The sequence below is a fragment of the Castor canadensis genome, chromosome 5 (genome assembly GCF_047511655.1).
Source record: "Castor canadensis chromosome 5, mCasCan1.hap1v2, whole genome shotgun sequence".
Classification (NCBI taxonomy): domain Eukaryota; kingdom Metazoa; phylum Chordata; class Mammalia; order Rodentia; family Castoridae; genus Castor; species Castor canadensis.
The window spans coordinates 175,050,474-175,194,652 of record NC_133390.1 but is presented as its reverse complement, the minus strand read 5'-3'; the positions used below and the strand labels follow the sequence as shown (position 1 = coordinate 175,194,652).

Below are 144,179 nucleotides of genomic sequence, written 5' to 3'. Positions count from 1 at the left end.
TTCTTAACACAATGTATCAGTCATGCCTTCTCTCTGCATGACTTATCACTGTTGTTGTTAACCTTGACTACCTGGTTGAGGCAGTGTTTGTCAGATTTCTCCACTGTAAAGCCACTCTTTTCCTTCTTTTTCACAATGTATTCTTGGAAGTCCGTAACTCTGTAAAGCCCACCCTTCAGGTATGGAGAGTTAAGATTTTTGGACTTCTTCAGCACAGAAGCTTTGCCTATTTCCCCCTTTGTATTCATTTTTAAATAATTTATCTCTACCAGTATATATCATAAATATGAATTTCATACTTTAGGTTATGAAACAATATGACTTTATTGGTTTCATTGCTTAATTTTTCCAGCTTTGGCCAAGGGGAGCTCTTGTGTTCCTCTGACTTATTCTGTCTGTGTGCAGTTTGTTTATTAATTTGAGTACTTCCTTACTCTCCAGTGCTATATTTTGTATATTTCCTGCTTTATTCCTACAATCAACCACCTTAGCAAGAGGCCCTGGATCTTTTTATTAGAGAATAGAATTAGAATCCAAGATCTGAGTGCAAGATATGATATATGGGCTTTGTTGATTCTAGGCCCTTTCAATAGATATAGCAAGAGAATGGATGTGAATATACTTACCTGTGCATATATGAATTTCTATAGTTATTTTTATGCATATTTTTTGCATTTATATTAAGCTAAAAAGAGTTCATCCTAATGATTCTAACTTCAACCCATGGATCTCTCTAGTCTCCTGCCTTGCTTGTCTTTAATTCCCCCACCAACAAGGAGAAACCCATTTGTTTCATCTGCCACTCATTCATTTAATTGTTCAATTACAGATATGTATAGTGGTTTCAGAATTCTTAACTCCTGTCCCTGTGGGAACAAGTGTATCAGGTACACTGATTATGTACAATTCCTTTTGCCTTTAGTCTTACAGACTCCACTCATTTCCAAAGTCACTTAGATCAGCACTTTTTTACTCCCAACCCCTCCAGCATGTTTGTTTCATATATTTTTAATACAGTTAGATTCTTTCATTACAGTTAGTATTCCTTCCCAGGATCCCTTGAGCTTCTAAATGCTTTATGTTCAATTTTCATAGTTTAAAGTTTATTCTTTATGCTGTAAGCTTCTATGGGCTTTTTGATAAACATGTAGTGTCATGTATCCAACCATTATAGCATCATACAGAATAATTTTACCTCCAGAAAATGTTCAATGGTGTTTTACTTCTTTTATCCTGTTCCCTCCAATGAAAATCAGGAAACCACTAATCTGGTTATACAAGCTTCTCTTTTCCAGAATATCATATGAATAGAATCATACAGTAAGTTGTTTTTTTCAGGCTGCTTGACTTGTGAAAGTGAAAAAAAGGAAATGGAACAAATAGATCAAAGTACTGCTTAAAATATACACTTTAAAAAGTTTGTAATAGTGGAAATACTCTATGGAACTCAGGGAAAGAGGGAAAGGAAAAGCGATGCTAAAGCATCAGTAATATTGTAAAACATAACACCTGTGAAGGTAGAGGATATAAAGAAGTGTATTGAAAACTGTTGAAAAATGAGGAGTGGGAGGTAAAGGGATAAGGGAAAGTAATGGAAAAGGTTGAACAGACCAAAGTAAAATATACCCATGGTGGGGATACATTGAGAAACCCCTTTGTATATCAACTAAAATATTAATAAGGAGAGACAGGACTGTAAAATAGGTAAAGTGTGTGTGGAGAGGTACTAATGGGAGGTGGGAGGGTGAATGAGGGAGATTAAGGTGAGGAATATAATTGATTAACTTCATGTAACTATACAGACTAGAACAAAGAAACCTCCTGCAATTGCTTTAAGTGGGTCAGGGAGGGGGTTGAGAGGGAGAAATGATGGGGGCAATGTAATTAATGTACAACGTAAGTCTAATTGGAATTTTCACTATGAATCCCCCCTGTATCATGAATATATCCTAATAAAAAATCTATAAATAAATAAATATATATATAGTTAAAATGAAAGAAATGCAGTATTAAGGAAAAATGATATTTGACTTCATAATGAAGTATGATACATATGCAGAAAAGTACCACATAATTAAGGTACAGTGTACAGTAGGAAAAAGGACAGACAGAAAAATCAATAGAAAGGATTAGAAAGTCCAGAAATAAAGCCACACATTATTCAAAGGGTGTAAAAGCAAGTAAGAGAAGGCAAGATAGTCTTTTTAACAAATTTTCTATAATATGCAACACTAGTTGAGCATTCATTTATATCTTGTACCCTATAAAACAATTAAAATAGATTATAGACTTGATTATTGAACCCCAAACCAAAACACTCCTAAAATAAAGAAAACAAAAAACACAGGAGAAAATATCTGTGACCTTGATATAAACATAAATTTGTTGGAAGTGACTCAACTGCATGGTCCATAAAATAATGTTAAAAATGGATTGAGGAGTCCATCAAATAAGTTTCCCTGTTCAATAGAGAATGAAAAAGTAAGGCATATATTAGAAGAAAATATCTGTGAAACTCATACAAGGTCAGGACTTTTATGCAGAAAGTATAAAGAACTCTCAAAATTCAACAATAAGAAAGCAAATAATACAATGGGCAAAGTACTTGAACAGACATTTTATCAAAGAAGATATAAAGATTTCTAATAAACACACTACAAACTCCTCAGCATAGTGATAAAAGAAATGCAAATTAAATCCATAAGATATCATGCCACACCTAATATAATGGAAAAAAGAGAGAAAAACAAACAAAAAACAGCAGAACAAAAACCCAGCATGAGACTTCTGAGATGCGGAACAATTGGAACACTCACTCTTTGCTGGTGGGAATATCAAATGCTACATCTACTTTCACCTTGGCAAATATTTTGGAGGTTTCTTGCAATTTGAATGTATACTTGCCTTTTGACCAAGTAGTTCTTATTCTAGGTATTTATCAAAATGAAATGAAAATCTAAGTTCACACAAACCTATACAGAAATGTTTATGACTCCAGTAATTTTATTTATAAACTTTAAAAGCTGTAACTATGTTTCCATTGAAGAAATATAGTTGGTGGAAAACTGCAGTACTGCACAGTAACACACTACTGACACATCCAGCAACATGGATTAAAATCAGATGAACTGTTTGCTAGGAGAAGCCAGGATCAAAGGCTGCCTCTGTGTGATTTCATTTATGTGTGATTCTTACATATGAAGACAACTACAGGATGGAAAAGAGATTAGAAATTGCCAAAGATTGATGATGGAATCAGTACTGACCACAAAAGAGAAACATGAGAACATGAGAGAATTTTTCAGGTGATGAAAATTTTCTGTAATAAAACCATGGTGGGGGATATGTCCTTCTATTCATTGGTCAAAATATATAGGACTGAGTTTCACAAAAACTGAATCTATGTACAGTTTAAAAACTCAACCAACAATAAAAGGTGTTATTGAAGCTAAATAGCAAGTTATAAGGATGACACATGGCTGTAGTCACTGTCCCTCAGTTCTAAGAACTTCGTTAAATAGCTTTCAAGTCCAACCAGTTGTTCCAGTAGGATATAAGGTAAGTCTGTGGGAGTAGAGCCAGTAACTAGGTTTGGGGTCCTAAAAGGGTCCTACTCCAATTATTTTGCAAGTGAGCAAACTCAACTCTGAATTCTTTTTTAACTATTTTCCATAGATCAGAAATCTTCATTTGTTGCCTCTCATATTTGCAATAATTTCCTATCTTTATCCTTCAAGTCAACACCTGTCCCTAGAGGGTCCTGCCAATAGCTGAGTATCAAATGGTGACTCATAAAGTATTTAAGGAAATCACACTTTCCCCCCATCTTTTGGCTTGTCATTGGGACACTGGTGGAATTTCATTAAGGAAGTTCATATCAAAATCTGAACTTCTAAAATCATAGATGGTGGATAAGAGAGGGAAACAGAATTCCTAAGCTCCATGATTTCAGAAACCACTTAGAGTCATGGTAGCTACATTTGGGTAATTCTGATTCTCTTTCACCAAGTAAATAACTGCCAAAACAGTTATTCAAGGACAGACCAAACAGATTTTAATTGCACCTAATTTCTGGGGAAATCCCTGTGAAGCACAGTCACTGTGGCATGTCTGCCCTGGGAAAAACCTCTGGCTGTTTCATCCTTTCTAATTTTTTCTTTTTCTTTATTTTTTTCCTATGCAAAAAGCAGAAGACAGAGGATAAAATAAAATTGAACTCTGTGACATACTGGACCCCTAAACTGTGGAAAGCCTACACACACCTTGCCAGCCTGAACCCACTCCCAGTGAAGCTGAAGAGAAGCATGGGGAGAAGAAGAAGGGAAGGGAATTCCCTTCTTCTTTTGAGACCAACAATTCAATAGAGGATTTAGCGGGAAATGAAGAAAATGAATACCCAGTTCCTGACTCCAACTGAACAATGATAAATATAAACAATGAGTTCAAGGACATCCATAAAGAATTTCTCAAAAGGGAAATCATGAACCAGCTCACTGAGATACTCAAGGAGAAGCTACAAGAGATGGTTAAACAGAACATACCAAATGAACTCAAAGAATATCAAGACATCACAAATAGAAAATTTGAGAAGACACAGAAACAACTAAATGAACTCAGAAAGCACTTCAATGAACTTCAAAGTGAAACAAAGTAGACTATAAAAAAGAGATATACAAAATAAAGAAGACAGCACAAAATATGAAAGAGAAGTTTAATAAAGGTATGGAAAAATCTCACAAAAAGAGAATCAAACAGAAATCCTGGAAATGAAAATTTCCTTAAATCAAATAAACAATACAGTGGAAAGCCACTTCAGCTGACTAGAACAAGTGGAAGACAGAATCTCAGGGCTTGATGATGAAATAGATATTAAAGAAAAACAGAATTCTTTGACAAAAGATGAAAGGAATACACAAGAACTCACTGACTCCATCAAAAGACCAAACCTGGCAAATTGTGGGCATCAAAGAAGGAGAAGAAGTGCAAGCCAGAGGGATATGTAATATTTTCAACAAATCAATAGCAGAAAATTTCCAAAATCTTGAGAAAGAGTTGCCCATTCAGGTACAGGAAGCCTCCAGAACACCAAACAGACATGACCAAAATAGAACCTTTCCATGGCATATTATCATTAAAACAACTAGCACAGAGAACAAAGGAAGAATATTGAAGGCTGTAAAAAAGAGAGAAAAAATAACATATAAAGGTAAACCCATCAAAATGATAGCAGATGTCTCAACAGAAATTATAAAACCAAGAAGTGCTTGGAGTGAGATATTTTGAGGACTGAAAGAAGACAATTTCAATGCTAGGATACTCTACCCAGCGAAGCTATCATTGAAACTTGGATAAGGATTAAAAGTCTTCTATGATAAACAGAAACTAAAACAATGTATGACCACCAAGTCACCACTACAGAAGATTCTGAAAGGAATCCTACATAGAGAAGACGAGAACAAACATAGCCATGAAAAGACAGGAAGTATTAAACCACATCAGAAGAACAGACAAGCACTCAGAGAGTAGCATTGATTCGGCTGCACAATCAAATCCTAAATCCACAAAAAGAACTTAATTGCAGGAATCACCACAAACCTCTCAATATTAACACTGAATGTTAATGGATTGACCTCCCCCATCAAAGGACACTGTTTGGCAAACTAGATTAAAAAGGAAGACCCGACAATCTGCTGTTTACAAGAGACCCATCTTATTGGTAGAAATAAACACTGGCTTAAGGTGAAAGGGTGGAAAATGATTTACCAAGCTAATGGCCCTAGAAAATAGGTAGGAGTAACAATAATACTTGTATCAGATAAAGTGGACTACAAATCTACATTAATCAGAAGAAATAAAGAAGTTCACTTCAAGAGGAAGAGCAATCCATCAAGAGGAAATAACAACTGCCAACTTATGTGCACCCAATGGCAGTGCCTCCATCTTCATTAAACATACACTAAAGAACTTAAAATCACATATGGATGCCAACACAGTGGTAGTGGGAAATTTTAATACCACTCTATCAACAATAGATAGGTCATCCAGAAAATAAACAAACGAAGAAATCCGAGAACTAAATGACACCATAGATATAATATAACTGACAGATGTCTACAGAGTATTCCATCCTGCAACAGCACAATATACATTCGTCTCAGCAGCCCATGGAACTTTCTCCAAAATAGATCATATCTTGGGGCACAAAGCAAGTCTCAACAAATATAAGAAAACTAAAATAACCCCCTGTATTCTAGCTTATCACAATGCAATAAAACTAGAACTCAACAACAAAAGCAGCAGCAGAAAATATACAAATAATTGGAGGTTGAATAACACATTGCTCAATGATCAGTGAGTCATAGAAGAAATAAGGGAGGAAATCAAAAAGTTCCTGGAATTTAATGAAAATGAAAAAACAACCGTTCAGAACTTATGGGACACAACAAGGCAGTTCTGCAAGGAAAGTTTGTAGCCAAGAATGCATAAATTAAGTACACATAAAGATATCAAATAAATTACCTAATACTGCATCTCAAACTTCTAGAAAAGAAACAACAAGCTAAACCCAAAACAAGCAGAGGGAAAAAATAAAAATAAGGGCTGAAATCAATGAAATAGAGACCAAAAATATCATACAAAGAATCAACAAAAAGCTGGTTGTTTGAAAAAAAAAAACAAGATTGACAAACCCCTGGCAAATCTAACATGAGGAGCGAAAAGACCCAAATTAATAAAATCAGAACAAAAAAAAGGAGATAACAACAAACACCAAGGAAATCCAGGGGACTATCAGGGACTACTTTAAAACAAATTGGAAAATCTAGAAGAAATGGACAAATTTCTAGATACATATGACCATCTAAAACTGAACCAAGAGGATATTCATCATCTAATCAGATCTATAACACACAATGAAATTGAAGCAGCAATAGTCTTCCAAAAAACATAAGTCCAGGACCTGATGGATTCTCTGCTGAATTCTACCAGACATTTAAAGAAGAACTAATACCAACACTCCTTATACTTTTCCATGAAATAGAAAGGGAAGAAACACTTTTATGAAACCAATACTATACTCATCCAAAACCAGACAAGGGCACATCCAAAAGCCAATCTCCTTAATGAACATAGATGCAAAAATCTTCAATAAAATAATGGCAAACTGAATCCAACAACATATTGGAAAGATCATACACTATGACCAAGTTGGCTTCACCCCTGGGATACAGGGATGGTGCAACATAACACAAATCATTAAATGTAATACAGAATATTAACAGAATCAAAGACGGAAACCACTTGATCACCTCAATATTTGCAGAAAAAGCCATTGAGAAAATTCAACACCATGTCATGATAAAAGCTCGATGAAACTAAGAATACAAGGAATGTTCCTCAGCATAATAAAGGTGATATGACAATCCTATAGCCAACATCAGACTTTATGGAGAAAAACCAAAGCCATTTCCCCTAAAGTCAGGAAAAAGACAAGGGTGTACACTCTCTCCACTCCTATTCAACATAGTCTTGGAATTCCTAGCCAGAGCAATAAAGCAGGAAAAAGAAATAAAAGGAATACAATTAAGTAAAGAAGAAGCCAAACTGTCCAGATGCACCGATGACATGACCTTTACCTAAAAGACCAGAAAAGTAACACCAAAAGACTTTCTAGACACTATAAACAGCTTCAGCAAAATAACAGGACACAAAAATCAACTTTAAAAATTCAGTAGACTTTCTACACACTAACAATGAGCAAATTGAGAAAAAATACAAGAAAACAATTCCATTTACAATAACTTCAAAAAGAATCAAATATCTAGGAATAAACTTAACACAGAACGTGAATGACCTCTACAAGGAAAACTTCAAACCATTGAAGATAGAAATCGAAGAAAATTACAGAAAGTGGAGAAATCTCCCATGCTCATGGATTGGCAGAATCAACATAGTAAACATAGTTATACTACCAAAAACAATCTACATGTTTAAGGCAATTCCCATCAAAATCCCAATGACATTCATCACAGAGATTGAAAAATCTACCCTAAAGTTCATTTGGAATCACAAAAGACCATGAATAGCCAAGGCAATACAAAAGAGACAATCTGGAGGTATCACAATACCTGGCTTTAAGCTATACAACAGAGCCATAGTAATAAAAACAACATAGTTCTGACACAAAAACAGATGTGAAGACCACTGGAACAGAATAGATGACCTGAATATAAATCCACGTAGTTATACCCACCTAATTTTTGACAAAGGCACCAAAAACACATGATGGAGAAAAAACTGCCTCTTCAACAAATTTTGCTGGGAGAAGTGGTTATCTGCCTGCATAAAACTGAAACTAGATCCATGTTTATCACCCTGTAGAAGTATCAACTCAAAATGGATTAAAGACCTTAATATTAGACCTGAAATCTTGAAGTCAGTACAGGAAAGAGCAGGCAATACACTGGAAAGGTAAGGACTTCCTAGATAGAACTCAAGCTGCCCAGCAACTAAGAGAAAGGATCAACAAATGGTACTACATGAAATTAAAAAGCTTCTTCGCAACAAAAGAAATGGTCTTTAAATTGCAGAGACTATCCACTCAGTGTGAGAAAATCTTTGCCAGCTATACATCTGACAAGGGGTTGATAACCAGAATATACAGGGAGCTCAAAAGACTAAACTATCCCAAAATCAATCACCCAATGAAGAAATGGGCAAATGAATTGAACAGAACCTTTTCAAAGGAAGAAGTGCAAATGGCTAAAAAACACATGATAAAATGTTGACCAACCCTAGCCATAAAGGAAATGCAAATCAAAACCACTTTAAGATTCCACCTCACTCCTGTTAAGAACGGCTACTATCAAGAGCACAATAGACCTGCCATATGATCCAGCAATACCACTCCTAGGGACATACCTGAAGGAATGTGAGTCAGCTTACAACAAAGGCACCTGCACACTCATGTTTATTGCAGCATTATTCACGAGAGCTATGCTATGGAACAGCCAAGATGCCCCACTACTGAAAAATGGATTAAGAAAATGTATTTATACACAATGGAATTTTACTCAGCTGCAAATAAGGATGAAATTTTGTCATTCACAGGTAAATGGATGGAACTGGAGAACATCATCTTAAGTGAAGTTAGCCAGGCTCAGAAGAACAAAAGCACATGTTCTCTCTTATCTGTGGAAAATAGACCTAACACAAATGTAGCAAATATTATGAAATACTGATCATACTAAGGGGAGGTCACAAATGAAGGGATGGGGAAACTAAGAACTTGAATAAGGTTGATATACTCACTGTAAAAGTGAATATAGAAATCTTAAACAGACTGAAACTACCATAAGAAAGGGACTAAGGTAGAATGAAGAAAATTAGAGGAGATAAACCAATTGGAGTTATAATACATACACACATGGAAATATCACAAGGAAACTCCCTGTGTAAATACCTTTATTTCAAACAAGCTAAAATGTCATGTTTTTCATTTTACTTTTTCTCTTTTTTTTCCTACAAAATCAGAAAACAGGAGGGCAGAACAAGTCCTATCCAGGGGGCGGGTCTGGCACCAGGAGGAGCAAGTAGGTGTTGGGGAAACAGGGTAGGAGGGTGAATATCATGCAAGAAATATGTATACATATAAGTAAATGTAAAAATGATACCTGTTGAAACTACTTCAGTAACTGGGGGAGGGGGATGAAGCAGAATGGTTGGAATATGATATATTTGATACCATTATAAGAACCTCTGTAAATGCCACAGTGTACCCCCACCCATCACAACAATAAGGGGAAAAAATCCTAACTTCCTTAGACTGGGTACATCTGGAATAAAATTCAGGAAGGCCAGTGTTAGTTTAGCTCTCTAGTCAGACACCATTTTTGCATCACTAGACAGGTGAGGGGATGGTCACTGTAAGAGTCAGCACACACTGAAGTCTATACCTTCCTTCTATACACCTAGGAATTATAAGCCCTGGAAATTCTAGTAAAGACTTAGGGAAGAAAGGAGATTTCTCTCTACCCACCAAAGAACTGCCTAAGTAGGTGTTATGAAAGATTTTTCTTACAATTTGTGCTCTACACACAAATCCAAATCAACTATAAGAAATAATTTAAAACTTGTCTCTAGCTTCATTCCTCAATTTTCAGGAATCCTAAAACAACTTCTAAGGTCCTTTTATCTCATGTCAACACAAATCAGCATGGCTTGTTTCCCCATTCTTGGAAGAAAAAGCCCTGGGTTCCCATATCTTAAGTCAGGTCAATATGTCAAAAACACTGTCTACATTTACAATAGAAAACTGTGTTCAGGTTTTGCTATGGCTGTGAACTACAGGGGTAGAATGAAAGCCAGGATAGAGACAAAGAAAAATTATCCTTTTAAGTGAGTGCAGAAGTGCCCAGGAACACAGAGAAGTATCCAGCATCTCCTAATTGTGTCCAGTCTGCAGGAACGAAGCCACATCCCACGGTTCACCCAGCTGAGACCAGCTCTGAGTGAACAATGAGGACTTTTACTATATATATTTCTTCTCCCATCAATATTTCAGGTTCACTTCAATGAAAGCATGGCAGGTGATATTGTCCAAAAGGCGATTTGACAGTGATACACAGACTTTCTCTGTAGCTTGTTATCCACTGAAATGATTTAGAGGAAAAAGGAAAAACAAGGTGATTTGTAGTTGAGAGAAACCAAGTAATAAATTAGTATCTTTTCCAGAGGAATAGAGTAGGAAAACTCCTGGAAAAGACTGAAAAACGTGGCCTCTAGTCTTGCCTATGTTACATACTGGCCCCATGAACTTGTATAGGCTCTAGGAACTTCATTACCACAGTATTGTCTGTCTTGCCTTATTGAGAAGTTATTTGGAAAGGATCTAAGGTAAGCACAAAGTAAACATTTGTTTTCAGACGGTCAGTCATAGATTTCCCTTTCTAGTACCAATTTGAGTGGGAACATGCCTATCTTTTACTGAAGAATGGGCTGGTACATGCAGGTGGTTGACTTACTCCCAGGACAGCCAAAGTGAGTTCTAGAAGGTCCTTGAACTCCATCCCTCTTCTTTCTTTGCTGTTAAGGCCAAGATGGGCATGTAATGGTAACTATACCGATTAGATACTCCTCCCTGGAAAGATAATGACCAGAAAATTTGAAAATGGTCTTTCCAGATGTGATAGTTCTTCCAGTCTGAAGTCCAATGAGAACATTACTGTGCTCTACCTTTCTGATTGTCGTAGACCACTTCCTTGATTAGTCACGAAAAATTCTCTTTAGCTCCAATTAGTAAGTTTCTGCAACTTGTTACCACACAATTGTTATTGATAGAGAAATTATTCACCACACTCCTTCAAAATATGAGAGAAGTCCTGCTAATGTTGTTTTAAAAACATTATTCTTTATGTGTTTCCATATACAATCCTAGAACACATATTTTACTGAAAGTATTAGGTCCATTTAAATTCACACTACTGTGTCTGAATGACAAAGAAATTTAGTTATATCTGTGCCATCAGTCTATCATATCTACCTATCAAGTTCTCTCTCTTCCTCTCTGGTCTCTCTCTCTCTCTCTCCTTCCTTTCCCTTCTCTCCCTCTCCTATCATAGCTATGGATCAAGTTCTTCTTTGTACTAAAAAAGGCTGGATAGATTTTCCTCAGAAGAGTCCTAGATGAAATATGGTCACTAGAACATGTATATAAGTCACTGGATATAGGCATATGGAGTTGGGGACACCATAAAAGAGTCACTTTCCATGGCAGTTATAACTGAAGCATAGGATAACTGAAAATTGAGAGATAGGGGCCACAGAAGGTGACAGACACTGGTTTTCAATTGACCTGCAAACACAAAGCTGAATTCAAAACCCAGTCTCACTTTAAATCAATTGAACTGCTCCTCAAATGAGCCAGAATATATGATGTATTTATTTAGTTATTCATTCCACCAGTTATGTTTGGGAACTATATCACAATTATACAGCTGCTAATTAAGCAGCATCTAATCATTTAAGGGTCAAGGACAAGGACTTTGTTAAATATATTTTATGCATTATTTTGTTTAAGTCCTAAAACAAATTTATTTAAAGTCACTGTACACAGTTGAGAAAATGGAGTGGTAAGAGGTGTAAAGAGTGATGTCCATTGTGACTGCAGTAAGACTTGATAGATTCTGGGTCCAGACATGGATTTGTTTGATGCTAAACCTCAACTTCTCAACTACTTACTAAACTGCCCTAAATGTTACCATCATTTAAATTATATTTGTCTCATTCCAATTCTTATTTTCTCCCAGCAATTGCTATCAATTTCCTTTAGTGTGCATGATATTTTCCCCCAGAATACATTAAAGGGACTTTTTCTTTTTTTCTTTCTTGTTCCTAGAACTATCACATTGTATTACACAACAGCTTTCATCCCTGAATTATAAAAGAGTTTGCACTTTAAAGCAACTGAGGCCAATAGGAGAAGAGGACCAGGAACTAGAGAAAAGGTTAGTTCAAGAAGAATTAAATTAGAAGTTAACACACATGCACAGGAAATCAATGTGAGTCAACTCCCTGTATAGCTATCCTTATCTCAACTAGCAAAAACCCTTGGTCCTTCCTATTATTGCTTATAGTCTCTCTTCAGCAAAATTAGAGATAAGTGCAAAACAGTTTCTGCCAGATAGTGAGGGGGTGGGGGGGAGTGGGAGGGGGTGGGGGGTAAGGGAGGGTAGGGGAAGGGGGGGAGAAATGACCCAAACATTGTATGCACATATGAATAAAATAAAAATTAAAAAAATAGAAATAAAATAAATAAAAAATAAAAGCGTTTGCAGCTGGGAACCACTAATGCCCAAGGTATCACCAAGGGATAGCAATGAAATAAAGAGTTTACTCAATCTGATTATTGATATTTATCAAATGCCTACTTTTTGCCCTTTTTTTGTACAGTACTACACTAGTACTGTACCATTTCATTTCATTTTGATCATGAATCTATGCTAAATCTTATTGCCCTCATTTTATAGGCAAGGAAGTTGGAACTCACAGATATTAAATAACTAGTTTACATAATACATCTGTCTCCACTGACATCTTAGGACAGAGAAAATGTTATTACATATCTTCCCCTAACCACAGAATTCTTCACAAGTAACATTACCTCCCTTATTTCACTAAATGCTGTCGTCTTTGGCTTTCTCATGTTATCACACAGATTTCATAATAATTTAGAATGTAGGATCCTTGATTCAGCCTTAGCACAGCCATGGGGCCACATATGACCTGCATGACCTTGGGCAATTTGTTAAACTTCTTTTGAGTTTCTCTCTCTCCAAAATGGCATAAAAATAAAACCTACTTTAAAATTTTGTTGTGAGGATGAAATGAGACAGTGTGCCTATTATATATCTGTTCCAAAACCTCAGTTAAATTAGGTGATGATATCATCATAACAACGACATTTGAAAAAAAAAACTAACATTGAGCATGTGGTCATGCATTCACTGACTTCTATATGCAACATAAAATTTGATTTGATTGTTGGCAAAAATGGTAATATGCTACTTTGCTTATCTCCTTTCAAAATGTTGTTAGTTATGACTCAGATTTAGGACCTAGACCGGTGGGTATTTAATTAAATTTGAAACATAGCAATAGTTTCTTCTTTAAAATATAATGCAAAAATAGAAAAAGGAAATTACAGCAAATACTTATACATTAATTATTATTTATTGGATAACTAACTTTTATAAAATATTTTCCAAAAATCTGTAAAGCAGAGAGAAAATGACTATAGTAGAGAAAAATTATTAAGGAGGTGAAGTATTTAGATAACATCTATGGAGCATCTATTTATGTCTTCCTTCCTTCCTTCCTTCCTTCCTTCCTTCCTTCCTTCCTTCCTTCCTTCCTTCTCTCCTTCCTTCCTTCCTTCTCTCCTTCCTTCCTTCCTTCTCTCCTTCCTTCCTTTCTTTCTTCTTTCCTTCCTTTTCAACAAATCCATTGAAGGAAAATCACTCTCTCACACATCATAGCACTGCCTTGTTGATATAGGGTTAGGACTTGGGACCTCAGCAGATTATGCAAAATTTAAAAGATTAAGGTTTGGGAAATTAAGAGTTACAGAGTTACAGCAATGTCATGAATCAGTGCCCAACAGCTCACATGACTCATTTACTCTGTAGGGAATATTCATTACTTTTGGTTATAATTTTCACTTTATTCCCATCTATGAAGCCCAATATAATGGGTCCTTGCCCCCATCTCTAACCTTATCTTCTATTATTAATCATTCCCTCCTTTGGACAGGATAAGCTAGGTTGCATTGCCTAAATGAACAACTCTACCATTTCAGTGATTTAACCCAGGAAAGGTTTATTTCTTATTCATATAGTTTCATCCTGGGATGGGAACTCCCAGACATCTGTTTTCCATTTGATGAATGAGCCATTTCAAAACAAGATCTTTCACATTCACTCCTATAAGGAAAGGGAGACACTGGAGACTCATGAATGGCTTTTTCACTGCCCTTTTAGAGAGCACACACATTATTGTCACTTGCATCTCATTGGTCAGAAAAGTCAGGCATCTCTATCTTACTCAGTGTGCTGGAAAGAAATGGAGACTTGGATACTGGTGAGAACTACACCTATTCTCTCTGTTCCAGTCACGTTGGTCTGCTTGCTATTCTTGGAACACTCCAAGATTATTTCTGTCCTGGGATCTTTGTGCTAGCTCCTCTGTAGTGCAAATAATTTAGAGCATCCCATGAGCAGAGAACAACCACAGCAAGTGCTCCAATCTAGGAAGAGTGCTCTTACCTGTGTTTCTCACAAAAGTGGCTTCTGCTTGTCACTCTTGGTAAATGTCACTCACTCAGAGAGGTCCCAGTTACAATCTGTCACTTATTCTTTAATTTGAAGTATTTCAAATTTAAGTATTTACAATGTTTTCTTGCTTTTTAAAGTTTACTTTCTGTCCTGTCATTAGTTACCACCTTGAATAAAAACTATGAAACCAAAGATTTATCTTTATCAGTAAGAATTCTAGCACCAAGCACAGTCCTAGTATGTAATGGCCAGTCAGTAAATATTTGTTGTGATAAATGAATAAACCAGAAGACTATGCAAATAAATGCCATTTCACACATAATGATCAAGATTTTCATGGCAAAACAATGAAATGCAATCTCCAATTCAACACTGGAATCTCCTGTACACATTTTAGGTGAGAGAACATTTATATCCCACCTGAACGCCCCTTTAAGGTGGGGAGTTCATTACCTCACAACAAGGGCAGTGTAAGTGTATTTATTGAGTATTCACTGTCCTATGAACATCCCATTATCCTTTTGTCATCATATACTCTATGAGTGATGTTATCATCACTTGGAACATAAAGAACTAATGACTCACAGAAGATTAGTAATTTGCCCAGAGTCACACAGTTAGTGATTCCAATTGCAATTTTAAGCTTTTGACTAAAATGATATCATATTTTTCAAACAGTAACTTTTCAGATTTGGGGTATCTCTAGTTGTCTGGAGTTTACTTTTTCCTTTATTTTAAGTCAAACAATACCTCCCAGTAAATTTCCACCAATAATATTTTTTTCCTGTGGTTAGAACCACTCTTCTATCAGGCTATCTGGAAGCAGCTAGAATATTTGAAGAAAAACCTTCACTAATATGATATTAAGTCCCAACTATTCTCTGTTACAGCTTCCAAAACAGAGAAAAAACTTGACTCTTAGGAAAGGCTCAATATCATACTATGAATACCAACCACCATTTGCCAAAACAAATTCCATTGATTAAATGAAAAGAAAGATATCTATGCACTTGGAGTTACATCTTCATGGCTATGAAGATGGAGTTTGTCAAGAGAGATCCAGAATTGCTTTTAGAAATGATGATATAGACCTTCATTTCTAAGTATGAATACTTGATTAAAAGACAAAAAAATTTTCCACAAAAGAAAGATTTCATCCAAAACGACATCTTTAAAAAGTTAAATATTATTCTTAATGACATCAAGAAGATGCTGTGTCATTAAAATAATTCAGGATTCTCAGAAACAAAAAGGACTAAGAATAGGGTATTTGGGAAGTAAAAAATGTTAGTTTTTGAATTAAAACATCAGTAGAGGCAATGAGTCACATTCTTGCATATTTTATAGCCAAAAGAAAAACGTGATCATAGTTTACTTGTCCCAGATAGAAAGATATGATATGAAGAGATAAGGGAAAGATTTCCAAGAAGTAGAAAGCAAGTATCTCAGCTACTCAAGCTTGACCTTGTAGCATGAAAGTAGCCAAAGGGAATGATTGTGGACTATGCTCCAATAAACCTTTTTTACAAAGTCAGGTGCAGTTTGCTGACTACGAACTATGGGATAGAGGAAATATTAATCAAAGGAAACTTAGCATTGTTCTTAAACTAGGTTAGAATTCAAGCAGAACTCAATTTACATTCCAATTCTACCTTTTACTTGGTGTCTGATCTTTTTGAACAGGTTCATCTTCTAAGTTGAAGTCTCATTTATTGTCAAATGAATATACATATTTTCATGGAATATAATTAAAAGTAAATACAAGCAGAGTTTGCTATTAGGGTAGGTAAATGAAATGGTATATGAAAGGCTAATCAGTGTGCTGAGATCAATAAACCATAGTGCTTACAATTTTATCATAATAGAGAAACACATTTAATAGATACAGCATCATTAAAAATCAATGAGAAAATGACACACATAAGAATATTTTAAAGAGATTAGGATCAACTCACATACACACAAGTACATATATATGTATGTCTAATAGTAATAGGGTAAAGAGATTCAAACTAGGAATTATATATATATATATATAGATAGATGGTGTTTCTGACTTAATAAGATAAATAAACATTAAAAATTTTTTGCCAGGCATGGTGGCTCATGTCTGTAATCTTAGCTACTAGGGAGGCAGAGATCAGGAAGACTGCAGTTCGAGGCCAGGTCAGGAAAAAGTTCAAGAGACCCCCCCATCTCAACCAATAAGAAAAAGTGAGCATGGTGGCATGTACCTGTTATTCCTGCTATGCAGGAAGTATAAATAGTAGGACTGTGGCCCACACCAGGCAGGGCATAAAAATGAGACCCTGTTAAAAAAAATACCTAAAGCAAAAAGGGTTTATAGGGAAGCGGATAGATCAAGTGGTAGAGTGCCTGCCTGGTAAGTAAAAAGGTGTTGAGTTCAAATCCCAGTACTGCCAAAATCAAAACAAACAGAAACAAAAAATCCTTCCCCACCTATTAGCTGGTATTGGTGAATGTATAATCCATTTGCCAGTCTCCTTCCAGTGATAGTCAAAACTGGTATAGTCCTAGCTATGGGCAAATTGCTACTTTCCTTTCAAAGGCCACAAAACACATATTCCCTTTGAGCCTGCAATTCCACTTCCAGAAATAGATCCTAACGAAATAACAGTAGAGAGTGAAGAATTCTTTTTAAACATATACTTTTATAATTTTGTTGGTATGTATATCAACGATGATAAACAATTTAAATACACAGTAACAATTTGTCTCAACAAGAACACCATGTCATAGAGTACTCACCAAAATCATAAAATGATATCCTATGTTTTATTTTTTCTCTTTTCCTTTTTGTATTTTCTAAATTTCCTATAATACCCTTACATAATGAGACAATTTTAAGTAAATATGATTAGGTATATATTAGAATTTTTGTTAAATGATGAAGATCCAATATATTTGTTACTCCAAAAAAGATATTTAATATTTTACCTTATTAAGATATGTAGAGGTAGATTTAATATCTTATCTTACTAAATGTCTTACTAAGAAATAGAGACATGGCTGGACTCAGGATTTAAAGCAACTATTTCTGAACCACCTTCTCTCTTGCTCCTCAGCCATATTTTCTTCTGTGTTGGAATTCCTTTACTGAAAAACATGAAGTCTAACTGAACAGAGAATTCCCAGATAACCACAGGGTGGGCTCATTCAAAACCCCTGCCTCCCAAGCTCTTCCCTGCAATTTCCTCCTTGGTGCTTACCCTTAGTATTCTAAATTCTCCAAGTGAGCTGTAGTTCTCCTTCCACTAGATCATGCTCCTTCCTGATAGTACTGATTTTTTGTTTCCTTTTTTCACCACAGAATCTCCAACACTCAAAACTATGCATTGCATGCAGTAAATGTTCCAAAAAGACTTGTAGAATACAGTAATTAATAAATAAATAATGATCTAAACCAAGCAAGTGAGAACACTGGGGGACTTTGCTCAGAGGGCTCCCTAGAAGAAACATGTCCATCTCAGTGATGGCTTGCTCAGACGCTACAAACAATGATTATTAGTAGTGATCAGGTAAATGGAGGTCATAGAGAGAGGAGAAAAAGTTGTATTTCTGCTTCAGAACCCCAGGGGATTCTGATAAAAATTAAAATACCTGAAGTCTATCCAACTATGGAATTTAAATCTGGGACGGGGTTAGGGACTTGCATTTGGATCCCCAGTGACTCCAGGATATTGTGCTGTGTGACTCACTCACTACAGGGTTTCAGTCTCTATAGGCTGTCCCCCAGAATATGGACAACTTGAAAATGGCTTATGTTCTCATCTTTGGCCTCAGCAGAAAAGAAAGATGCATAATCTCCTCAGAATTTTGCAGGTTTTGCAAAAGAAACCCTTCATTTGGCTTCCTTAAAACCTTTCATTACTCTTCCAAGTGTTGGAAAGGGCAATGTTAGTATTAGTCAAGATGGCAAAAGTGGGAAGACTGAATAAGTTTATGGAAATTCAAATCAGTTTGTAGTTGCTCATGAGTGCTACATACTTTAATCAAAGTGCTTACCTTGACAATGGAAGATTAAGTGAAACACTAATTAAGGAATTTTCCAATTATTCTTCCTTGTTGTGGAGGAAAACAGCAGATGGGTTTTTAGCCCTGACAAGATCAATTGTGTTCCAAACAAAGCTCAGTGGTTGATTACTTGAGGGAATCTATCATGGCTTTTCATTCTGCATCTGAAAGTATTCCTGACTTTCTACCAGTGTTTTTATGGTTCTTTTTCTTCCTTCCTTTTTAGTATATAATTACCAGTCTTGTAGAAAATAAACCATTCTCCTCATTAGAATAGCTCAAGACAGTATCTAATTGACTAGGTGTATCAAGGTAAGGAATGGACTCTTAGTAAAGTCCCCTTATTTGCAAGTGCTGAGCTTGTTTTAAAGGAAGAGAACTTTAGAGTTGCCTGTTTTATGGGGGAAGATTTGGGACATTTTTCTTTATGCCTGAATTTTGGCACAGCACTTAGAGATAAAATGAGCTCAGAAGAATGGGAAAAACGCCTGTGTCACCACTATTCCAATGTGTGTGTTCATAGTCTATATATGTCACAAGGTACCATATACACATTTACTTCAACGCAATTCATCTATATGTGCTTCACAGCTACTTTAAAAATAACACTCACAGCGAGATAAAAGACTAATGGAAGCAGCACTGACTCTCTTGTCCCTTATAATCGTGAGGTGAGCAGGAGATGGAAAGCGTGCTTCTTTTCCCTAATCAGGTCTCAATCTTGTATCTTTCTCATGTTGTGAATATGTTTCTAATGTTTTGTCATTTAAAGGTAAGTTCGTTCTAACATTTAGGAATAAGCTGTTTATTTTTGTCCTTCAATACAATTTGCTTACTTCATGTGGTTTTCAACCAAAGAAATAAGAAATTGTTCCAGCACCAAAGAAAAGACTGATTGTACTGGGAATCCTAAGATTAATTTTCACAGGTAATTTTGACTGTATAAGATGTTTCCTTGTCTGCTGAATAGAATTAGCCATCTTCCCAGTGTCTATGTCTCTGTCTCTCTCTCACACACACATATACACCCCACACCTACAAGACTTAACATTAACTGTGCCTTTTAGTAGTAATTTTCTTTTTTTCTTTTATTGTTTTTGTATTTACTTACATGTTTATACATTATTTGGCCACCTCCCCTCCCCCACCAAGTAATTTTCAAGGTAAAGCCATTTTTACTACAACAATATGCGCAAGGAATATTGCTCATTTGTAAGCACAACTGAGGAGCTAAGGACTGAAGCTCAATCTTCAGACACTATAAATCTATAGAGAAGAGTTGTTATCTGATAGAAAAAATAGGAAGATAAGACTAATGAAGAGGCATTTGTTATCATTACAACTTTTCCCATCCCCAAGTCTGGTCATTTATCAAATTCAACAACGTGAATGTGTCGACAAAACCTAGTTTTACTTCCAAAACTGAAGGTGTGCTGGGGCCTGGGAACCATATATTCAGTTTTCTTAAGGCTAGGAAGCCAACTGAATCCCCAGTTGCTGAGAGAGGGGCGTTTCAAGATGCCTCGCCAATGGATGGTTAAGGGGCAGCCAGGCACTGTTTTCTGATTTCTTAGTGATTAGTATTCAGAGGAACACTCTTGCTTAGCATCAGAGCAGAACCACTCACTGTTTTCATTGTAATAAGTAATAGAAAGTGAATCTTGGGCACATGTTGACCTTCCTTGCAATGAAAAGAAACTTCTGGCAAACATTCAAGGATATAGGACTCTGATACAATCCAAGAAAGAAAAATATTTTTTCATAATTGTACTTAATTTGCTAAGAGAAAATAAGAGACTCATAAACATTATTTTAGATTCTACCAATTTGTCAATTGAATGCACTAGTAAATAGAGAAGCAATTCTCTTGAAAGACCCTTGCTGTTTAAACCCAATCTGAGTCCATCCTGCCTCCCAGCTGTTGCGAACACAACCAATGGGTAGCTGGGGATCTGCTGGGAAGTGCAGGTGGCCAACATTCTTTGCCTGTCCAGCAGCTGCCTGATTCACAGCTGGAGTCTTTGAAAAATCTCAAACCAACCTCAAAACCTTGATTCCTGTGGTTCAAGGAAGTCAGTCTGCCATCTTTCTGGATTGTAATTCAGAATGATCTCTATTTCTTTCTCAGTAATTACTGAATGTTTTCTGACTGTTTTCTCCATGCTGGCATTATGCATTCTTATAAATTAACCTCTCAAAAAAGGCCCCCAAATATTCCATTTGGCTTGGAATTGGTGTCCAACTTCATCCCATGTGTAGGACATTTTACCACTGTTAACACTGGTGCATTGAAAGAGTTCTTAGTAAAAAATATAGCTTCAAGTCAGCCGTGCCTGTAAACTAAAGAAGGAAGATACTTCATCTCACTGGGGAATTTTCTTGATTTCTTTAGTCAAGAGCTGACCTTCACAGGGAAAATGTATTATAAAATAGAGTAAAATTCCTTCATATAAAGTGCTTGTAATATTTTGAAATGAGGAAAGAAGGTGCATCTCTTAAAGGGTGATTCATAAAATAAACAGTTATTTCTGTTTTTAAGGACCAAAATCTACATTAACTTAATTTTGGGAGAAAATATAGAATAGCTCATGGATTCTAAAAGAAGTTTTCAAAAACCAGTTCTCGGTCAAGCAAGGAGATCAGTCAGTCTTCTCATTACAGAGTAGCTATAGAGAGAACAAATAAACAAACAACTGTTTAAGTGCTCTGGAAACTGACCAGCACCATATAACTACTTGATGAAGGCTTATTCTTGAAAACCTGACAAACTCTAGCTAAGAAGACTTTGAACCTGTGGCATGCTGGAGTGGTCTTGTTTCCATCTTAGCATAAGCTGGGTGGCCATAGAGATTTTACTAGGAAGGGACAGGCTATGGGAACTGGAGATTTCTCTGCCTTTGTTGAATGAGCTCACTTGACTGAAGCAGTGGAGAAAGGGTGGCTGCTCCTAGCAGCTTCATTGGTAAAGTGACAATCTAGGAGTTAGTGAAGCAGGGAGGGCAGATGGATATACTAGCTGAGTCTTCGTGAATAGAGCAGTGTATTGCAGGCTGAGGCTGCGTATAATGGAGAATCCAGAAAGGGCCCAAGCCAGCCACACACTCCCATTTGACCCTGAAGGTATGATGTGCATGCATGCAATAGAAAGATAAATCTAGGTAGAATTGAAAACATGAGTATTGGCTGTGTATCCTTTCTACAACTTGCACTGGAGAAAAGGGAATCCTTAGTGAGCAGCTCAAGGTGGTAAAGCACAAACCTCTGAGTAGTTACTGGTAGAAAGTGATCTGTGCAGATAAAAGTTGAACATGAAGAACTTCAGAAATGAGCAAAGAAAACAACAACCACACATCAAAGAGATAGATTTCAGATAATGTATGGGGGGGAAGAGAGAGAGAAGACAGAGGGGGCTGGAGAGAGAGAGAGAGAGAGAGAGAGAGAGAGAGAGAGAGAGAGAGAGAAACTTGTTCCTAGTTCCAGACCAATAGAACTGTCAGCAAGTTTACTAATACAGTGCAAAATAATGGGTCTGAGGGAAACTGACCCAATAAAATAATGTAAGCCTCTTCCCCAGTGGAGTGCCAAAGCCAGTATTCAGAGCAGAATTCCTTTGACTGAAGGAGAGCACAAGTGCCTGGAAGGAACTCACCACACCACATGATAGTGACTGCTCAAGCCATCATAGGGCTCCTATGGCCAGTTACTTGGACACATACATGAGGGGCGTATCTAATTTTTTAAGGGCTGTTGGAATTGTCTCAGCTGAAATGGTTTGCCTTTTCTGAGGTCATTTCCCATTCTGGAAGCAGCCCACATGCAGTGACTGGTAGACTGAGGAGTATAAAAACCCAGCCACCTCACTTCCATTCAGGACCCCTCTCACTGGCTGTGTCAGTGTCAAAGATCCCCATGGGTTGGCTGGGACATTCCTGGTGTCTGCATCATGGCCGATTGCATCCCTGTGCCCAGTGCAGCTTTCCTTCTCTTGTTCTTCAAGAATAAACTGCAATACATTTTCGTGCATGCTAATCTCCAGCACAGAATCTGCCTGGGAACTCAAACTGAGATAATATACTCAGAAATGCTTTGTAAACTGCAGTGCACTATATACTTGTAAATTATTACATTTCTGAGCTGAGTTGTTTTCTTAGCCACCTATTAAACAAAAATCTATCATAAACATGAAAACAGCTGTTAGGAAGTCTTTAGGATTCTACTACTTAAGAAATCCTTCTTAGGGTAAATAGAACAGTGGCACAGACTATCTTTTAAAATCCAGAAAAGAAAGAATAGTCATCAATTGTGTATTCTCATTAACATTTTATGTGAAATATTAATGCTCAAATATCCCCCAGTCTTTATTGCCTCTATAAAAAAAGTCCATGTAGACCCCCAAATGGTTTTCCTTGGTGATTAACTGCGTATTTGCATCCTGCTAATCATTCATGCTTGCATGTTATGATACCTAAGGCCTTTTTTCTTTTACAGTTTTAGTAAAAATAGCAATATAAAAAATAAATGAAATAAGCTAGGATGTCATTTACTTTTTCATGTTAAATGAGCCAGTGATTAGAAAAAATAAAACTGTTTAATATTCTGCTCCTCCAAGATTTAGAGTGTGTGAACATTTATGAAAATATGTCTGTGAAAAGTATGAGGTTGTAACTAAGGCCTTCTGAAAGCCCAGAATTCTTTAGTGGGTCACAAAAGGGAAGGTTTTGATGCTCCCTTCTACTGAGACATTGCCTGGATTCTATATTTGTGAATAAAAATGACAACATTTCTTATACTGGAGATATAAGGAAATAAATAATTGCTGACATCATATTGTCCATAAAAAGTCTCAAAATAAATGTTTATTATCCTTGGAAAAATTATTTGCCTGGTTGTGAACTTGGGACAGTTAGTGTCCCTAAATAATGTGTGTATGTGAACTCACATAAAGATGAAGTGTGTCTTCCTTTTGGTGTCTACTAAGTAACAAATTCAAATGGCCACAGGTCTTGGCAGGTATAAGGAATATACAAACGACAAATATGAGCATGAGACTGGTTATAAGCACTAGGGGATGTGGGACTTATGGCTAATCGTGGTTAACATTTGTTTCTTAAGCATTAGAGTTTGATATTCACACAAAATCACACACCTGAACAAAACACACTGATGGCCAAAAGATTGGGCAACAATTTTTTCCTTCTAGCTATTGCAGCCTAATCTTTGACTTTAGGGAAAATTACAGGTTCTCAGAGAAGAGACTTGTGAGTTGCTCATGGGTCTTTCAAATTGTGATAAACTATCTTCGGTCAACTTTGCTATCCGTAGAACCTATCTTTGCAATGTATGGAGGAGTCAACATTTTTATATTCTAGAACTGACTTTGGTTCTGAGGTTAATGGCTAACTTTCCATTTTATCTATTTTTCAAAGTTGGACATTTTACTTAACTCCTTTGTACCACATGTCTCTTTTGTCTCTTAGCCCAGATCATACAGGATAACACCGATTTTAAGAAGATGATTCCAGTAGTGGGAGAAATCCTGAGTGACATGGATAGCTCAGGCTACCTGTAATTCAAACATGGCTCATTTCACTCTGCATTGAACTATGTTGTCCCCTCCATTTCCTCTAAAACTTCCGCTACAACTCTCACAATATCCAGTGTGAGTTTCATTGGTGGAAACAGAGGAACAGGGGGAGAAAGTAAGATGAGAATAGGGACACAGCATTCACAAGGAACACTAGGGAGGATGGTCTTGAAGTACGTACTCATGTGCATTACACAGTGAGGCGGCTCTCATCAGGACCTCATTTTGCATATGAACAACCTAGGAACAAAAAAAGTTAAGCAAATTGTCCATGTCATAGGTCTAGTAAAAAATGAAGCTGGCTTCAAACTCATAGTCTAACTCCATGGCTGGTATACTTGACGAGTACACACTGCACAGACTTTGGCTGCTTCACCTAAGAGTCAATGAGTTTCCAGAGTTTGTTAGGAGGGACACAAACATTATCCCTCAGAAAGTCAGAGGATTTGAGGACAACCAGGTACCATCTTTCTGTATACATCCTAAATATCTATGTGAAGCTACCGCAGCAAGCATCCTGACCTAAAACCTCTTCAGTTCTATATCTTGACTGTCCATTATCATTGACAATCCCTTTAATTCAACAGTAATAGTGACTTTTATCACAGCCACCTTATTATTAAACATTTACTTTCAGACATGGCTCTAAAACCTTTTCTCCACAGTTACAGATTTAACTCTGTATTTGTGCCTCTATCTTCGTGCTCCTTCCCTTCCTATGTGTGAGGAAGTCTCTAAGTTTTGATTCCTGCTGGTCATTCAAGGATTCTCCTCTTTTTGAAAGAAAGCTACTTTCTGACATCACTTTCATTCTTGGGCTCCACCTCCACATTGGAGAACATCTCCTTCCCAGGGTCATCTTAATGTCATACTAACAGATACTATGTTTGTTTTGTCAAAACTGACCTTTATTTTTACCCCTAACTCACGTTCACTCTATTGACTTCCAAATGACCACAGAGAGACCTTTCATCCTTCCCACATGCTGTCTGGATTAACTTTTACACATTCCTCAAGTCACATCTCCCTGTAACTGGCTTTCAAGTCCCCCAGGGCCATGACTGTCAACCACATTCTTTATTATCACCTCCTCCTCATTCCACCTGCTACTATCCTAGCTCAGACAAGTACAATTCCACAAAAGGGTCTCCTTTTGACCTTCATCATCAAATCAATATTGCTCAGCTTCATCTTATAGGTATATAACATCAGTGACAATTTTAGCCATAGTAAAATACAATTATAAGCTCAACACCAATTGTAAAATAGCTACCAAATTTCTGCCTACCAAAACATTTGAATTCAACTCACCCTGGCCTATATTCATTCTTCTTGCTATTGTTTCTCATCATATATTCTACATGCTAGTAAAAATAACTGCTTCCTGAATAATCCATGCCATTTCTTTATGATGTTCCCTTTTTTGGTGGTATTTCTTTCCTTGGATCACTGCAATACAAACTGTGTGGAGAAAGGTGGGAAGAGGAGCTAGAAGCCCAAAATTCAGGGTTATGGAAAAATCAGTAAGACCAAGCATTTACTGAAGTGTGGAGGAGTTCTTCACATGGAAAATACAACTTGATGATGTTTTCAGGCTATTTTAAATATTTTTAAAGTTGTCAGGTCCAGCTAATCTCCTTTACTAAGTATATTTTGCAGTCTGCTGAATGCAATGATAAAGGGATAGAATGGTTCTTTACTTCCAAATGTGTAATGTCATGATCTTTCCTGAGAATGAAATGGCTTTTCAATATTGAAATGATGTTGACATGGAAATTGCATTCCCCAAGCTTTATTGAGGAATAGTTAATAATTAAAAATTATATTATTATTGGAATTAGTGTGAGAGTCCCTCAAAAATTAAAAATAGAATTATTATCTGATCTCTGAATCTTACTGCTGAATATATATCCAAATGAAATAAAATCAGTGTCTCAAAGACTTATTTTTTCTCTCATTTCATCTGTATTATTAATAATAGATGAGATTGTTTTAAACTTTTGATTTAAAGGCCAATGAGGAGGATCCAAAATGGTGACTAGGACACAGACACAGACAGCATAAACTCTGTGAATCAGGAACCTTGATGAGATGCTGGAGACATGCTTGGCTGAGGCAAAGTACCAGAGAGAACTGAAACTTTGGCACCCTGAACCCCACCAAGCCACCACCCCACAGGCCCACAGGGTCACTGCCTGCCAACCAGCCTGCTGGCGCACCAGCCACTGCCCACCCACCTGCTAGCCCACCAGCCACCAGCTCCAAACATGCTTGGTAGAACTTCAGCAGACCAAACAGAATACTTTCCTGCTGGAGCCACACTTGGCAAAAAAAAAAAAACCAAAAAGAAGAAACAAAACTCTGAAACCCTGAACCCCCAGCCCATGAAAAGTTTCTCCACACCATGTTACACTGAGAAAACAGAAGGGCACCAGCACCACCAGTTGCCAGCTCCAAACCTGCATAGGAGACACAAGCAAACAAGACTGGATGCTAGAGGAGTAACACCAGAATGACTAAGTCTAAAATTCTACTGTGCCTGAACTGGGAATTTTTTATTCTTTTTTCTTTTCTTTAAGTGGTTGTTTGTCTTACTCACTATTTGATTGTCCACCATCTCTCCCTGTTGATTTCTTTGATTCTCCTTTTTTTTCTTTTTTCTCTTTCTTGGTTTTGTTAGTTTTACTATTGTAAGCTAGCTAATACTAAATTACACATAGACCAGGGACAGAAATAGAACCAAGTGGAATGATGAGAAGACAAAAAAGGGAAGGAAACCATTCTCTCCCCCAAAATAAATTAGTACAGGATGCAGAGGGAAAAGAAGAAAATGTATAACAAGATCCAGACTCCACAAAACAAAGATAAACTACACCAGGGAACCCAAGGAAGCCCACAAGAACAATCTGAAAGAAGAAATCCTGCAAGTAATCAATAGATTTAGCTGATGTCTATAGAATATTTCATCCAACTTCTGCATAATACACATTCGCTTCAGCAGGTCACAGAACCTTCTCCAAAATTGATGGGCACAAAGCAAGCCTCAGCAAATTTAAGTAATGGAAATAATCCCATGCATTCTATCTGATCACAATGCATTAAAACTAGAAATCAACAACAAAAACAACAGTAAAAACCATGCAAACAATTGGAAGCTGAACAACACATTGCTCAATGATCAATGGGTCATAGATGAAATAAAAGAAGAAATTAAAGGTTCCTGGAAGTTAATGGAAATGAAAACACAACCTATCAGAACCTATGGGACACAGTAAAGGCAGTCCTAAGAGGAAAGTTTATAGCCATGAGTGCATATATTAAAAGGACAGAAAGATCTCAAATCAATGACCTAATGCTACATCTCCAACTCCTAGGAAAACAAGAACAAGCAAATCCCAAAACAAGCAGAAGGAGAGAAATAATAAAAACAAGGACTGAAATCAATGAAATAGAAAAAAAATGCAAAGAATCAAGGGGTGGTTCAACACACACAAATCTATAAATGTAATACAACATATTAATAGAAGCAAAGACAAAAAAACCACCTGATCATTTCATAGTTGCAGAAAAATCCTTGAATAAGATCCAATACCACTTCATGATAAAAGCTCTAAGAAAACTAGGAATTAAAGGAATGTACCTCAACATTGTAAAAGCTATATATGATAAACCTACAGCCAACATCACACTTAATGGTGAAAAACTGAAACTATTTCCCCTAAAATCAGGAATAAGACAAGGGAGCCCACTATCCCCACTCCTATTCAACATAGTACTGGAATTCCTAGCCAAAGCAATTAGGCAAGAAGAAGAAATAAAAGGAATACAAATAAGTAAAGAAACTGTCAAAATATCCCTATTTTCAGACAATATGATTCTATACCTTAAAGACCCAAAAAACTCTACCCAAAAACTCCTAGACACCATAAACAGCTATAGTAAGGTAGCAGGATACAAAATCAACTTACAGAAATCATTAGCTTTTCTCTAAACCAATAATGGACAAACTGAGAAGGAATATATGGAAACAATTCCATTTACAATAGCCTCAAAAAAATCAAATACCTAGGAGTAAATTTAACAAAAGAGGTGAATGACCTCTACAAGGAGAACTACAAACTCCTCAAGAAAGAGATCGAGGAAGACTACAGAAGATGGAAAGATCTCCCATGTTCATGGATTGGTAGACTCAACATAGTAAAAATGTCTATACTACCAAAAGCAATCTACATGTTTAATGCAATTCCCATCAAAATCCCAATGACTTTCATCACAGAGACTGAAAAACCCACCCTAAAGTTCATTTGGAAACACAAGAGACTATGAATAGCCAAGGCAATACTCAGCAAAAAGAGCAATCCTGGAAGTATCACAGAACCTGACTTCAAACTATATTACAAAGCAATAGAAATAAAAACAGCATGGTACTGGCACAAAAACAGACATGAAGACCAGTGGAACAGAATAAAGGACCTGGATATGTATCCACACAACTATACCCACTTTATTTTGACAAAGGTGCCAAAAATATACGATGGAGAAAAGACAGCCTCTTCAACAAATGTAGCTGGAAAAAGTGGTTATCTGTCTGCCTGATATTGAAACTAGATTCATGTTTATCACCCTGTACTAGTATGAACTTAAAATGGATTAATGACCTTAATATCAGACCCAAAACTCTGAAGTTAGTACAGGAAAGAGCAAGAAACACTCTGGAAGTAATAGGTATAGGCAAGGACTTCCTCAATAGAACCCCAGCAGCCCAGCAACTAAGATAAAGAATGAACAAATGGGACTTCATAAAATTAAAAAGCTTCTGCACAACAAAAGAAATGGTCTCTAAACTGAAGAGAACACCCACAGAGTGGGAGAAAATATTTGCCAGCCATACATCAGACAAAGGGCTGATAACCAGAATATACAGGGAACTCAAAAAAGTAAACTCTCCTTAAATCAATGAACCAATAAAGAAATGGGCAAGTGAACTAAACAGAACTTTCTCAAAAGAAAAAATTCAAATGGCCAAAAAATACATGAAAAATGCTCACCATCTCTAGCCATAAAGGAAATGCAAATCAAAACCACACCAAGATTCCACCTCACCCCTGTTAGAATAGCCATCATCAAAAACACCACCAACAACAATAGGTGTTGCCAATGATGTAGGGGAAAAGGAACCCTTATACATTGTTGGTGGCAATGCAAGCTAGTGCAACCACTCTGGAAAACAATATGGATGCTTCTTAAAAATCCAAACATAGATCTGCCACATGATCCAGCAATCCCACTCCTGGGAATATACCCAAAGGAATTCAACAGTCCAAAGGCAACTGCACACCCATGTTTATTGCAGAGCTATTCACAATAGCCAAGTTATGGAAACAACCAAGATGCCCTACTACTGGATCAAGAAAATGTGGTATTTATACACAATGGAATTTTACCCAGCCATGAGGAAGAATGAAATCCTATCATTCTCAAGTAAATGGATGGAACTGGAGAATATCATCCTGAGCGAGGTTAGCCAGGCTCAGAAGATCCAAAATCATATGTTCTCCCTCATATGTGGACTTTAGATCTAGGGCAAATACAGCAATGTTGTTGGACTTGGGTCACATGACAAGGGTAGAGCACATACAGGAGGTATGAGGATAGGTAGTGAACCCAAAACATGAAAGCGCTTGATGTCCCCACTGCAGAGGAACTAATACAGAAACATTAAAACGACAGAGGTCAACATGAGAAGGGGATCAGGAACCAGTGAAAAGATCAGTTAGAGATGAATCAACTTGGGTTGTAACACATTTGTACATGGAAGCAATGCTAGGAATCTCTCTGTATAGCTATCCTTAACTAGCAAAAACGCTTTGTCTTCCTTATTTATGCTTATGTCTTCTCTTCAACAAAATTAGAGATAAAGGCAGAACAGGTTCAGCCTGGAAGTGAGAGGGGTGAGGGAGAGATGGTCAGGGGGCAGGGGGAAAATGACCCACACAATGTATGCACATGTGAATAAATTAATTAAAAAAAAAAGGACAATGAAAACTCACTGACCTGGTCACTAAATTTCATACATCTCTTGCCAGAAATTATTTAAAAAGTCAAGACCTATTTTCCTTTATAATTCACTATTTAATTTCAGCTTTCACTGTGCATAGCTATGTTTCTAAACTCCAAAATGTGAAAGTCAAAGAAAGTACAATGTGACACTTGGGGTAAAAGGGATTCTGATCAAGATTCTGTGGAGATTTATAATTAAGCTCCTCATTAGAACTCTTGCCTGCATTTCTCTGTTGAGATAATACGGTTTCTTTCTGTGCAGTACTGGGATTTGAATTCAGGAACTTGTGCTTGTTAAGGAAGCACTCTATCTCTTAAGCCACAACACCAGCCCTTTTCTGATTTCATTAATTTTTTAGATAGAGTCTCACACTTTTTACAGAGGCTGGCGCTGTCCAAGATCCTCCTACTTCTGCCTCCTGCATAGCTTGGATTATAGGCATGAACTACCACATCTAGCCCAAGATGTTGTGATTTTCAAATAAAGACTAGCCCCACTAGCACACAAAAAATGAAAATCACAAAGTTAATATTCTGTAAATATACTGTATATTGTTATATGTCTTTTGTAACCAAAATATATGAGAATATAAACTAGTTACATATTTCTGTAAACTGAGTCACCAAATAATTTTAAGAAATATCTCTATATGAAGAGTACATGATATATTTAAACTGTCAGAGTGAAGAAAACTGACCTAATATTTTTTATGAGTGCAAGTATGACGCATACTATTCGTTTTCCTAGTCTTCAGTCTAAGTTTGATTGCGGTTGCTATTCTAAGCCACTATTTTCCTTTTATTATCCTTTTGGATCTTATAAATAAAGAGGAAATAAATGTCATGTGATCCAAAGGTATAATTAATCCTAGTTGTGGGGTGTAACTTATAAGAGTCATGGTTTATTTCCAAATTTCCAAGCTGATGATAAATTCTGAAAAAAAATCCTCCTTCTTATTTTAATTGCAATTCAGAGTGTTTTCATCTATCAAAGATTAAGTCATGATCTAATCTCTGTCTCTTCCCTTGTTCTCTGAAGAGAAGGACTCTAAACTTTTAAAATCAATACCATCAAGACAAAGAAAACTAGATGTTGGTATGATGACTTTGATCTTGAAAAGCCCATTCCTTACTTCAGAGAGCTGTCTTGTGGCATGAGTGTCTTCTAAGGTTGCTGTAGTGCAATGTAGGGTAGGCTTGCTTCATTCCTTAGGTCTCTTTACATCTAGGAGTTGCCACATGGCTAGCTCCTATCAATGACTTGGAAGCAATGAATGGAAGTCCCCAGCCACAGCAGTCAAGTTAGGCTTTCCCCAAGACCCTAAAAGAAGACAAAGCCACCAGAGAGAAGGACCCCAGGCCCCTGAATGATCAAGGGAAAGCCATTCATTTGGTCAGGAACTTCCACAATGCACTGTGATATGAGAAAATAGATTTTTTCTTTAGTTTTATGCCTGTGGAATGATAGTATCTAATATAAAAGAGCATCATGAGATTGGAAGATTTTATATCACACAAAACATACATATCTATGTAAGTTTGTGATATACACAAATTATATGTAATATGCATACATGTGTAGATAGATAGGTAGGTGTGCTACATATAAAATAAATGTTTATTTTGTTTTATTAGGATAAAAAATTTTTGAAAGGCAAAAAGGAATGAGAAAAAGAGCATTGTTACTTTAGTCACTGAATCCACTTAAAAGTAGAATTAGTAGAGACTACAGAAAATCATCATGCACCCACAACCTTAAAGAACTGTCTCTTCTGATTCTTAATTATGGTAGAATGTGAATAGCTTGCAAGCAAGAGATCAAGAAAACTATCAATTTAGTATTTAAGTATCATATTAATTACCTGCTTGAAGAAATGTATGATTGTATATATTACTCAATGGTGATTACAAAAGAGTTTGCATTTACAAACAAACGCCTGTGCAATTTGCCTAGTAAGCACTATTTAAGGAATTAAAAAAGTACAGCCTGAGAAACCAACAAGTAATTCATGCAGTGTTTCCTGTTCTGGCTGCAGAAACATTCTATCTTGTGACTATGTCTACTTTCAAAGCCTTGGCTACCTAAGTCCCCAGAATTTGCTCATTTGAGTATCCAATGTGTTTACATTCTGTATGACTACTACTTACTTGAAAATTTCTGAAAAGTAGCTCTCTTAAAAGCTTAAATGGTCCTATTTGGGCCTTTAATGATTGTCCAGTATATTTGCTCCCATGTACTACAAACACCTCAAGAAATCTATTTTTACTCTCCATATCCAATTAATCTCTAGCCATTCTCTTTTGAACCTATTTCTGTATGACTTTTAGCTTACAAGTCACTTCATCTTTTCATGGCCATCCATCAAGTCCACATTTCTAAACCCAAGGTCAATATTTAGTCCTCATCTTACATGATCTGCCAGCAGTGTTTGACACAGTTGAGTTCTTCCTTCTGCCAAACTTCCTTCACTTGGCTCCTCAAACCTCATACATCATGGATTTTCCTGTCCCACTGGTGACTCCCTCTTCTACACCTTCACCAGTTGTTTATCTTCTCCACAACCTCCTCGTATCCAAGTGTCTCAGATCTCAGTGAGCAATCCTCTCTCTCAATACTCTTTCCCTTGGTAACCATATTCAGTTTCATGGCTTCAAATATCTACATCCTCCCAAATTTATATCACCTAAAAACTCTGCATGACAACTGCTTACTTGACATCTTGAGGCACTTACATACCTAATAGACAACTAAAACTTAACATGTCTCAAACAAAACTCATGATCTGCTCCCACCTCTGAATAATCTTTTCTACACACAGCTTGCAGCTTGCTAGATGGTGGCATTTCCCTGGTTGTAGACCAAGAATTTTGAAAGTTTCCTAGACTTCTCTTTCTCTCTCTCAGTCTTGCATTTTATGTACCATCTGCCAGGAAATCCTGTTGGTTCTTCTTTAAAAATAAGCCCAGAATCTGATTCATTGCTACCATCCTGAATAGAGTTGACATCATGTTTTATTTGGATTTCTGTGACAGCCATAAAATCCTTTAAAATAGAAATGAATCCATGTTGCTCTTTTGTTTGAGCTTGCAGTGGATCCTACTTCAGTCGGAAAGACCAGCTCCTTACAATGGCCACCTTGACTCTAATTGCTTCTTTGTCCTCATTATTCTCTCTTTTTCAGCCATTCTGACCCCTGTGCTGCTTCTCAAATGTATCAGATAGATATTTGCACTTTCTCTCACCTCCACTGGAATATTCCTTCTTCAGATAGCCACATGGAAACACTTCACCTCCTTCATTTCTTTGCTAAAGTGTCATTTTCTTCACTTGAAGCTGAACCTAAGCTTAAAATTTTCCCTTTACCTGCTCTGCTATGTTTCTCTTATTTTTTTCATTACACTTTTCAATCTCAAATAAACTGTGTAGTTTACTTATTTATTATGTCTATTTTGTGTCAACTGTGGCGCCTGTTTGAAAACAAACTCTACTTGGGCAGCAGTCTGAAGTTTTTGTTTACTTGTGCATCATTAGCTGTTAAATCTATGTCTGGAACAAGGCAGGAGCTCAGTAGATATCTGTGGTATGAATTAGATGCAGGAATGAAGCAGGTCTTTGTGTTACCTGATCTACTCATTCTTTCAGGACATTGAACTTAATTGACCTTTATGTTTATGTGTTGTTCAAAGGAGTTGAAATGGATTATCTAAATATTTAATAATTTTGCAATACCTTATGTGAGTAGTTTGTGATGTTTACAGTTATTTATGATATAACCTAATATTTATCAAATATTGAGAAAACCAAAACATAGATAGTTTAGCAATTTGCCCAAAGCCATAAATCTTATAAGACATGCAGACTAAATCTGTCTCTACAACCTCAATTCATTGCTTTTCAAGCATTCTGTGATAAAAGACCATTTCTGTTAAATTCCCAATCCATCACTGAAAAATACTTTCTTAAAAGTATAATAAAAATGAATTACCAGAAAAATAAAAATTTAAAAAGGCACAAACAATGTAAACTCACTTATTCAGTATTGTATTCAATGGGATTGTCAAATTGGTATAAACATTCCTAAATGCTTACTCTCAATTTGTGTGTTTATATTGTCATGAAGAGTTGACAAACAGGTCACAGAACACGTTTGGGGCAGCACCACCCTAAGCTGTATTGCCTTTCCAGCCTTTTCCTTCTGTATTCCTCACCAGCAGCTGTGCACTCTGTACAGGTGAACACATGGACACTGCTCCAATGCCACCTTCCTACCCACATTAAATAAATGGTACTCGATGCACCTTGATCAGACACAGGTAGCAAGGCTGCTGAACATAGAAGATAAGGATCTAATAACCACTGTATATAGATTTGCTCCCCAGGGAACATATAAGTATTCCAAAATGACTATTAATATGCTGACCTGGCCCTTTCTGGAAAAATCAGCCAGCAGAGTTTGATGACAGTGTGCCCATGAACCTGCTTCCTGAAAAGACAGTAGGAGGACAGTGCTGTTTCTGACTTCTAGGTCACTCGTATCATTAAGATGCTCAACACACTAGCAACCAAAGCAGGAGTGGTTTTCCTGTCAGATTTGTAACTGGGAGCATGCATATTTTGGAGTGAGTGTGTCCAATGGTTGTCCAGGAAACGGTTTTGCAATCTGTGTTTAATCAAATTCATTGAGTTTTCAAAGCGTTACAAGCAGTTCATTACTGTCATTTTCCCCACAGATGACTCTATTCCTCAGTACCCCTTACCCACTTAACACCTCCTGGCAATGCCCAGTGCCAACCATCCGCCTCCATGGTGCCAAAGTAATAACTTGTGGTGCAGAGTATGAACGCTATGCTGTTATATTTAATCTTCCCTCTGTGTGCCATCATTCAGCATAACCACCCTTCTGGATCATAGAGAATTAAATGGCTTCCATATTGTTTTCTCCTCCCAGTTACTGTGGTTTGCTGCCAACAATCAGCCACTCTCTGGACCCAAGGCACACCATTCACTATTGCTACAATGCCTGATCACTGCTCAAGGCCTTGCTGAATCAGACTGCTTGGGATGAACCAGCAGCATTGTGTCTGTTGCTGAGACTCCCTACAATGAGTTTGCAAGGTTTTCAGCATGAGACGCCATCAAGAGTATGGCTTACACAGGTATAATTTTGATTCTTTCCATAACAACGGGGCATTGTCTTCCATTCATTCCCTGTGTGGAAGGTTTTACATGCTGAGCATAAAACCCTGATGACTCCACCGTGAAATCTGGGCAGATGAGCTGTGGCTGAGGACATCAAAAAACCACTCCAGTCAGCAGAGAGGGGAAAAAAATCAGAATTCATATGCAGCAAACAAAGGCTAGTTGCTTGATCTAGAATTTTTACTTTTCAACTTTTAATGCTAATTGTATAGAATTTTGGATCCTAAAAAATTTGGTTCCACAGGCTTCTTTGAATCTGAAAAAATGATTCTTCATTCATTTAACATTTTGTCAATAAATATTTATTATGTTTCCATTCTATTTTTCTGTTTAGAATTTTAAAATGCCTAATGCAACATTTCTCTAAGTGGATTCAACAGGAAATTAGGTTCATTGGCCTTATGAATGCCAGGTTTGCAACAAAATAAAACAAAGCAAATTAACAAACAAAAAAGTTGGATTAAAGAAAAATAATAATGTTTTTATGGTATTATTTCTCTAAGGTGACAGTGAGTTGATGTACATTAAGAATTTCAAGTGAGGGATTGAAAGCATCTCATTATCAGTAACGTTTTCGTTAACAGAAGAATATTCCTTTTCATTTTTCTACAGACAATCTTATGACCCTAGTATTTTTCAGGATGTATTTGGTAACTGTATATTTATGTTGTATTGCCCTCTGAATGTCTATATGATCCTTCTCTGAACATTTCCATCTTCCTAGTGGTTAGAAGGAGACTGGGAGCAGCAAACAGAAGCTTAACCAACTATATGTACCTTCTATAGGATCGCTCTTCCATGCTATCATGGAAGGCACATGGCAAAAGGTGAAGTGTTGAACTCCAAAAAAGGAGAAGGCTCTGGCTCTTTAAGTCAGCACTAAGAAAGCATGACCTATGAGAAAGACTAGAGAAGGATTTGTATGAATAAGAAATAAAATTTTATGGTTAAGCCACTGAGATTTTGCAACACTGCAGCCCAGCAGGGTCCATCTTCAATGTGATATCCACAGTGAAGCTACTGCAGTTGTTTTCTTATCTGTGGCCTGAGTTATGTTCAAATCAAGTGATTGTCTTCCTAACAACATGTTCTTCATTTTTCCAATGTATCATTACTCAATAAGAATTTAGAAGAAAAAAGATTAAAGGTGAAGCCAGGCATTTTATCTCACACCTATGATCCCAGAACTAGTGAGGCTGAGGCGAGAGAATCTCAAGTTAGAGGACAACCTGGGTTACATAGCAGAACCCTCTCTCAAAGATCCATCAAACAAAAAAATAAAGTCAAGAGTGGGAATAAAACAAGTAAAAGTTGTAATTCTTACTCAAAGATTTCCAGCAGGTGCTGTGCAAGAAAAGAATATGCCAAAACCTCTGAGTACCTCTGTGTCTGAGAGAAAAATCTTTCTTTGACTCGAATAGGATATTTTCATTTAATTTATGAGTCTGAGTAAAAACATAAATTCCCTTCACCTTCAAAGGAAGTCTTTGGTGCTATACAGATCTGATGAAAGGAGGCATTTTGTCAGAAATTTAAGTGTCTTCATGACAATGTCACCAACATTATTGTATCTACTGATTAACAAGGAACTCTCCTAAGTCAATGGAAATTCACTAATTCCTCCCCAAGGACTTCATGGTCAAAACTAGCAGTGGTTAACCCCCTCTTTCCTGCCCCCCTGCCAGCATGAATAAAGTCCACTCCTGTAAGTGAAGCTTTTGCATATTCAAGCCCAGGGTTTTGCTCATTTCCAGGAAAGTGTTCGTCATTCTTCCCTTGCTTGTCCACTCCAGAGTGTTAAGTGGAATGCATATAAACAAGAGGACTATTGAAGGGACGGCCTCAACTGTTTCCTATTCACTTAAAAGGATACTTTGGGTTCCTGGTGTTATAATTTTAGAAGGGAAAAATTACTTTGGACATGCACAATAGTTGGCCTTTACACAGCGAGGATGAGAAAGATGCTGGTGATTTTTTAAATTCATGGAATGTTTTCTAAATATAAAGCACTAATCCAAATACAATATGTAGACAACACTGTGGTTTAAATATGGCTTGGCTGTGATCTTCAAGGATTCAAGTGTTGAAAATTAATGACTGTTGTGAAGTATTAAGAGGGTGAGATACTTAATCTGATGGATGCATTTAGAGATGAGGCCTTTACGAAATGATTAGGATTAGTTAGATAAGGTCACCAGGGTGGAGGCTCCATGATCAAATACTGGTGGCTTTGAAGGAAGAGAGAACGACCAAAGGACACATAGACACACATGTGTGTTCCATTTTTTCATCATGTGATGCTCTGCACCACCTTGGGACTGTACCAGGAGGAAGGCCATCACTACACGTAAGCCATTGACCTTGGACCAGAGTTCTGAGACAAAATAGACCTCTCTTCTTGACAAAGTTGCTCAGCCTCAGATATTTCATTATAGTAACAAAAAACTAGAAGAGGTGTAGACGTATGATTGCTTTTTATGCCAATTTAATTGTCCCTCAGTCCTTACCACAGCCATTGAGAGGCAGTGTTATTTCCCCTATCTTGTTCCTCTGAGAAAGAGGAGTGAGCACCTTGTGCAAACACAAGCTATAATACGCAGCTATTAATTAACAGAAGTGAATTAAGTCATCTGCCAGGAGGAATTCAAAAACTCATGCCCTTTTTATGACACCGTAAAATAGTGTATAATAATATTATAAAACAGTACTGATATGAAATAATATATCATGGTATTTATACAAAAGAGTCAGTGGCTATCCGTAAACTCCTTTTAGTTTACTGCTAGATTTTGGGAATTAAACTTTCCATATTTGTAGAGGGCTTGGAAGATCTAGCATAAAGTCGTTATGAAGTTACAGCTCTTTGAAGAAACAAAGACTCTTTCAACCACATTGGGGGATTGGCAGAAAGGAGAAAGACACATGGTCATTCTCTCATTTTGTATCATAAAACAGCTCTGATTTCTGAGGATTCATAAACATGTCTCTTCCTTGTATTCCGTATCCACTGATGTTCCTTAATTTATTTGTCCACAGTTATTTACTGAGTATGCATTTGAAACTTGGCACCATTCCAAGCCCAGAACAGGCAACACAGGAATAGACTGACCAAGTCTTTGTCCTTGTGATGCTTACATTTCATTGGGATGAGATAAATAGTGCTCCAGGACACAAGTTCATTAGAGCATTCGTTTTAGGGAATGATAAAATTACCTAGAGGATACAATACAGGGTGATGTGAATAACAGTACCTATAGATAATGCTAAAAGCCCAAATACACCACTGAAACAGAACAGAATGTGTTGAGCATAATGGCAACATAAAGGACAGAATACCTGTTCAGTTTATACTGTTATTTTATGACATGAAATTGAAGATGCACAGAAATAATTGAAAATATTGATGTTTTCAGAATGACATTTGTGGGTAATTTTCTTCTTGTATTGATATGACTTCCAACTAGATTCTATAATATAACAATAACTTGCAAGTGTTTTCCTTCAAGAACAAAGTAAAAAGATTTAAGGATATTTTAATAAAGAAAAATTAGAAAAAATGCAAAGAAAATGAAAAATAATCACATGATGCTGATGTGGACTACTCAGTTGTCAAGAAATGAAAACAATAAAGATAATATCACAACCTAAGAACCTGGGTGACATAGTAAGAAGGCACAGAATACAAAATTATTTATGATAGTTATTACCATAATCATATAATATTTACATGCATAAAATCAGGAGATGAATGTTGCACAGACAATGGCACTGGTTTGAGAAGTTAGGGAAACTGGCTTGGAGAATGTATTTTCTTACTTTTGATATTTGTGGAATAATTTTAAATTGTTCGAATGACTTTGCTACAAACAAGCACTCTAATAATTTAAAAACTATCCTCACCTACTTTGTTGAGGGGAGACAAAAGTTTTCCTAATTTGACTTTCATATAAAGTGTTACTCTATAAAAGTGTTATTCTATAAAAGTTGCTCTTGCAAATGAACTCCTAAATTCCACATAAATTCATTTTCAATTCAGTACTTAATCATTGCTAGACAACCACATACTCTAGGTAGGCTACTTAATCCATCAGAGCTGATCTCTTCAAGGTTAGCTACACTTGGTGCTTGACTTTGCTTTTCCTATTTCTTTTTTGTCTGTGTTGAAGTTACTTCCCTATAAATCTCATTTACAAGTTTTTTCCTCACCGTAGTTTTGGTAAGATGCATCGTTTTCTCTCCTAAGCTTGTGACAATTACAATTTAAATATTTTTTTCTGATTTTAGCAACTCTTTTCATTTTTTTTGTATACCTACAAGCTTTTGTACTGTTTTTATACTAAGTCATTTGTATTTTACCATCAACACAAACAACAAGATTTCTGTTTAGAATAGAAAACCTTTTATTTTCAGAGGCAACTGGTTTCCAGCGTCTGATCTGATAATCTTCAAACCTGTGATTCATGTGTGACTCTGGATAGCCTGGTTATTTGGGGAGTCACAGGGTCATGCCATTTTAAATGGTAATGTGCCAGTGTGTTATTTTTGTAAAGTAGCTTGCACAGATTGCCAATGGGTGTATCCTGTTTGATGTGTATTTCCTTCTGATGGTTAATCCAGAAGCTAGATGAACCATTAGCAATGGCTCTAAGCTGAGGACAAGTTAATGTGGGACCTGAAATGGATATTTTCCCCATGCAATTATAGTTTAATAGCTGGATGCTTTTCCCTTTGGATCCCCAAAGAGAGCAGCGGGATCTTTCAGTACTGGAAACACCCTTTGTGGATGCCCTCTCCCTTCTGCCCAGATTTTATTATATTTATACACAATACATGTATCACGTCATCTCTCTGTTTTGTCTTCAAGCATTACTGATTCAAGTGTTCATTAAGAGGTCACCATATGCCAGGTAGTGACGTTCACTGAGTTAAACCTGACATTAACCCTCTGTACCTAAGGGCCATCTAACTAGAGCTTGGATAATAAAACGTTTGAACAAATGAGTCAGGATGATATTATAGAGAGATAAAAGCTGGGAAGGGCATTATAAAAGGGAATGGGATAGAGTGACTGAGATGAAGACTGGCCACTCAGATGGGGTACATGGAGGAGGCATCCCTAAAAACTTGGCATTTGAAGGTGAGTCCAAGTGAAGTGAAAGACCCCACAGGTGAAGAGTCAGGAACTGTGTGCCTGGTAGAGATAAAGGTAAGTATCATGGCCCAGCAGAAAGGAAAATTTGTAGTGGTCAATGGATAGAAAGAAAACAGCTGTGTGTTGGGCCAACTAAACCAGGAAGCAATGGCAGAGATAAATTGAAAGGTAAACTGGGGCAGATTAGGGGCCAACAAGTTATGTCCCACAGGCAAAATCTTTCCCCTTGCCACCTGTGCCTGGTGAACAAAGGTTTTATAGATGGACACTTGCAGTTGATATGCTGATGGATAATATTAACTTTGAGCTCCAATTACACAGAAAGTTACGGCCTATGTCCCACCAAAGAATTTAATTCCTGTTTTTATTAGTTATATATTATAAAATTATGCATTTATATTGTGATAAAAATATTAGATAACAAAGTTGTTACTTTCATATTTTGAATTTTGACAAAAACTTTAACACAATATTCCAACTATTGTGGGAACACATTTTTTTCTTCTTTGAATCATCCTAAGATTCTTTTCTTAGCTATACCAGGTCCCATTTTTTCTAATAGCAAACATACTCATTGTATGTCCATGCAGGATACTGTTAACAGGATATAATACACAGAAGAATAGCCTCTCGGGAGACAGATGATGCTAAGATTATGAAGTTGCTATTTCTAGCTCTTTGTTTTCTCTCAGTTCTCTTAATATAGTTTCCAAAACTACATATAGATACCTCCCATTGGATATGCCTACCCCTGTAAATGGTTTCACCATCTCCTCACACCTAGGACCAACTCGGGGCTCCTTTCACTCTCACCAGCCCCTTACCTAAAGACCTCACCAGGTGTACTCTCTTCCTTTCCATTAGTGCAGACACTTCCAGAGTGCTGTCACCCCATGTGGCCCCTTCCTGCGCATCTGTGTGGTGTCCTTGTCTATCATTCCTCTTCACTGTAGTCCTTATTCCACATCTAGAGAACTGGCAGTTACGTTGTGTGTTTAGGATATGTTCTCTCTCCTTTCCTGAAACTGGGCTTCTTTCTCTTCCTAAAATGATTGCTTCCCCAGGCCTTGTGGGCAGTGAATGTCCCAGGCATTTTTAGGGCCCAAGTCTTCAGTCTTCCTCCCAGCTTACACCACACAGAATGGGCTCTGTCCTCTACTAATCAGTCCATCAATACCTCTGCTAATGTCCTCAATGTGCAGTCTACTGATACCTGTATTAGAATTATCCAGAATGTTTACACCTGAGCCCTGTGTTACAAAAACTGAATCAGACCATGGGAACGGAAGCCCAGAATCCAGCTTTTATCATAAATACAGCCTAAAACTTGCAAACCATTTTTGTTAGATTTCAAAAACATAATGTATAGTTTCTGAACCTCCACAGAAAATTAAATATAAGTACATACAGACATGCATACGTGTATGTACATACACATTTAGAGGAATAATAGTAAGCAAAGAAAAGCAATAAAAAGTATCTAATATTTTATTTAATGCATATTTATTGAGCATGTATTATTCTTATATGGGCACTGTTTTACATGTTTGGAATAGAAAGGCAGAAAAATACACAAAAATCTCCATCTGTGGAAAGTGATAGACAATCAATCATTAAATAAATGTATGAATTTATAGAGTTTTTAAAAAGTGATAAATAACATTAAAAAAAACAAAGTAGGGAAGCAGAATAAGTAGTACCTGTGTTGGGAGTGGGGCTACAAGTTAAAGTGTGAATGTCTTTTTTTTTCCTTGTCAGTTTTTGTTTTTCTTCTTTTAATTTCTGTGTTCTTTGACAGTTCTCATTATCCATCTACTGTACTTATTTATTTAATTTTAGTATATATATAACTCTATTACTACCATATGTCTATGAGAAACAAATTTACAAAGCAAAACCCAGCATTTTACAGCATTTCTTCCTTGTCATCAGCTTTATCGCGTCCAGTCTCAATTGTTTTTCAGTTACTTAAGTGAATTCTTTCCTTTCTTCAACAAGTTTATCCTTCATTTGTTGTATTGGGTTCCTTTATTATTGTTTGTGCTCCATGTTTGGTTCCCCTCACATTCTGGCTGATCTTATTTAAATGGTTGATCAAATTTTTGCTTCCATAGGTTTTTCAATATTTTTCTCATTGCCAAGGTCCTAAGAGTCAAAATGATATGATAAGGTGTACTCAGAGAAGTGTCTTCCTTCCTCATTCCTGCTACCCATTCCCATTCTCCATTTTCCCCATTCTTTGCCATCTTAGCTCATGGAGGTAACCAAACTATTTAGCTTCTTGTTTAATCCACCCTGTTTTTCTTTTGCACGAATGAGCAGATGCATGTAGATTTCCTGTTGTCCCTGATTCTTACGTGAGAGAGAATACAATGCAGGTAATTTTCTGCACTTTGTTATTTTCACATGGCAGTGTGTTCTGATAGAAATCCTCCTCTTCACAGCACACTGCACTTCTTTTTGTGGATGCATCATTGCTGACCGACCTACTTTCCTGTAGGTTAGTATTCAGTCATTTCCAAATTTTCGCAATTACAAACAAAGCCACAGTGAATAACCCATGCATATGTGTTTCCATATTGCTGAGAACATACTCCAGGGTAGATTTCTAAAAGTGCAAAAAGTACATACATGTGTACTTTTGTTAGATATTTGCCAATTCCCCTCCTGAGGGTTGCACTCACAGGCATTCTCACCAGCAGTCTGTGAGAGTTTCTGTCTTCCCACAGCTGCACCAACAGATGGTATTGCCACAATATCCAATTTTTACCAATCTTACATGTGATGAATTCTATGCCAGTGTTTAAGTTTTAGTTCTGTAATTTTGAGTGATTGACTCATTAGCTGTTCAGTTTTTTGACAGTACTGGCTTTGAACTCAGGGCTTCACATTTGCTATGCAGGAGCTCTACCACATGAGCTATTCTGCCAGCCTTTCTTTTGTGTTAGTTATGTTTGAGATAAGATCTTGCCTTAAGCTCAGGCCCATTTGAGCTTACTCCTTCTATTGGTGACAGACACACATCACTATGCCGAGCTATTGGTTGAAATGGGGTCTCAAGAGCTTTCTGCCAGGGCTGGCCTTGAACCACCCAAGTAGCTCGGATTATAGCTGTCATGAGCCAGCATGCCTGGCTGATTCTTCATTTTTTTTTAAGGACCATTTTTCTATGAACCATTTTTATATCATGTGTGTGTGTGTGAATTTCTTTTTTTTTTCTCATTTTTAAAATAAGGTTTTTGGCCTTTTGTGCCTTAATTTTAAGAGTTCTTTATATGTTGGTGACATATATATGAAACTCAATTAACACTTTGATTGTGGTATATGTTGTACATATTTTCTCCTGGTTTTCAGTTGTACTTTGACTTCCATGTAGCTTTTTTTAAAAAAGGAGTAGCCATCACTAATCCTTTCTTGAACTGTCTTTGGATTTGAAATCATACTTGGAAAGACTGTCTCTCACTATGGTGAAAGTGGAGTGTACTCATGTTTTCTTCTTGTACTTTTATAGGGTCAGGTCGATTAGTACATCTAGATCCCCAAATCTATTTGGAGTCTGTTCTTAAGTGTGTTGTGAAATACAGATCCATTTTTTTTCCAGTTGTCCTACCACCATTTGTAGAAATGTCTTTCTTTACACTTTTCAAAAAGTACTGGGACTATTTCTGGGCTTGCTTTTCTATTTCACTGGTGTATTTATTTATCCACATACCAATACCACTCTGGTTTAATTATAGAAGATTTCTTTATGTTTTAAGCTCTGTTAGATCTCTCTGGGTTTTTTTTAATTATCTTTTCCTGAATGGTTTTCTATACTTGTTTTTTACATGTAGTTTAGTGTTAATTTGTGTAACTGGAATATCATTCACAAATGAGAAATGGGTCAAAGTTTAGAAGGAGAAAAAGAAGAATGGGAAAAATGATGAGCAGAAAAGAAAAACCTCCCTCCCCAAAATTCTTATAATCCAGAAAGGACCCCTTCTCATCTGCCAGTGTAGACTGATGACTGGACACCTATCCTACACCCAGGCGTTGTAGCAGTCACTAAGAATGGAGAGTGAAGCCAACCAACAGCATTGTTGACCATGAAGTTGTGGACACAAGTCTAGGCATCATTAAACACAATTTTTCTTCTTGCCATGAGTTTCCAGAAAAGATAATAGAGAATTTTAAAATAAAGTGGGAAAGTCCACTGGGTCTCATGCTGGCTCCATTTGGATGACTCATATATCTGAGTCAGTCTTGACATACTCTTCCTCTTACATCATCACTGCTTTCTGTATACTACTTTCACAAGTCTCTCAAATCCTCCCACCTCTTTCTGGCTTTCTGTCACTCTTCTCATCCAGGTGTACAAGCCAATAAATCTTTATTTGGATGATTGCATTCAGGTCCTAAGTTCTCTCACTCCCTCTTTTTATTTTCTCCTTGAAGCCAGAACCATCTTTATGTTCAGGAATCAAACCATATCTCTCCCTCACTTCACACTCCTCAATGGCTTTTGAGTATGCTTTTTCTTTTTCTTTTGCATTCAACTCAGAGCCTTTCAGTTGCTAGGCAAGCACTCTAACACTGAGCGACACCTCCAGTACTCTTTGCTTTATTTTATAGATAGGTTCTTGCTTTTTGCCTGGGCTGTCTGTTGGTGCAATCTTCCTATCTCTGCTTCCTGTGTATCTGGGATTATAGGCATGCATCACCATGCTTGGCTATTCATGGGATAATGTCCAAGCTCCCCATGGTGGTTTATGAGGCTCTGCATGATCTGGCCTCTGCCATGAAGTGCTGTCACTCCTTTGTCACTATGCTAGTGTGAGCACTGGCTGACACTTCTTGACAGAGACTTTTCCTGTGCTCCCATCCTCCATTGAGCTCTCTATTCAGCATGCTCACTAACTTCTTCCTCCTTGACATCTCCTGTAACAACCCTGGCCTTCATCCATTGAAGGAAGGAAGGAAGGAAGGAAGAAAGGAAAGAAGGGGGCAATGAACTCCAAACTGAATTTTTCCAACATGTCAGCACAATGTCATCAGTATTTTGGGTAATAGCATTGATGGAGTAGTTACTGTGGAAGACAGAATAAAGTTTACTTACTTGCAGATAGACTCATTTAGATTTATGAATTTAAAATGTATACCTTTTTATACAGTCTTCTATAATTACTGTGGTTTGGATTACAACTTGCCATTCGAGATTTTTATTTCAAGCACTCAAATAACAAAAGGCGACCATTTCTTACATTATCTCCGGCACTGCCAGGTGTTCTTTCATCATCAAATTGTTCAAGAAAACACACAAAACATATGCTTTCCATTGTTCCCTGCATAATCCACAGCTATAGAAATGCAGGATGCTTACACTCTCAGCAGAAATGAGTGAGCATGAAATATTCATGAGCTCAGTGTTTGTGATTATTAAGTAAAGGCCAATTCTGGTTGAGTCTGTCATATTTTAAGAAATATGTAGTTATTTATTAAACAACTGAATATTTGCTATATGATAGATCTCATTAAAATAGAAGCTGAGACAGATTCCCCAAGAGGTATATTGAAGACTCTTGAAAACAAACGACAGAAAACTCTTAGTAAATATAAATATACTCAGGAATCAGCACAGCCCTCAATTATCAGCGTCAATGTTTCACAAAGGCATCCACCATCATGTTTATCTTAACTTCCAGTGGAGAAGTAGAGCAAAGGCTTTGGACTTTGGAGACAACCAGAGGTGAAGTGAGGTTGTCTTTTCCCACTTATTAGTCTTACGACATTGGACAAGTAAGTACCTTGCTTTGGTTCAGTTTTCCTTTCCTGATCTGCAAAATGGAAGCAGCCATCGAACAGGCTGTCTGGGATGATAGCCAGCGGCTCTGAGGTGATGCAATACCAAAAACCAAGGGGGGGCAACTCCTACCACATGCTGAGGTCAGACCTAGAGGAAATAGAGTCTGGATTTGGAATTTGAAGAGCTGAAATTCAAGATGACTGACTCAGTTTCTTCTTATCTTGGAAACTTTGAGTAAATCACTGGATCTCACACTCCTAATTTACAAAATGAGGTAAATAGTTGCTCTGTTTGTATAAATTTAGTGATATCTTGCATATGAAAATATTTTATGCAGTGTGATAATATTTTTTAAATGGCAGATTTAGTGTGTTTAACTCTTTTATTTAACAAATGTTTTGTAAGCCCTTCTACTTTTATTGCTGCAAGAAGAGAGATGCATCAGAAGTCCTGTTTTAGCAGGTTCTCTCCCCATCACTCCTTCAGTCATAGGGTGATAATCTTTTGGATGCTTAAAAAGCAGTAAATTTACTATTATGCTTTGATAAATTGATATCACCAATATGGGCACACACCCTAAGTATAAAGATATGTAGTGAAATACTGAAATTTTGAAATATTGTTTATAGTAGCAAAGTAGAGAAAAACTGAGACATCATTAACAATGCACAGGATAAATTAATATGATGCATCTGTGCATAGGATTATTTTGCAACTGTTAAAAATAATGAGGCACACCCTAATGAGAGATAGCATCTTCACGCTGGGGGGATTCTGCATTGTGGTTTGGGCACAGGGTCTAGACTGCTTTAAATCACACTCCACTTCCTGCTGAGTCACTCTGTGCAAGTGACTTCACAGCTCTGGGTCTCCCTTTCTGAGGCTCCTCAACAGAGTGATACAAACATCTCTTCAAGGGAACACTGTATGGACTATGTGAAAAGAATTTAGAAGAGTGTCAGGTTAAGAAGACATACTGCAAGTAGATATGTCTGTTGTCGTCATCGTTATTGCTGTTGCAGTTATTATTACTATTACTCAGAACTGTCTCAAATACTTGTCAATAAGTAGAAAACAGGTATGAGTTTCTACATGCTGCTATCTATGTAAAAAAGTATGTGTTCAAGGAAGGCAAATGTATGTTTGAAGGTACAACATGCATTTCTGGAAGAATTTTGAAGAAACCCACTGTGCTGTAAACTCTTTGGAGGGAAAATAGAAAATGGAATGACTTGGAAGGAAGATAGGAAGAATGATCCCTGATTTGAAAGACATTTAGTCTATTTGAGACAGTGGTCATATACACATACCATCTAAATAATAATAAAACCAAGCTGAAGAAAATAAATATACAAACCATATTTGTGCTGTAATTTTATATTGTTGGCATCTCTCTTTTCAGAGTCATCTTGATGGGTATAGAGTTTGTCTTTGTGTGTGTGTGTGTGTGTGTGTGTGTGTGTGTAACTGTGTGTATATGTATGTGTGGTTGTGTGTGTGAGTGTGTATGTATGTGTGGTTGTGTGTGTGAGTGTGTATGTGTGACTGTGTGTATGCATGTGTGTATGTGTGTGTGTGTGAAGTTGGCACTTCAGTCCTCCAGGGTTCATTTTCTTTAAGGTAAAGCAGGGTAAAAAATAATCTAAATACTGCTTTGATCATGAGCAAAACCTTGAATAAGTTTAGTGATTAAATATCCCAGGATCAATTAGGAAGCACACATCATGGAGAATGGACTCTCCCACAGCTCACAGTCTGAGGCTCTTCAACACTCACATGGCTGACTGTAGGAGACCCCAGAGAGGTGACTGAAATAGGGTCAACTGGAGTCTGTCTCAACAAATTTACAAATGAGCTTTATTAAAAGTAGTTGTTTCTTTCAGGCCTCTGGTGCTATTAAAACTAAGGGGAAAAAAATAAAAGAATCGAAGCCACCCTTTCTACCCTCTTTCCATATTACATCAATTTATGCAAATTGTTTTTTATAAATCACTGCAGAGTCACTTAAGCATTTTATTTAATCAGTGTGGGCGAAGCCTCAAGGTTCCCAGCTTTTGTGTTTGTGCTGTGAGAAGGAAGCTTCTTAGTGCTATGTGGCTTTCAAAAGTTATTTGGAAAAGGTTTTCCAGGAAGAACTGTCGGCAGCACACAATCTAGAGCCAGAGACCTTGTCCTTGAGACAGGAGTCTGGACACATTTGTCACTACTGGAACCAGCAAGATAGAAGATCCTGATGGGCTCTGTCTTAAAGCACCACAACTCACCTAGACAGATGCTGCATCAAGGGTCTTTTGACCTTGGGGGCATAAGGCACAGCATCTGCTTTCCAGGGAAATGCAAGTGACAACAGGTCCCTCTCTTCAGGGTTCACAGTAAAGGCAATAGGCCCTTCTCTTCTGTGGGGATACATGTCAGGCACCTGCTGTGCCCAGGATTCAGGAGGCCTTTCCCTCTTGCTCTTCCAATATGCAAACAGAGAGCTGGGTTCTCATTGTGGCTCTGCTTCTTCCTAGGCATATGGCCCTGAGCACACTTGTAACCTCTCTAGGTCACGGTTTTCAAATCTGCAGAGTGGGACTAAGTGAATTCATTCAAATAACATGGTTGGCATTTACTTTTTTAGGTCTTGCACATTTAAAGTGCTTCTAGGAAATCATTACAGAGGAACAAAAGAAACACAGATGAAGAGCCCCCTTCTAGAACTGTGATGGAATATTCTTCCCCATCTTCCTGCTGTTGGGAGCAAATAAATTATTTGATAATAACCTTATTTTAAGAGTGACATTAATGGGATATTTCTCCTAAGGTTGTTGATAAAAATGAGATATCCCTTCAAGGATTATCAAGCACTCCTCATAAGGTTATGAGAATTTGAAAGGACATCCTCCTACAAAAATATGTTGTGTGTGACTTAATCCAGAAAATGAATTATAACTGTCCGCAGAATCTGTTGGAATAGGCACCTCCCCACCAAGACGTTGTCCCTCTCAGCCTGCATTTCATCTTCTTGGTCTTCTTGGGGAAGCCTCTTGGTTGCTTAAAATCCTCTAACTGTATGCTTTCAGAAATCCTGACATCTGCCTGTAACATCGCCACATCTGTGATTTTATGTTAAATTTGGTAATTATTTAATTAATTTATGCATGTCCTATGGGAACTTGAGCTCTATCAGGACAGGGGTATTGGCTTTTTATTACTATTCTTTCTCTCTTTTTTTTCTCAAGGGCATTCATTACCCAAAGAAATACCTGAAAATTTATACACTCATGTTTTTAATGAATAAGTGACTTTTGAATAATGAATTCTCTCTCTCCCTTTCTTGCTCATTCTTTGAATTTCACTATAGAAAACCAAAACATGTATTTTTCTTCCTTATCCAAGCCAGGACCTGATAAATCCATAGCTTCTCTACAAGATAGCTGTGAGTCAGTTGTGGGATGATACCACAAAACTTGGATTCTTTGGGTTTGTGCTGGCATTTCTCTACCTATAGTTATTACCTGACCTGGCTGGGACTCTGAGCTCCTCCTACATCATTTGTGTTGTTAGCCATATTTTGAATATGTTCAACTTCATGCCTGGGTTTTGATGGCCTTAATATGCTTACTAAAGGGTCTTATGGAGAAATTGTCTTCCAAATTCTTTGGGTGCCCCCTGAACACTCTTCTTGGCTGGTACACTAACCATACAGTGCATTCAGCAATAATTACCTCTGAAATCCTAAAACCACATACTGTTTTAGCACCTGGGAGGGATTTAGCTGAATGCCCATATTAGCTTGAATCTCAGACTGAAGAAAAAAGAAACACCTGCTTTGACATTTTAACAGCATTTGTGTGGATCCTCAGACACACTCTGCGGGCCGTAGCCAGGCCCAATTCAACTTTGCTACCTGGCATTCTGCATTTCTTTGCGCTGTGAGTTATTGTCCTCCACAGGAGTTACCCACATTTGATTTTCATTGTCATTCCAAACAGCATTTTCATTTTGGATTTTTGGAAGCCCAAGGTTGTGTCAGAGAATAAAATCAAATTCACACAAGGTCAAACATTCAGGACAACTAAGGCAGGCATGAATGTGAAATCGTTAACAAAAGGGCAACCTTTAAAGGTTTATGTAAACACAAGGAGGCAAATGCAGATGCGGACAGGCTAAAGGACTGCCTGGCCAAACCACCTATCACCTTAAAGCACATGGGGGCACACACTAGGCACTCAGTGGTGTTTGAAAGATTCTGTACAAGGACCAACTGTCCTGCTTAGTGTGGAATACATAATTTTCAGTGCTATCATTGGAAAAGTCCTGGGAAAACCAGGATAAGTTGGCCTCCTTAGATTAGCATAGTCTGACTTTGGGATTTTCTGATAATTCACTCGTCCAAGGAGCACTGTGTGATGATCAAGGTCTTGGAGAGGACCATCTTCCTTCCCTCCTCCTCTTTCTAGCCACACAAGTTCAAAGCACAAGCTTGCATTGTGTCCCTGGTGGACAATCACTTCCAGGTGGAAAGGATGAGCAAGGGAAGAGACATTTCCTTTTGATATATCCAACACATCCTTCCTTTTCTTTTATTCCCTTTTCAGGCAAAGCAATCTAGACCCAGACATCTAAGAGCTTTTAAAATATCATTTCAAAGGCAGGGCTGATTCTCTGAAAAGCCATCAAATGCACTGTCCGACAGTGGTTCCTGCCCAGCAAATGAACAAGCTGTCTATGACCCGTCAAATACAATGCCATCAGGGTTATTGGAAATGTACAGATTCAGCCACAGAAGTGGCAGAAATGTTACTGTAAGTGGGAAACCCTGCAGCCTAGGACACAGGTCCCAAGTATATTTATTATTCTTGCAATTAGGAAAATCTTGAGCTATCAGAGAGAAAAGAAACACTGTGGAGAACAAAGAAGTGAAATCAGAGTATAGAAGGTCAGGTAACTGTTGCTACCTTTATAATCTGGAAGAAAAAGAAAAGATGACCTGAAGATGGGAAAGGAAAACCTGATCAGAGTTCAGAAACCCCTCCAGGACATCAGCAAAATGAAGGAGAGACTCCTACATATGAGACAATACAGACAGTGGTGCCTGAAGCTAACCAAGGAAAGTTCTGAACTGGATATCACAGAGTTACTGTTCAGTTAGGAAAAAATAAATCCCAGGATCAAATTATACATACTGGTGGCCCACTCACTGTAGGCATTCAAAGCAAAGAGTAAGCTCCACATGAGGCTGGACAGGAGCCTGGGGCTCTTCTAAAAAGCAAACCAGGTTTCTGAGGTGCCACCACCTCTGGATGCACCTCTACCTCTATTTTCTTTCTTCTCCTTTTCCGTGGTACTGGTGTTTGAACTCAGGACCTCACGCTTGCTAGGCAGACACTCTACCACTTGAGTCACTCCACCAGTCCTCTGTTTTCTTTTTGGTTGGGCCTAACAGAAGCACTATATAAACTGGAAAAGCCAGACTGGGCTAAAATGGAGGGATATCATCTTTCAGAAAATCCCTACCTTGCTCTGGCAATGAACATTAAATCAGAGGGCCACTTGAAGAAAGGCCAGCAAGACCCACACAGCAACAACAAATTAAACCAGCGCCTTTGAATGCTCTTGGGGAATAGCCATATAAACTAAGGTGCATTGTACACACCAAATTCTTGTGTCTTAGCAGATGTAGTTATAATTTAAGGCTGTTTTAGGATATCTGGCGAATCCTGGGTAGGGCAAGTATGTGAACATCTTTACCAAGTGTTTCATTGTGTCCAGGCTGCTAGGCTTTGGGGGAATACTCTGACACATGCATATGCAGGATTTAACAGATATGTATTGAATGCCTACTATACACATCAAAGTCATTTAAGCACTTGGGGACAGCAGTGAATAAAGTAGATAAAATTTTTTTTACCAAATTTATATTCTGATTGGTAAGATAGGTTTTTAAAAATATCTATTTCTCTATATAGCATACATTTTATATAAGCACTACAGAGAAAAACATAAGGCAAGCTAAATAACATTTATCAAATGATATTAAACAATATTTTAAACAGTTTGCTCAGGCAAAATTTCCCTGGGAGGGATCAAGTCATAGCATAGATATCATGATACGTAACAATGGTCTCAGAGGAAAGAAACAGCCAGAATGAAGGCCTGTGCTTGTCATGGCCAGTGGGCTACTGGGAGACCACAGATGTCATAGAAACTTGGGCCAATATGCTGTCCACGGAGTGGGCAGAGTGATATATATAAAGATACATAGATAGATAGATAGATATAGAGAGATAGGTAGAGATAGAGAGATAGATAGAGATAGAGATGTCATATATACATGACACACATTTTGAAGGTAAAGTTGATATACCATTATTCTCTTTCCTTCTTTCCATCCTTCCTCCCTCCTTTTTTTCCTCCCTCTCTCCCTTCATCTTATTTCCTTCCCTCTCTCTTTCTCTGAAAATGAGTCTTACCACTTAGCCTAGGCTGGCCTTGAACTCATGATTTTCATGCCTTCACCTCCCAAGTACTTGGACAGAGGGTATGTACCATCATGCCCAACGACTTTTATTTCTAACATGGAAACCCCATACATTTGAGTCTCTTTTTGTGCGAACATTTGTGACAGACTCTTCTCTCCTCACCTGTCTTTAGAAGATTTTTCCTTTTCACAAGGAAATCTTTGTAGGTTTGTGTGGATGCAGACAAATAAACCCATTTAGCACAAAAGCTAGCCCTAAAGTATATTAGTCACTTTTTCCAAAGGGGAAAAATTAAATAACATCTCACTGCATAATAAATGAATCTAGAGGGAGTGAAGGAAGCCTCATTTGGAGGCAAGAAAAACAGCACAAAGATACATGACAATATTGAATAGCCGAGAGAAACGACTGAGCTCAGCACAAAGTCCGTTGCCCTCCATCACTTCGGAGTTTGCAAGCTGCTTTTCTCATTTCTTCATGACAGATGAAGTTTTATAAAATGTATTTACTTTAATGGTTCCCTTTGACTTTGGTTCTAAGTCACTTTCTTCCAACTTTGTATTTCTCTTAGACTCCACTAAACCATCACTTAGCCCAAAAAAGAAAGAGGGAAGAACAGTTAATGATAAAATCCAGATTCCCAAGATGGTATCACTGTAAATTAGCTGTTTTGGATTCAGCCAAAGAGGAGAGAAGCAGAAATGGAGAAGGCCTGTGCTCTGTGTCTTCTACTGTTTTTTGTACCTACCTTTGTCATCTGGATGAATCACAACTGTTGTGATTCACAGCCTACAGAAAAGTTACTAAAAAAATGTCCTCTCATGGAAGAAATTGATTATTCATACATTGCTGCTCTTCATTTTGTGTGTGGTATTGGGGCTTGAACTCAGGGCCTACACCTTCAGCCACCCCACCAGCCCTTTTATTTAATGTGATGGGTTTTTCAACATAGAGTCTCATGAACATGAACTATTTGCTGGTACTGGCTTCAATTTGTGATCCTCCTGATGTCTGCCTCCTGAGTAGCTAGGATTACAGGTGAGCGCCACTGGCACCAGGCACATGGCTGTTCTTAAGTAATCTCTTGTGATGGTTAGTTGATACACTAACTTGGGGATGTCCACATAGCTGGTAAACTCTAATTTCTGAGTGTAACTGGGAAGTTATTTCTGGGAGGGATTAGCATTAGAATCGGAGTAAGTAAATTTTAAAACAACAAAGAGTCATTCCACTGCTTTTCTTTAAACAATAATGCTCATTATCAAGAAATAAACTATGAAAAACAAGAAATAAAATATGAAAAAAATCTATGAAAAAAAAAAAAAATGTGAAAACATCTCTGTAGCCAGCCATCCAGAAAGACCACAAGTGACATTACATAAACACCATTCTCAATGTCACCCTCTAAGTCTGCATGGTTAGATTGATGAATGAGTTCATGAGCAATGGGTCCAAGAGGGAAAGAGAACGATTCTAAGGAGCTTCCATTATAGATGATTTTTAGGCACAAAGCCCTCCAAATTGTTATATTTAATAGTGGAAATAAGCAGAAAATACAGTTCTTTAAATGAAAATACATAGTTCCTCTCAATCTCCCTAAAATTTAGAAAAATATTTGACATGTCTAATAGCCTGTAGTCACTTTAACCTATAGTTTTGCTTTAATCAGCAAATAGGATTCTAATATTTCTTTTGGTTCTCTTTTCCGTCTTCTAATTTGTTATTAATTCATATTTTTGCTCTTCGGATTTTGATGTACATACTCTATACATAATTTTTTGTAGCTGTGGGTCATTAATTTTCCATTTTTCTTTGACTCAACACACAGAGAGAGACTTACACCCAGTATTCTCCATCAGTCAGTCCTTTTGCCTCAATCTGAAGTTCTTTATTCTGATCACAATCTAGAATGGTTTGACTGTGTTGCCAGGTAGTTTTGGCCCAAAGGCATGCCTGGGCATTGAGAAAGTTGCCCCATTTCCTTTATAACTGAATATCTTCATTGTGGGTTAGGTGCCTTGCCTGCATCTTCTTCCACAACACTGTGATCTTCTCAATTTTCTTCTGAGCAATATCCTCTTGCTTTACCACTCCCCTTGGCTTCTTGCTGACTCTGGCCTTCTGGTTGCTTCTGGAACTGACTGATTCTGAAACATGCCTTCTTTAAAAGTAGAATTTGCTATGTTCATTCACAGTTTATGTCTTATTGTGGCTAAATCGTAAAGTTATTCATTCCACAAGTGTTTATGGAGTGCATACTACATGTCACCCACACAACTAAGTACTGGTCATACAAAGAAAGGAGGACCATGTCCAGGTCCTCAGTGAGATATCACCTCCTACAGGGGCACAGTCAAGTAAAAAGAAAAGTGTGATATAAAGAGTGCTGTGTTATCATTCCCTGGTAAATGGATGGAATTGGAGAACATCATTCTGAGTGAGGTTAGCCTGGCCCAAAAGACCAAAAATCGTATGTTCTCCCTCATATGTGGACATTAGATCAAGGGCAAACACAACAAGGGGATTGGACTATGAGCACATGATAAAGTGAGAGCACACAAGGGAGGGGTGAGGATAGGTAAGACACCTAAAAAACTAGCTAGCATTTGTTGCCCATAATGCAGAGAAACTAAAGCAGATACCTTAAAAGCAACTGAGGCCAATAGGAAAAGGGGACCAGTAACTAGAGAAAAGGTTAGATCAAAAAGAATTAACCTAGAAGGTAACACCCACGCACAGGAAATCAATGTGAGTCAATGCCCTGTATAGCTATCCTTATCTCAACCAGCAAAACCCCTTGTTCCTTCCTACTATTGCTTATACTCTCTCTACAACAAAATTAGAGATAAGGGCAAAATAGTTTCTGCTGGGTATTGAGGGGGGGGAGCGGGAGGGGGTGGAGTGGGTGGTAAGGGAGGGGGTGGGGGCGGGGGGAGAAATGAACCAAGCCTTGTATGCACATATGAATAATAAAAGAAAAATGAAAAAAAAAAAGAGTGCTGTGTTGTAGGGCTGACACAGAGATATCTGCACAGTGCTGGAAGAACACAGAGTTTAGTTTGCATTTTTCTTACCTATTAGTGTCTCACATAGAAAAAGAAAAAAAGGCTGGTGGAGGCTAGGGGAATTTTATTGCTATCAAGCAAATCAAATGTCCCTCAAAGGATTCCTCAAACTTGAAACCATTGAAATTCGGAAATAAATGGATTTTTGATTCTAGGGGTAGTCAGTGTATTGTTAGGTGCTTAGTAGCACGCTGGCTTTTACCCCTAGATGACAGTAGCACCCTAAATGTCCCTCAGGAGGTACAAATCACACCAGATGAGAATATCTCCTTTGGCTTTTCCCCATTCAGTAGTTGGTTAGCTGTTGACTTATTGTATATGGCTTTCTTGAGCTGAGATATCCTCCTTCTCCACTGACTTTGTTCAGAGTTTTTACCAGGAAGTGATGTTCAGTTTTTATCAACTGTCTTTTTTGCATGATTGGGATGATCATAGGCTCAATTTCTCTTTTGGATCTCCTTATTTTTTGTTAATTACTTTATAAAGTGGAGACATCTGGTGGTGAGTTCTTTCTGTCTCTTTCACTTACATATTCACATCTCATTATCCCTTTGAAAGGTTAGGAGTGTAAGATTAATGAGCTTATTATCTTTAAGCCTCCATTGTCCCCTCACTCTGGATCATGATGTCTGGGTGACTCTGTGCCTGTGTCTGAATAACATTGTTCTAAGTCGGTAGTAAGGGTCCAATTTTCTGGTTATCATGAGTGCGGTTTGCCAAGTCACCACCACAAGAGTCATATCTATAATTTTGAGTAATTGAACATACTGTGATGTATAAAGATATCTTTATCCTATTTCCTTGGTTAAACACAACCCAGCTGATATTTTTAATGACACACTACAGGGAATTCATTGGTCAAAAAAGTAATGGGCATCTCAGCAATAGCTAACGCTTAATGGATGACTCCAACCCAAGTGTTCACATTCTAGACACTGACAAAACAATTATAGCAAAAATATAGTCTGTGATGTTGTGTCTTAAAATGTTGAATTGATGGTTGTGCATTGTGACTCAAACCTGTGATTCTAGCTACTCAGGAGGTGGAGATCAGGGGGATCATAGTTTGAGGCTGTTCTGGGAAAAAAGTTAGTAAGACCCTCCATCTCAATCAATCAAAGTCTGGGCAGTGTGAGGCATAGCTGTTATACTAGCTACTCAGAGATGTGTAAATAGGAGGCTCGTGGTCTAGGTTGTGCCAGACATAAAACAAAACCCTAGCTCAAAAATCAGCAAAGCAAAAAGGGATGGGGTATGGCTCAAACAATACAGCCCCTTTCCAACAAGTTCTGTGCCCTGAATTCAACTCCCAGTACCACCAAAAATAGTTTCATTAAAGTATACCCCTCATTGCTAAATATTTAAACAAACGACAGAATTTTGAGAAGTTGAGGTATTCACATCATACATTGTGGACTTTAACTGAATTTTCTTTTCTTATAAGAGTACTAAAATTGTGGGTGATCATTTGAAGCTCAGCATAGAAATCTGAAAGTGTGTTGAATTGTCTGTTACAAAAAAGTGAGTGAATTTATTTTCACTGACTGTTTCATTTCATAAATTAGAGTAAGAAGAAATTATCCAAGGCCAAAGTGCTAATTTATTTAACAAACGATGTTGAGAGCAGTGTTCTGTGTGCTTTACATATACTGCTTCATTTGATTTTCAGATCAACCCTCTGGGGTAATGCTCATTTTCACTCTTGTTTTTCAAATGAAGAAAGAAAGAGACAGAAAGGTTAAGTAACCCGTTCAATGTCACACAGCTACTGAGCATCTGAACAGGATATGAACCAGTCACTGTGGTCCCAGCTAGGTCTTGACTGTTAATCACTTATGGCCACCTCTCGACAAAAGGAACCTAAAGTTCACACATCCTGAATAAACTGGAAAATGTGTGTAATATATGCAGTTATGGTTTCATTTATACATGCAATAAACGTATGTGTATATATGCATTTCTATGTGTATATTTATGCACACAACACACACACATAGCTTGGAGAATGTTAGAAAAGGTCACTCACTGGTCACTTGCATCTCAAGGATGTGAGTGAAAGCACTCTGGAAGTACTCATAAATGTCATAATCCACGCCCATGGCAGTCCCTTTCCTCTGCAGTAGAGGCTATAGTTAGTACTGAGCACAGAGTTTCCTGCCCTGGATTACTGAGTCAATGCAACGGGTCTTCCTCGCTCTTTACAGCAGAGAAGTAAATCTGTAGCAGACAAATCTTTACACACATCTGCCCCTTGCAGTATCTTATTAACCTAATAAACACTGTCAATAAATGCCAGTTAATTTGAATTAATTTAACTGCACAAATAATTATCAAGATGCAAGCTACTGTACTTTTTAATTAAACTTCTAACATTTTTCATAATTAAAGATTTCCACACAGTTGTAAGAGATAACAAGACATACCTTCTGCACCATTTGCTCAGTTGCCCATATGGTACCATCTTGCATCCAACATAACGAGCAGGACATGGACAGGTACTGTCAAGATACAGGTCACTCTCTTCACCACAGCACTTCCTCTTGATTTTTTTGCAGCCATGCTCACTTCCTTTCCATAGCCTTAGTTCTCCAGGATCCCTGGCAACAACTAATCTGTTATTTATTTCTGCAGTTTTGTCATTTTCAGAATGTTACTTAAGTGACATCATGCCATATGCCATTTTTGGATTAGTATTTTCCATTCAGCATATTGAATCTAGGTGGTTGGGCATACAGCGAACTTGTTCCTTTTTAATGACTGGGTAATGTTCTCTGATGTACCACAGTTGTTTTATATATTCCCCCTTTGAGGGGACTCTGGGTTGTTTTTCATTGGGGGATATTGTAAACAAAGCTACCATAAGCACTTATGTTCAGGTTTTTGTGTGAACACAGACTTTTTTTTCCTCTGGGATAAATGCTCAGAGATGCAATGGCTGGATCCCATGTTAGCTGTGTATTTAGTTATTGAAGAAACATCTATCATCAATGTATGAGTTACTCTGTGTCTCTACACCTTGCCTGCATTAGGTTTTTCACTGCAATCATTTTGGTATGTGTGTTTTTAATTCTTGAAGCCACAATGTCACACATCTTTGCATGTGCACATTTATCATTTGTATATCCTTGTTAGTGAAATATCTCCTTATGGTTTCTCTGGTTTTCTAAATGCATCTTTAAAACATACAGAGTTGTGAATAATCATTATATAGTCTGTATTCTTTGTCAGATGGTGGCTTGCAAATATTTTTTACCATTCTACAGCCCTCTTTTTTTTTAATCAGACCTTTACAGAAAACAGTTTTTATTCTTGATGAGGCCTAATCTCTTCCTTATCCCTTTCATGGATGTGTTTTGAGTGTCAGGGCTGAGAACTTTTTGCTTAGCTCTAGATCTCAAAAGTTTTCTTCCATTTTCCTCTGAAAGTTTGAGTTGTGCATTTATAACTATCTATTTTGATTTAATTTTTATAGGATATGTGACTTAGGTCTAAATTCATTTTTTCTTCTTCTTCTCTCTCTCTTTTTTTTTGCCTCCTGATATCCAATTACTTCAGCACCAGTTATTGAAAAGGCTATCTCTCCTGCATTTAATTGGTTTTGTGCTTCTGTCCAAAATCATTTGGGCATATGTGTGTGTCTATTGCTCCACTGATCTCCGTGTGCATCTCTCTCTGCCAGTACCATACAGTCAATTATACCGGCTACACAATAACTCTTGAATCAGATAGACAACACATCTTACATTTTTTTTTTACAGGATTGTCTTAGCTATAGTAATTTCTTTGGCTTTTCATATATCTCTTGGAATAATATTGTCTCTATATACAAAAAAATCTTTCCAGCATTTTAATAAGGATGTCACTAAACCCAAATATGAATCTGGGGGCACTGACATTTTTACTGAGCTGAATCTCTCATACAGCATGCAGAATGACTCCTTCATTTTAATCTTTGATGGTATTTTTTGGCACACAAGTCCTATACATGTTTTGTTACATTTGTGCTTAAATATTTCCTTTTCTGAAATTATAAATGGCATTATATTTTTGATTTCAATATATGCATGGTTTGTTATTCCTAGAATATAAAAATACAGTTGACCTTTTTTGCTGTTTAAGTTACATTCCATGCCTTGCTGAACTTACATGTTCTAGGATATTCTATCCCTCCCTGCTTCTTTTCCTGATTTTCTTTCTTCCTCCCACCTTCCTTCCTCTTTGCGATTTTCCACATAGATAATCACATTATTACAAAAATACAGATGTTAATTCCCTTTTCTTTCTAATATATGTATATACAAGTTTTATTTCCTTTTCTTGCTTCTTTCACTGCCTAGAGCTTTCAGCCCTGGGCTAGATTAGTGTACTTACTGCAGACATCATCATTTCCTTCTGGGCTTTAGCAGAGAAAGTATTCAGGTGTCCACCATTTGTATTTTGCTAACTGGTTTTAAAGATGCTCTTTGTCCAATGGAGGAAGTTACACTTTATTACTGTATGTGGCAGTTTTTATCACGAGCAGCTTTTGGATTTCGCCAAATGCCTTTCCCTATCAATTGGTGTGATCACAGTGTTTGGCTTCTTTAGTGTGTCAATATAATGGATTACCTTGATCGATGTTTGAATATTGAACCAGCTTTGCAACCCTGAAATAAGACTCACTTGGTCATGGCATGAAGTTATTTTTATATATTGCTGAATTCTTCTTGTGAGTATTTTGTTAAGGATTTTTTCATTTATATTCATGAAGGATATGCATCTGTAGTTTTCATTTTTGTACTGTCTTTGTTTTTGATATTAGGGTGATACAAACTTCATAAAATGGATTGGAAACAATTTCACCTCTTCTAGCTTCTGGAAGAGTGTAAGCAGAATTGGTGTTTATTCTTCTTTTAATAGTTAGTAGAATTCTACAGTAAATTAAACTGGGTCTGAGGATATCTTTGTTTTATTAATTTAATTCCTTAGTAGTTATAGGGTTACTCAATGAATCTACTTTATGTTGTATGAGTTTTGGCACTTTGTGTTTTTTAAGGAATTGATTATTTTATTGTAGATGTCCAATGTATGTGTGGAATTCATCTTAGTATTCCTTTGCTCTCACTTAATATCATCATGATTTTTTGGTAGGGTCTTTGGTGATGCATGGATTAGTTACTACATGTTGTTTACTTTAGAGATTTTAAGTGTTTAGAGATTTTTCTGTTACATATTTATCATTGATTTCGAGTTTGATTCCATTGTGGTCAATAAACATATTCCTTAAGAATTGAGTTCTATTGAATTTTTGGAGGATGATTTCATGTTATATTCTCTATTTGGCTTCTATGTTTTTGATACTTGGATTTTACTCTTTTGGGGTGAAGTGTTCTATAAACATTGACTAGATCCTGTTGATTACAAGTGACATGGTTGAACCCTTCTGCACCCTTGCTGATTTTTCTGCCATTTGTTCTATCGGTTGTTCAGGCAGGCCTCCAACTAGAATTATGGATTTGTCTATTTTTCTGTCAATCATATCCTTGTTTACTTCACATATTTCACAGCCTTGTTGCCTAGTGGAATGCACATTTAGGATTGCTATTCCTTTTTTGGGGGGTTGGCTCTCTTACCATTATATAATGTTCATTTCTCTCTGATACATTCTTTTCAGATAATTTTCTTTTTCCTGGGATCCTTTATTTGGGTGTCTCTCTTTTAAAATTATTGATATATGTATTAAATCATATATAATACAGGTTTTTTCCTGAGATTCTATACATACATATAATGTAATTTGGTCTTATTTAATCCCCTTTATTATTCTGTCTTATCTTGGGAAACATTTTGAGGTTAATATTGACAATCTTATTTTGTTTTGATTAATATTTATATAATACTTTATTCATATCCATTTGTAGTCAACTTGCTCCCATCCTTTTACTAGAAATGAGTTTCTATATTCAGCTTGCAGTTGGGCCAAGTCCTTCCGTCAATACTGTCAATATCCTTACATTGGCAGATGTGGATCTTTCACCTTTAATGTAATTATTGGTAGCTTTAGGATATAAGTCTTTGTCACTTTATTTTTTATTTTATATGTGTGTCCTTTTTTGTTTCTCTGTTTTCATTCATTCTGATTTTCCATGGTTTACTTGAATATTTACTCAAATTCCATTTATTTATGGTGTTTTTAGTGTATTTTTATACAAGACTTTAGTGAGGGCTTTAGTGAGATATCACTTTATCATAGCCTACTAGTGTCATCACTGAAGTAAATTCTGTTCGAGGATATTATACACTAAAAAACTTACATCTTTATATTATTTACCTTCCCCAATTCAAAATTATCATCTAAAATAGATTTTCTGTATTTAAAATTGTATCAGACAGTGGTATGCAATGCTGTCACCATGAAACATAATTGAAACCCTGTGGGAGATGGAAGTCTACTGTATTTATTTGTGTTTATGCTTGCTATATTCTTTCTTCCTGGTGCCCTAAGTTTCTTTCTTTTATTATTTTCTATATGTTTAGAGAATTTCTTTTAGACATTATGTTAGGGTTGATGTGTTAGTGACAGATTCTCTTTCTTTTCATTCATCTGAGAATTTCTTGATTTTCCCAAAGGATATTTTTTTTGAGTATAGGATTCACATTAAAAGTTCTTTCAGTACTGAACATGTTTGTGACTTCTTTCTGACCTGCATGGTTTGTATGAAAAACTCTTCTCCATTTGTATCATTCTCTCCCTCTTCATGAGATGTCATTCCTTTCCCTCTACTTTCACACTGAACAAAATGTCTTTAGTTCTCAGAAGGCTGGTGTGGTATCTTGTTGTGGATTTCTTAGCTTCAGATTTGCTCAAATTCTCAATCTGTAAGTTATGTTTCTTTTATCAAGTTTGGTAAATTTTCAGAATATACTTGAGCATTTTTCAGCCCTGGTTTCTTTTTTATTACTCATATGACAACAATGTTTGATCTTTTGTTATAATCCCCCTAACTCAGAAGGCTCTGTGCCCATCAATTTATTTTTTTTTCTGTGTTTTTCAAGCTGGGTAATTTCTGCTGTTGTTTTTTCTAAATTTGTGGTACTATATCTGCCTTCTCCATTCCATTTTTGAGGTTATGTGAGGTATGTGTTTGTTGAGACTTTCTATTTCTGTGCCTATGCTTTCTATTTTTTTGTTGCCATCCAAGCGTTTTTGTAGTTATTTGTTAAAACTGTTTTATTATGGCTGCTTTATAATATTCCTAAGCTAATTCTAACATCTCTGCCACTTTGTGTTAGCTCAGTTTTATATCCTTTAGTCTTTTTGGCATGACTTTTTAAAATTGAAAATGAGACTTTTTGGATTATGGTATGAATCTCTCAACCTTAGATAAGTCTTTGGTTTTAGCTGTTTATTTTTTTCATTGTTTTATTTTATTTTCTGACACCAGTATGCAGAGTATAAGGGTCATTGTTTTATTACAGCTAGGTGGAGATGGAAGTCTATTATCCTGTTCAGACTCCATTAATTCTTGATGGGAGTAGGGAGTAGTTTTTGATCCTATGCAGAGTTGGGTGTTCTGGCTTCCAACTAATCTTACACTGAGAGTTTCTTTGGTTGGGAGGTATTGGAGAAACACATATACTCCACACTCACCCAAGTGAGTGGGGTGTTGTGAAGGCAAAAGGGCCTTGCTGTTTATTGTTGGTAGTAAGAGTACAAACTGTTCACTAGGTTTGTTCTAACACCACACTTACTGGGAGGAGGATTATCTTTATTGCAGGGAGATGGTGAAGATTCAAACACACTTATTTTTATTTTTGGCACAATGTGGTTAAGGCCATCACCATCTGTACAGTGAAAGTCTGGCCTTCTCCAGCCCTTCTATGATATCATCAAAGTGTGAGATTAGTGGGATTTGTAACAGGCTCATGAGAACAGAAATGTAGGCTTCCCACTCAGCACAGGGTGGGAATGAGTCCACAATTTCTTCTTGAGTAATTGGTTTGAGTAGAGCACTTATATTTGTATGCTTTCTGTCTTGATAGGCTTTTTTTCACCTGGTCCTTGGGCTAGAGAGGATTTTAGCTGTACTTAAAAGGAGGAATGGGAAAATATCTCCACTCCATCTTCCCAGACATAGTAATACTAGTATAATTTTGAAGGTAGGAATTTTATGCTTATTTTCTATGGTCAACATCAGGGTTACTTGCCCAATGGCTATTCCCATTATTTTTCCTGAGAAAGCTCTACATCTGTTGAGGTATGTAAGAGTAATGTATCCACCTTCAGGGAAGGAACCATAATTAGTTGATTCAATCCCCTTTGCCATTCTTTAGAGATATGTCAGTGATCTAGTTCTCCTGGGACTCAGAAGAAATATTCTAGGAAGCATCTTAAAAGGGTTTCATCCCTCAAAAAAAAGGAAAGAAGACTTTAAGGAAAGTCTGTATTTCCCATACTACTTTTAGACACTGTCTTGTGAAAGATGTGTTCCTTACAGCTGCAATGGCCATCCTAGAAGCAAGAACAGTTTAATGTCATATTTAACCTTCAGTACAACTCTATTATTATTCCCATTACACTTAGGACAAAATGTAGGCACTGACAAGTTACTTACTCACAGTCACAAGTCAGGTAGGTTTCACCTTGAAACCTGGGACCCAAATTCCATCATACCATATTACTATGCCCAAGGGAATTACCTCTTGGAGCAACTGGTTTAGTTATTCATTTCCATTAGCTTGTATGATTTCTGTCAAATGAGTATTCTACCCTCACCATCATACACAAATAATAGGACTATGTACCTCCTTCTTAATCTAAGATTAGCTTTTCCATTGTGGTATTTCACTTGAACTCTTCAGGAGTTTTGTTACTTTATATTAGTCTAACTCTATGAACACCTAGCTGTAAAGTTTATATTCCATTTTAATTTATTTAACTTTTTAGTTTATATCACAATTCACTTAAGGTAGGACTGAAGTTACCTAAATGACCTATTGGGTTGATTAGTGTGTGTTTAGAACTGTAGGTCTGAATATGACAACAATAACCATAGCTAGTTTTCACTGATGCTTTGTCAAGTTTCTGGATATTTCTTTTTTCAGATTGTCATGTTTCACTTGGCAAGAAATGTCCCTCATGGCTGGATGTGGTGGCCCACACCTGCAATTCCAGCATGTATGGGGCAGAAACAAGAAGGTTGTGAGTTTTAAGCTAGCCTGGGCTACACTCAGTTTCAGGCCAGTCTGGATAACATAGCAAGGCCCTGTCTCAAAAAAACAATACTGCTGCTTCTGCTACTAAATTTGAAAAGAAATGTTTCTCTGCTTATTTCATGCTTTTGTACAACCTGCAAGTGTGAAATGGAACATACAGGATTATATTATGATGCACTTGTTTTTCAGCAGATGCTCTATCTTTGACTGAACTTCTAATTTATCTTGGCAAATAGCCAGAGCTTCACTGAATTTCTAGGTTCATCCCACTCATCTGCCATCCTTCTTCACTCTCTTAAATGTCAATTCTTCTCAACCATTTATGCTTACATTGAAGATGTCACCCCTTAAATGGAAACTGTAGGAACTATCGATAAATTGTGTAAAAGTCATATTGCTATGGCCAAAGAGACATGAAATGCTGATCTTGGCTTGAAATTTGAGCAACTCCCCAAATTTGTGTTCTTATCAAGGGATCATTGTTTTAATGCTATGAGCACATTTCCTATTTGATGCTCACTGAGTGGTACTACTGTATACACAACACTCTGTGTAAAGCTATTTCTACAGACCTATTTTTATTTGCTCACCACAACATCCCTGTAAAACATGAATCAAGGATTAGCAAGAACTTGTCAACTCTAAATAAACATCCATATTACCCATAGAGTTTAAACTGCTGCTGTGTTGGCCTCACCTACTAGACAGTCTGATTTCATGGGACTTATGCATGTGTTACTTCTTTTCTGGGCATGATCCTCCCTTTTTTTTTCCACTAATTGATTTGCCCCTCCCATTTAGCCTTATCCTTGACATCTCAGTTCACCTTTTATTTCCTCCAGAAATCTGACCCTGTTATATTAGTTACTATTACTATAAGTTCTCCTCTGAAATCTTTATTTTATTTTATGATAATGTTTATTTGTTGTGTTTGTTTCTACTAATACCCTTCCAAGGATGCTTCATTTTTGGCCCCCAGTCTCTAGGACAGTATTTGACACGTACTAGGTGCTTATAAATTTGTGTTAACAAACATACACTGAAGGGTTAATAAATGAATAAATGAACAAGTAGTAGATATGCCACAGGCTTTGTGTAGCAGTGTTTTTAAATAACTCAGTAGAGTTGATTCTGAGTTGAGATTCCCTATGTTGGTGTGTCTCTATTGCACAGAGAAGAAAATTAAAGTATGAACTGGTGAATCGTTTGGACCTTCACACAGTTAGAAAGAGGGAGAAATAGAGATAACATTCAGATCTAGCTGTCTTTTTTAGGAGCCATCACTGGATACTCTTTTATCTCTGTTACAGCTTTTGCAATGTGGAACCAAGTCTTATCCTGTAAAACTTTCTTCTGTTACTCCAGAAAGATAGGAGACTTTTCCTGTGCTCTTGGAGGATCACTTATCCCTTGTCATGAAATATTTCTCACTTTACATGAGGTTGGTAGTTTGAGTTCATCTGCAAACCTCACTATACAGTAAACTACAGGCACTATGGTGCACTCAGCACTATGCTTGAGATGAAGTATGTTCTCAAGCAGTATTCTAGGTGGACAGATAAGTAAGTGAATGGATCAATGGACACATATCTAAGTTGCAAAAAAGGAAATACCTTATTATAGGTGAATGTTTTGGACTTCTTTAGTAATTACATTTTTTGTCTATGAGGAGATAAATTCAATGGAAGTCAAAATGTAGAAGAAAACACACAAATGTGTGACAGCAGGTCACAGCATATTTAGGTATCTGGTAGACAACCAGACTTAAATCTTCATCATATCACTTAGAGGTACCAGGTGCCTTATTAAAGATGGTATGGTTGGGGCACGTGAATAGATTTTACTAAAAGATGAAGTATTGAGATAGTTTTTACGTAATAAAAATGCATCATTTTCATTACAATTTCACAGTCCGTTCAGCCAATTTTGAAGTCATTCTGGCAAGCCACTGAGTGACTCATACTCTCCCAGGTATCCATGAGCTCAAAATTATTTCTATTTCGGGTAAGCAGTGACAGCCTTTCTGGGGTGTTTTGAAGCACTGCCACAAATGCTACAGTTATTATCTGTACTGAGAAACAAGGGTAGCTCACCTTGACAGACATGACCTCTGTGAATTCTCCCAAAAGAACTAAGAGACAAATCCTATAGCCAAAATCACCATATGGTACAGAAGAAATTTGTAGTTCTGAGAATTTAAGGATCTTGTCCATGATTATTGGCTAGAAGAAGTGGAGTTAGGTTTTAATCAAATCGGTTTGATCCTAAACTCCTTGACTTTACATGTCTTTATGTATATTGACCAATATGTTAGCAACTAAAACTATGAGAAAAACAGAACTGCCTAAAATAACATCATCAGACACAGAGAATAGGAAGAAAACATCCTCATAAACAACTAATAAACATATTATAATAATGGCAGGGCTAAGGTCAAGTCCACCACTTTTTGAGGTCCACATTCTTCTCCCCTCAATGGGCTTCACCAAGAATGAGGTATGAAATATGTATTTCTCCTGTACATATCAAATGGTCCCATTAATTGGTATGTTGGGGCAATGGTCCCCAGTTTCAAATCAAGCATGCATAGCTTTCCAAATGTTTGCGCTCCCTCAACTAATCAGCTCATGCTGCAGTTCTCATGGCTAAAATATTGTGTCAGACTGACACAACCATAAACGCGCTAACTGCCAAATTTATAGACCAGCAAAGAAGGCCAGAATTCCAATTATCAGTGAACCAAAGAAACCATCTTCAATAAAGAAGATATAGTGAAAGGTGTCGGATGGAGGGGAAAGGTGGGGGCACTGGTTAGATGACTGAATAAAAGCCCGTGTGACTTCGCCCTCTTCTGGCCATATTAAAAATAGGAGGAGGGTTACAACTGATTTCTACATCAGTAAACATTGAGGTTTAAAGCCTATTTTGACTTTCTTTAAGATGTGAGCAGTTCACAGTATCATGCTTTTGAATATTTGAAGCTATGCACTATAAAAAACCATCTTTTACACTTTACTTCTCTTTAGAAGTAGTAGTAGGAATTTAAAAATCTTTATTGACCAAATACTTGACCCTTTGATCCCAGGGACTTTTTCTGTGTGGCAACTATAAAAGATGAATCATGGGGAAACCTTATGGTTGGTTGTTTCCTGGCCTTCAAGATTAGGGTTGCACTTCAGAAAGCCCTTGAACATGACTTATTGATCAAGCACTGAGAAACACACTAAACTGTTTCTGAAGTGATTGACACTTAAAGTGATTTGACTTCATAGGGTGACACATTCCCTAAGTATAATGCCCTGTGGGACAAGAAATTTTGGCCTCTCTGTACTTGCATAATCTTTTTCACTAAAAGGAATATTCCATGAGATGTAAATTATTCCAGCTCTCTCCTCTGAATGCTCAACCTCCCTATCTGCACTCTACTGGGATCTTTGGAAAATCTATTTCACAAAACAAAACAAAAACCTGTAACTTGTTCACTCACAAAACAAGGGATGAAAGGGCAATCATTTAATTCTAGCACAAAGGAACTTCATGACCAGTCAATAGGATCAGGAGCAAGGGTTTGTCTCAAAGTATTTGAACATAGGGAGAGGGTAGGAAAAATATGAACAGGGGAGCATAGTTGGGAACTATGGTAGGACACAGTATTTATACCAATTAGCATTAGGTTAAGCAGTAAATAGAGAAAAACTCAAATTAAGACTAGTTTAAAAATGAGCAGATTTAACTCCCACAGCAAGTTTCAGGAATTAGTTGAAGAATGATCAAATTTCCAGGTTATTTCTCATTGCTCATTTACTATTCAATTTATGGCCCTTTTTACTCTTTTGCTATCTTTCTTCAAGGTTCTTTGAACCCCGTATGTCTTCTCTTATAGACTTCAAGCCTTCAGGAGAACAGGAGGAAAGGAATGAGGACAGTTCAATTTCATATGGTTTTCTTTAAGACAACATCTTACAAATTACATGTATTCTTTCTTGTGCTGAATTTTTCAAGATGTACACGGCTTCAACAGGGGTTAGTTCTAGTCAGCCATGTACGCTGATATTTGGGTGATCAATTACTGAGGAAGAAAAGGAGAATAGATTTTGGGAGCAACTACCAGAGTGATAGAGTCTGAAAACATATTGGTGCTAATGTTCAACGCAACCCAACCTGTGGAGTAGGGAAGGGAAGCCAAAATAAGTGAATTCAATATGAGAAAAGGATCAGAGATGAGGAAAGAAAAGATTTCTTTTTGGTGCTAGCTTTAGTATCATCATCTACTTTCTTCCCAGCTATCTCCCTGCACTTGGTTCCTTGAGAGGCCCCATCATCACATAGCAAAGACTCCTCTCAAGTTTTAGCAGCCTAAATGATTTCTGCTGCTTGAAATCAGAAGTTTTTTGACATATATTTTTTGTAATCTTAGTGACATTAATCATATCCAGTGTGAAAGAAAAATAATGTTGCCTTCTGACCTCAAAATAGTATAGCTTGGCTTGCTTGAGTGAGGAAAGGAAAGTGGTAAAGTTGTAGAAATTCTCAGGTAACCCTTGGAATGACCTTCTAGAAAGGCTGTGATCCATGTCCCTGGAGAAATATCTGTGTCCTTGGCAGGCATCATATAGACTGACTGAGCCTCAGCAAAGGTCTCTTAAGATTCAGGTTAGGCTGGATACATTGAATGACAATTATGTAAGTTCTAAGCACATTACGGAAATCACCATTAGAGTTTAGATTTATGAAGACTCAATGCAAAAGAAAATTCCAGGTCTAATATCTTATGTCCAACACCATTAATTGCAAACTTAGTTTTGAAGTACCATCCTAATACTTATTCAATGTCTAGACTTGACTTGTCCCTATCATGATAAGCACATATAGCTACCGTACTCCTTATGGTATCACCAACTAACAAAATAATACACATCGCATAGTAAGTACTTGAACAATTTTTAAATTTTTACATTATATCTTCATTAAGTCAAGATATTTATTATAATATACATTAGCAATGGAAAATATCGATTGTGTCAAAATTGTAAGATAGTGAACCAATATATAAAAATAAATTAAATATTTCTTTAGTAGATACTGAATTCATATTTTGTATAAGGCAATGAAAATCCAATGGAGACCAAAATATAGGGTCTATACAAGAAAATTTCTGCCTTACTTACCAAACAGTAAATTTTCCAGCTGTTGTCCTTAGAAGAGTAAGAGTATATGCTTACTCTTCTAATGCCTTGTATTAGTTTAAAAGGTAAACCTGACCAAGAGTTTTAATAGCTATCTTTATGATGGAGATTAGGAATTTCTTATTTAATCTTGAGAAACATGCAAATATGTACACAATATACTTTATATGTTCAATATTTATGGTGATTTGCATAGCCTTATGTTTATTCATGTTATCATTTACAAAACTCATTTGTTCAGCAAATATTTGGGGCTACTCTGGGTGCCAAGCACTGTAGATATCAAGGAGACTAAGACAAGCCCACACCCACAAAAGACATTATTCCTAGGGGAAGCCAAGCATAAAAACAAATTATAGAAGAGAGACGAAGCTAAGGCCAAATCTAGATGATCAGGTCCTAGTGAATAATTGGTGGTGGTGACAACAGACTTGAATTTGAAAGCACAAGATAGATAACACTTTTTCTGAGATTTCAGGACTGTCAGTACAGACAGAACTTTCCCAGCAAGAGCAAGATTCAGTTGAAGAAAATTATTGTTCAGTGAACTGTTGCTCAAACTTGACCCACAGTCTTGCAGCTGGGGGAGGCTCACTTCAATGTCAGATGGAGAGCTTCCTAGAAAAAGAAGAGGAGGTAGGGAATAAGCCTTTGGCATGGTGTCTCTTCTCTGAATGAACCCAAAGAGAGAATTTGCTTATGTTTTGAAATGTCTTGTATACTTGAAAAGAACTAGTAAGATTCATACCTATGAAAATATGTGCAAGTCAGTGGGACAAAAAGTCATTATCCTGGTGATAGTTGGATCAAAACACATCCTTCACTTTCTATACCATGTTTACACTCTGGGTGTTTTCAGAATGTTCTTTCCACATCCCAAACCCGCTATCCATTCAATCACAGGACAATGACAATTTCCCTTCCTGGCCACTCCTGATTTTTCAAGGGAAAAGTAAAAGCTGTCACTATACCATCATTGCCTTGTTTGTAATGGTGTATTCTCCTATTAATTCATAACTAACTAGGCCTCTCAACATATTTATTGTAGTTGAGAAGGTGACAGAAGAAGATTAGATTAGATTAACATCATCTAGCATGAGGCCTGGCCAACAGAAGGGACTCAGTAACAATGGCTAAAATGAATCCTATGGGTAATGCATTTTCTCAGGGACGTACTGCATCCCTGTGGAATGCAAGGCAGAGAATGAGGCACCATTTAGGCCTGGGAATTTCTCCTCTTAGAGCTATAGCACCAATTATTTATTGATTTGTATTGTATGATGAGATCTGAGAAATAATGACTCGTGACGCTTTTCTTCTCCTTTGAGTCCTACAATGACTGAAAGTGAAGAAAGAAGCCAGACAGTTGGAAAACAAGATTTCATCCTTTATAATATGTTTTTTACTAACAGGCTTTGGTTTGCACAACTGTCTCTCAGTCTGTGGCCATGGCCTAGCTGCAAGGGCTCCCTTAGCCTGACCTTGGGATGGTTCATCCCATGAAAATTTGGTCTCATCAGCAGAAGAGACATGTCTATGGACATTGAAAGTCACTTTCAGGTATTGACAGTGGGTACCCAGGCCTAGTCTTTTACCCAAAGGTGCTTACAAGGTGGAAGTAGAGATACAACCAAACCTCAGACAAGCTCAGGAGAGAGAGAAGCAGCATCTGGATCACATGTGACTAGCAGGGACTTTTCCTCTCACTACTTTTGAAAGGTAAGCAATTCCTGCTTAGGGTCAAAATAAAAACGTATAAGAGAGGGAAAATGCTTCTACTGAATATTAGCACCAGTAACTGTCTATAACAATGTCGCAGCTGTCTTGGCACTCTTTAGTGTTTTCCAAGGAAATTTTGCACACACACTCACACCCATCACGGTAGTTTGCTTCTATAAGGGTGGAAGTGGTCTGCCACAGGCAGAAGTAAAATGCTCAGATTTATGTAATGTTATTTGCTTTTATTTTATACCTGAATCAGAGAAAGAAAACTGATACCTAATGTTAAATATGGATTCATAGAGAGTCTGGTCTTTCTTGAGTCCTTAATTCTTCCACTATTAAAAATTCTGCACTCCATAATTCATCATGGAGTAGACAAAGTGATAGAAATGACAGAAAAATATTGGTTTAGGGACTGTTACAAAATTGCTATTTATTGAAGGATTCATTTGTCACTTCAATGCTTGTTTTCTGGTTGTATAGATATCCAGGCTGGGAATGGAGCTCAATGATAGAGCACTGGAATGTGCAAGGTCCTGGGTTTGAACCCCAGCACTGTAAAATCAATCAACCAATCAATCAATAAATCAATAAATGCTTACCCATGCTTTAACAATAATAAGAGGTTATTAGACTTTGTATTTCCTTCATGGGGGCATTCCTAGATAAATCTCCAGAAACAGAAGTATAGTTTCTTTAGACAAGCTGTGCAACCACTAAATAAAACATTACAAATACAATAGTATAGGGCAAAACCAACTGAAATAACTATATTGCCTTGTTTAAATGTATTGCAGATGGGTATTTATCAGATCCACTCCCACTGGAGAACACAGACTGACCCTTTGTGAAATAGTTCTTAGAAGACCTATGCCCCTAATAATATAGCTTTTGCTCTCCTGAACTCTGAGTTATCTAAATGCTGCAAGACTTTAACATTTTAACACACACTATGTTCATCAAATAAAAATCTTTTGCATGATCTGCAGACTGAAGACAGTTAAACCCTTCATAATCTAGAATCCAGAGATTGGGCCCTCTTGAAATAGCATCAGAGAAAGACTGTCCTTGAGCCCCACTGGAAAAACCATACCAAGTTCTTCTCATCTCCTATACTGCAGTAAAGCCTCAGGGCTCTGAACCTGGGATCCACACCACACAGCTCGAAGGGATCTCTTCAAACTGTTGAGACTGTGCACACTCTGGAGATCTTGGAGTAAGCTGCCAGGGAAGAGTCTCCTCCAAAGCACACGGCAGCATCGTAGACATGGACAGCTTTCCCCAGATCGTGCACCAAAACTTCTCTGACCCTCACCTCTTTTCATTTTCCCTTGCCTCATTTTTCATTTCAAGAAAAAAAAATATCACTTGAAGTATATTGTTACCATTGGAATTCACAACCAGTAGTTGCTGTGGGTAACACGATGAAATATTGGACCTTTCATGTCAAACACAAATCTTTCCAAGATCTAAGGGATCCTTTCATTCATCTTGTGGTTAATTTTAGCAACATCTCTAATGTAACTGTTGTTCTAATTGTGCAAGTAGAGCGATTTTTAGAGCCACTAGTTCTCACTTCATGCATTAATTTAACACAGTCAAGGGATACAAGAGCCAGGACCAATGAGTACACAACATGACACGTTTACATCAAAAGCCCAAATTAAATTTCTTGCAAAATGATATGTAAATAAGGGTATGGTAGTGATATTTTAGCCTATAAGAACTCTGCATCAGATCCTGGTTAGAAACTGCTAATTTCGTTATTCTAAGCAATGTACCCATGAGGAACAGAATTGACAAAAGGGCCTTAGGTGCACACATGGAGAATATGCTTATCTGTGGAGGATTTCATGGCCAACTGTATGCATAGGCAACCTGATGCTTTCACGAATGGAAGATGAAAGGGTAAAATGTGGGTTAGGAAACTCAGTGTACATTTGGTGCTCCATAATTAGCAAAACAAACACCGGTCCACTTCTAATTTGCATCAAATTTAAAGAGAACATTGCCAGGAAGCATTAACCATTTAATAGGTCTTTCTTTTTTATGGCTTTCAGTAAATAAAATGAGACAATAATTAGAAATCTATTCCTCACAATAGGCTCTAGAGCAGACTCTATGTCAAAGGCTATGGTTACACAACTTATTTCTTTAAACCCTCTTGATGAACTTGCAGCAGTTAACATAATTGCTCTAGATTACCCACTGGCTAACAATAAAGGAACCTAAAAGGTGCTAACACTTCTTGTTGCACATGGATAAATACGCATTTATCCATACATACATCCGTGGAGGTGTCCTAAAGACTCAGTTCCAGTGAATTCATGCATACGTTAAGATGGTTGGACTCCTTGCCTGGTTCCTTTTTTGATCGGTTCAGTTTTATTTGGTTAGGTTCAAGGGAACGTTGGCTCAGGAGCAAACTCCAGACTTCTGATAGGATACTCCTGAGAATCATAATAGTAGTCTCTCTGGTGTCCTATATTCTCTCAACAGTCTTAAATGTTTACATGTCAGCATTTGTAGAATTTCAAATCAGCTCTTCAACTGAGAGGAATGTGTGACCATAAAAACACAACCTATAAAATGACATTGTGAGACCAGAGACCCAAATGCAGGTAACTGAAAGCAACACTGATTGTCTAAGTTTTGGTCACACTCTCAGCTAGGTGGAAGTGTGACCCAAAAGGAGAAACTGTTAAAAGGACATTATGGGAGGTTATTGGGGCTGAATTCCTACACTTGACCCCAACAAACCAGGAAAAACCAAAATAGAGTCATTCATGCTAAATACCACACAATCAAACTGAAACTTTAAGGAAGCAAATAAATTCCAAATTAAAGACCAATTACTTTCTCCTAAAAAGAGGAGATTACAGTCTAACTCAGTCAGTATAATCCCTCTGATTTAATCTTTACAAAAAATAGCCTGAAGTTACCTGACATTAACCAGTACGTTTATTTTTCTATTATTCTGTTTCCTTGTCCCACATCTCAAAAGTCCACAGTTCTGCTATTTCACAGTAAGATTTAACACCAAATAAATTCATTTATGATGGTGATGATGAATAATGTCATCCAATGTTTTGGTCAAAATTAAGTGATTGACAAAATGCAAGATATTGTTAAGAGGCTTAAAGCCTCTGTACATATTTCAGGTTCACCTTAAAGGTTTCTCTGTACATAGAGAAATATAACCTAACTTGATGTGTAAATAGTCTGTAACCTACTCCTGTAACAGGTAGCTGAGTCTCAGCCAATCATAAGCAGCCAACTGCTCAAGGCATATATATATATATATATACATAAGATGGACATGAGCTGTAACCAATCAGGCTGTCTCTACTTCACTCCCACTTTCTGTATCTCAACTACTTCCTTCTGGCTATGATTATAATATGTCCATGTAACCATCCAGAGTGATGGTCAAATCTAGAATCACAAATAAAACCAATGAAGATCTGTAAAACTAGAATTATAATTTTCTCTTTTAATGGAATTGGCATTCATTATTTAAAAAAATGTAACACAGACTCCAAATACAATAAAAACATTAAAAAATCAATAGCTCCAGTTCAATCAGGGTGGGAAGACTAGTGGTTTTCATTCATCATATTCATATCTTCATAGCCCTCCTTTCCATAATGTAAACTTAGAAATTTTGACAGACTGTGAATAACACCTTGTAACATCTAGATGGTTAACATCAAAAAAGTCTTAGCCATCAAGTTCTCAATCACATGAAGTTTAATTATTCAATGCAAAACTTAAAAAAATTTTATCAGTCTCCCTGTGGCTACATTTCTTTGCTTGTCTCCACTGACATTCTCATTTTCCTAAACTCTAAGCGTGTTCACCAATTTCTATCACCTTGCCCGTGATGACTCAGTGTTCTGGAAGATTGTTCTCCTTCTTACCTGCTGAAGAAGCTTTGATACCTCATCCAGCCTTGTGAGATATCACCCCCTCTGAAGCATTTCTGCTCTCAGCCTTCCTTAATGCACTCACAAACTTCTGTAAGCCTGAACTTATGCTGTCTTAGAATGGAATTTATCACTTATAATATGGTCTTTCTAGAAAAGGGAATGGTCAATTATTGTCAAAATGTTCTCCTCAAAACCCTTTTCAGACTGGGCACCTTCTTGTGATTCAGATCCAGAAACTTCTTTTCAGGGATGCTTTTTACGGTCACCAAATTGAAGATAGCCTCCTAATCATTCCATGAGATCATTTATTTCCTGTTCTTCATAGAATTTATTTTCTGAAAAATATTTATTAATTTATATGCCAGTTACCTGAAGATAGACAAGACTGAGACTTCTATCCAGTGTTTCCAAGTTCTTATCACCATCAAAGAAATAATCCAGAGACAAAACAAGGTAAGGAATTAGGAGGAAGTTTCAATACAGGATGAAAGTACACACTCAAGAGGGAGTGCTGGCTTATCAAGAGAGAGTTACATCACCAGGATTTTGCATAAAGGTTATGGGCAAACTTTAATTGAGGAAAGGATTACTGACTGTTTAAGGTGAGATGCAGAGAGTTCACACACGGGAGGGACAGGGCAAGGGAAGGAAACTAAAAACTTGAATGTGGTTGATGTGCTCATTGTATAGGAATGAATATAGAAATCTTAAAGTGGCCCAGGCTACATGGAAAAGAGACTAGGGAGAGGTAAAGAGGACTGGTAGAGACGAGCCAATTGGGGTTGTAATACACATGTACATGGAAATAGCACAAGGAAACTCCCTATGTAGCTGTCTTTATCTCAGACTAGCAAAAATGTCAGTCATGTTTCTCTTTTTTGTCTTTTATATTTTTTTTCTATAAAATCAAAGAACAGTTGGGCAGAACAGGTTCTGTGGTGGGGGGTGGCACCAATGGGAAGGAGGGTGGTGGAAAAAGTGATAGAAGAATGAATAAGATGCAAATAATGTGTACATATGGATGCAAATGCAAAAATGATACATCCTGAAACTGTTCCAGGAATCTGGGGGGGAGGGGATGAGGGAGAGCAGTGGAGGAGGTGAATTCATGTATGATATATTTGACACATTGTAAGAACCTTTGTAAATGCTACAATGTACCCCTACCCAGCACAACAATAAAAGGGGGAAAGGGGGATGAATTTCAGCAGTGGGTCAAGATTTTCATGGATTAGGGTTTACCCTACTATTTGTCCCTATGGAGGCTTTTGGATGTGCCATGGAATCAGATGCATGGCGGGAGTGGCAATTTTGCAAGGCTAATGATGTGCAGCTGTCATTTTAATGAAGCAAAGAGCAGTTAGGGTTGTTTCTGTTGGCCATACTGGTCGCAGCCAGTCTGGGGTGGTCTTCTTGGTCTTGTTTTTTGGTTTTTGTTTGTTTTGTTTTGCTTTTGTTTTTTTACAGTTTGAATGGTCAACATGATGTCCTTCTGTAATGTGGTTGCACCAGCCTCCAGCCACCATGTAGCTTACCTCCTTTTCCCTACTTATCTAGCCTGCCCCAAGCCCTGTTCACATTCTTCATCCCCAGCACCAAGAATAATTCCTATCACACATTAAGTACTCAATAAAGATTTATGAATAAATGTATGAATCTCTTAATTTTATTATCATGCTGATAGGATAGAAGAAACTTATTACTATTTGTTAAATGACTATGTGGATGGATGGATAGATGACTTCTTTGTGTGAATATAAAAATAAAAGCAGGGGACTCATAACTGGATATGATACATTAATAATGAATATTTCAGGATCAAAGTTTGCCTTTGGCAATAAAAGATGACTCACAAATTGCTTAGTAAGGCACACTTCCCTATGAATCATGTTATTTCCTTTCTTGGGCATGCTACAAACCAATAGTTTTAAAATCTGCTGTTGAGCAACTGTCAATGTGTCAAGCACATGCATCTAAACACCTGTGACAGAGTTTGTTTCTGGCATCATAAAATAAAACAATATGCTGTTAAGGAAACTGACATTACCATCGTCATTTTTTTAGATATATTTTGTTTAAAGTCTTCTGCAAATTCTATCAAATTCAGAAGTTTTATCTTTTCTTAGGTATTTTTTGTTCTCCAAGTAAGATTGAAATGGAGCACAAACTGACCTGGTGAAAATAATCCTTATGTCCCCACTGGACACCAATTTCTCCTCCTTAACACTTTTGATGTCATTTTTTCTTCTCTGACAACATTGGTTGTAGTCTCTATGAGATGCAGTCATTAACTTAGCCTTTGTACAAAAGTGCAGTGCTTGTTTTGGTTGAAAAACTGTGAGCTACTTATTTTTACAATCACTTCTGCTCTACTTACACCTTATATGATTAGCATAGAGTTTCTGTTCTATTCATGTAGCAGTTGGTCAGGTTGTTTGTGTTCTTGAGGATAGCCCATTCTGACTATGGTAAGATAAAATCTTAATGCTGTTTTGACTTGCATTTCCTTCATGGTCAGAGACGTTGAACATTTCTTCAAGTATTTATTGACTATTTGTACTTCTTTTGAGAATTGTCTCTTCAATTCATTTGTCCATTTACTAGGTGGATTGCTGGTTCTTTTGGAGTCTAGTTTTTTTGAGCTCCTTGTATATTCTGGCTATTAATCCCTTATCAGATTTTCTCCCATTTGGTAAGCTGACTGTTCATTCCAGTGAATGTTTCCTTTGTTGTGCAGAGTTTTTTAGTTTGATGAAATCCTATTTGCCAATCCTTGCTCCTATTTCCTGGGTTACTTTAGTTTCATATGTGTGTTGTCTCCCATTTTCTGAACTTTTATATAAAAAACATTATAGTCAGATATTGAATATCAAAGATATGCTGTGATTTAAGACTCACATTATCTAACCTGCCACACCCCATCCTATCCTGTTTTATTACTCTTTTCCTTCCCCAATCTTCTTCTCATATCTCCATTTATATACAAGGGCCATTGCAGATACTTCTCCTATAGCCTGGAACATTGGCCCCATCTTCTCACATGGGAGATGTCTCATCCACATCCCTCAATTCCTTCTGTTTTCAAATCACATATCTCTCTTCAGAGCCTCCTCTTAACTATCATACCCATCAAAAATAGCCACCAACTATTGACATAAAATATTATTACATTTTCTTACACTATCATTTTGTCCTACGTGTAACCCTTATAGGACTTCTTCATTTGTATTTTCATCATTACTCAGATGCTTATTTACTATCTTGCTCCTCTTTAAGCTCCATAGGGTGAATCAACCGTCCTTGTCTATAGGTAGATTTCCAAAGCCCAGCACAGAGGTTCGACATAGGAACCACTCAGTAAGTCTCTGCTGAATTAATCAGGTCTGTGCCAGCATGTTTGTCTTTCATCTGCATTTTTAATTCAACTCTGTCTCCAGTAGAGTCACAGATTTGATTCATATTTGTTGAATGAGCCAATGAATGAACAAATGAATGAAAGAGAACAGGACAGGGATGAAGAGTCTTATTTAACTTGAACAAATCATTTACAGTGGTTATAATTTTAGCCAATTACTCAAAATTTTATATATTTGAGACAAATTTTAGGGTTAGGAGATGTTCCCTATTTTTCTCAAATTATATTGTGTAAGTAATGTACAACCCTCTACTTACGGAGAAAGGTTACAAAGAATATATACCTCATCTTTAAGTTACCTTAAAGCTTAGACATACAAAATAACATAACTTTAAAGTTCTGAAAACCTCAATCTTCTCACTTCAAAATGAGGCCAAGATATCTAAAAGATTTGACTAGAAAGACTACAAATGTATTTTTTATTTTGTTCAGTGCTTCTACAATGAGGAATAAATTCCCAGAACTCAACAGAACAAAAGAAAAAACAATAATTTTGTAAGTTATAAAAAAATTCTAGATACATACTTATCCAGAACTTGAAAAATGCATGCTCTTTAGAGAATATATCAGAAGACATGCTACAAATTAAAGTGACTCAGTAATTATTCAGTGAAGGAGGGAGACATGTGGGATAAACATAACTATATGAAGTTTTTCTGATACAACCCTTTGACCTCCCAGTTGTGCAAGTGGTGTATGTGTGTGTGTGTGTGTGTGAGAGAGAGAGAGAGAGAGAGAGAGAGAGACTTTAGTTTGTTTCTGTAGAGTTTCTATCATTGACCATTTTGAAGCCATCATAAGAGAAACTTGGCTATTACTGGATTTCTAGAACAAAAGGTATGACATGCCATCCTGTGATAAATAAAATCTAACATTGTTGAAGCAAAGGCCAACAACTACAGGGCTGGAGAGTCTTCAGCTCAGTATCATACAGGTAAACGTGGGCACTGTGGTGTTAGGAGATCACACCACATGAGGGTAGCCAACAGCTATTACTGTTCTCTATAGCTGAACATGCTCTTACACAACTCCAAATAGTCACAAGTTTTATGAAAAGGAAGACAACAGAAAGCCGTGACAGGAAGGTCAAGATTTTAGCTCACCTTTACTGATTATATAAGGGTTGTTTCAGAATTTCAACCCCAGCTCATTAGTCTACATGTTCAATGTCTAACTCAGACACCACAAAACCCCATCATTGACTTACATGTCCTAGAAAATCTTGCATAGTTATATGCTGACCTTATTTGGATTAACTTTGGCATTACTATCTGGTAGATAGCCATGACTATGACAGTCCGGGTCTTGCAAGCCAGATTGAAGGTTAGACAATCTGGGTGTATGCACTGAGGTATTCTCAACAGCCATGTGGGAACACTGAACTTGCAAGATGTCAGATGTATGGACCTCACCCTTCATTTTCATTGTATCCTCCACAAGTAGGCTGGAGGCATGTGGACTTTCCAAATCTGTCTACCTAATTCTACACAAGAACCAAAGTTTGAGAGCTTTTGGCATAGAGTTTCCTATACTTTCTGTATCATAAAACTCACCTGGTTGGTTGGGGAGGGGAGCAGTGACATACTATACACTTGCTGAACCAGATTTAAAGCAGGGACATGGGATCATGTTTTTAATAAGTATTCCTAGGTGATTTCTAGGATTGTGCAAGGTTGGAAAATGTTAAGATGGAATGAGAATGAGTAGAAAGTAAGACCTGAATTCCACAAGAGTGGGAGGAAAAGCTTAGACAGCACTTATAGTGCATCAGGCACTGTTCCAAGCACTTTGAAAGTACTCTCCCCTAAATTTACTTCTCATAATAGTTATATACACCACATTTTACAGATGAGAATACTGAAGTATTGGAGAAGCTGAAAATTTGTACAAAATCATACAGTCAGGAAATACAGACATTGGGATTTGATTCTAAACCATTTTATTTGAGAGTCCAAACTTTTAACCACAATGCAGAACAGCTTGTGCAGTACATCAGTTCAATAATTATAGGCAATTTATGTAAGTATTTTGGGTTTCTATTTCTCCCTCCATGCACAGTCTCCTTGCAGAGATTTCAGACATGTAAATCAAACAAGCTTAACGTGTACAGATGCTGATAGTGTATACTAATAGTAATAGGTCAGTTACTGCTTGCAATAGCAGAAACTTCTCAATAATTTTATATATTTTCTCATTTATTCCTCATACCACCCCATGACATTAATATTATCACACTGTAACTTTAAAGATTAGAAAACTGAACCCCAGTGAGGCCAAGGTCACGCTCAAAGTTACACAGCCCAGTGAATAGTAGAGTGGGGTAAGTAGACGCCCAGTCACTGTCAAGGAGAACATATAAATTGTTGAAGTGACTTCTTCAATGACAGATCCAGAGAGTTCAGAGTGCACATTCTCCTTCCCTTTACTCCTCACTGTAGAAGTGAAAGAACACCATGTTTAATTTCCAGTCCAGGTCTGACCACAGTAGCCCGCTGCCCTGGTGTTTGTGCAGCTCTCTTCATCAACTTTAATACCCTGCTTTCCACACATATTAGACCTTTCAAAATCTCAGAAGAATACGTATGACCCTCATTAGTGGAAGGTGTCTGTATGAGCTTAAAAATGGGACACGACAGATGGTTTTGAACTTGAAGAGGTGCCAGAGCCTGAGGGTATCAGGCACCAGCAATGCCTGTCTGAGTTTGCGTCATTTTGTAAAATGTGAAATCACTCCCTTCACACCATCAACAAGAACATTCTCAGTGTGTGGATTTTGTTTCGAAGCTAAGAGAAAAGAAAGAACTTTATTTGCAGTTGGAGCTGCGAAGTGATGGCAGAATGTTCGGCTGAGTCACTTCTGCTGCCCTCCAAGGTAGAGGATCAGCTGCTCCTTACTGAGAGACAGTGGGGACGGGACGTCTGCCCCCCAGAATAGAAAGCAGAGGGTCCCTGGGGCTCTGCAGTGACCACCTTGGGTCTGTATGTCCTTGGTTGTCAATTTTCTCATCTGAGAGATGTGTGACAGGGACTCTGCTACAGGTTCCTGAGTCTACTCGGGTCATGAGGAGGGTTTGGACCATATGGCACTTACGTACGCGAAGACGTGTTCACCTTACTTTCATGATGTTTGCTATATTACTATTTTCTAAGTGTACTTGTAAAAGTAACTCAAACTAAGAAGTATATGCATGTGTGTGTGGTGTGGTCACTGGACATATGTAATATTTTGTATATTTAACTGAGATTTTTATAGAATGATCCTATCAGAGGCTATAATAGGAAACTGTGCCCTGAGTTTCTCAGCACCAATTAACCTTTTACTATATTTATACTGTAATAAATTGCTACTAACTTTGAATTGATATATCAATAATCAGAACTTTGCAAGAAATTAAATTCCCTAATAAATCGTATTTGCTTTTTTTCCCATCAAGTGACCAGTCTATATGTGCTTGAAATATGATCATGGCTTTTTTTCACTTGGGGGAATTCAAGTGATTAAGAGATGCCTTCAAAGTAGGTGAGATGATTCTGAGAAGAGGCTCAGGCTTCATATGTGAACTGACAATGTTGTTTCATCACTTTTTTTTACTTATTTTTACCTTTTTAGATACTTTCGTCTTCATGCTCACTTCCTGAGGAAAACAAAGGTTTAGCAACATGCATAATATTCTTTCTATTCCCTGGTGTCTTTGAGAAGTAAAACTGTGTACAGTACACCGAAACACAAACAAACAAAAAATTGACATCAAGTTGTACTTGCACTTGTGTTAGAGGTTTATTACAGAAGTGATTACTTAAAAGCAGCTTGTGTTGAAGGCTCTACCTCCAGTCTTTTGAGAAGCAGATCAGCTAGGTTTTTTGGAACTTTATATTCAAGCTTCTGTCCTGATATGTTATTATCTAGCAAAAGCTCGAAAAACGACAGCACCTTAAAGTGGGGATAAAAATGTAGAATTGAAATCACTTGCAGCAGGAAAGGGGTCTCTTCATTAAAATGGACTCTTTCAATGTGCAGAGTGAGGAAAATTGTTGCAAATGTATACACACCTTTAAGACTCACTGCTAGGTAATATTACCATGAGTGCCCAGGTAAATGGTGTGGGCTGATGGTATGTCAGTCCGCAGTCTACAAATGTCAGTGTAACCAAGATTCAATTCAGAAAACGAATATGGATTTTATTACAGCTTTACCTTATGCAACTGTGGGAGCTAGATAAGCAGCCCCTCCTAGGCTGTTGTCTCCATGTGTGATACTGGAGCTGATATCTGTGGACAGAGAGCTGGAGCTAGGAAGGGAAGGAAGCACAACAGTAAAGTGGAGGAGTACTGGGACAAGATGGAACCTATGAGCAGAAGCTAGAGCTTCTGAGGATGAACAGAAACCTGTGTCAGTTCTTGCTGCTTCTGACAAGGTGGTAATGGTGTCCTGTGATGGCCAGGCTCTTCATCACAGAGCTGAACACATACTTGGCCAGGAGTCAGAGAAACTGCAAAGGGCCTAGAGGAAACTAGAACAATAGCAGGTACAGTGGCAACTCCAGGCCAAGAGTGAGATGGCAGACAGGATGACATATGGAAACCACCACTGGGGTTTCATTTCTCCCTCCAAACCTTACACAGGAATCTCTTTTATGGCTACAACACCCAGTCAGGCACAGGGAATGGGCTTCTAAGAAACCTTGTCCCACCTGACCATGTAACACGTGCAGAGACACAACAGGTGTCATGCTTCCTAATCATTGAACTAGAAATTTTTTATATACAAAATTTGAAATCCTGGAGATGGAGCATTCATTCTCTCTAACCTCAAAGTCCTCAGATCACTCAGTTGTGTGAGACAACTGCCATCTTCATGCATTATGTTACTAGTGGTAACATCTCTCTAATTTAAGCTTAGGGATGCCATAGGGGCACAGTTGACTTAAGCTCTGAATAATGTCCTTTGGATCCTCATCTCATCAATCTGGTGTGTGTCCACTCTTTATTTCTCAAGTTTCACTCTGAGGATTTAGTAGTGTTGGCTGCTAATGGTCCCGATAGAAAGAAAGATGGAAATCCATTCTCCATCTCTGTTCCCAAATCAAAAAGCCCAGAAATCTAGTATAAAATATGGAATGTCAGAGAACTTTCCTGCATCACCCACATCTTTGGTGCTTGCAAAATGAAGTGAGTCATGTGTTACACACCCTGACATGAAAACTTCTGGGTTGTTGTGGTGTCTGGGACATTGGCCTGATTCCACTCTCCTTTACTGTAGCTACCTTTAGGAATTTGTGCTTTATCTCATTCCACCATATCCCAGTGGCCCCCAGTTTTCAAGGTCTGGTTTAAAACGCAGAAATTCAGAGGGAAAAAGTCTGACTTGTTAACCTTTCGATCAAGCAAATCCTTTGGCTTCTAATCCAAATTTGTTCACTTTCTCTTTATACAATAAGCTGGAAGGGAAAAAAATTCAACCCAAGATAAATAGATGGTACTATCTGCAGAAATGGAAATACACAATTGGTTTTTAAGTACAAATTCCTTTATTTAAATAAATAAATGAATACAAATTAAAGTTCTACCTCACTGGATAACATGTTTCAAATGATATCAGGAAACAAACAAAAAAGAAATCACTTAAAATTGTGAACAATTGCAGCTGAATATTTTGTAGCTAAGGCTTACTGCAACCAGGAGAGATTGCAGTAGGTTGAAAATTATTCATCACATGCACAAATTATAAAATGCCTTTCTGTTAGCACGTAACTCACACACCCTCACCTATCATTATCGAATCTGGGCACTGCCAGAGATATCTAAATTTAACATGACAAACAACAGATGGAGAGAAAACATCACCCTTCCTATGCTCTCCAGGTGTGAACCGTGATTCATTAAGGGGAAATTAAGGGTCACAGAAAATTGTTATCACAATGTTAGACTGTGATAACGATTCAAAGAATGGATGGATGGATGGATGGATGGATGGAAGAACAGATGAACAGTTATTAAATCACCAGCCTATTATTATAAGGACATAAAAGAATTTTGTGGAATTAGAATTCAGATGAAATGAAGAGAATAGAACTGGATGAAGAAATTGAAATAAGATTTCTCTTTGGAAAGTTGTAACTTATTTGAAGTGGGGGAGGACTCTTCCTATCATGAAAAGGACTTAAATGACCTCAGGGATAATAGAAAAGAAAGGAAAGATGATTTGTTATTTTAGGTCTTCTATTATTAAAGACTATGTCCATTTAGTAGTTAGAAAACCCCAGAGGATATGGTTAGAAAAGTTACTCATCACTTACTCTTTTAGACATTGTGGAAACTGCTGGCAATCTTTTCTGCACTCAAAATGTTCTATTTTTCATCAAATAAATTGGAGCTTGTCTCAGCTCCTATCCAACTCTACTCTTACCATTTTCTTTTTATTTGTAGCAACTTAATTTTTTGAAAATTAGCTCAGAACATGCTGTTATACTTCAGAAATGCTGGTACTTATTTAGCAGTTTGTTTTACTACCTTTGGGGCCATCAAAGGTGAAGTCTTGCATTTCCAAATGTAACATGATACTCTATGATCATTGACAATCCACAAAGAAAATATTCTCTTAAATATTAAAAGTGGTTATAATATATTAGAAACACAATTAAATGATTATGATTGCACCACATACACATGTGGAAATTACTTCAGAATTGTAAGTGAATTTTAGAGGACCTTACACATTTCTCTAGTCTATTTAAGGGAATCTGCTGTAAATAGTAAATCACAACTCTTCACATTTTAACTCTACAGTCATGTTTAGTCACGATACTAGGGTAATCTATGGCATAATGGTTAGGAGGAGAGATGCTTTTATTAAAGTTAGGGAAATCATTAGAGAAATATAAAGTCAAAATTGTGCTTATAGATAGTTGTTTGTTCACTGTTAAGTTCAGGACGAAAAATGGCAAGCCATTGGAAGGGAGTCGAGAGATACCTCTTACTGACCACACCAATCTACCAACTTCAATATCAAGGGTTTGCTTATTTTCATTGTATTTGTCATGACAAACTGGGCATGGTAGGGAGGACATTTGACTGTGCTCTCATTGATTTAACAAATTCATTCACTATATATGAAAAGTCTTATTCTTCAGACTGATATGCAAATGAATACATGAAAGATAGGTCTGCTGCTGTCATGGTGCTTACACTTTTAGTGTAAAGACAGGTATGCAAAGAGTTAGTTATTATGTTCTGTAGAAACTGAGAAAGAGCTTCTCACCCACCTTAGGGCGCCCAGAAATATTTCAAAGAGGATGGAATTTCTGTACAGCAGCTTCAAAGATGAAGAGTAGGTGGTAAAAGAAAACATTGCAGACTGCAGGAACTGGAAGAAGGAAATGGTCAGACCAGCATTATTCTAATACCAAGGCAGACCAGCTCATTACAAAAAGAAAAAGACAAAAAGAACTGCAGACCAAGATTCCTGATAAACATAAATGCAAAAAATTCTCAACAAAATACAAGAAAACCAAAAACAATACTACATTAAAAATATCATTATTCATGATCAAGTAGTTTTCATCCCCTGGATTCAAGGATAGTTCAACCAATAGGTGCAATGTTTGTGGTAGATTGTATTACTGAATACAGGACAAAAATATATGATAATTTCCCCAGATTAATTTATAAAATTCAACATCATTTCATGATAAAACTACTCAACAACATAGGTATAAAAGAAATGTACCTCAACATAATAGCATCTATGTATGACAAACCCACAGCTAACATAATATTCAATGGGAAAAAGGTGAACACTTTTCCTGTAAGATCTGGAACAAGACAAGGATGCTTACTCTTGCCACTTCTATTCAACATCATACTGGAAGTCTTAGCTTCAGCAGTTAGGCAAGACAAAGAAATAAATGGCAGACATCCAAATTGCAAAGGACAAAATTAAATTGTCCTTGTTTGCAGATGTAATGACTTCGTATACAGGAAACCCTGAAGACTACAACAAACATTTGAGCAAAAACAACTTGATTTCAATGTGTACTACAAAGCAGCAGCAACGCAAAGTGAATGGTCCAGGGATGGAAACCTACACGTAGACCAACAGAATGGAATGGAAAATCCATAAATAAATCCACACATTTTCAGCCTATCGCTTTTTGACAAAGATGGGAGGAAATGTACAATATGGAAAGAGTAAATGGTGTTTGGATAACTGGAAATGCACATGCAGAAGAATGAAGTTATACCCTTATCTCAAATTGTACATAAAAATCAACTCAATATGGACTAAATATTCTAAATATAGGGCCCCAAATTATGAAGAAATCCTCAAGTGCTGAGTAGGATGTGGAGAAAGAGAACACTTGTATACTCTTAGTGAGAATGTAAATTGGTACATCTATTATACAAAACAATATGGAGGATCCCAAACTTAAAAACAACAAAGAACCAGTATATTATCCAGCAGTCCCACTCCTGGGTATACATCCAGGAGAAAGAAAGTCAGTATGTATGTTGAAGAAATATCTACATCCTATTATTGCTCCATTATTTACAATAGCCACTAAATGGGCTTGATCAAAGTGACTATCAATAGATGAATGAATAAAGAAAACATGAAATACTATCTAGCTGTCAAAAAAGAAGGAGACCCTACTATTTTCAATGATGTAGATGAACCTGATGTATATTATGTTAAGTGAAATAAGGCAGGTACAGAGAGACAAAATACAGTATGATCTCACTCACCTGTGCAGTCCAAAAAAGATGATCTTATAAAGGTGGGAATAGAATGGTGGTCCCAGAGACTAACCGAGGGAGTAGGGGAAGCATTGGTTATAGAATAAGAATTCAAGTTTGTATAGAAGCAATAATTTCAACTGTATGCTTTTCATATATTAACTCATTTAATAGCACAACAACCTAAAGTGGTAAGTAGCATCATTATAACGCCCAATTAGAGCAAAGGAAAGTGATGTATGAAAAGATTAAGAAACTTGTCCAGGGCCATAAATGGCCAAGTTATAACCAAACCCAGACAATCTGGCTCCATAGCCCATACCTTAAGCTCTGTGTCCTTCTAGGAACAAGGAGTGCCAAGCTCAGATTTTGTTGTGAGCTCTCACTTCTATTGCCTTATGGAGTCTGCCTTGGAGGAGTGAGACGTCTAGAGGATTGACTCAGAGAATAGATGCCAGAGACTCAGAAACCCTAGAGCAAAAGCAGTGCATATTTCAGAAATATTGAAAATGTAATGTCGTGGGTCCTGGAGGTCAACTGGCTGTGTGGATTGAGGAAGCGAGGATAGATGATGTCCCAGTATCCAGCTGGCCACTGGGTGACTGCTGGTGCCCTTCACTAAAATTTGGAACAAGAAAGTGAAGCTAGTTTTCATTCATTTGTCCTCTTTTTCTTCCATATTACCTTCCTTTTTAAAATATATTTTTGTCTTCCCCCCTCAGATTTATAACATTGACTTTGCAAAGAGGGACTGAATTCAGTGTGGGACAGGCTGAGTTGTAGGTCTCAGCTAAGTTTCCAAACAGAGGAGAAACAGTTGGACTGGACCAAAGGATTTGAAGCAAAAGAAGACAAAGGAGCTGCAGGGTAAGATGTGAAATAGGCATTCAACCCAGGGACATGACAAAATCACCCAGGGGAAGGAGGCAGATGGGAAAACAGAGGCTAAATTGAGATCTTGGTGCTCAAAAACCCAGTAATGTTAAACACCACTGTATCAGGAAGACTTGAGAAGAATAAACTATGGAGAAGCACATGATAGAATTGACTAAACTGGGCTAGGCTTGGTGGGTCATGTGGTAATCCCAGATACTCAGGAAGCAAAGATCAAGAGGATCATAGTTGGAGACCAACCCAGGCCAAATGTTAGTGAGAACCCCCATCTGAACAAACAAGCCAGATCATGTCTGTAATCCCAGCTACAGGGGAAGTATAAGTAGGAGGATTACAATCCAGGTTAGCCCTGAGCAAAAGTTGTGAGACCTTATCTGAAAAACAACTAAAACAAAAAAGGGCTGGGGACATGACTTAAGTAGTAGAGAGCTTGCCTAGCAAGTTCAAGGTCTTGAGTTCAAGAACTCTAGTCTACTAACCCAAAAATGAGCAAAAAAGGATCAACCTAGTGAAGAGCTCCGGCTCTGTGGTACACTCTTTGGAGTACTGTGTCCTCCGTTCCATGTTTAAGATTACTATTCATGAAGAAGGACCAAAGATTAACATGTCAATGTCTAATGATTCTTAGGCTTCTGAGAGAGCGGTGATCAAATGGGTTTTGAAGAAAGACTTCAACTGTTAAAAACAAACAAGCACTCACAGAGGATATGGGGCTGAACTGACCTCATTTCAAATTCAACTTCACCTGTTAGCATCTGGATGACAGCATGAGGGTGACATCTGGGGGATGGTCACCCATGTAAGCATGAACAAGGTAGTGTCTGCAAAGTGCTTGCTGGATAGTTGCTGCTTTCTTTTTAAATATGTTTTTACTGCTATCAATATTTGATCAATTCTGTCTTTTCTGGTATTTTAAAGAAGAATTTTTCTGACATCATTTGGAAAAATCACTTTATCCTTGCAAGAATGCCATAAAGATTTGTGTAGGGTCATAACTTGAAACCAGAAAATCAATAGATTTGTAATTGCTTGACTTAAAAAATTCATCATCACTGTGGATGTTTAATTCAGAGACAACAATGGCTGAAGCCTGTTTTTGGCAGGGAGAGGCAAGAAGGAAAAGGCCTCATACTGCTTCTCTCATTTTCCCAACCAACAGCATCTTTTCCAGGGTTAGACAGAGATGCTGATATTTTTAATAAAAATAAAGGCACTGAAGGATTTTTACATAGCATCTTTGTGTGATTTGATTTTGAGTATCAATTATACTAGCCTATTTAAGTTTCAAGAGGGTGAGACAAAGAAAAGTGACATTGTAAGACAGATTTGCCATAATTTTGTGGCAGTTGTCAACTGCCTCCTATTCAGAGAAGCACACCCTTCTACATTTGTAAACCCCAGTCTTCGTTGTCTTGAGAGTCAAGAATATGTCACTCCCTTCAGTCCATGCCCACTGGCCTTTTAAAACAAAAATCTGTGTCTGTCTAAGGCACCTCTGGGTGGCATTTTCTTATTTAGCCTGGAGGTTCTAACTGTACAGATGCACACGTGGATTCTGTCTCCAACATGTTAGGAGCCCCACTCATTTATGCAGTGGTAGTGTGGGAGGGGAGGATTAGGAAAGCACTGAGATAATCACCTGATATTTAGTGTGATTGTTATAAATACAAATTAATAAAACATATTTTGCAGAGCATGTAAGGAAAAATGCACCAAATAATGCATTTCTTGTCGTGTGCCAAAATGTGCAAGTGTTATCAGGACAATGAGTTTGGATGAAAAAACTTACTCCTGTGTATGTGGTTTTTCCTGGTAAATCTTGACTTAAAACGTTCAGTTAAGGTGTGTCTACTAATATTCCTATGGTATCTGTCATCACCAGAAATATTTCTATTTACTTATCCTACAGCACATAGCACAGGATAAGTTAGATGAACTCACACACGGGCCATTCTGTTTTCTATTTGCACATACCAAAGACAAAGGGAAACAATAATTGACCTTGGGAATGAATTTTTCTCTTTTAAAAGTATCTGTGAATTCTAAAAACATGTGAGCCAGGATTACCTGTGACAAGTAATCATAACTTCCATCCTTTCTGTATGCTCTATATAGAATGCAGTATTTGGAATTAAACAATGATGTCGTCTTAAGTGTAATACTTTCTTATCTATTGTTTCTGTATGTGAACTTACAAAGTAAAATGTGTAAATATTAAGTGTACAGTTTAAAAACAATTAACATATTTGTGTAACTCACACCCCTATTGAGACACAGAGCATAGTTTTTTAACCCCAAAGTGCCCAATTAGAACCCTTCCAGTCCAATCCTGATCACTTTCAGAAGTAGTAGGTGTCTTAATTTTTATAAAAGTAGACTAATTTTCACTATCCTAGACACTTGTAAAATGGATTTATCCAGTATGTATTCATTTTCACTTGGCATTTTTTAGAACTATGTTCTGAGTTGTATTCATATTATAGCGTATGTTATTTTGTTCTTTTTATGGTTGAATAGTATTCCACTGAATAGATATACCACCTTTGAAAAACCCTATTCTTTCGGTAATGGAAATATAGGTTATTTTCAGTTAGGTGATATGCACATAAAGTTGCATGAATATCCTCAAATTTTCAGGGTGTGTATGGATTACTCTTAGGTAAATACCCAAGAATGGATTGGTGAGTGATAGTATGCCAGCGAATGGAATTTGTGGTATATGGTCCACTTTATAAGAAAGTGTCAAATTACTTTCAAAGTCGTGCAATTTCATACTCCTTCCAACATGCATGAGAGTTTGTTTGCTGGGACCTTGTCAATGCTCGAGGCACATGTGTGGCTGTGTGTGGGGGTGTCATACATGTGCTCTGACTTCAGCCATTCTAGTATTACACAGTGACTCTCATTGTGGATTTATTTTGCACTTTCCTGATGATGTTGAGTACTTTTTCATGAGTGTGTTGGCCATTTCGTGCATCTTGCTTTGTGAAATATCTGTTACCGCATGTATTACCGCTCATCTTTAGTTACTGTCGCAAGATTTCTTCATGTACTCTGAGCATATGTTCCCTCTCTGGTTATGCACATACATTTGGGTAATATCTAATAAGCAGAAGTCAAATTCATCAATATTTCTCTTGTATGGTCAATATTCCTATCTCTTAAGAAATCTGCCTAAACCAGAGTTATAAAGATATTTATCATGCTTTATCTTGAAAGCTTTATAGATGCTGCTTCTATATGTAGGCTTATGTTTATCTTGTTTTAAATTTTGCAGTGAGAATGACATCATCGTTCAGGTTCATCTTTTGTTTAGTATCAATATCTTGTTGCTTCAGTATGATTTGTTGAATTGTCTTTTTCTTTCTTCTTTTAAATATTTCGGCATCTTTGACAAAAACGCAATTGATCCTGTCCATACATGCCCATTTCAGGACTGTTTACTTGCTTTATTTTTTTATTATTATTTTTTTATTTTACACTCTGTTTAAACCCATCGATTCATTATCTAGTGTTGTGCCAAAACCACATGACCTTGACCAATGTAGCATTATGGAGCTTGGAAATCAGGTAAGTCATTGTTTTTTTATAAAAAGGATTTTTTGATTGAGGTTTCAGTTAAAGTCTAGGTCCCTTGCATTCATTTCTTTAAAAATTGTGGAATCTGCTTGTCAGATGAGAACAAATTTCACTAGGACTGTAATTAGGATTACATTGGACCAATAAATGAATTAAGAGAAAGTGTCTTTTCTGAGAAAACCAATACCTTATTGCTGAGATTTATAAAGCATAAATACAGTATATTTCTCCATTTATTTAGCTCTTCTTTGTTTCTTTCTTCCATAATTTGTGTTTTTCAATACAAGGATTTGCTCGTTTGGATCTTGATGTCCTCCAATGGTGCAAGTTGTAAAGATTTGATCTCTGGGGTGCACTATTGGGAGGTGGTGGAAACTTTAAGGGGTGTGGCCAAGTCAGAGGTCATTAGGTCATTGGGGGCATGCCCTTGAAGGGGAGCTGGGAACCTGGAAAACCTCCTCTCTTTCTGTTGCTTAGCTATTGGATGAACAGTTTTGCTTCACCACATCCCCCTACATGACACGCTATCTTGCCACAGGTCCAAAACCATGAGCTCCAAAACTGTGAGACAAAAACAAATCTTTGCTCTTTAAAAGTTAATTGTCTCAGGTATTTTGTTATGGTGACAGAAAGCTGAGTAATAATAGGGTTTTACCCATCTTTCACAAAATTTATCCCTATTTATTTTTATCAAAGCTCCTGTAACTGGTATTTTTAAAAATTTGCAAGTACACATAAACACAATTTCTTTTGTAGATTGACATTTAATCTTGCAACTTTGTTAAATCACCTTATTAGATTTAAGAGTCTGAGAAATTTCTACACAAACAATAAAAACACAAAGATACTTACATTCTTTCAAAGATCACAGATATATTTATTTTAGAATTAATTTCCTTTTTAATGTATTTACATATGTATTTATTTATTTTGGTTATATATCTCACTAGCTTGAACCTCCAACACAATGTTGAATAAAATCGCCCAGAAGAGACAGTTCTACATTGCTTAGGGGAAATTTGTTCTGACTTTCCCAAGTAGGTATGATGGTGTTCGTGTGCATTTCATAGACTTCCTTCACGAAATGCTACAGACTGAAGAACGCTTATCACCATCTATTGTGGTGGCTGTGTGATTTCCCCTTTGCTGCTAATTAGATAAATTGGACTGATTGCTTCACATATTCTGTACAGCTTTATGGTTCTATGCTATGAGGGGGAAAGTCTTTTCTCCACTGTTCTGTCATGGTTACAATCAGAAATCCCTTTTCTACTCTTCTGTATGAAATATCACATTTATAACTGAATTGTTGAAATGTAATGTTAAAGCAACAATAATAACAATAGCAGAACTGATAACTAATGTGTATTATGTACATAATATATTGAATATATATACAACTAATACAATATTGATAACAGCCCCACAATGTAAGTTTTGTTAAATATATTGTAAAATGTTCACTCTGAGACTTTACTCAGAAAGTAATTTGTCCAAAGAAATACAATTTGGAAATGGACTAGCCTAGATTTGAATTATCTTATCTCCTAGATAGACTTGTTTTAACCTTATAAAATCCCACTGCTTGTTAACTTTGTGACAAAGTTCTTTTGCATTTCCCCACTGTGGCTGACTTTAGTGAGGACTACTCAGAAGAACTGAGTGGATACCTACTGTGTGCGAGATGATTGTCCAGGGATGTGAGCTCTCGTTCTCTGGCCCTTAAATCACTGCCTATTCTGGAGCATGGCCTTTGCTTTAGGAGATTCCTTTGAACTGTTGCTGTGTCTCCTTCCCTCTCAGTACATTAATTATCATTGTAGACAGATTCTGTATCAAAATGCCTGCCCAAATCCTGAGCTTGACAGTCCAGCCCTCATTTTTCATTTCAGAGCCTTGGCTTATAGATAGCATGAAATATGTACAGACATTTCCTACAACTTGGCCATGGTTCTGTATAAGTAGAAGCATTTCATCAAAAAGATACTGCCTTTTCCAGACAGATGCAAAATCTACACCTGACAAGTGATGGTTTCCTTTTGCTCCAAAGCCTTCTCAATCTTAAAATATTCTAAATTGATGTAAATAATCATGGCTAGATTCCAACAGCCTTTAAAATATTCCATATAATTGGGAGCAAATACAAAAGTACATAGAATTCATGAGCTACAGACCAAGGGACAGCAACAGGTAAATGATTCAGCTAAGCAATTCATCAAATGTTTAGTAAGCATCTACTTTCCTTTTTTCATTTTACAAACACTTTAGCTACTATGTGCAAAAACACTTTGCCTGGCATTGGAAAAAATAACTTAGATCTCCCAAGTATTATGTATAAAGTTCTTTTCCCTGACAGATTTTATCAGGTTGATGATGGTGTTGGTAGTACCCAAATCACATTTGATACATGTTTACTGGGTTGCACATGCTGAGTTAAGGTACATCTTAGCAAAACTTCATTTAGAAACTGGAAAAGTGAAACTAAAATATAAGGACCTTGCCCAAAGTCACACTACCATGTGTGACAGAGCTGAGGTTAATATTTAGCAAGTTGAGATTCTGACCTTTTACGCAGTGTCTGGGATTTTCATCCTAGTATGCTAGAGAATGGTACGTGACTGAATTAGTTGAAAAGGAGTTTTGTTGTTGCTCTATTTTTATTGTTGTGCTGGGGGTACATTGTGGCATTGACAAAAGTTCTTACAATATATCAAATATATCCTACTTGAATTCACTCCCTCCACTATTGTTCTTTATCTCCTTCTCCCATTCCTGGAGTGTTTCAGCAGGTCTCATTTTCCATTTACACACATGTGCACACAGTGTTCGCACCACGTTCACCCTCTCACACCCATCCCCACATCTTCTCCTCCCACCGGTGCCAATCCCAACCCCCCTGGACAGAAAAATAGTTTGTATTTATAACAATTATTAGTTATTAACTGAAATCTCACCAGAAAGAATTTTCTACTGGGAATTTCAGTTTTTGATTTTTCTTCTTCTTCTAGGTTATTCCTTTCCTTCTGTTTTTTTTTTTTTTGGGGGCAGCGCTAGGGTTTGAACTAAGGGCCTTAAAATTGCCAGGCAGGTGCTTTCCCACTCAAACCCATTTTGCTTTGGTTATTTTTGAGACAACATCTCACATTTACGCCAAGGCCAGCCCAGATCATACTCTTCTTATTTGGCTTTCTGTGTGTGCCATCACACCCAGCTTTTTATTGATTCAGATGGGGTCTTACACATTTTTTGCCTGAGTTGCCCTCAAACAATGATTCTCCTGATCTGTCTCCAGAGTAGACTGGATTATAAGCGTAAGCTTCCAAGCTTGCCTTCTTTCCTTCATTTTAAACCATCCTAAAGGTTTTTATTACAGGAGAATCAAATTTGGCCTTTGTCAAATCATCTCCTAGACTTTCCATATGGTGATTCCTCACTGACTGAATAAATGACATGTAACTTGGGCTTTTGTTCCTTTTAAATCAGTCTCAATGGCCTTTTATTTGTCATCCTACATGACATAAGTACTCTTTTTTGTGGCTCTTGCATTCACTTGGTCTGGACTCTTAATTTTAGCTTGACTGGTTCCCCCTTATCCAGGTCTCAGCTCAAAAGTCACCTCTTTAATGAGTATCCTGTGATGACACTCCTTTACTTCACTTGTCAATCTTCCAACAGTGACCAGTTTGCTTGAGTTGATTTTCTTGTGTTACTTACAAACTAGAATTGATCACACTTATTTCATTGTTTGTTTCTTATATTTTCCCTAGTTGTGAATAAAGACTTCTTGAGAACAGGGACTTGACTATTTTATTTACAGTGGTAACCCCAATTCTAATACCTGATGCATAAAACATACTTAGTGTGTATTCTTCAATTGAGTAGATTGATGAACAGAGCTCAAGCACTCAGTGTACCGCAACTTCCCTACCTCCTTTATCCAGCCCCAGTTTTTGTTCATTCTTTACAGCATGGTTGGTAGATATTCTACCTATAAAAGCAGACTATTTGCTGAAACCCATGAAATGCTCAAATCAAAAGAAATCCCTGAATAAGAAGTAGCTTAATGCTAAAAGTTTGGATGGTCTTCATTGTCAGGGTTAAACCATAACTCCATGTAGTTTTTTACATGTTCACATGTAAGGTGATAACCAGAGTTATCAGTTTACACTCAAAACTATGGGATACAAAGTCCAATGCCAGCTTGCAGCAGTGGCTACTCATCTGCTGTAATGGTTTCATTATTGCTAACTTGATATGATTAAAATAGGAAAACAAATCACAGTAAAGAAAATCAGGAAATAAACATATATATGTATAGAAACACACACTAATACTTAAATCACCAACCAGGATCCAAGGAAGTGAATAAAATCACAAAGAACCCACTGTACAAACTGAGAAGTCAAATTCTACAGCACTGGATAGAATATGCCAAGAAAAATTACAGTTGAATGATTACATAAAACCAGGCACAAAGAATCTGTTGTCATGTGCTGCCTTGTGTGTCTGAAGGTCAATATGACCGAATAATTCACAGCAATTCTATAATCGACATTTTGTATGATTTTACACCTCCAGTCCTCTAACTCAATCAGGATTCTCTAGCATGGATTTAAGCCTATTGATTTAAAAAATAATCCCAGCAATACTGTTTAAGGAGTTTAATAAATAAAACATTTTACATGTATTATCTCATCGATTTTCTCGATAGTTCTATTTTTAAAATTTTGAAATAATTACAGATTCACACAAAGTTGCAAACACAGGACACAGAAGTCCTGGTACTCATCACCTCACTTCCCCCAAAAGTGACATCTTACATAACTCTACTGCATTATACTGATTGACACAGTGCAATCTGTTAGACTACAGCCCTTACCAGGTTTTCACTAGTGTGTTCATGCATGCTGCACTAGTTTCCTAGGGCTACTGTGGCAATGCCCAGAAAGTGATTGTCCCTGGTTCTGGATTGCAGAAGTCCCAAATCAAGGTGCTTTCAGAACCATGCTCCCTCTGAAGACTGTTGGGAATCTTCCTACTTCTGGCAGTTTGCTAGCAATCTCTGATGCCTCTTGGCTTGCTCCCACATAACTAATCTCTGCCTTTGTTTCCACATGGAGTCTCCATGTAAATCTCTGTGCTTAAATTCCCTCTTAGAATGACTCTAGTTATATTGGGATGGGGCCATCTTTATCCAGTGTGACCTCACCTCTACTTGATTATAACGATCTGCAAAGACCATTTTTCTAAGGAAGGCACATTCACAGGTACCAAGGAATAGGACTTCCATTTATCTTCCTGGCAGGGGGGTGGGGAGGCACAATTCAACTGACAACACATCCATTCACTAACATCCCTGTCTTACAGGTAGAGTAACTTGCTTACAATTAATTAGACTCCTAAGAAATGGGAGAGCCTGCTTTCCCACAATGAGGGTCCTGAATTGTGCAGAGATCAGGTAAGATTAGGTAGGAAGTAGAGGAACCACACACCTAACCCTTTAACGCTAGACAACGGATTTCAGGCCTTAGCAGTTCTCCACTGGAGCAGCATTGTCCCATAGTATTGCTTGGGAATATGTGGGTGTGGTCCCTTTTAATAAGGCCATTGAGAAACAGAATACACTGGTAAAAGTTCCTGGGATCCGATGTCCCCGAGGGGGTCTGTGTGTGAGGACTAGTGCTTCTCCTATTTGGTGCTATCTTCCAAATAAACTAAAAGGTGGGACTGTCCTACTTATCAAGCAATTGTCTCTCCTAAGAAGTCAACTGCCTTGCAGTTGGTAGGTGGCCCTTACACCTTCTTGTTTCAGAGATAGACATCTACCCGTCCTCATCTTTTCTCCTTGTGCTGTTATTCACAATAGTTGTCTCTCATTCTTCCTGGAGATGCTCATCCTCCTTCTATCTGTGTCTTACTCATCCTCCGTAGCTGAATTCAAGTTCCATTTGCTTCAGCGGACTAATTCCTTGATCTTTTCCTCTGTGGAAGCAGGGTTCTCAACACAATTCAACATTTCATTATAAATTGCTTCCTGTTGCTTTGATGGTACCCTGTGTATAGGCCTTACTTTTCCAATTAGGTTCTATACTTGTCAAGTACTGGGACATAACATTTTTTTCTAAATACCTGTGTTGCCCACAGTTCTTCTGAACATACGGACAGTGATTTCTAGATGGTGACAGGTGTTATCCAGAGCACCTTTCTCAGAGCAGTGAATGGCCTCTGGGAGAACTCTAAAGAGTATCTAGAGATCATTGTTATGCAGGGTGGGGAGTTAGATAAGATTTTCTCTGGTGTTTTACTAGGCTTTATTATGTCTTCTATGAACTTTGCATTATAAAAGCATTACATACAGTAATATGTAACTAAGCATAGGAAGAAAGTAAAATAGTCTGTCATCCTGCTACCTCTTATAGCCTCAGTTTCTATACACACTTCAAGATACACCTTTTCATACTACAAAATGGGAAATAAATTAGTCATAGTTCTTGTAATTGTCATTTTTCACTTAATATCTCATTCTCATCTAATCTGGGAAATAAATGAAACATATTAGCACTTTTGACAGCTGTATAGTATTTCTTTTACAAATGGAATATCTTTGTGCTACACATTTTAACCTTTTGTTTATTTCACAACTATTCACTGGTTACTTGCTATATGGCACACATGGTTCTGAGTGCTAGAGTGTGGCCTGAAGAAGACAGACAGACCTCTTGCCCACCAAAAGCTTCTGTCCTAGAAGAGAAATGTTTCCAGTCCATGTTTCTTATCAAGACTTTAGTTCAGTGATTCTCAGTGGGGACAATCTGTCCTCTAGAACTTCTCTTTCTTTCCCTGACCCAGAGCAATGTCTGGAGATCGTGAGAATCACAACTTGCTGGGGGTTTTGTGGTGTGGAGAGGATGGAGGTTGGGAGAGTGCTAATGGCATCTAGAGGCTGGAGGCCAGGGATGCAGCTAAACGTCCTATAATATACAGTACAGCCTTGAATGAGACAAAAAGAATTACGTGGTACAAAATATCAACAGTTCCAAGGTTGAGAAATGTGGCTCCACTTTGAGGTTATATACAAATTACTTGTAGAAACAAATACACTTATAATTTACTTTCTTGCATAGAAGTCTTAATATGTTTGGGCACTTTGCTAAGAATTCTGGTCCCTCTTACTGCCTTTGTCCACCTTTGGAAATTCAGATGTTGCCAGTTAGAAATATTCTCAGTGACAGTAAGAAGAATGCTTAAAAGAATTCCAGCCCCAGAGAATAGGTAAGGGAAGGTGAAGGGATAGGAGATGTAAAAAAGACTAGTTATTCTAGTACTCACCACTTGATTTATATATATACCCTGGGCTGTGTTTCTGATGGAGGGGACATCGCTTGAAGATGATGACAGAATAAGTATAGTCTCCTAATGGAAAAAAAAAAAAACAAAAAACTCAAGTTCACTTTTTCTTTATTGCCATGGCTGTTTTGGAAATTTCCTTCAGATAATGTACAAGTATTGACCTGAATGTAAAATCAATGTTTTAAATTTCTTTCTTTTTTATGAAGAAAAGTAAGTAATTTCATATATACCTTGAAAATATGTTTGCTTGACCTAGCTGGGGAAGGGGAATATGAGGATATGGATGAAATTTCACCGGTGGCCACCTAACTGCATAAATATATCTTATGAACACAGATATGGTGCTGGATGTGAACACTTTTATTGATATATAGTTTGGCAGATATCTGTACCCAAAATTCATCCTAAAAATTCCTTTTGAGTGAGGGATGGGGAAAGAGGCAGGAAGAAAATATTAATACAAACCAAAAGAATCTCTCAAAATTATGCCTTTTAGGAATTAATCATTTTCATTTTTGATGACAATAGGCAGTTTCTTTAATTGGCTATGTTGATTTTGAAACACTTAATTACACACAATTTAGAAATATGTGAGTTGTTAAAAGGTGATTGTTATGAAGCTAGAAAGTTACCTTTGAAATTTAGTAATGGATTATATTGAGGGGAGTCACTATATCATGTTGTCTTATGTCAAAAATGCTGTTTAATGGTAAATGGCTCCACAAAATTATGGGTTTTCATACATTTACTTTGTAAAATTGCCCATAGACAGTCAATTTAAATATTTCATGAGACAAAATAGACCAATACTATTCTCTATCCTCTCACTTTCCACAATAAAATTGCTATAATGGAGTTCTTATGTGTTTCATACAATCCTTTGGTCTTACTCATTCTTTGGCCTTCAAAAAAAACATTGTATGCAATGTAAATCTTTAATATTTGCCTATCTTAAATTGGCTATTCTATTTTCTAAAGAAATAGAGACACTTACAGAGAGCTTTATATAACTAATGAAACAGTGTACATTTATCCTGTAAAATTGAGTGTATTCTTAAACATTTGCACTTGATATGCCACTTGATATTGTGATATATAACATTGGAAAGCTTTTTATATTCTTTAAGTCTCATTTTTCTCAAATGTGGAATAAAAGAAAATAAAATGGAAAGGATGATATAAATATCTCAAGTTTGTTGTTAAGTTTACATAAACTAGAAAAAATTGACTTAGCCCAGTGACTAGTATATAAATGAGAAGTACTGAGATTTTAGCTGTCCTTCTCTTACAAAAGTTACAGATCAATTGAATTTTTCAACACTTAGAAATCGTGGAAATACTGCATTGAATCCTAAGAAGGGCAAAGGCTGGGAGAGGGTGTGATGGGCAAGACAATCCAAAAGGGCTTCGACCATGTAGGTAACGAAGAGGGGAGCAGGATCCATAAGAACTTCTTTCTATAAAAATATGAATGGGGTACACTGAATGCATATGTGGAAACATCACAATGAAATATCTTTGCAAAACAAACATATGGTAATATATGCCTTCATTACAATGTAATTATTATGAAATTGATCCTACTTGAGCATAAGAAAATGTAATTTAACATTGGCTATTACTGATAATCTTTCTTTCTATTCTGCTTAGCATCTTTTACTTCATCTGTATCCCAGTGAGCAAAATTTTAGCTCAGTAGAAGCATTTCTGTAGCTCAGTGGGTGAAATTTGTAATGGTCTTTGTAAATCATTCCCTGTGTGTAACTACTCTGTGATTTTTATACCCAACAAGATGACTTTCTTTGATGACTGCCATTGTAAGATTTTCCCTCTGTGCTTATCTCTGTAGCTGGGTGCTTATCTCTCTGTTCACCTTTTGTAGCTTCCACAAAATCTTGTGTCAAACAGGAGAAACCATTATGTGCTCTTCATATAGGAAGAGAGCACAGTAAGATTTTTTTTTTGTTAGTTGACCAGTAATTGACAGGAGGTCTCTGGGAATCCATTTGTGAATCACCTCCAAATCATATGTTCTGGAACCTTTACTAGATCTTATTCATGACCTTCAGAAAAGGTCTTTTTTAAGTTTGTACTAGTTAAAAAGGAAAGCTTTTTGCAGAATCCAAGTATAATATTCAGAATATCAGGAAAGTATTGACTTCATACCAATATTTTTAATCTCTGTATTTTTTCATGATCAGATCCTCAAATAAGCATGCACTGATTGACAGTAAGTGTTACTTTCTGATTTGAAAATGGATTTTAATATAACTTTCCCAATGTTTAGGGAAAGTATTACCATTCACTTAATAATTAAACTTAATTGGCCTGATGATTTAAATTCTGTGTTGACACCAAGCATTTCCAACTATATACATTTCACTACTTTAAGTTGACTTCTGAGACCATAACTATGAGACATTTAATCAGTTTATGGTATATATATTTCTATAAGCAAGTGAGTTTCAAAACCCAATTGCTGATATTTGAAAGTCAAAATGAAAACCAAGAATAAAATAGTGTACTTTCTGTTCTGATTTCTGGTCCACAGATTATAGTAAGATTTTTGTGTCAGAGGTTGAGAAGCTATATTACTTTCTTATCTGTCTTTTAGCCATCATCGAATAGCTACCTATCATAACACTATCATTTACTAAATATCACCCACGTTTTAAACCTTCAGTCAAATCCTTTGTATGCATTAAAAATAAGTATCAGAGTGCTGTTTTATGAGATAAATGATCTCTTTCATTTAAAATAAAGAAATGAATTCCAAGAAAGTGTGATAAACATTACTTTTATTTGACTAATTCAGGTTCTTTACCTAACCACAACTCTCATGCCATCTCCCAAAAGATACAGACATGGTCTTTGTTGTGATCGTCCTAACATCCGTGATTTTGTAGTGAATGCATGATCAAACGTGGACAAATTAAGTGGGTTCTTTTGTATTTTTAAAAAAATCCTCGTGAGGGAGACTTCTCCATTAGGTAAAGGACCTGAAAATAAGTGAGTACCACGTGAACAATAGTCACATTTCCTAATATGCAGACAAAGATAAAAGCAGGCTCTGACTGTAGGAATGAGAGATGATTACTGAAGAATTCATAATGACGTCCAGTGTTTGGCCTTAGTTGTAACCAAGGTTTCTCACAGCACAGCTGACATTTTGGGCTCAATATTTCCCTGTTGTGGGGGGATGTTCTGAACTGATGTACACCCAGAATATGCCAGTTGTACTCCCTTTCTTACAGGTTTGACATCCAAAACCCTGCAGATATTGTCAAATATCTCTTGATGGGTTGAGGAGAGGCAACATTGCTTCCACGGAGAACCACTGAGTTATAATCAAGTATATAATCCACCATTGTATTCACCAGCCATTCAAGCTGCAAACTGTTTGTTTAACCTAATCTGAGTTTGTTTTTTGTAAATTGCAGCCCTAAGAATTTTGACTGAGATGTGCTTCCAAAAAAATGTATTGTGAGTTTAGCTATGCTTGGGAAATGATTGGTTAAATAAGCAAAATATATTCTTTTATTATATGATTTCTCAGAGCCTCTGGTATGATAGTGTGCTATAGTGATCTTTACCAGTTCTCAAATTTCTTTAATCACTTTTTTAAGAGTTCCAGTGAACATGTCTCATGACTGACATTCTGTAGAACTCAGTGTGGTAATGCAATAGTCTACAGATACAAAAAGCACTCCAAGGTGGGAGATAAAGAATGATTCTGTTCCTTATACAAGGGGACGTAGATAGAATCTCAACCATGTTGAAGCTTAGGAGCCTATTTTTTGGGGGAAGGTTTGTCTGCATTTGGAGAGAAGTGAATATTTATGATGTGCTTTCTGGACATTTTCCCTACAGCCAACGTAAGAGAATTAATGAGAAAAATAAGCTGATCTAGGATGAATTTGGAAAATCTTGTTGCTATGTGGAGAATGGATCATGATGAGGTAAACCAACAAAGAAAGCAACCAGTAGTACTCCACTGAAATAGCTCACAACAGAGGTGGTAAGCGTTTTGACTACATGAATGGCTGTGGAACTGGATGAGAGTGATTTGAGGGATATTAATGTGAAAATTGCATATTGCTCATCTTCCACTCAATATTGTTATTTTTAACACTTTGGCAGGCTATTTTAACTTCAAAGGACACATACTGATGTTTTTTTTTTTTAATACCAATGCGAAGATAGTACTCATAAGTGTGCTTTCCTCGAATCTGGGCTGATTGGAAGAGAAATGTTTTCTAGAAGTCAATTACATTAGCTCCATATCTGCCTCCATTTTGTCCATAAAACATAAAAATATTAACATATCCAATTCTGATATTCCAATATATGAGTTTCAAGTCTGCACTGAGCCTCTATGTAAATTTGAAAGTATCAAGCCAGTTCCTTGCCCCTCCCGAGTGTTAAAATTGTTGGGGTTATACTAGGCATCATTGGATCAGATACTTCCTGGCTCTTGCTGTCCTTGTTGCCTGCAAGCTAGAAGATAAAGGATTTGGCCAACCAGCAAGGGATGGCATAGGGGAGCTTGCAGGGTCTCGCTCATGCCTGGCAGCATTTGAATGCTTGTTGTCATTATACAAGTTATCATCAATCAGCAGGCAGTTTCCTTTAGGACTTCCAGCCAGCAAGGCAAACATTTGTGCTTGTGGCTTCCTCCCTGAGCATGCTAGACCTGGGGCCCATCAGACAAGAGAACTACATACACAATTCCTGCCTGTGCTCTGGACCACTTGACCAGCTGTACCAGGCCAGTGTTGGGATGCTCACCTGCTAGCCCTGTTGGAGTTTGGAGAGAGATGTGCATGTGCAGATTATTCTGTTTGCTCAGCATAAAGGGCTTTGGGTGAAGAAAAAAAAAAAAAAACAAGAGAAACAGGGAAGAGAGTCATGAAGCTGAGGATAAATCTAACAAAACATTTCTTAAAAAAGTAAACCAGATAATGTAGACACAGGAGTGTGCAACCTAAAACAAAATGCAAAAAGAAGACAGATAAAAAGCATTTAGATCCTGGTGGAATGACAGAGCACTTGGCTAGTTCTGTTATAGGGAAAGGAAGGAAGGAAGGAAAGAAGGAAGGAAGGAGAGAGCGAGAGAGAGGGAAAGAAAGAAAGAAAGAAGAAAGAAAGAAAGAAAGAAAGAAAGAAAGAAAGAAAGAAAGAAAGAAAGAAAGAAAGAAAGAAAGAAAAAGGGAGAAAGAAAGGAAGGAAGGAGAAAGCTGAGTTCACAACTGACAAATGAATACTTATTAAGCACAGTTCATGTGCCCAGCCACCTGAGAGATACAAGATGGGAACTTAGGACCAAAGGACCAAGGGCTTTGCAATCATCTTAGGCAGGTAAGACAAATCCACAGGAAATAGGAAGCAGGAACGCTGCTCCTATCAAGAGCTGGGCTTCGCTGTGTGGAACTTGTGGAAGGAAGAGCAAGAATCGGGTTCTTCTAACTCGATTTTTTTTTCTGTGTAAAGCTCGTTACGCTTCTCATCAGATGCAGGTGTACGCCATCCCTAGCTCAAAACAGAGGGATCACATGAAATGTCCCTGGGTTTAGAGCTCTAAAGAACTTCACTGCTCCAGAATCACGCAAGTGTGTCTGTTAAAATGCAGAGCCTGAATGCAGAGCTGGAGCCCCAGGAATCTGCATGTTATGCAAACCTCTCCTGAGTTTTTAGTACAGGCAGCTTAAAGCCTTTACTTGGAGAAACCTTACTTGAAAGGAAACAAAGGGAATTATGACTAACATCACCCTGCAGATTGTCAACCTGAGGCTGCCGTGGAGCTTTCTGTGACTTTGGGATTGCATTTCAGGGATGTGAATTTGTTTGTGTGCATTGCTTTCTTTTTTTAAAAAAATTTTTATTCATTTATTCACATATGCATGCATTGTTTTTGTGCATTACTTTCTTAGGGGAAAAAGTTCATAAATTTCTTTTTACTCTTTGAGGAACCTTCCCACATTCCTCATTCTCACAGTCAATTTCTTTAAAGATACTCCCATATATCTATCTTTCTACATATTTTAAATGAGTAATAAACACTAATTTAATCCCTCTACCTTTAACTTAGGCCTGGGTTGCTCATTCTACTTATTTTCTGTGATCTCCACTTTTGTCACGTTGTCTCCAAAACTTATTACAAGGCACCCCAACAGCACTACACCCTCACCCCACTACACTTTTACCTCTACCATCGGGCTCCATGGTATTCTATCATTGTTCTTTGCTTTTCCTCAGTGGAAATGTGAAGTAGCTAAACTACAGGTGCCATTGCATAAAAATATTTCAATATATTATTTCTAATAATTGAATGAAGGAATGTGTGTTTACCTTAAATAGAGAACTACATAAAAAACTGAGGAAATTCATTCCAATTTTTTCTTACCTGAAGTCACAATTCAAGAACAACTCCCTGTTGAAGACAATCCAGGATAAATTTATTTCAGTCACCCAGCTGAGGTCACATGTCCTCAGATAGGGAACCAGGGTGTTGGCACTTCTAATTTCAATGCTGTATGACCCAGTTTTCCAAGTATCATTTTAAAACAAGGACCTGACATCAAAGATGATACAATTACCAATTAGAGGGAAATGTAACTTGGGGGGATTTGTTTCCACAGTGGTGTGGCTATTGTCATTGTGCAGTGGGTGAAACATCTAAGTGTTAGAGCAGCCTGCTCTGATCATTGTCAGAAGGGGACCTCCCTGGTTTTAGGAATGGCTTCCCTCCATCTCTGCCCCAGACCTGCCAGGCATGCTTTCCCTGCCCCAATCCCTGCCTAGTTTTCCAACAAAACACATTTATTTTCACCTGTAGAAGAAATTTACTTTCCTTCAAACCAAGAGCTGTTTCTGGCCAGGGGCTTTTAGTGGATGAGCAGGAGCTATAAATAACTCCTCACTCCTTCTACTGTAATCTTAGATTTTCAATCACTCAACTATTGCATTTGAAGACTTCAGCTTGGCAGGAGCAGGATTTCAAGCCATGTTTACAGTCACCAAATAATGAGGCTGTTTGTGAGGTTGACAGCATAGACTTTATTGGTACTCCTTCTATTGTATCCCTGAGATTGTGTTCACATTTCCAGAGAGGAAAAAAAGAACACATCTTAGATGTGTTGGGATCCCCACGTGAAAATTCAGCTGTTCTTACTGTTGAGAGACAAATGGCTGTAATTGTTGCTCTGTGTGCCTCCAACTTGTGGTGGTAGAATTCTGGGGATAGCATTATTCTGAGTGAAGGGACAAGTTGAATGGGTCACCTGAGAAAAGTTAGTGGGGGCAGTCAGACTAGAAGATGTCCTCAGCCCAGTAAATGCAAGTCTTGTAACAGTAAGAACCAACAGTCATTTAACTGGAGAAAATCGTTAGTAATTGACCTTTTGAATCTATATATTTGTTCATTTTTAATTTGCTCATTTATTTGAAGTAGGGTTGGCTTAAATACTTTAAACTGTTCACTTGATTCTTTTGTCCAAAAGAATCTTGTTTAGTTTTGTTGTTTGTTGATGTTATTGTTTATTAACTAACAGGTGACAGGGAGATTTTCTCTCTGGGTTAAGGTTCTGAGTACCTGTTCATCTCAGATTAGTGTTATTTCATTCATTCACTTTAAAATACAAAACATATTTATTGACTACCTGTTTTTCTGTGAGGCCTCTTCAAGATATTGTGGTTACAGATAGGAAGGGGAGGATCATGGCCTTGCCGCTAGCCTCCAAGATCACAGATTTTGGACAAACAAGGCAGAGAAAAAACGTGTAAAGTTTCATTGCAATTGCTAGGAAGAATGTAAGTTAGGATGTACAGTAAGATCTGGATGGGGGGAAACTTTAGACTAAGGAGTCATTAAAGATTTGTCTTAGAAGAGCTGATATCTGAAAGGTAAGGAGAGAGTCTTATGATGACTTCAAGGATGATGTTTAAACTCTGAGGAAATCCCAGGAAATTCAGTGTATAAGATGGTTGTGAATTTGCGAAACTCAAGGAAGAGTAAGAGAACCAGTGCAGTTGGAGAGAATGATGTAGACAGTTAATGGCATAGGAGAAGGCTGAGATGTAGGAGCTGGTTTGCACAGATGGGACTTACAAGCAAAATCAATGAAGGGTTTTAAGTTACATGCCTAAATTTAAATTAGCCTAAGATTCTCTGGTGGTTCTGTAGAAAAGGACTATAGAAAAATAAGGCAGGAAAGAGAAGAATCACGGAGAACACAATAGTAGCTTTCCATGCTAGACTTGATGGTGGTTTGAACTAGAGTGGTAGCCGTGCAAACAGAATGACGTCAGTATATCCAGAATAGAGTCCCAAGAACTTGATAGTGGATTTGATGTGGGAATGAGAGGAAATAATCAAAGCCAATCTTAGATTTCCAAGTTTCCAGATTTGTTAAACCCATGTGTTATAAATTCACCTTTTCCTTGGTCAACATTTCTAGGATGTCCTTCAGCATATCTTAAGGGATGATTTGAAGGATAATATTTACTCCACACATGTACAACTCATTGCTGTGAAGCAATGGATATCTGATGCATGTAGAGTTGTCAAACATTGTATAAACAATATAGATGGATGTAGGGATGAGAAAAATATATTCTACATTATCACAATGGTGATACTACTTCTGTGTCCATGCACTTGTGATTCTAAGGTCCTCTTCACTTCTCCTATGACATGGTTTCATGAATATTAAGAAGAGCTCCATGAAGTACAGATGTGCAGAACAAAAATATGGAAGTTAGTTAGTGTATATTCGGCTGCATATTTGATATCCAGAATAACAGTGGCTTAAACAAGAAGTTATTCCTCTCACATGCATTCATGTAGCAGAAAGCCCTCAAAAGATGGTATGGCTCTCCATGCCAGAGAACTAGGATCCCTTTACCTTCTTGTTCCATCATTCATAGGGTTTTACTCTCAAGCATATAGTCCACAATGATGCATATGCTAATTCATAGAAAGAGAACATTTTTCTCTTTGAAGACATGACCACACATTGCCTTGACTCATACCCTGGGGATCAGTACTTAGTTACTAAGCTAAGCCTAATTGCAAGTTAGATTAGGGGTTGCTTTAATCAGATTTCTGTGGCTGCAACAAAATACATGTGGTAATTAACTTATAAAGACAAAGGTTTATTTTGGCTCGTGACTTTGGAAGTTTCTATTATTGTTGAGGGGCTTTCTTTGCTTTGGGTCTGTGGGGAAGTAGCTCATTGTGGCAAGGGTACCTGGGGGAGTAAAACTGCTCACCTCTTTACAAACAGAGCAAAAAGAGGGGAAAGGATGGTACTGAAGTTCCACAATCCTCTTTAAAGGCACATACCCAGTGATCTAAAGATCTCCTCATAGGCCACATCTCTTAAAGATTCCATCACCTCTTCCCAATTTTGTCACTCTGGGGACTAAGCCATTAACACATGGACCTTTGGGGGATAATCAAGAGTTAAGCTAGAAAACGGATGTTTTGTTGAAGTGTTCCCCAAAAGGTTCGTGGGCTTGGTCCCCATTTGGTGGAGATAATGGGAAGAAACTGGATCATGAAAGAACCAACTTCATTAATAGGTTTATCCATTGATAAGTTCATAGCTAAATGAACTATTAGAAGGTGGGGCCTGGCTGAGGAAGGAGGTCGCCAGAGGTATGCCTTTGAACATCGTGTTATGTGTCTCCATAATGGAGCCAGTTGACCATGGGCTGAAACCTTTGAAACTGTGGGCCAAAATACCTCTTTCTTCCTTTAAGTTGTTTTTTCCTCAGGTATTTTGTCACAGTGCTAAAAAGAAACTAATGCAGAAAAATTGGCATTGGAAGTATAGTCAGTGCTGTGACTATTCTTGACTATGTGGTTAAAAATCTTGTACTGGCTAGTGGGAGGAATTTGCAAAAGTTTGAAAAAACAGACCAGATAAGTTTGAGAATCCTATAAATTGAGCTTAATGAGTGATTCTGGTGGCAGCTCAGAAGACCAAAATGCTGATAGGAATGTAGATAGTAAAGATAATGCTAATGAGAGTTCATATGGAAATGAGAACTCCATTGGGAATCAGACTAAAGGACATTCCTATTATATTCTGGTAAAGAACTTGTCTGCAATTTGCTGATGGCTTCAGACTTTGTGAGAAGCTGATTAATGCAATGGAGGAAATTTTAAGGATACCTAGCATTTAGGATGTGGCTTGAGTATTGCTGGCTGCTTTCAGCCAGATTTATAGTGAAAATTGGAAGCAAAAAGCAGAGAAGGATTTGAAAAACTTGTAATGTGCCCAAAAAAGAAGAGTGTATAAAGCTGGGGCCAAGAAAAGTGTGATTGCTGAAGAGATTAGCACCACTAAAATGAAGCCATGTACTTTGCACCAGTAAAACGGAAAGATGACTTGAGGGTACCTCAGGAATGAACTGGACTCACCCGTCATGCTCTGTGGTATAGAGGTATAAACTCATCTTTGAGACTTTGTTTTGCAAAGAGAGTTATGGAGCACATTTCTCTCACAGGGCCACCTAGAGAGTTGTTTCCCCAGTATTTATTTCACCATCCTTACAACAATAGCACATATACTAAAATTAGAATAACACAGAGGAAATTAGCATGGCTCCTGTACAAGAATAACATGAAAATTTGTGAAGCTTTGCATGTTTTTATGTGTGAAGCTGTAAGAATGAAGGGAAATTTGAAATGGAGACTCCAGGAAGGTAAAGATGTTGTGAACATGAAATATCTTCCAAGAGATGCCACAGTTCATGAGTGGAACTAGCCTAAGAGAAAGGCCATATGGGTGGCAAGGCCAGAGGGGTGAGGCTGCTCCACTCCTTTGGAGCTTACATAAATGCCACCATGTGAGTTTCACATGTCAGATGTGAGTTTCTCCTACTGGGTTCACTCTTGCTTTGGTCCCATTCATCCTTTCTGTATTCACATTCCTCCCTTTTAGAATGTCTTAGAAGCATGTGACTTGCTTTTTGATTTCATAATGTCTCACAGATAAGAGCTGCTTTAAGTCTCAGGAAATTTTGGAATTGAACTCTGAGCAATGATGGAACTATTAAGACTTTGGAGATTCTTAGAGCTGAACTAAATTTATTTTCATAGTGAAATAGACTTGAGTCTTTGAAGGCAAAGGGGTAGAATGTTATGAATTGAGTCTGAAATGTCTTCTAAAGGCTTATGTGGTAAAAACTTAGTTGCCAGGAAATGAGATCCTGAAAAAGTGATTATATCATGAGGGCTCTGACTACATTCATGCATTAATCCACTGATGGATTCAAAATTTCATGATGTTATTGGGAGGGGATGGAGACTAGGAGGTGGTTCCTGGTTAGAGGAAGTAGGTCAATGGGGGCATGCCCTTGAAAGGTGTATCTTGTCCTTGACCCTTTCCATTCTTTCTGTTTCCCAGCTGCCATGAGATAAGCAGCCTTTTGTGTCATATTTTCCTGATACTATGATATTCTACCTCACCCTAGATCCATTACAGTGGAACAACCAACCATAGACTAAAACCTCTGGAACTGTGAGCAAAATAAATCTGTCTCCTTTAAGATGATTTGCTGTAAAACTGACTTTCTCAGATACTTTGTCACAGTGATGAAAACTGACTAAGCCAAGGGATTTTGTTTATTTTTTTCCCCCTCTTTCAATCTTTTGCTGAGAAAGAGAAAGAGAAAGAGAGAAGAGAGAGAGAGAGAGAGAGAGACAAATGTATTCCCTAGAAGGAATCAAATGTATGATTACAGAGTTTGAGCAGGAATAAATTGTTGTATATTAGACAGAGGGAAATGTTCCCTTTTGGGGGACAGAATTATTCCTGACCACTCTTTGTTTCTATATGTAGTATTTCTTTCTTGCTATTAGAACATAGTGCATATGTACAAGATTCTTATCTGTATCTTCACCTGGTTAGGAAGTCTGTATTCATAATATATGATCAAGATATTTCTTATTAAAGAAGTTGATGGATGGATGGATAAAAATTGAACATTATTCAGTTTATGAAGGTATAGAATGTGAGTAGGCTATAAGTGTTTAAAGTATTCTTTTTCTTTCTCTTTCTTCCTTTCTTTCTTTCATTCTTTCTTTTCTTTCTCTCCCTCCCTTCTTCCCTCCTTCCCTTCCTTTCCATCTTTTTGTCTTCTTGTTCTTGTTCTCCTTCTTATTTTTATTCTTTCTCTTCTGTACAAATTGATCCTATCTTCCCTTCACTTACCCTAACAAATCAGACTGGACATAGGAAGCAGAAGTGGATAGAGACTTTTGTGTAGAATATCTCAGAGAGAAGAAAAGTTGTGTTACCCTAAGGAAAACAAGGATGTTACATATTGGGTACTTAATACTAAGGGAGCAAAAAGAAGTTGAAGGTGAGAAAGGGACTCCATTGTCTCATACACAGAGATAAGAAATCTCCTCCCTCATAAGCTGGGACTATCTCCACTTGAACTATGGATCAGAAGACATTTTATTTTTCTTGGTTACAGGGAATCTCTCCATTCAATAACCCAACTTTTGTTTTCCTTTTTCTGAGTTTGAGTGTCATGGGGCTTGAGAAATTCTCCCATATGAGTAAAAATCAGCATTTGCAGCCTCAGATGGGTTCCAAAGTTCTCCACCTCAGGTACCACACACTGCAGAAGGCAGAGACTCCTCCAGAAGGAAAGCCATCTAAAGACAGAGGAAATTCAGAAGTCACAGCTTATGATGGAATACTTTCAAGTAAAAATTTTTGCCTAAAAAGTTTCCACAGAAGAGAAACTTCACAGTAAGACATCTTTGGGAAGACATAGCTATCCCTTCATTTGTCTGCTGTTGCTGAGCATAGAGCCTACACCACAGTTTCAGGAGCTTGAGACAAGACCCAGTCAACAGCTGTGGATCATCCCAAGCTGCATTCTCTCCACATTTTTTCAGCGTCTGTCTTGCCTTCTTTCTTGGGGGATGCAGTCAACATAAAGAACATCTAAGTGTCCTAGAAACACATGTGTCAGATCCCTGTCATTTTTCAGCGGTGGACAGGTAGAGATGGCCTTCCCCACCACCCCAGAGTTGTAAGCCTTATTCCAAGTACTCAGACTCAAGAATCATCATGGTCTTCTTGTTAGTTATGGACATTGTTTAACACTTTACTCTCCTCTTGCCACAGTATGTTGTTAATGGGAACCCTCCACCTCTCCCTTCTCCTTGGTGACACACACATTATCACATAGTGACCATGATGGCTTCTCTGAGAGCCATGACATTTTATGCAAAGTTCCTAAGGCACCAGTTGCTTGTGTTGTTGTCATAGGCAACTGTACACAGTCAACTTGATCATAAAATGGGCTTTGGGCTACAGACCCCTCTAAATCCTTCTTGTCATTCTTTGAATACTTGCTTTTATTTTCTCTCTACTAGACACCAGACTAGACATCACTGGACTAAGCATACCCATATTTCTAAGGAGTATGTGGTCTCTTGGGCAGAAAGGAATGCAGAATTAGGCATTTCTAGTGAATAATCAAGTAGGTATTAGAGGGAAATCACAATCCTACCAGATCTGATAACAATATTCTTCAACTCCTGTGTCTGAGTAGCTTTGTCTAGATCACAATACAAATATAATTGAGTTAGTGCAAAGGAAAAGGAGCTAGTATTCACCAGGCATCTTTGTGCCAGACTTCAACTACACTAAAAAAACACATTTGTGAGCAGGAAAAGCTGTTTGCTTTATTTTTCTAGCCCTGGAAAAGGTACACCAATGACCTCCTTCAAGCATGTGCATGAAAGGACCTCCTTCAGACTTAACTTCTTTCCACCTCCTCACACTGGCTAATCTAAATGGCCAGGGGTCTCCTCTCTTCTACCCACCCTGATGGTTTTCTACAGGAGCAGTTTCCCTAAAACACACCTTAAATCCTAAATGGCAAACTGTTCGAGCTTTGAATTGGAAATGACTTTGCCAGCTCTCTTGTAAAATCTCAAGAACAGCTAACAGATGAATGACCTAAGAGAGTGCAGCGAGAGGCCCACTGCTGTATGACTAGTGTGCAATACAGTTACGTCCTAGCACAATGCTCGCTTCAAGTTTTATTTTAATGGGCATGGGCTCCTCCTCCTACTTTTTTTTTTTTTTTTGGTAATTGTTAGTTGATGATTCTCTGTGTCTACAGATTCAAGTAGTGAATTGCAGCTATTAGGGAAAATTGCTCCCCTACCTGCCTTTGCTTTCCCACACTGTTGAGCTGTAGGGAATGTTAACACACTGGCTTTCTCCTTCCTCCTCCCTTTCAGACAGGACACGGACTCCCTACTTGTGTAATTCTTTATCATTATTATTGCAATCATAAGTAATAATAAGCTGGTGTTGTAGAGTGCCTTTCTTAACAGCTTGAAGTAGTTCCCTTTGAAATTAAGTCAATTACTCTCCTAAGTTAGTATTATTACTTTTTATTGAAAAGATATCCTAATGTTGGGGCAGGTAGAGGAGATGATGGAGCTAACGGAAGATGCATAAATAGGTTTCTTGAATTTTAAAAATTACATTATTTACAATAAAATCCAGTCTTCCCTCTGCATTGCCATACCATGACCAAGTTTCTGTTTCAATCAGGTTCTATTCATTTCTTTACACATCACTTTTCAAGAATTGTTAAAATGAAATGTAAGTATGGAAATAAGTATCTTTATCTTGGTCCAATTGTACCTATTTTCTTGCCACTTTCAAGTAAGTGGGGATTATCTGTTTTATACTTAATAGTCTCAATTTCAGAAATGATTTTGTGTGATAATGCTTCTCTGGCTTCATTCTCTATCTACAGTGATTATTTATACTTATTTTTTTGCAGGGTTTGAGGATCCAACAGAGATCTTATTATGAACATCTTCAACTTTATCCTAGTCTTTACTATTAATAATTTTCCTTATTGTTCATGGTCACTATGACTTTATCATTCTACAATTTGACCCTAGTCAATCTCAATATTTGTAATCTTCACATATTCAATAGTCTTTTCTAATCAAATTAGACTACATATTTATGTTTGGTACTCTTTGGTCCTTGTGTTTTCATATAATTTGCTTCATTTTTAACCTTACTAAAATATTCTCTGTCACCATACAATTAACTTGTGTATTCAATCACATTTCTCCCCTTTTCCTTAATTCTCTCTAGACAGTCAACATTTTGAATCACCATATTACTTGTTTATAAATTAAGCTCTTCTTAATATGGACTACTTTTATATTTATGGTTGTGTACATGTCCAAACTACAGTGATTGCACTGCAAGAATAGGAAAACAGCCTTGGTCACTTGTGTCTGGCCCATCATGAAGATCATGAGGATTGGATGGGTTAAAGTCTATGCTGATTGTGGGATAAATGACTTTAAGGATTTAAAGAAGGAAGGTCTCATGATTAAATGCTGGCCATAAATGTGTTGGTTGAACAGGAAAGTGTATGGCATTGTGGAGAGAGAAAGCTGAGCGTTAGTGCCCCAATTACTGTTTCTGAGGCTGGTCTTCTCTGTATAGAAAGCTCATCCCGTGTTGGCTTCATGGTGGCTGTATTCCAGTCCAGAGTTAGAGTCACAAATATCCCATTAGTTTCAAGTCCATGCTGAGGCACACCAATTAAACCCTTATGAGAGCTTCTGAAACAATGAGAAGAGGGATATGTTTTATAAAACAGAGTTTATTCCTTTGCAACTCAGTCACAGAGTCCTGCCTCCTTAAGGATACTCTCTGCTACCATTTGAGGATACTCAATGTCTAGATCTATCTAGCAGGGCAAAACCACAAGGTAAAGTGGTTTGCTTTTCAAGTTCCACTGTCTACTCACAAGACCTGAATTTCTACTTGTAAGTTTTTTCCTCTACAGAGATGGAAACTCCTACTCACAGGTGTTTCCAAGCCTTATATGCTTCAGAAACAGCAAGCTCTAGGGTGGGTGAGTGGAGTGGCACAAATAGTAGAGTGTCTGCCTAGTAAGCATGAGGACCTGAGTTCAAACCCCAGTACAAGAAGAGAGAGAGAGAGAGAGAGAGAGAGAGAGAGAGAAGAAGAAGAAGAAGAAGAAGAAGCTAAAGGAATAGATGATGGAGATTTTATACTCTCCTCCATTCCTCCCAGTATTTACTCTTAATTTGGACCTGTCCTTTTACTTCTGAAAAACCTCATCTCCTATCATTGCCTTTGGCCTATTCATATAATTTTGGTTCTCTCTTCAACCAGGTACTTAAGTATTGTAAAAATATCTCCATCACCCTTTCTCTTACCTCTCCTAAATAGTTCTCGGGATCTACCCTCTTGAGGAGAAGGAAACATTCTTCTCAGATGAGCAATGTAAAGATTCAGGAATAAAACAGTGAATACCATGGTCCACAAAGAATGTCCTCTAACTCCCAGTTACTGTTTTTTTCTATCACAGATAAACCATGTTGATTTTTCTTTCTAATCCCTGATATTACATTTTCAGCTATTCATACCCTCTGCATCTAGGGTGTCGAGAGGTTTGCTATAACCCAAGACCAGAAGAGAAGGGGTTATCAAATTGATGAACCCAGTCTGCAAGGCACAAAAGAGATCACTCAGTGACATGAGGCAAGATGGAAACAGAAATGCAAGGAAATGAGGAAGAGTTGAAATAAGCAAATGGAGAAGCTATGACATGTACAGAAGAAAGAAAAGGGACAGAGTAATCATTTTGAACTTGGCAACCGTCAAAGGTTCTAATGCTGAGTCCTTCCTAGAAGAAAAGCTACTAGCCTTACTAGACATAGGTCTGTATTCTTGCCACTTTCTTCTGTTTCTAGAACTATTATTTTATTACCATTTCTAGCATATGGGCATCTTCTGAAAATTGCTCCTTCAGCATAAAGCTATATGGATGCTGAATGATTCAGCTCTGAATGAATAAATAAATAAGTCATAAAAATAAATAAAATAGGAAATAAATATCACATGTGCATTTATATCCATACAATACACAAGCAGGTATTGTTTGTAGAAAATTTATTCCAAAGATTATTTGGTTTTCAAGATTTTCAAATTTCATTTATTGAAAACAAAACCTATGTTTTCCTAAATTAATATATTTCCTTAATTTTAAGCAGAAGTGCATAATATTTTGTATCATTCTTCTAAATTTGAGGGCATCCAAAAGTGAAAAAGTAGATATTTATGTAGGAACATCAAAACCAATAAAAGGAATTTAAATTATTTAGTTTTCAAAAATGAATAGACATTGTCATAGCAGTCAAATCTAGCTATAGGAAATAAAATGCTTCTCTTATATAAAAACAGGTTTTATACTTTTCAACCATAAAGTGTTAGACCCAAAATATTTTAAAGCAAAATGAGACATCACATCCAGTTACTGTTTCCTGTTCTTAAGAAGCAGAACATGAGAAAGACACATCAAAACTATGTCTTTCTCTCATGTTTATTTATATATGCACATTTTTGCACACACCATCCTTCTACCCTACCCATTCCCCCACTTCCCCAACCAATAGCTCTGAATCACTTTTCAATATGCATCCAAATGCACCCTGAAAACTCTTGTTTTTCCCTCTATGTAGCTGTTCATTTGGTCAGAAATACACTTTTCCCTTTGCACCATCAGTCCCTTCACTTAGTTCAAAATTATCAAAATTTGGTAATATACATGTTCCTTCAAAACAAATAAAAAGCCAAAAATCTCTTAGACTTCCATAATTAACATGAATGATTTCCTTTTCCAGTATGTGGAAGCATGAAGACTTTGTGTATTTTTAGCTTGTAAACAACTTGATAATCAAATAAACTTACTAAATGTACAGAAATCAAAAATGTGAAGCCAATATAATTTAAATTAAGAGCATTAATTTAATGAGGTGCTGCTATGAAATGTTATATAACAAACAACCCTCAAATCTCAGTGGTTTACGACAACATATACTTATTTTTCTTTCATGTTTTTGTGAGTTTACTATGGTAAGCAGAATTTAAGTGGGTTTTTGTTTTATGTCTACTATACCTACTATATATGCTCCTTATCATAGAATCAGTGGCTACAATGATCAGGGAGCAAGAGAACATTAAATAGAAGTAGTAAGAAAAATTTCTCTATAACTGACAGGCTATCATTTGTGCCCCAAAACCTTTGTTCAAAGCAAATCCTTTGGTCCATGCAGGGAAATGAACTCTTCCTACAGGGAAGCCACCCCCAGGGCAAAAAGGGAAGTGGTCTTGGCTTATGAAAACAGGAGTGCTGCCGTCCATGATCCACTTGCTGAATGTATAACTCTACTTGAAACTATGCCATAACATATTTTCTGCTTCATATCCGATAACTTCGTGTTTGTAATGTCTGCATCCTATGATAGAGGCATTATGATAAATCCTTCCAAAGTAATAGAGAATCTACTTCTACAATGCTCCATGAAGTCATTCAATCTCACTTGAGATAATGCATTATCATCTAGGCTCCCTTCTAGCTCCTTAGTTGTGAGAGATTAGTAAATTTCCTCCATAAATGACAATAACAACATACTACCACTAAAATCCCTTAATAAGAGTTCATTAAAAGCTCATTCCTGTATATTACACATGAATATAGGTATGTATCATGGAATGTTATCCAGCCATAAGGAAAGTGAAAGTATATATCATTTGCAGGTCAATGGATGGAAGTGAAGATCATCATGTTAAGTGAAGAAAGATACATTCAGAAAGACAGTCACATCTTTTCTCTGATATGTGGAAGATAGATCCAAATACAAGCAAGATCATATATACATATATGTACAGAACATATTATCAATACTGGGACCGTTTGAGGAGACCGACGCAGAGGGAAAGGAGAAGAGAATGATAGAGAGTGAATAATACTGAAATACATTGTATCTGTATAGGAGCAAGGAACACACTGAAAGTTGATGACTAATATGGGGTCGGGGGGAAAAAGGTGAGGAAGAGTAATAGAGGGGCTTAAACTAATTAAAGTATATTATATTCACATCTAAAATACCAAGGCGAAACCCCTCTGAATCATGAACATACATTTAAACAATGAAGGACAGGAATGTAAAACAGGTTATGTTAGGGCAGGGTTCTGGTAGAGGGGTAGGGTAAATGAAGAGGGCAAAGGAGCATGAAAATGGTCAATGTACTTCCTGTACATGCAAATATGGAAGGCTGAAACCTGTCCCTTTAAGAAGGAAGGAAGGGAGTCGGGGAGAAGAATAGTGGAGATGACCTTCACTGGGGTATATTGTACACATATATGGAAAAGTCACACCAAAATCCCTTGTACAACCATTATATACTAATAAAAAGGTAAAAAGAAACCAAACTCATACATATACATATATGTATATATATATATACATACTACACACATAAATACACACACACACACACACACACACACATATATGTATATGGTGGGAGATGTATTTTAAAAGATTTAAGAATATGTTACCATGCAGCCAGATGCCAGTGTCTGACACCTGTAATCCTAGTCAGGAGACAGAGAGCAGGAGGATTTCTGTTTAAGGTCAGCCCAGGCAAAAACATCCTTTGCAAAAGTACCCAACACAAGAAAGGGTTTGCAGAGTGGTTCAAGTGGTAGAGTGCCTGAGTTAAAACCCCAGTACCACCCCCAAAAAGAAATATGCCACCCTAAATATACTCTTCTGCATATTGACTATTTTAAGTTAAGAGCACATTAAAAAAAAAACAGGTATTAGATTACCTCTGACATTCAGTCTGTTTCTCTAAAACAGGAGATAAAGTTGCTGCATGAAATATGTCTTCCCTATTCCTAAAAGGAAATAGAAGTCTAATCAAGAAACAAGGTTGAAGCTGCGGAGTATACATGAAAACCAACTGTCCCAACTCTCACCTTCCTGGTCACTCCTCTGTTCAATTTGACCACCCTGGCCCCTGCACTTCTGTACTTCTATTTGACCTCATTTTCACAGTTTACTACTCTTAGTATAATTCAGTATAAAACTGTTTGACTCTATCATCTTTGGGTCTTCATTTCCTTACACCATGCCATGTAAAACTTGTGTCAATAAATGTTTTTTTTCTCTTGTTGATCTTTCATGTCAATTTCATTCCTGGGTTCATAAAAAAATCTAAGAGGAAAGAAGTAAACTTTTTGTTTTCTCTTTGTCTTTCATACATACATGTGTTCTACTCAGAATCTTTTCTGATGCTGACCTGTTACTATTTTGAGCACTTTGACAAACATGCATGCAAGCTGTGAGATGTGACTTAGGTTGCATTAGACCTCATTAAGCCGCGAAGCATTCTTTGGATGATTACAGCCGTACCTGTTGAAATCCTGATGTCAAATAATGTATGCATTTGTGGAATTTGCTAAATGTCTACCTTTTAATTTTATTACTAATCTTTGATTTTTACTTTTCTCTCCCAGAAGATTTTCATCTTGAAATTTGTATCTTTTGGAAAATTAAGAACAACCAAATTACAGAACAGGTTTTCCTTATATGAAATTCAAGAATGACAGAAAATTACAGAGGAAACAAAGCTGCATAAGTGTATCAGTGTTACAACCATGGTTAGAGGGTGTGAACAATGGATGTGATTCAATAATGGGTAAGGGAAAACCGTGAAACCAAAGACAGTTTCTAATGCTCTCTTAATAATAAAAAAATAATTCAGTGAATGCAATAAACCCCCTATTACACACATCAAGAAATAAAACCTCTATTTTATTAACATAAAATGGCTCCTTGGCACCTCTATAATATTTAACAAAGACTTCAAGAGTAACTATTACAGTGTCACTGAACTATTAGCATAGTCAGGGAACTCAGACAATTTAAGCCATAAGGGAAGTATATGGAGCCCTGACATGGGATGTTCTGGGCATTGTAGTTTTGGGTTTTTTTTTTTTTCTTGCAAAGGAAGAAGCACATATAGTTTAAGATTTTGAAGAAATATATTCCTTTAGTGTAAGAAGTCCAAACAGTAGTAACAGGAAATGACATTTAAAAAATCACTAGGTGCGTAAGGAAGTTAAGGCAAATTGCCAAATTCAATGACTTGCAGTCACACAAGAGTCAACCCCAGTGCTTCCGGTCAGGAAACCATCTAAAAGTCCCTACTTCATCCAGTCACAGAGAAATTCAAGCTTGGGATATCTGCTATGTGTGGTCTCTAGGTATAGAGTTCTCTGTACCTATCTGGCAAAAGGAGAAAACAAGGGAAAGACGGAGGGCATTACCAAGCAGGTGCGGGAGTGGTACGTATCAGGTGTGGGCGGAGAGCGGCCAGAAATGTGGACTATCTGTGTGCCTGTGAGCAAATCTAAATGTTCCTGGTGAAAAACTGGCCAGTCTCCATAGCCCGAATGAGTCCAGTCACTTGCAGGGCTATCTCATCTTACATCCAGTAGAAGGATTCTGCTGTAAACCATACGTACATCCATTGAGAGGGAAGAAAAGGAGAATCCATGGCAAGTACTTTGTGTAGGGTCAAGCATGAAGAAGCAGGATGGAGATGACATCCAGCCAACAAAATAATAAGACCTGCGTATGGCAATTAAACATATCAGAAAACGTTTATCTTTCCTAGTTAGAGAAATAAAACTGAAAAAAATAATTAGATTTCATTTCTAACTAACAAATAATTTTTAAGAATTCCTCAGAATGGCTGCAGTTTTGTATATCCTGATGCTACATAATGACAGTTGATTGGAAAACCATTTTATATATGTATCCTTTACTTAAAACTATGTGTATATTAAATCTATGACTCTTCTTCCAAGGTACAAACTATATACTATTATATGTGTAATAGTTAAGTATACATGTGAAAAATTAGGAACAAATATATCAAATAATGAAATATTTGAAATAGTAGACTGTTTATATCTTCATACAATATAGAAAAGAATATTACTGAACATTAATATTATGTTAAAATAATTTTAATGGCTTTTGGAAATATTCACATATGATAGTCAGTATAAAAAAGCTAGAAAATATTAAATGTAATATAATCTAAACTTGAAAAATAGAAACCACATCATTAGGTACAGAAAATGTCTGGAATGACATAAGCCATGAGTCACAGCTAGAGATTGTACTTTAAGTCTTCATGGAACTTAAAATTTTAGAACATTTTCAGACCATATATGCCCTCCCAGAAAATCTGATGAACTTTCCTTGGAGAAATCCTTATTTCATGCAGAAATTTTGAAGAACAGTATCTACATGCATTTGTGGGTATTTTTATGTGTGTATAATATGGTTTAGTCATTTCCCCAACACATTCATGGTGCTGATTCGCTCAGTTTATTTATTCATTCCTTCAATAAGTTTGTGATACCTACTACACATCCAACCCTACTTTGGATAATTTCAAGAGACCAAATTTCAGTATGTTTTGACCTTGTATCTAGAACAATAGATTCCAACAATTTTTCATTTTATCACATTTTATCTTAAAATGTGAAAAGTAAGAAGAAAGTTATATATTATTGAGGAGATACATACAGGTGTATGATCAATTTTGTATGCTAAAATACTTTGTTACCATTTTTAATCATTCAAAAGAATAAGAAAGACATAGTAGGTGTCAATCTAACAGTCACAGGATCTGTGTGCTGAAAACTATCAAATTCTAGTGAAAGAAGTTAATAAATGGAAGACTCCACATAATAAAGATGTAGATTCTTCCCAAATTGATCTATAGGTTTAACAGAATTACTATCACAATCTTGGGAGGATTCCTCACAGGTAGATAAATCAATTCCAAGATCTGTGTTGAAAGAGAAAGGAATTAGAATAGCAAATCTTGAAAAAGAAGAATAAAGTTACAGGAATTACAATACCTGAATTTTAAGACTTACTGTATGGATATGCTATGGTATGGAATAGGGAACTGAGGAGTAGTTCCCAGGTGGTTTATGGAAAAAGTGTAGTTTTTGACAAAGGTACTGGAACAATTCTGAGGAGGAAGGATAGTCTTTCCAATAAGTGATACCTGCATAATTGGATATTTAAAGGCATGAAAGAGGAAGCCTTTAACCTATACATAAAATATTGACTCAATGGCTTAGAGATCTATTTATAAAAAATAAAACAATCAAATTTTTACAGGAAAACATGGAGGAGATTTTCATGATCTAGGACTAAGCAAAGAGTTCTTAAATAAGACACCAATATTGTGATTCACAAAAGGGAAAATTAATAAATTGGAACTCATTAAAATTTAAAACTTCTTCCATACAAGCACTCTGTTAAGTAAAGCCACAGACTAGTAGAAAATATTTTAAAATCACATACCTAACACATAACTTATATTCATTATATACAAAGAACTTTCTAAAGAGTAAGAAAATAATAAGAGAATGAGCAACAGATATGAACAGACACTTCACCTAAGGTAATGTGTGTAGGTAGCAAGCATGCACACAAAAACTTAGCACCATTAGTTATTAAGATGCAAGTTAGATATCATTAGACAACCTTCCTTCCTTCCTTCCTTCCTTCCCTCCCTCCTTCCATCCTTCCTTCCTTCCTTCCCTCCCTCCTTCCTCCCCTCCCTCCCTCCTCTCTCTCTCTCTCTCTCTCTTTCTCTCTTTTGGTAGAGATAGAACTCAGGCCTTGTGCATGCTAAATGTTGCTCTAACACAGTGATACACCCACAGCCCTATTTCAATGATATTTTAAAAAATAGTGAAAAGAGGCCCTTTTTATTTTTTTTCACTTTCCTTTTCTTTTAAAATATTTATTTTTTAAAAAAAACAGAGATGCTAATTATACAATTATGGATATAAGAAAATGTGACATTTCTGGAATCTAATCAGAAACGATCCCATTTTCTCTGGTACCTCTGCACAGTTTAGAAAGTATGCTAACCTCTAACATCCTCCAATCATGCACAGCCTCTAATTAGCTAATTGGGAGTATCATGAACATTTTAAAGTAATTGAAGGTGTAGATACTCTGCTGTTACTGTACTGCATTTTAAAATATATTTCCACTGGGATTTATATTAAAGGAAAAAAACCCAATTACAGATAGGCAGAGCTTAGGGGAATTGTGCTACCTTTCTGATTAGTAATCAATCTAAAATTACTACAGCTCTAGGTAAGACAGAGCAAATACATCTTAACAAAGTGGAGAAGCAGATGGATAAAGGAAACCAAAGGTGAGGACAGAGGCTCTAGTGGTTTCAGGCTGAATGTTTCTGAGCTACCCTTAAGTAAGAACAAACAGGAGGAATGTCTGGCACTGACTGCAACCAGGACTACACAGCTCTTCACCTTGGCCACCCACCTCTGTCTGGTTCATCTGTTATTCCACACCATTTATGTTCAAGATGGATTTCCAAATTCAGAAACACTGCCGTCATTCCCACCCACATTTGTTATCATGAGATTGTCTAGAGGATCCTAACAGCTGTGGAGCCAGTGGCAAAATTTAAGAAACTCAGATACACAACAACTTGCATTTATGGAATACACAAACTGAGTATAAATGCTGGAGAAAGCATAACCACAGAGACTCGTCAAGGAAGTGTCCTCAAAAATGTGGCCCATACATCAGAGATTCTTGACATGCTTTTTGCAAAGTAGGAGTTCTGGGCCTCATTCCAAAGCTTCGAAAGCAGAATCTATTGGCCTGAGGTGCAGTGATCCACAGTTTCAACACAGAACTAGAATATTCTTCAGTCCTCTAACATTGGGCATTATGGATTTAAGTAATTAATCTCTCCTCATGTCAAAGGTATGATTTAACTAATAGAATTGTTTCATCTTCAAATAATCCTAAAGTATTTGTACAGGCACCTGTAATTTCTAGACAACCTGATAATTACTAGAATGCTTTGGAAAGTTATTACCTTCTCTGTTATTCATTCTCAAGGTTTCTAGGTCTCATATAGACTCATGACATTAAGTATCATTAAGTCACAGCCAAACTATATACAGCCACACCCAATTTTTCCCTTTGAGCTCCGGCTTCTTCATCTAACTCCATCCATGCATCTAAGTTGCCTCAAATGATAATGGACCCCACACTGAATTCATGGTTTTTCCCTTCAAATCTGCTCCTTCTATCATCTTCTTCATCTTGTACCTGGTTAACTCTATTAATCCAGTATTTTAGGCCAAAATCTTAGAGACACTGTTGGGTCCTCCCTGTCTTTTTTATTTTTACATTTAATTTGTCAATCCCATTGTAATTATAAATAACATCCCCTTTACTCTGGAAAGGGTCCCTGGTTTGGGCCACCCAACCCTGTATAAAATGTAGTTGTCCCTACCTGAAAAATATAATCAAAGTCTGACCACATCTTACATGCTCACCCCTACAACTATAGTCCATGTCACCAGTGTCTCCCATTTGATGTAGTCCCCTGCTTCCACTCTTGCCCTCTACAGTCTTCATGTATTATCCAAACTGATTACATTTGCTTTCTGAGGTTGTCATAACAAATGACCATAAACTAGATAGCTTCGAAATGACAAAAATGTGTTCTCTAACAGTTCCAGAATCTAGAAATCCAAAATCAATGTGTAGATGAGACCATGATCCCTTGGGAGGATCTAAGAAGAAGTCATTCTTGCCTCTTGCATCTTCTAGTAGCTGCTGGCAATCCTTGGTGTTCCTTGGCTTAGGATACATCACTCCAATCTCTTCCTCCTTCCTCATATGAATTTCTTCTCCAAGTGTCTCTCTTCTTACAAAGAAACCAGTCATATTGGTTAACAGACCATCCTATTCTAGTATGCCCTCATCTGAAGTTTATTATATCTGCAAAGACCCTATTACCAAATAAGGTCACATTCATGAGTACTGAGGGATTAGGACTTGAACTTACCTTTTGGGAGGACAAAATTTAACCCACGATAGGGATTCATTTTGATTATAAGTAAAAACAAATGACTCTCGTGCCTCAAATTCTTTCATTTCCCTTAGAATAGAACTCTGACTTAGACATGGGCCTATCTAATCTGGCTGGGCCACCTCTAATCTCATCCTTTTCATCCTCAGCTCACTTACTCTTCCCCAGCCACACATCCTTCTTCACAGATGTGAAGCACACTGCCACTTCAGGATCTTTGCTCCTGCTCCTCCTACTCAGAGCTTTCTTCTCCCAGATTCCTACAAGGCCCACAACTCCACTTTGTAGTCAATATTGTCTCTCTTCACATTTAAACAAATATTGCTTTTTTCCCCACAGCTATACTCTCTTATATAGACAGTGATTTATAGATGTTATTCACTTAAAAAAAAAAACCTGAAGATATCACAAGGAAACAAAGCTATGTTTATTGGCCACTTATTGTAGATATTCTGTTAGTTGTTAAGAAAAATGTCATCTGATTTAATCTCAAAACGATCTCGAAGTTTGGATAATATCATCATTATCCTACTTTGACAGAGAACAAAAGTGAAATTCAGAAATTTTAAACAGTTTTCCAAAGATTACAGCTCATAAGTGATGATCATGTTCCCTCCCAGGTTTACCTGTGACTGTAAGGTTGCCCCAAATGATATATACTCTTGTGCTTAGGAAGCTAAGCGGATGACTGAAATTGTGTACAAAATTAAAGTGACTGTTATAGTTTGAAAAGAAATGCCTCCCACAAGCTCTTGTATTGGTCACTTTGTCTCCATTTATAGGCTCTATTTTGGGAGATTCTAGAAACTTTAGAAAGTAGAGCCTACTAGGAGGCAGAGATGTCCTTTTGAAGGTTACACCTGGTCCCCAGTGACTTCCTCTCTCTGGGTGTCTTGTCTGCCATTAGGAGAACAGCATCTTCTTCCACATGCTCCTGCCGCCATGATGTTCTGCCTCACCATGGGCCCAGGTGAGCAAAGGAGCAAAGGATTATGAACTGAGATCTCTGAATTGTCAGCTAACATAAACCCCTCCTCCTTCAAAAGTTGTCATTTCAGCTGAGTCAGCATTTTGTTACAGATACCCAAAAATTAGTACAGGCATAGAAATAAAATATCACACAGAACACTTAAAACAGAAATGGAAAAACTGGTTCCTATTCCCAACCCCAGCATCTGTTAGGGTAATTCCTTCATCTGGGTGATTTATGCTCAGACATCTCTCAAGTGGACTCATCATTGGGAAGAGAGAAATGTAAGTAATACGTAGACAGTCCAAAAACATCTTTCCCCAAATTTCATATGAATTATAAACAAAAAGTAAAACAACTTTAGAGTGGAGCAATTTGATAGATACTACCCATGCGTGATACCTTCTTCACCAATGTTAAGGTGGTGAACAACATTGTCATCAAATTTGGGGCAAACCAGCAGCATGAGCATCCTAACATACTACAATAAAAAGACGTAAGAAAACGTAACAAATATGTATAACTTGAATCTAATCCTGCAGAAAATTAAAATTGAGGGACAATATACAAAATAATAGTTTGTAGTTTTCAAAAATGTCAAAGTTAGAAATGACAAAGACAGTGCAGTTCTTTATTAAGAACTAACAATTAAACTCAATGTGTGAATCTGGATTTATTCTGATCCAGACGGAAAACAGCTTAAATATAATATTATTAAGGCAATTAAAAATAAATGGGCTAGGGGGGGAGTGGGTGGTAAGGGAGGGGTGGGGGCAGGGGGGAGAAATGAACCAAGCCTTGTATGCACATATGAATAATAAAAGAAAAATGAAAAAAAAAATAAATGGGCTATTGACTACATAATATCATTACCTCACTATTCAACTCTCTGATTTTTATCATTGAACTGAGACTATCTGAAAAAAAATGTTCTTGTTTTTAGGAAATACACAATGAAGGGCCTAGGGAAAAGTGCATAATGACTCCAACATACCTAACATATAGAGGGAATGATAGAGGTAGTGGAGCAAGATGCAAAAGGTGAATTTGAGTGAAAGGTAAAGAAAGTTACTCTCACTACAATTGCGACTTTCTGTAAGTTTGAAATTACGTAAAACAAGGTCACAAATAATCATGTCTTATGAATTCATTTTTTTATTTATTTTAACATAAAAAGAAAATTCTCAGATCATATGATTTCTTAACATGGTGTACAAAATTCCAGGAAGAAAGGCACCAATTTGTGAGTAGTGACTATTAAAGTATTTTCTGCTGGCCATCCTGGCTTTAAAGAGCTTAACTCTGTGCAAAACTGTTCCTCAGCTCGGAAACTATATAGAAAGTTCTAGTAAGCAGCTAAACACTTGTTGCAATCAACATGATGTAGACTTAAATTTCTGACACTTTCCATAACTGAATCAAGAAATAGTAATTATCAAGAACTGTTACCTAATTACAAAGCAAATGCAGACTATGCAGTTGAATAAGATGTCACTCCTGTGAAAACACCATTGATGACGTAAAAGGGGGCTGAATATGACCAAAATATATTATATGAATGTACGGAAATATCACCATAAAACTTAACATTGTATAATTAACAAGCACAAACTCAAAGATTTACAAACATAGAATCTATATTAGTATTAAAATTCTAGTGGAATTAGATTAGATTAGATTAGATGGAAAGATATGAATTCAAAAAGTAAAGAATTTTGAAATGTCAGGAAGGTGAAATTCAGCAAAGGTAACCCAGAACTTACTGGGAATGAGGTTAAGAACCTTGATGTGCCTGTTTGAAAACAGGTGTACCCAGTTACTGGAATGTGTACACTGAACAAGAATGGGTGAGTATCACAGAACATCATAGTATAACTAGTTACTCTGGGTCTCACTTCACGTTCAGCTAATCTTCTACTGGTTTTAATTTATCTTCTCACATAACTTTATACCAGGATCCAGTGAATGTAGTTCATATTTATTTTCTGGTCAACTAGAAAGTTATATTACTTTTATTTCTTTTTAAGGGAGGTAGTACTAGGGTTTGAACTCAGAGACTCACACTTGTTATACAGGTACTCTACCACTTGAGTCATACCCCATTTACATTTTTTTTACTGAGATTGGAAAGCCAACATTTCAGTTTATGTTTCTGTTCCTATGAATTGGATTGGCACAGACTATTATCTCATAGACCAAATGTCTTCTGCTGCGATAATGAGATTTTTAGATCAGAAATTCTAAGAATCAGATGCTGGGCCACAGTGATTTTTTTTTGGTGTGGTAAAGTCATCAGGCAGTTCCAAATAGACAGATCGGTGATCTCTCTTTGATTTTGTCATAGGATAGAAAACTGTGTGGGTATTTTTGGTTCAATCTGTTTTCTGGCAATGACAATCAGGTTTTCCTTGGGAAACTTCACATCTTCCATCTTTACTTTGCAGAGTGGATAAGAATGACTTATCAATTGATTTGAAGTGTAGACAATTCCATGATCTCACTGAACTGGTTAAATGAATAGACAACTACTCTAGTGTCATGATTACATCAGTGCTACAATGCACTTTGCTTCTGAAGGCTGACTGGAGCTGTCTTGTTACAACTGGAGAACATTGTGTGGGAACGAAACCACCATACTGAAAGCGAGTAAATACAACTTCATGACAGTATCATGAATACACCTGCTCTGGCCATACCAAGATGTTTCAACTACATGAACCAATATATCCCTCCATTAGTTTATGACAGTTTGAGCCATATTCCTCTAATTCTTAACCAAGAAATTCCTCTCGGATTCACATCTTCAAACTGCAGTCTCTTAAATCATGATATGCAGAATTTCGGAATGATGTAAAAGCTAGAAGCAAACTAGGCCTTGGATGGAGCAGTCAGAGCAACTTTATACCTGGAAGACAAAGGAAGTAGTCAGCCATAAACGAAATGCAGTGAGCGTCAGAGCACTGCCCTTTCACACAGATCTTTCTGTTTTATCTTCATAAATTCAGCATCTATCCTATCTGCACCAATAAATATAGGAATGTCAATCCTCAGTGAATACCCTTTGAAAGGGTGAATTAATTAATTAAAAATGGCAGGGGAGCTTGTATGACTATGGGTAGTATGAAATAAAAATCTAATGGCATAGATCATATTTTGAGAAAAGGATGGATAGCAGAGCACTGTAACGTTGTTAAAGACATTGACAGAAACCCTCTAAAAAACCCTACTGAGAATCCAGGTGAGTTTGTGAAGGAAAGGGAAGACCAAGTATCATATGAAGGCTGGATGTTTGCCTTGCCTAAGGCGTGACTGATGGCAGCTGGAGGGCTTTTCATGCTCAGAAAAAAGACTTCTATGCGCTACTGAACTCCACCCTAGAGACCGTCCTATCTCTTCATTCTTCATAAAAAGTGTAGCCATATCTCTAGTTTCTGGAACAGATGACATTTTCTCATCTCTATCTTCTAACAGGGCTGAGAAACCTGTACTTTTAAAATTGAACCAAACAATCAGAAGAGTTTTAGCATCGTTACTGTCTGATGTGGCAGACAAAAAAAACGTGTGCACATGTGCTTCTGACTGGACTATCTTCCATCTGCTGGACCTGACTTTGTAAGTGTGGGTTATCAGACTTGAACAGCAAAACTGATTTGGAAATAAGGGTATAAAATGTACATCTACTTCACTTTAATGTAGGATTTTCAACATCAAAAAAGCAAATATAGAAAGAGCATTCAGGTCTGTGATTCTCAATCCACTGGACCACCAGACCATACCCTTTGAATCCTATGTGAGTGATGATTTTCCTAAATATACACAGCCTGAGATGGCTTGAACAGTTACACAAACAGATACATTTCTTTTACACCAAGTGTAGTGTTTTTAAACTGCACACTAAAAATGCACTGCCTTTCAGGAGCTAATGTTTTTCTTGCCCACTTAGAAATGAGATGTTGGGCTGTAGTTCAAAAGAAAAGTCCCAGAGGAAGGATTCAGGATGAATAAAGCATTTATTGGTCTGTCTGCACAAACTGAAGTTGATCTAAATAAGCTATCAATGACAACTGTATTTAAAGTCACAAAATAAGCCAGGGTTTAGGTGTTTTCATGAGCAAGATTTCCAATGCCTCGGGGTCACAGTAGGAGCAATAAATGACTTGTAATGACATCTTCCTACAGCCAAGGAGGTTCAACAAGAATGATGACATGCAATTTGATGGCACTTCTTTGAAAATACGTTCTTACATTTAGGATCTCCTGTCATAATCTCACAACTCTGTAGAGGTAAGTAGGCCAGATGTTGCCTACAATTTACAAGTGGAAAATAGAATCAAAAAGTGAATTTGACTCAAGGACACATTTTGAGTCACTAGGGAGTCTAGACTTGCATGTATTCATCTTGACTCTCAGTGCAGTGTTCTGTCTGTTGGACGACATCCCAGAGCTTAGTAAATAAGAAAACCAAAGAATATATTACTCAAAATGAAGTTTTCATAATGAACCAAGCATGGTGGTGTATAGATATAATTCCAGAACTTAAAGCATAAGGAATGAGGCAGGAGAATTTTGAATTTGAGGCCAGTACAGGCTCCTTAGTGAGTGAAATCCTGTCTCAAAAAAACAGGAAAGAAAAGAACAAGAAGTTTTCTATGTGTAATGACAAAAATTAACACAAAATATAGTTATTAAAATATTGAATGATCTATATAAAGGAACTGAGGTTCATTCCCCAATCAAAAAGGCATAAAAAAGAAATAAAAGGAAGGGGTTTTTTGGTGGGTTTTTTGTGGTATTGGGGACAAAACCAGGGCCTCATGTATGCTACGCAAATATTCAACCACTGAGCTACATCCCCAGCCCAAAGAAGTTCTATAATTAAATTTTTGTGTCTTAACATTAGGTTTCTACCATGTGGAAGAAAGGGGACTCAAAACAGAATTTAATTTAGGTATGGGAAAATAATAGTTATATTTCTTCTAACTTCTAACTTGGTAGGTGGACATTTTTACTCATTAAATATGGGACACCAAGGACAGAAATAAAGATGAATGGACTGGAATCAGGGATTGCAAGTTCTCAGGATTGCTCAAATGATTACATTTGTTCAATTCTCTTTTCATCAGAACTCTGTACTCCCCAGGTTCAGATGTCAGTAAACACCGTTACTGGGGGTTTGCCAAGTCTGCAATAGAAAAGTGATGATCTGACTTAGTTGTTTAGGGGTTTTCCCTCAATCTTGATCCAATCAAATTTAGCAAATAAGGGGGGAAAATCTCGACTTATAAATATTCTTATTGTAGATATGTAGATGAAGAGGAAAGAGGTACCCAGAAAGGTAGGGTAGAAGGTAGGTCTATACCCACCAAGAGTTTATTACATATAAGAATTACTTTTGTAGCCACCATTTTCAGTAACATACATTTTAAGAATAACAGCATATAGTTAAAAACATGGCTTGAATCCATATAGTTTAACTAACTATGCTTAACACAAAAAATAAGAACAGATCAGTGGTTCAGAGCCAGTATCCTAATCTGTTTATTGAGAATCCATGAAGTTCAAACATTTCCATCTTCATGATAGCTGTTCCTTTTTATTTTAATTAATATATTAAGAATATTAATATGTCATACATTAATCTATTTTAATATATTAACTTGTACATAGTAGGGGTTTTCATCATGAAATGTCCATACACACATTTATGTACCCTGATCATATTTGCCACCTCTATTACTCTAATTACTTGCAAGGTCTAAGTTTGCTGTACTCACTATAATGTCCTGCAACCAGCAGAAGAGACACAAGTTAAAAAGAGGGCCCTGTCGACCAGGAACTAGAGAAAAGGTTAGATCAAAAAGAATTAACCTAGAAGGTAACACACACTCACAGGAAATCAATGTGAGTCAATGCCCTGTATAGCTATCCTTATCTCAACCAGCAAAACCCCTTGTTCCTTCCTATTATTGCTTATACTCTCTCTACAACAAAATTAGAGATAAGGGCAAAATAGTTTCTGCTGGGTATTGAGGGGATGGGGGGGAGAGGGAGGGGGCGGAGTGGGTGGTAAGGGAGGGGGTGGGGGCAGGGGGGAGAAATGAACCAAGCCTTGTATGCACATATGAATAATAAAAGAAAAATGAAAAAAAAAAAAGAGGGCCCTGTCGTGAATGGAGCAGAAGCTCGCGTTTATGACACGTGGTTATGCTTTTCGGCCTGCAATTGGTCAACCACTTTGAGGAATCCTAGTATATTCCCAACCAAAAGTATGTATGTTGAGAAGCTATTGTGGTTATTACATTGAGGAAATCTAGACATTTCTGAAGTAATGGCACCCCCAAATGCATATAATATATTCACTTTCCATAGATGCCCTTTTCTGAAGATAGTGTCTTGGACAGATTCGTATGACGGCATTGTTCAAGGTATAATCTACCTAGAGGGGAAATGTTACAGCTTTATACCAGAGGTCAACAAAGTTTTTCCACAAAGGATTCCTTAGTAAATATTTAGAGTTTATGAGACAGAGGGGTTCTGCTCTTGCAGCACAAAAGGAATTATAAGCAAGAAGTGAATAGATGGATATGTCTCTATTCTCCTCAAGCCTTATTTACAAAAGCATATGGCTGATCTGATCCTAAAATACTATGTCTTCCCACTCTGACCTATGGTCTGATCAGTCAGTTGGCAAGGTCAGAGAGCAGAGAATGTGCAGAATAATCACTGTTAATTCAGCTCCAGAACTGAACTAATGGCCAAACATCATCACTACAGACCCTCGGGGAAATGGCACTGAACTGTCCCAGGGCTCAGTACAATTCACCTGCTTTAAATTCTAAAACCCATCTGTTCTCTAAGCGTACCATCTTGCTTCTGCTAATTTCAGCACTATTTTTTAGGAGAATCAAGTTCTGCTCACATGCTACTAACAACTGCAAAAATAAAACAGATGAATAAATACCTCCCCACCAAAAGGGGACTTTACTTTACTTGTTTCAGCCTAAATCTTTTTCATTACATGTTCAGCTGTTGATTAAAAAGTGCCCTAAAAGACTTCAGAACTTAGCCTGCAAGGAGCCTTCTCCTGACTGCTGGGCCAACCTTCCCCCGATACCAACTGACAAGGTTACATCCCCAAAGGAGATTTATTATACAAATCCCAGTTGTACAATGGCAATATTATGTAGAATGGGAGGCTGTTTGAAGTTGTAGTGAGTAATTTTATTCAAAGAGTGAGGGTCCCCAAGGCCCACTGACAGGACAAAAAACTGACTGTCCAGGAAGATTCTGAAAACACTTTGTGTTCTGTATATATAAACCTGATGCTAAGACATGTTATCTACACATTACTATTTTATTGTCTAGAAAGTCTGTGGTTAAACAGCTTCTGGACAAAGTTTGACTTGAATACCTTGTTTTGTCCTCTATTTCTTTGAATTATGTGAACATTATTTTATTTGTGAGGTTAAAAAATGTACTTACAAAAATAAAAATCTCTGAAGAACACTTAAAATCTAAATTCAGAATATACTGTTTGTTCCATGAGGATGAACAAACTGGGTCCTTGCTTCTTAGTATTTGATGTATTACCTTATGTTCTTAAAAGTAAGCTATGTACTGAACTTTTAACATAGTATAATAAACACATTGGATTTCTAGTCTCTTTTTTCTGTAATAAAAGAACATAATGTATACATCCAGGAACATCACAGCTATGTCTTTGTTATACACTGGTTTTCACATGAAATTTTCACTGGATATCACTATTTATATAAACTTGTAGTTGGTGAATGAAGCAGACAAAAATCAAAGCATTTTATCTTAACAAAGTAGACTGGATGCTATTTCTTAAAATTCAAATACTTCTATATCCATAGTAACAGAGAAATGAAATAATTTAATATACTAACATATTAAATGATGTCCTTAAATAGGACATTTTGTGATTTGGGAGTTTATATGCTTTTGTAATTAAATTCCTTAAGTATTATATAGAATGCAGTATTATCCTCAAGAATTAAGGTAAATTAATTAACTCTCCAATTTACTAATAGGGAAAAAAGTAGTCATGAAATCACATATAATTACTTTAAAATGTATACCATGAATAACTTTTTCCCTTGACTGCTGGATGTGACATGTATAAGCTTCCCTCAGTATTGACTGACAAATTATGGATATACAGTGAATTCATTATAGCAAGTCAGAATTTTATATAGCTTCAAAAATGTTTTCTATGGGAAACCAAATTGAGTAGATACTTCACAAAAAGTTACATGGATGCCCAATAAGTATTGGAAAAGTACTCAGCATTGGAGCTATTGGGAAAATGTAAGTTAAAATCACAAGAAGATAGCATCACAGGCCCACCAGAATGCTTAAAATTTTTAAAAAGTCAAAATCATCAAGTATCAGCAAAGTTGTAGGTAATTGGAACTGCCCATGTGTTTTGGACAGAAATGTAAAATAATACAATTGACTACATACATACCTATCCTGTGAACCACTCATTCTAGCAGGTATTTTCTTGAGAAAAGTGGAAATATATGTTAACAAAGAGATTGACACAGGAATGCTTACAGCAATTCTATTTATTACAATTTTATTCCTAACAATTGTAAATTGTAAATAGCCCAGATATCCACCAATGAGAGAACGGATGAAGATATTAAGATTTATATTCACAATGGAACAGTATTCAATAATGAAAAGTAACCAACTACTAATATGACCAGAGAATCTCAAACCTAAACCACAAATCTCAGAAACGTCACAGGGAATAAAGAAGCCTTTCATAAAGAATACATTCTATAGGAAGCAATTTCTATGAAATCCAACTTTTATAAGATGAGATAGGCAAGAATAACCTATCATGGATAAAAACCAGAATAGTGTTTGATTCTGGGAATCAGTGTTTTGACAAGTGTGTGTACAGAACCTGATAACCCAAACCCCTAACAAGATAAATATTTAGGACATTACTCTCTTCAAAACTGAGTGGGCAGATACCATTTGTGGCACAGAAATAGTGATTCACCAATAGGAAATAGTGAATTCACCAAATTCAATAGTGACTTTGAATTCTATCTATCTATCTATCTATCTATCTATCTATCATCTATTATATATTTATCTGTTATCTATCATCTGTCTATCTATCTTCTGTCTATCATCTATCTGTCATCTATCTACCTTCTATCTATCTATCTGTCATCTATCTATCATCTGTCTGTCATCTATCATCTATCTATCTTTGCATATACGTCATATACATATATGTATAAATCTATACAATGACAAATTAAAGAGTATGTTTATAATATCATAGACAATTTACATAACAATTTTGGAAATAAGAACAACCGACACATAATTCAAATGTGTGTTGGTATACTTCAAAATATGCCACACTACCTAAGTTAGTTTGTTACATGGGCATTTGTTGTGCCTTGAGTAAAAATCAGAATCTTTTACAAAGGCTATTCAGAGAAACATTAAATTGGTTAATCCCGGGTAGGTGGCATCATGGTAAAAGTGGATTTACAGCTTTTTCAATTTTGTTCCATTTGCTATGCTCTAAGAGATTGTTAGAAAATAATTTTTCATATTTTCTAGTACTATTGCCTTTCACAATATGTGCTTTTCTAATCCAAGTATACTCAAAACTTATAATCTCTAAAATAAAATCTTATAATTAGAGCAGGTGTATGAAGCCACTTAGTGGTCTCAATAACCTTGTGATGGATAGGTTTCTATCAGGACAGACATCTAGAATTGCTTGAAAATATGTGGGGAGAATATAGGTACATATTTGTTGTTATAAAGACTGGGGTGACACTGCCACAGTGGGTGGATCAGGTGTGCTAAATATCCTACAAACTCACACTCGCCTTGCATGATTAAGTCTTATTCCATCCCAGTGTGCTGATGGTGCATTTGAGAAGCACTGACTCTCCAAAAGATTTCATCAACCTAAGAATGAAATCCAGCCTTCTTATCACAGTCTATAAGGTCCTAGGTATCTATGCTTGGATGTCTCTTGGATATCTTCCTCCATCACCTCCTTATGTGCTCATTGGCTTCTCAGATATTCTGGTCTTTCTTCTTTTCCAGGAATCTCCTACTTCACTGTGCTGTCCTCTGTGTCTCATTTGCTCTTTTTATTCTAGTCTCATCACGTGGGCTTTTGCTATCACTGTATTTAAAGAAGCACCCTCAGCCAGGCACACACTCTCCTTATTTTATTTATTTTTTCTAGCATTTACCACTTTTTGCTATATTATTTATTTAGTCTTTATCTTGCTCTTTTACTCATTCTTTCTCTTTTTTTATAACTCCACTAGAATGAAAGTTTACAGAGAAGGGATGAAACCTGAAAAAAACAAAACGAGCAGGAGTATTTCTTGTCACCTAACCAGCTTTCTGGTATTTATTTAATCAGTGAATAAATTAAATAGCCATGGGTGTATTCTAAAACTTGTCCTAATAGAATGCTTTAGGGAGACATAGAATTCAGATTCCCAGGCATAAAGACCAGAACAGGGTTTCCCTTAAGTGTGATGCTTAAGCAAAGTGTGAAGGTGCTAAAATAGTGTGAAACCCTATTTGACAATGAAGCCATCTCTATAGTATTCAAGTAAGACCTCATCAAGTGGCCCGTGTGTCTAAGATATTTCTGTCTTCCTGCAAGTGTATCTGTTACTTGTTCCTCCTACAAGTGGTTCCAGTTCTTGTCTACTAGGTACTAGCATATTGGCTCTATTACTTAGATTTTGTTAACACATTGCCTTTTGACAAATCCTCCTTTCCTACATCAGTCATTCATCTTGCAGATACTCAATTGCTCTGACTGCATCTGCCTATCTGATGTTGCTGACATAGACTCCTCCACCTTTACAAACTCACTTCTTGCTCTGATAGGTTCAGTAGGGTGAGAGTAAAAGAAGAAAAAAAAATCTTTCCATCCAATCTCTTTGTAGCCAAAGGGCCAGGGCTTTCTTTCCAGGAACTGAAATGCAGTCTCCTTTAATGGTGGTTTGTTATAAGGTGTGCATCTGGCACATTTTAAGCATTTTTGCAAGAAAGAAATGTAAAAAAGGGCCCTGTCAGTCCTCTCCCACACTGTACAGCACAGACCTCAGAAGAATTGATTATTAGTAAGTATACAAAATTCTCAAACAGTTAAAGCAGGTGTGGCTGCCTTGAGAAGCTCAAATTAAATGTTCAATATTTTATGAAAGTGGTAATGTTTACTTGATCCGATATGTTCTCACTGCAAAGTGAAATGACAGGGTTTGGAAGATCTGAGCAGTCTGTAGTGATTTGTGAGATTCTGCACTTGGTCTTTTATTTATTAATTGCTGCTTCACAGAACAGGAGAGTCCCTCTCCTCAAAGAGATCCCTGGGGTAAATTCTGCCACAATGTGACCAGGGTGAGAATTTTAGCTCCCAGAAAGTTTCCCAAGTAATGTAGCTGGATTTAGCAATAAAAATATAAAAAGAACAGTTAATTGTCAACTTGCAATATTGAATTATAAATTGTTTTTGGTTTTTTTGCAATTCAAATGTAACTGGATGTGCTGTATTTTTTTTTGTACTGGATGGGGATACATTGTGGCATTTACAAAAGTTCTTATAATGTATCAACTATATCATACTTGAATTCACCCTCTCCATGGCTTGCTCTCCTTTACCCTCCCTCCCCCTATTCCTGGAATGGCTTCAATAGGTATCATTCTTCCATTTACATACATGTGTATACATTATTTGCACCAAATTTACCCTCCTACACCCTTTTCCTGCCACTCACTCCTCACAAACACCTCCCTAAGGAGGGTCTGTTCTGCCCTCCTGTTCTTGGATTTTATAGAAGAAAAAAAAGGCATTTTTTGCTTGTTTAAGATAAACACAGCAATACAGGGAGTTTCCTTGTGACATTTCCATGTATATATATATATATATATATATATATATATATATATATTATTACCCCAATTGATTCATCTCCTCTATTTTTCCTTCATTCTACCTTAGTCTCTTTCTTATGGTGGTTACAGCTGGTTTAAAAATTCTACACTTATTCTTGTATAAAGAGTGTAACACCCATATTCATCTTCTTAGTTTCTTCTTTTATACTACCCCTCCTGAATGTGACCTCCCCTGAGTGTGACCTTTCATAATATTGCTGTATTTGTATTAGAACATATATGAGAGAGAGCATGTGGCTTTTGACCTGAGCCTGGCTGACTTTACTTAAGTTGATGTTCTCCAGTTCCATCCATTTACCTGCAAATGACAAAATTTCATTCTTTTTTGTGGCTGAATAAAATTCCATTGTATATAAATACCACATGTTCTTAATCCATTCATCAGTAGTGGGGCATCTTGGCTATTTCCATAGCTTAGTTATTGTGAATAGTTCTGCAATAAACATGGGTGTGCAGGTGCCTTAGTTGCAACCTGATTCACATTCCTTCAGGTATCTCCCAAGGACTGGTATTGCTGGATTATATAACAGTTCTATTTTTAGTTTTTGAGGAGCCTCCCTACTGGTTTCCATAGTGGTTGTGCTCATAATACATTCCCACCAGCAGTGTATATGGGTTCCTTTTTCCCCACACCCTCAACATTTGTTGTTGTTTATGTTCTTTTTTTTTTCATTTTTCTTTTATTATTCATATGTGCATACAAGGCTTGGTTCATTTCTCCCCCCTGCCCCCACCCCCTCCCTTACCACCCACTCCGCCCCCTCCCACTCCTCCCCCCTCAATACCCAGCAGAAACTATTTTGCCCTTATCTCTAATTTTGTTGTAGAGAGAGTATAAGCAATAATAGGAAGGAACAAGGGGTTTTGCTGGTTGAGATAAGGATAGCTATACAGGGCATTGACTCACATTGATTTCCTGTGCGTGGGTGTTACCTTCTAGGTTAATTCTTTTTGATCTAACCTTTTCTCTAGTACCTGTTCCCCTTTTTCTATTGGCTTCAGTTGCTTTAAGGTATCTGCTTTAGTTTCTCTGCGTTAAGGGCAACAAATACTAGCTAGTTTTTTAGGTGTCTTACCTATCCTCACCCCTCCCTTGTGTGCTCTTGCTTTTATCATGTGCTCATAGTCCAATCCCCTTGTTGTGTTTGCCCTTGATCTAATGTCCACATATGAGGGAGAACATACGATTTTTGGTTTTTTGAGCCAGGCTAACCTCACTCAGAATGATGTTCTCCAATTCCATCCATTTACCAGCGAATGACAACATTTCGTTCTTCTTCATGGCTGCATAAAATTCCATTGTGTATAGATACCACATTTTCTTAATCCATGGAAGCCATTCTAAACAGGGGTGAGATGGAATCTTAGTGTAGTTTTCATTTGCATTTCCTTTATGGCCAGCGATGGTGAGCATCTTTTCATGTGTTTTTTAGTCATTAGGACTTCTTCCTTTGAAAAGCCTCTGTTTAGTTCATTTGCCCATTTCTTCATTGGGTCATTGATTTGGGGGGAGTTTAGTTTTTTGAGATCCCTATATATTCTGATTATTAGTCCTTTATCTGATGTTTAGCTGGAAGATTTTCTCCCATTCTGAGGGCAGCAAATTCAATTTAAACATTTCTTTTGTTTTGCAGAAGCTTTTTATTTCCTGTAGTCCCATTTGTCAAACCTTTCTGTTAGTTGCTGGACCATTTGAGTTCTACTGAGGAAGTCATTGTCTATTGCTTGCAGTGTATTCCCTGCTCTTTCCTGCACCAGCTTCAAAGTTTTGGATCTGATATTAAAGTCCTTAATCCACTTTGAGTTGATACTTGTATAGGGTGACAAGCGTGGATCTAGTTTCAGTTTTCTGCAGGCAGATTATCTAGCTTTCCCAGCAACAGTTGTTAAAGAGGCTTTCTTTTCTCCATCATATGTTTTGGCACCTTTGTCAAGAATCAGGTGGGTGTAACTGTGTGGATTTATATCTGGGTCTTCTGGTCTGTTCCACTGGTCTTCACATCTGTTTTTGTGCCAATACCATGCTGTTTTATTGCTATGGCTCTGTAGTATAATTTGAAGTCAGGTATTGTGATACCTCCAGCATTGCTGTTTTTGCTCAGTATTGCCTTGGCTATTCGGAGTCTTTTGTGCTTCTAAATTAACTTTAGGGTTGATTTTTCAATCTCTGTGATGAATGTCTTTGGGATTTTGATGGGAATTGCATTAAGCATGTAGATTGCTTTTGGAAGTATAGCCATTTTTACTACATTGATTCTACCAATCCATAAGCATGGGAGATCTTTCCACCTTCTGTAGTCTTCAATTTCTTTCTTCAATGGTTTGTAGGGATGTGCTGCATTTTAGCAGACAACCTTACTTGAAAGCAAGAAAAGATAGCCTGATATTTTGGAGGACTGTGTTTTAAACTCCTAAAGAACCCATAGTAAAGACCTAGATGGACTCAACGTTCAAGGGATGCAATGAGGGGCTCAGGGCATGTGATTTAAGGAGACCTTCACTCTCAGGGTTGGTCAACTGCACAGTCATTTCCTGAACAGTCCTGAGAGTAAACACCTCCTGCAGGTATGCATCCCGGGTACCTCTGTTGCCCCACTGAGGCCAAAACCTTTAAAAGGGAAAGGTAATGATATGGACAAATATCAGAGTTTGGAAAAGTTTGTGTTGTTGAGCTGTGTTCTGAAAAAAAGCATTTTGAAGTCAGGGTCATTGCACATGTAATCAGTTAAAGTGAGGCCACACTGGAATAGGGCAGGCTGTAAACCAAATAGAAGTGGTGTTCTTATAGAAGAGAGGAAACACAGAGACAGATCCACAGAGGACACCATCCCATAAGGGAGGCAAGGCAGAGAATGGAGTGATGCAGCTGCAAACCAAGGAGAGAATGGATTGCTAGTCATTTCCAAGCAAAAAGGATCCTACTCTAGAACCTCTGAAGAAGCATGGTCCTGCAACACCTGCATTTCAGACTGCTGGCTTCCAGAACAATGAGAAAATATATAATTTTTAAGTCACCCAGTTTGCAGTGTACTTTATCATAGCAACCAAGAAAACTAATACAACAACTGTGTTGACCTACCCTGGTCATGAATCCAAATCTGAGAAATTTTCATATTTTTTGACATTAACAAGTTAAGGAGGAATAAGACTCAAGGATGTAGCACATTTATTGACCCTAAACTGAGGTCTAGCAGGGAATTGTTGAAGTTTGGCAGAGAAAAACCTGAGTCCTCTCTCAGGCCAAAGGCACTAAACTAAGAAAAACTATAACTATGATTAAAAACAGCAAAAAATGGCAAAGCAAAATGTGAGCTTAGCTGACCACCTTGATGAAAGGATTGGAATGAGTATTTCCTAGACTCTGAAACTATTCAGAAGATAACTTTAATTATATTGTTGGTTACTAGTGGACACCTAAGGGATTGTGAAAATTCAAATTATGTAATTGTAGCAGTATGTATGTATTTATCTGGAGAAGGGGGCATTTCCTATCTGTATGCTCCAGAGATTCCTGGTGCATCTAAATCAGAGAAAGTAGACATGTGTCCTGCAGGGTCACAATTACCCACCCATTCTACCTGGAGATTTTCAACTGGCAGACAGGGAGTTCTGACTTTTGATTGAATTAGCTGGCACCATTCTTTTTATTTATTAGTATATATTCATTGTACAAAGTAAGGGCTTTCATAATGACATTTCCATGCATGCATATTTAACTGAGAGCATTCTCATTTTACAAGCTTACTGCTAAAATTACTCTGTTTGGCCTTACTACAACCAAGGACTTTCAGTCTACCTCAAAGAGTTAGGGGAATAAAACAAAATAAAAACAAAGGAAGAATTGCATTCTGGGCAGTAACTATTTTCATTGATATTAATTCTAATGGTGTATAATATTTAAGGGTCTGAGTTATTAAACATCAAATAGCACTGATGTCAATAAAGTGCTTTGTAAATAAGTTAATGTCTTCTAAACACTTTTTGAGGTCTCCCCAAATATCTATTTTTTATACTTGGTCCTATACATTAACTTTTTAACCTGTCAGTAACATTTTACTTTAGGATTTTTATGGGATATCTTTCCTTCAGAATAACCATTTTGTTCACAATGTTTACATGTTTCAAAATCCTGAAGTCATTGTGAGAAGGTCATGCAATATCAAATGCACATTAAAGGACAATATTGGAAGCTTAAGCTACTTAGAGGACAACTTTAATTATATTGTTGGTTTGTAGGTATTCAAGGGACCACAGAAATTCAAAGTAAAAGAACCCCACTGGTTTTTCTTAAAATATAGGATATCAATCAGGAGCTGTGTGACATCAGCTCCATTTCTAGATTAGGAGGAATAGTATACTAGAAAATCAGTAAAACGTCTGAAGGTACTATTTATAGACACAAGAGAAATCTCTATTTAAATCCTTTGCCCATTACTTACAGGGTATTTTTACTATTGCATGATAGGGTTTTCTTATATATTTTTGATATCATCTTTTATAAGATATAGTTAGCAAATATTTTCTCCCAGGCTCTAAGTTATTTTTCATTTTATTGATATTTTTCTTTGCTGTGCAGAGGCTTTTAGGGTTTACGTGGTTCTTTTTGTCACTTTTGCTTTTATTGTTTGTGCACTGGATATCAGGACCAAAAAAATCCTTTCTAGCCTAATGTCATGAAGTTTTCTCTACATTGACTTCTAAGAGTTTTATGGTTTCAAATCTTATGTTTAAGTCTTTAACCCATTTTGAGTTTATTTTTATGTGCAGGGTAAGATAAGAGTCAACTACAATCTTGTGGGTATGGATATCCAGTTTTCCCAAATCATTTATTGAAGACATTATATCCTTTCCTAGTTATGTATTCATGGCACCTTTGATGAAGAACAGTTGCTCATATATGTGGGTTTGTTTCTGAATTCTCTATGTTTTGTCTGTATTTCTGTTTTTATGACAATGCCATGCTGTTTTAATTATTGTAGCTTTGTAATATATTTTGAAATCAGAAAGTATGATGCCTCCAGCTTTGTACTTATTCTTCAAGACCCCTTTTAGTATTCAAGGTCTTTTGTGGTTCCATTTATATTAAGGGATTATATCATATTTCTGTATATGTGTAATCAGAGTTTTGATGGGTATTGCATTGAATGTGTAGATTGTTATGGAGAGTATGGGCATTTTAATAATAATTC

At 37.0% G+C, this 144,179-nt stretch overlaps 1 long non-coding RNA gene and 1 other non-coding gene across 6 annotated transcripts; both read left to right on the top strand.

The window, feature by feature from the left end:
• The first annotated feature begins 40,685 nt into the window (after positions 1 to 40,685).
• LOC141423433 (uncharacterized) lies at positions 40,686 to 120,213 on the top strand. 5 transcript variants are annotated; one of them, XR_012448316.1, is made up of 6 exons: positions 40,686 to 40,844; positions 89,076 to 89,220; positions 89,876 to 90,061; positions 104,047 to 104,135; positions 116,638 to 116,941; positions 119,930 to 120,213. It is a non-coding gene; the product is annotated as an uncharacterized lncRNA (long non-coding RNA). The 5 variants fall into 5 exon arrangements; XR_012448317.1 differs by having other exon boundaries at positions 104,047 to 104,194; XR_012448319.1 differs by having other exon boundaries at positions 40,686 to 40,913.
• Positions 110,728 to 110,834, top strand: LOC141423630 (U6 spliceosomal RNA). The gene has a single exon (XR_012448472.1). It is a non-coding gene; the product is annotated as a U6 spliceosomal RNA (small nuclear RNA).
• Positions 120,214 to 144,179: the final 23,966 nt, after the last annotated feature.